Here is a 144,179-nt window from a genome sequence, read left to right as displayed (position 1 = left end):
ACTTGCATGTTGGAGCTGTGTCAAAGCCTCTGGTTAGGAGATCCCTTCAGGGCCCCGGTGCCAGCACCTCATTCCAAGGTCTCCATGGACACAAACCCACATTAGGACCCATCCGTAGGAGAGTCCATTTCAACTCACCCCCTCGGTTGCTTCCCCAGATCCAGCATATCTAACCTGTCTTGTCATTAGGAGACAATTAGAATGAGAGGCGGGCTACCAAGCCATTCATCCTTATCACCCTGCTTGGAATCCTTCCATATGTGATGTCCTGGAGCCAACCAACAGGTCTCAATGGTGGCGCAGAAGAATCTTTGCTGTTTGGAGCATCTCACAACTAACATCGTGGGAAAAACTCCATGGCCTTGTGATCCACCCCACTTCATGAAGGGGCCATCAGGGACAAAAACTCCAACCTGAGTGATCATCTGATCCTCGCCCTGACTTCAGATTCATGAGATCTGGATTCAGGTCTGCAGAGTGGGCCTGCCGTTCCCTCGCCAGTAAACTAAGCCTAGCTTGTGTTCTCAGACTTCCGTCCTCACACTCCTGGCCCACAAGCCCTCCAGTGGCAATTCCAGAACTACAAATCAGCACTCTGCCTGCCCTCCAGAAGAAAAACATTGCCTTCTGGGGATACCCTGAAACCACAAATTAGGATCAACGTGCACACCACTTGACTGTACCCCAATTCTACTGGCTTCCCAGGGCACTAATGCACTTTTTGACATAGCCTGAGCCTGGACCTCGCGACCCACACCCAGCCAGCAGGCTGCACACTGAGCACATTGGACCCGCCATGGCCTTAGTTCATCATCTCTTCCTAACCTCGGTTTTCAGTCTTCAGAACCTAGACCTTTTGTCCAATCACTGTCCAGAGTCGAACATGAGGCAGAAATCAGAACTCCTTCCCCATGGCAAGAACCCTTGTGGTTGGCATGTTGTCCAACGTTTAGTGTAGTTGAAACCAGTGTGGCCCATATGCCCCCGCCATGACTGAGTGCTGGTTGGTCACAAACATGCATTGTGACCCTCAGCGTGAGCCCAATCCTCAAGTAAGGCCTCTCAGTGGCTGGACCAAGAGATGGCATATTGGGCTTGCCATGCCCCTAGGCCCCAACTTTTAACCATAATTAGTGCTGTCCATTCGCCCCTCCCCAGGGCTGTCCTTTGGAATCCCTCTTTTGATGGTACACCTGAGGTAAGAAAACTGAAAGGACTCCTCCCATCCCACAGATTGACCCAAAACAATTGGTATGGGGCCAAATCCACAGAGAGGAAGACTCGCCCATGGCCCATGAGGCCTCCCCGAAATTCCACGGCCATCGTTGACACAAAATTCAGAGACAAACCCTGAATAAGCACCTCACACTCGCTCTTTCCTCATATCCCGAAGAGTTCTCCTCATGGTCTGTAGATCGGGCATGCCAAACCTAAGCAGAGTTTGTTTTTTCAGACTTCTATCTTCACAGTCCTGGCCAACACACCCTCCAGGCTGGGGACCCAGGAGCCACACATCAGGTCTGTGCCTGCCCACTCCACGGGAATTGTGCCCTCTCCATTGTCCACAGTCCTACAAATTAGGAGAAACCTCCAAATCCCCGAGGCCATTTCATTAGTGTGGCCGCCCGGGACAAACAAGTGTGGTCTGACACCAACTGAGCATCTAGCTCCACTCATACCTTAGATGGATGTCCCCAAGGAAGATGATTGAACCAGACAGAGCCCTATGCCCTAATTGGATCCATTGCGTTGGTTTCCCTGTATCTTTCCTCAGAGGCCTGGTTTGCAATATCAGCATATGGGGGTTTCATGAGGAACCAATGAGAACAAATCTCGTCTCACATGGGAAACTTGTCCTTTGGAGATGTCTCAAAATGTCTGGTTAGGAGAATCCTCCAGGGCCCCAGTGCCACTGCCCTATACCAAGGTCTCCATGGTCACAAACCCACGTTAGGACCCATCCGCAGGAGATTCCATTTCAAATCAGCCCCCTTGGTTGCTCCCTCAGTGCCAGCATATCAAACTTCTATATTTGCTAGGAGACAATTGGAATGTGAGGAGGGTTGCCCAGGCATCCATCCTTAGATCCCTGCTCTGGCGTCGTTCCATATGGGATGTCCTGGAGCAATCCAACAGGTCTCAATTGTCGATCAGAAGGAATCCTTGTGATTTGGAGCATCTCACAACTCCCATCGTGGGTTAACCTCCATGACCTTGAGATACTGCCCCCTTCATGAAGGGACCATAATGGACAGAAATTCGAACCTGAACCTAGGTCTGAATCTCGCCATGACTTCAGATGCACGAAATCCCGATTCAGATCTGCAGCAGGTGCCTGTCGTGCCCTCGCCCCGAAAGCTATGCTTAACAATTGTTCGCAGACTTCTGTCCTCACACTCCTCGCCCACAAGGCATCCAGTTTGGGTATTCCGGAAGCACAATGCAGCACTCTGCCTGCCCTCCAGAAGAAAAACGTTGCCCTTGGGGCTACCCAGAAACCCCAAATGAGGATCAACCTGCACGGCACTCGACTATACCCCATTTATAAAATCTACCCTGGGCACTAATGCCCTGTCTGACACAGCCTGAGCCTGAACCTCACGACCAACACCCAGACAGCTGGCTGCACACTGAGCACATAGGACCCAACATGGCCTTAGGTCGTCATCTCTTCCCAAACTCGGATTTCAGGCTTCAGAACCTAGACCTTATCTCCAATCAGAGCCCAGGGGTGAATGAGATGCAGAAATCAGAACTACTACTTACCCATGGCAAGAATACATGTGGTTAGCATGTTGTTTAATGTTCAGTGTAGGAGAATCCAGCGTGCACCACACCATGAGTGTCTGCCCATGGTTGAGCTCCACGAAGGCATAAACACGCATTGTGACCCTCAGCTTGAGTTCTGTCCTCAAGGAAGGCCTCTCAATAGCTGGACCATTAGAAGGCATAATGGGCTTGCCATGCCTCTAGGCCCCAATTTTTAACCAAATTTCTGGTTGTCCATTCGCCCCTCCCCAGGGCTCTGCTCCTGAATCCCTCTGTTGGTGGGACACCTGAGGTAACAAATCTGAAATCACTCCTCTCATCCCACAGATTTACCCAAAACTCTTGGGATCGGGCCAAATCCAAGGAGAGGAAGACTCGTCCAAGACCAATGAGGCCTCCCCGACATTCCACAGCCATCGTTGACACTATGTCCAGAGACAAAATCCTGAGCAAGCGCCTCACAGTCACTCTTTCTTCATATCTCGAAGAGTTCTCACGGTCTGTAGATCGGGCCTGCCATACCTAGGTCTCCAAACCTAAGCTGAGTTTGTGTTTTCAGAGATCTGTCCCCACCATCCTAGAGCACACACCCTTCAGGCTGGATGACACTGGAGCCACATATCAATCTGTGTCTGCCCACTCCACGGGAATTCTGCCCCTTCCATTGTCCATAATTGTACAAATTGTACAAATTAGGAGAAATCTCCAAAGTCCCTGAGGCCATCACAAAAGGGTAAGCCACCTGGACAAACAGAGGCAGTCTGACACCAGCTGAGCAACTATCTCCACTCATACCATAGACAGATGTCGCCAGAGAAAAAGATTGATACAGACCAGCTCCTAGTCCCTAATCGGATCCATTGCTTTGGTTTCCATGTATCTCTCCTCAGAGGCCTGGTTTCTAATACCAGCATATGGGGTTTCCTGAGGCACCAATTAGAAAAATCTTGTCTCCAAATGGGAAACTTGCTCTTTGGAGCTGTCTCAAAATCGCCGGTTAGGAGAATTCTTCAGGGCCCCCGTGCCACTGCCCCATTCCAAGGTCTCCATGGACACAAACCCACGTTAGGACCCATCCGCAGGAGATTCCACTTCAACTCAGCCCCCCTGGTTGCTCCACCAGAGCCAGCAGATCGAACCTGTCTTATCACTAGGAGACAATTGTAATGCGAGGCGGGCTGCCCAGGCATCCATCCTTAGAACCCTGCTCTGGCATCATTCCGTATATGACATCATGGAGCCATCCAACAGGTCTCAAATATCCTCCAGAAAGAATCCTTGCGTTTTGGAGCATCACACAATTCCCAACGTGGGAAAACCCCGATGGTTTTGAGGTGCCCCCACCCCCCCTTAATGAAGGGGAAATCATGGACAGGAACTCCAACCTGAGCCAATGTCTGATCCTCGCCCTGACTTCAGATGCACGAGATCTTGATTAAGCTCTGCAGAGTGTGCCTGCATTGCCCTCGCCCTGAAACCTATGTCTAGCATGTGTTCTCAGACTTCCATCCTCACACTACTGGCCCCCAAGATTTCAAGTTTGGCAGTTCTGGACCCAAAATGCAGCACTCTGCCTGCCCTCCAAAAGAAAATTGTTGCCCTATGGAGCTTCCCCGACACCCCAAATGAGGATAGACACGGCACTCTACTGTACCCAAATTATGTAGTCTAACCTGGGCACTAATGTACTGTCCAATACAGCCTGAGTCCGCACCTCCTGACCAACACCCAGACAGCTGACCACACACTGAGCACATCGGACCGGCCATGGCCTTAGCTCGTCATCTCTTCCCAACCTAGCTTTTCAGTTTTCAGAATTTAGACTTTAACTCCAAACCCTGCCAAAGGGTGAACGTGATGCAGAAATCAGAACTCCTCCTTACCCATGGCAAGAAACCATGTGGTTGGCATGTGGTCCAACGTTAAGGGTAGGAGAAACCAGCGTTCACCTTGAGGCCCCGCCCATGCTTGAGTGCTGCGAGGGCATAAACACGCTTTGTGACCCTCAGTGTGAGTCCTGTCCTCTAGTAAATCCTCTAAGTGGCTGGACCATTAGATGACATAGTGGGCTTGCCATGCCCCTAGGCCCCAATTTTTAACCAGATTTCTGGTTTTACAGTCACCCCTCCTAAGGGCTCTGCTCTAGAATCCCTCTTTTGTGGGACACCTGAGGTCAAAAAACTAAATGGACTCCTTCCATCCCACAGAATGACCACAAACTCTTGGGATCGGGCCAAATCCCAGAGAGGAAGACTCGTCCTTTGCCTTTGAGGTCAACCGGACATTCCACGGCCATCGGTGCCACAATATCCAGAGACAAAAGCCTGAGCAAGCGTCTCACATTTGCCCTTTGTTCATATCCCGAAGAGTTCTCCTCACGGTCTGTAGATCAGTCCTGCCATACCTACGACCCGAAACCTATGTCAAGTTTGTGTTTTCAGACAACTGTCCCCACAGACCTGGCACAGACACCCTACAGGCTCAGGCCCCTGGAGCCAAATCTGAGGACTGTACCTGCCTCTCCAAGGGAATTCTGCCCATTCCATTGCCACAACCCTAAAAATAGAATATACCTCCAATGTCCCCGAGGCCATCCCAATAGTGTTGGCTGCCCAGGACAAACAGGGGCAATCTCAGCCCATCTGAGAACCTACCTGAACTCAGACCCGTAGACAGATGTCCCCAGAGGTAAATTGGAATGAATCAGTCCCTAGGCCCTAATCGGATAAATTGCTTTGGCTTCCAGGCATCTCTCCTCAAGGACTGGATTCCAATACCAGCATATGGCTGTTTCTTGAGGCACCCATCAGAACAAATCTCGTCTCCACATGGGAAACTTTCGTGTTGGAGCTGTGTCAAAGCCTCTGGTTAGGAGAACCCTTCAGGGCCCCGGTGCCATAACCTCACACCAAGGTCTCCATGGACTCAAACCCACATTAGGACCTATTCGCAGGAGAGTCCGTTTCAACTCAGCACCCACGGTTGCTCCCCAGATCCAACATATCTAACCTGTCTTGTCACTAGGAGACAACTGGAATGAGATGCGGGCTGCCTACCCATCCACCCTCAGAACCCTGCTCCAAATCATTTCGTATGGAAAGTCCTGGAGCCAACCAACAGGTCTCAATAATCCCACAGAAGAATATTTGTGCTTTGGAGCATCTCACAGCTTCCATTGTGAGAAAACCTCCATCCCTCATGATCCGCCCCCACCCTTCATGAAAGGGCCATCAGGGACAGAAACTCCAACCTGAGCGATCGTCTGATCCTCGCCCTGACTTCAGGTGCACGAGATCTCGATTCAGCTCTGCAGAGTTTGCCTATTGTGCTGTCGCCCAGAAACGTAAGCCTAGCTTGTGTTCTCCGACTTCCATCCTCACACTCCTGGCCCACAAGTCCTCCAGTTTGGCAATTCCAGAACTACAATGCAACACTCTGCCTGCCCTCCAGAAGAAAAACATTGCCCTCTGGGGCTACCCTGAAACCACAAACGAGTATCAACGTGAACACCACTTGACTGTACCCTAATTCTACAGGCTTCCCTGGGCACTAATGCACTTTTTGACACATCCTGAGCCTGGACCTCCCGATCCACACCCAGCCAGCTGGCCACGCACTGAGACATTGGACCCGCCATGGCCTTAGGTCGTCATCTCTTCCTAACCTCTGTTTTCAGGCTTCAGAACCTAGACCTTATCTGCAATGACTGTCCAGAGTTGAACATGATGCAAAAATCAGAACTCCTTCTCCATGGCAATGAAACTTGTGGTGGGCATGTTGTCCAATGTTCAGTGTAGTTTAAACCAGTGTGGCTCATGAGGCTCCACACATGTTTGATGGCCACATTGGCCACAAACATGCATTGTGACCCTCAGCGTGAGCCCAATCCTCAAGTAAGGCCTCTCAGTGGCTGGACTAAGAGACGGCATATTGGGCTTGCCATGCCCCTAGGCCCCAATTTTTAACCATAGTTCGGGTTGTCCATTCGGTCCTCCCAAGGGCTCTGCTTTGGATTCCCTCTTTTGGTGGCTCAGCTGAGGTAACAAAACTGGAAGGACTTCTCCCATCCCATAGATTGACCCAAAAAATTGGGATCGGGCCAAATACACAGAGAGGATGACTCATCCATGGCCCATGAGGCCTCCACGATATTCCACGGCCTTCATGGACACAAAATCCAGAGACAAAAGCCTAAATAAGCGCCTCACTCCCTCTTTCTACATATCCTGAAAAGTTCTCCTCACGTTCTGTAGATCGTGCTTCCATACCTACATCCCCAAACCTAAGCCGAGTTTGTGTTTTCAGACATCTGTCCCCACAGTCCTGGCCCACAAACCCTCCAGGCTGGGTCCCCTGGAGCCACACATCAGGTCGGTGGCTGCCCACTCCACGGGAATTCTGCCCATTCTATTGTCTTCAATCATACAAATAGGAGAAACCTCCAAATTCCCGAGGCCATCCCAATAGTGTAGTCTGCCCACGACAAACAAGGGTGGTCTGACAACTTTTGAGCATCTACCTCCACTCATACAGTTGATGGATGTCCCCAAAGATGAAGATTGAACCAGACAGTCCCCTAGGCCCTAATCAGATCCATTGCTTTGGTTTGTAGGTAAATCTCCTCAGAGGCCTGGTTTCCAATATCAGCATATGGGGGTTTCCTGAGGCTTGGTTGCTTGAGTACTGCGAGGGCACAAAACTCATTGGGGCCCTCAGCGTGTGGCCTGTGCTCAGGTAAGGCCTTTCAGTGACCAAGAGATGGCATATTGGACTTGCCATTCCTCTAGGCCCCAATCTTTAAACAGAAGCAGTGTTGTCTTCACCCCTCACCAGGGCTCTGCTTTGGAATCACTCTCTTTTTCGGACACCTGAGTTAAAGAAACAGAAATGACTCATCCCATCCCATAGATTGACCCAAAACTCTTGGGAAAGGGCCAAATCCACAGACAGGGAGACTTGTCCATGGTGCGTGTGGCCTCCGTGACATTTCACGAATATCATTGACACAAAAGCCAGAGACAAAAACCTGAGCAAGCACCTCACACTCACTCTTTATTCATATCCTGAAGAGTTCTTTTCACGGTTGTAGATTGGGCCTGCCATACCTCCATTCCCAAACCTAAGCCGTGTTTGTCTTTTCATACTTCTGTCCCCACTGCCCTGATGCACACAACCTCCAAGCTTGGGACCATGGAGCCACACCTCAAAACTGTGCCTTCTTTTTCCAAAAGAATTTTGCCAATTCCATTAGCCACAACCTTGCAAATTAAGAGAAACATTCAAAGTCACTGAGGCGAGCCCAATAGTGTAGGACACCCAGGACAAACAGGGGCGATCTGACAATAGCAGAGCAACTACCTCCACTCAGACCCGTAGACAGATGTCCACATAGAAGAAGATTGAACCAGATAGGCCCATAAGGACATCCCACTACTGTAAGCTGCCCTGGACAAACAGGGACATTCTGACACAAGCTGAGCAACTACATCCATGCAGACACACAGACAGATGTCCGCAGAGACAGAAGATTGAACCAGACAGGCCCCTAGGCTTAATCTGAACTCTTTTTTTTTTAATTTATTATTTAGCATTTATTCATTTTTTTGCTCTATTTATTTATTTTTAGAAAAACAGTATTCATTATTTTTTCACCACACCCTGTGCTCCATGCAAGCCATGCCCTCTATAATACCCACCACCTGGTACCCCAACCTCCCACCCCCCCGCCACTTCAAACCCCTAAGATTGTTTTTCAGAGTCCATAGTCTCTCGTGGTTCACCTCCCTATCCAATTTACCCCAACTCCCTTCTCCTCTCTAACACCCCTTGTCCTCCATGCTTTTTGTTATGCTCCACAAATAAATGAAACCATATGATAATTGACTCTCTCTGCTTGACTTATTTCACTCAGCATAATCTCTTCCAGTCCCGTCCATGTTGCTACAAAAGTTGGGTATTCATCCTTTCTGATGGAGGGATAATACTCTATAGTATATACGGACCACATCTTCCTTATCCACTCGTCTGTTGAAGGGCATCTTGGTTCTTTCCATAGTTTGGCGACCGTGGCCATTGCTGCTATAAACATTGGGGTACAGATGGCCCTTCTTTTCACGACATCTGTATCTTTGGGGTAAATACCCAGGAGTGCAATTGCAGGGTCATAGGGAAGCTCTATTTTTAATTTCTTGAGGAATCTCCACACAGTTCCCCAAAGAGGCTGCACCAACTTGCATTCCCACAACAGTGTAAGAGGGTTCCTCTTTCTCCACATCCTCTCCAACACATGCTGTTTCCTGTTTTGTTAATTTTGGCCATTCTTACTGGTGTAAGGTGATATCTCAATGTGGTTTTAATTTGAATCTCCCTGAGGGCTAATGATGATGAACATTTTTTTCAGTGTCTGATAGCCATTTGTATGTCTTGATTGGAGAAGTGTCTGTTCATATCTTCTGCCCATTTTTTGATAGGTTTGCCTGTTTCGTGTGTATTGAGTTTGAGGAGTTCATTATAGATCCTGGATATCAACCTTTTATCTGTACTGTCATTTGCAAATATCTTCTCCCATTTCGTGGGTTGCCTCTTTGTTTTTTTGACTGTTTCCTTTGCTGTGAAGAAGCTTTTGATTTTGATGAAGTCCCAAAAGTTTATTTTCGCTTTTGTTTCCTTTGCCTTTGGAGATGTATCTTGAAAGAAGTTGCTGTGGCTGATATCGAAGAGATTACTGCCTATGCTCTCCTCTAGGATTCTGATGGATTCCCGTCTCACGTTGAGGTCTTTTATCCATTTTGAGTTTATCTTTGTGTACGGTGTAAGAGAATGCTCGAATTTCATTCTTCTACATATAGCTGTCCAGTTTTCCCAGCACCATTTATTGAAGAGACTGTCTTTTTTCCACTGTATATTTTTTCCTGTTTTGTCAAAGATTAATTAGCCATAGAGTTGAGGGTCCATATCTGGTCTCTCTACTCTGTTCCACTGGTCTATGCGTCTGTTTTTATGCCAGTACCATGCTGTCTTGGTGATCACAGCTTTGTAATAAAGCTTGAAATCAGGTAAGGTGATGCCGCCAGCTTTATTTTTGTTTTTCAACATTTCCTTAGCGATTCGGGGTCTCTTCTGATTCCATACAAGTTTTAGGATTATTTGCTCCAGCTCTTTGAAGAATGCTGGTGGAATTTTGATCGGAATGGCATTAAAAGTATAGATTGCTCTAGGCAGTATAGACATTTTAACAATGTTTATTCTTCTGATCCAAGAGCATGGAATGGTCTTCCATCTATTTGTGTCTTCTTCACTTTCTTTCATGAGTGTTCTGTAGCTCCTCGAGTACAGATCCTTTACCTCTTTGCTTAGGTTTATTCCCAGGTATCTTATGGTTCTTGGTGCTATAGTAAATGGAATCAATTCTCTAATTTCCCTTTCTGTATTTTCATTGATAGAGTATAAGAAAGCCACTGATTTCTGTACATTGACTTTGTATCCTGCCATGTTGCTGAATTGATTCTGAACTCTTGCTTTGGTTTCCAGGTGTCACTCCTCAGGGTCTGGGTTCGAAGACCATCGTATGGGGCTTTCCAGAGGCACCAAACAGAACCTCTCTCATCTCCACATGGGGAGATTTCCTTTTGGAGCTGTATCAAACCCTTCAGGTAGGCGAATTCTGTAGGGCCCCTGAAACACCAGCACATTCTAAGGTCTCCATGGACACAAACCCACATTATGACCCATCCTCAGGTGGGTCCATTTTAACTCAGCACCCTGGGTGGCTTTACCCAGAGCCAGCAGATCAAACATGTCTTGTCACAAATAGTCAATGAGAAAGTGAGGTATGCAGTACAGGCATCCATCCTTCGAACGCTGCTCTCCAGTCCTTCTGTATGGGACGTCCTTTTAGCCATCCAAAAGGACTCGACTGTCCTGCAGAAGGAAACCTTGTGGTTTGGAGCAACTCACAAACTCAGTGTAGAAAAACCGCCTTGGCCTCATGAAGCCCCTACTTCATGAGGGGACCATTACGGACACAAACTCCAGCATAATCCAACGTCTGATCATCAACCTTGATCCAAATGTAGGAGATCCCGATTCAGCCTCTGCAGAGTGGGCCTGCCGTGCCCTGGGCCCCAAACCTCACCCTAGGTTGTGTTTTCAGACTTCTGTCCTCACACTCCTGTCCCACAAGCCCTCCCGATTGGGAATTCTGGGGCCACAACGAATCACTCTGCCTGCCCCCCAGAAGAAAAACATTGTCTAAACCGTTGCCCAGAAACCCCAAATGAGGATCAAACTGCTTGGACCTCGGCAGCACCCCAATGCATAGGCTACCCTAAGCACTAATGCTTTGTCTTACATAGCCTGAGCAAAGACCTGCCCACAGACACCTAGACAGCTGGCTGCACACCCAGCACATTGGACCCGCCACGGCCTTAGGCCATCATCCATTCCCAAACTGGGTTTTCAGGCATCTGAACCTAGACCTTATCTCCAATCCCAGCACAGGAGGGAAGCTGATGCACAAGCTAGAACTCCTCCTTCCTTATGACAAACCTTGCTGTTGGCAGTGAGTCAAACCTTCAGTGTAGGAGAAACCTGCATGGCCCATGAGGCCATGTCCATGCTTGAGGGCCGCCTTGGGCACAAACACGCATTGTGGCCCTCAGCATGAGTCCCTTATTCAAGTAATGCATCTCAGTGGCTGGAGCAAAAGCCCGCATATGGGGCATGCCATGCCCATAGGCACCCAGGACTAACAAGATGGTGGGTGTTCCATTTCTCTGTACCCAGTGCTCTGCTCTAGATTCCCTCTACTGGGGGACACCTGTGGCAGAATACAGTACTCTTCCCTTCCCACAGAATGATCCCAAACACTTGGGAGCTTGGCCAATCCCCAGAGAGGGAGACTCTTCCACGGCCCATGAGGCAACCCCTACATTAAATGGCCATTGTGGACACAACACCCAGAGACAAAAGCCTGAGCAACCGCCTCCCACTTGCCCTCCTTTCATATCCAGAGGAGCTCCCCTCACAGACTGGAGATCAGGCCTGCCATAAACTTGGCCTCAAACATGAGCCAAATTTTTGTTTTTGGACATCTGTCCCCACAGCCCTGGCACACACAGCATCCAGGCTGGGTCCTCTGGAGCCATACCACAGGACTGTGCCTGCTCTCTCCTAGGAAACTGTGCCCATTCCATTGGCCACAACCCCACAGAATAGGAGAAACCTCATGACCCCCAAGGACATCCCACTACTGTAAGCCACCCTGGACAAAAAGGGGCATTCTGACACAAGCTGAGCAACTAACTCCATGCAGGTATGCAGACAGATGTCCACAGAGACAGAAGATTGAAGCGGACAGGCCCCTAAGTCATAATCTGAACTCTTGCTTTGGTTTTCAAGTGTCACTCCTCAGAGACCTGGGCTCGAAGACCAGCATATGGGGCTTTCCTGAGGCACCAAACAGAACACCTCTCGTCTCCACATGAGAAGCTTCCTTGCTGGAGCTCTGTCAAACCATTCTGGTTGGAGAATCCTGCAAAGTCCTGAGCCACCGCCATATTTCAAGGTCTCCATGGCCATCAACCCACATTATAACCCATCCTCAGGACAGTCCATTTCAACTCAGCCCTTTGGGTGGCTTGCCCAAGAACGCGCAGATTGAGTCTGCCTTATCCGACCAAACAGTGGGAATGTGAAGTGGCGTTTCCAGGCATCCATGCTTAGACCACTGCTCTCGAGTCTTTCCGTAAGGGGCATCCTGGAACCATCCAATAGGACTCGGCTGTCCTGTAGAAGGAAACCTTGAGGTTTAGAGTAGATCACAACACCCATCATAGGGAAACCTTCCTGGCCTCATGAAGTCTCCCCTTCAGGAAGGGGCCATCACAGACACAAACTGTAGCCTGAGGAAACGTCTCATACTAGCCCTGATCTCAGATGCAGGAGATCTCGATTCAGCCTCTGCAGAGTTGGCTTGCCGTACCCTCGGCCCCAAACCTCATGCTAGCTTGTGTTTTCAGACTTCCTTCCTCACACTCCTGGCAAACAAGACCTCCAGACTTGGAAATACAGAACCACAACGCAGCTCTCTGCCTGCCCACCAGAAGACAAACGTTGCCATATGGGGCTCTCCAGAAACCCCAAATTAGGATCAACCTGCTCGGGTCTCAACCGCACCCCAATTGGATAGGCTGCCCTGGGCATTAATGCACTGTCTGACACAGGCTTAGGCCAGATGTCCCGACAGACAAGGAGACAGCTGGCCGCACACCCAGCACATCGAACAGGCCATGGCCTTGGGCCGTCATCTCTTCCCAACCTGGGTTTTCAGGCATCTGAACCTAGACAATATATCAAATCCCCTCACAGGTGGGTACCTAAAGCACAAATCAGAACTCTTCCTTCCACATGGCTGGAAAGCTTGCTGTTTGCATGAAGTCACACCTTCAGAGTAGGAGAAACCTTCATGGCCCCTGAGACCACGCCCAAAATTGAGTGTCGCCTTGGGCACAAACTCCCATTGTGACCCTCAGTGTGAGCCCATGTCAAAGTAAGGCCTCTCAGGGCCTGGACCAAGAGGCCTCATATGGGGCTTACCAAGTCCCTATGCTCCCAATCCTCACCAGAGTTCCAGTTTTCCAGTCGCCTGTACCTGGGGCTCTGCTCTGGAATCCATCTCTTAGAGAGACACCTGAGCCAGAAAACAGGACTCCACCCTTCCCACAAAATGAACCCAAACTCTTGGGAGCTGGGCCAAAACCCCATAGAGGGAGACTCTTCCATAGTCTTTGAGGCCACCCCTACAATCCACAGCTACCCTAGACACAATATCCAGAGACAAAAGCCTGAGGGAACGCCTCCCACTCACCCTTCATTCATAAGCCGAGAGCCCCCCTTTTGTTCTAGATTCGGCCTGCCATACCCTCGGCACCTAGGCCAAGTTTCTGTTTTCAGACTTCTGTGCCCACAGACTGGACCCACACAACCTCCAGGCTAAGGTCTCTGGAGCCACACTGAAAGAATGTGCCTGCCCTCTCCAAGGAAAGTGTGCCCAATACATTGACCACAGCCCTACAGATTAAGAAAAACCCACATGGCCCCTGAGGACATCCCAATAGTGTAGGCTGCCCTGGACTAAGAGGGGCACTCTGACACCAGCTGAGCAACTATCTTCATTTAGACACTCAGACAGTATCCCCAGAGACAGAAGATTGAAAAAGACATGCCCCTAGGCTCTTATCTGAACCCTAGCTTTCTTTTCCAAGTGTCCCTCCTCAGAGAACTGGTTTCTAAGACCAGCAAGTGGGGTTTTTCTGAGAAACAGAACCTCTCTCGTCTCCACCTGGGGAGCTTTCTTATTGGAGCTCTATCAAACCCTTCAGGTAGGAGAATTCCGCAGGGGCCCTGACCTGAACCACCAGCACATTCCAAGGTCTCCATGGACACTAACCCACATTATGACCCATCCTCAGGAGAGTCCATTTCAACTCAGCCCCCTGCGTAGCTTGCCCCATAGCCAGCAGATCAAACATGTCTTGTCGCTAATGGACAATGGGAATGTGAGGCATGCTGTATAGGGATCCATCCTTCGAACCCTGCTCTCCAGTCCTTCTGAATGGGAAGTCCTGAAGCTATCCAACAAGACTCAACTGTCCCACAGAAGGAAACCTTGTGGTTTGGAGCAACCTCCAAACTCAGCGTGGGAAAACTTCCTTGGCCTCATGAGGTTCCTGCTTCATGAAGGTGCCATCATGGACACAAACTCTAGCCTCAGCCAACATCTGATACTCACCCTGACTTCAGATGCATTGGATTTCAATTCAGCTTGTACAGAGTGGGCCTGCCGTGCCCTTGGCTCCAAACCCCACCCTAGCTTTTGTTTTCAGATTTCCGTCCTCACACTCCTGGCCCACAAGCCCTCCCAATTGGGAATTCTGGGGCTAGAAGGAAGCACTCTGCCTGCCCCCCAGAAGAAAAACATTGTCTATGGCATTGCTCAGAAACCCCAAATGAAAATCAACCTGCTCGGCCCTCGGCAACACCACAATTGCATAGGCTACCCTAAGCACTAATGCTCTGTCTTACATAGCCTGAGCCCAGACCTTCCAACAGACACCGAGACAGCTGGCTGCACACCCAGCACATCAGAACCGCCACGGTCTTAGGCCATTCATCTCTTCCCATTGACCTGTGTGTCTTCCTGGAGGTATGTTCTGAGGGTATGTCACACTGTGCATTTTTTCCAGAGCGGCCTATTAAATTGGGGTAAGCTTAGGGGTCTTTCAGGTTTCTCCTAATCTGGTGGGTTTGGGAAACTGATATGGGCTGAGATTCCTCGGGAGAGCAGCTCCAGTGATGTGGTGTGGTCCTGGAGGCCGCATCCTGGAAAGCATATGGGTCAGGACTTTGGGTCCAAAGTCTTCAGACACAAATTTGGGTAAGAGTTAGGGGAGAGATGATGGCAGGCCTGATCTGCAGACCCTGAGGGCAGCTGCTCGAGATTTGAAATTCGGACGGCCGGGAGGCAGGAACACAGACTTTTCTGTCTGATTTGTTTGTCTGATTCTGTCCACGAAATGGAGGGATGGCCTCATAGGTCCATGTGAGATTCTAAATTTCTGGGAATTCTGCCCGGCACCCAAGAGTTTGGTGTATTTCTGGGGGATGGGGGGAACACGGTTTTCGTGTCAGGGGTCCCATCCAAGCAGGCATTCCAGAGAGGGGTTCTGGGTCTGGGAGCCTGGATCACCCCAACAAGGCTTAGGATTTGGGCCTAGGGGCATGACAGGCCCGCTCTATGTTAACCTGGTACAGCTCCCGAGGGGGCTTGTTGCAAATGGGTCTCAGGCTGAGGGTCACAATGCCTGTTTGTGCCCAATTGCCCATGCTGAGTGGGCGTGGTCTCATGGGCCATGCACGTGGCTCCCACTCTGAGGGTTGGACAGCCATCTCAACATTCAGTTTTCCTGCCATGGGGAATTAGGAGTACTCTTTTGAGCTTCAGGGTCCCATATGGGCAGGAATTTTAGCTAAGTTCTGGGACAGGAACCTGAATACCCAGGTTGGCTCGAGATGAGTTCCTAGGGCCAAGGCAGACCCAAATCCAGGAAATGGGGCCCGCAGTCTGGGTGGCTGACAGGAGGTCGGGGTCGAGCTGTGTCAGACAGAGAATTCATGCAGAGAGCGGCCTATGATATTGGGGTGCCGTTGAGAGCTGTGCAACTTGATACTCATGTGGGGTTTCTGTGCAGACCCTTAGAGCACTTCTTCTTTTTGGTGAGCAGGCAGATGGCTGCATTATGGCTCCAGAATACACAATATGGAGGGCCTGCAGGCGAGGAGTATGAGGACAGAAGTCTGAAAACACAAGCTATGGTTAAGCTCAGTACCTAGCACATATCGGTTCCAATGTACAGCAGTTGTTTCGAGATCTCCAGCACCTGGATGAGGGTCAGATGTCTGCTCATGCTGGACTTTGTATCCATGATGGCCAATGAATGTTTCGGTGGCCTCAAGAATTCTTGGAGGTTTTTCCAAGCTGGAGCTTGTGAGCTGCTCCAAACAGCCAGGTGTCCTACTGCAGGACAGGAGAAGTCTGCTTACAAGGCTCCAGGGTCCCCCATATGAAAGATTCAATAGCAGAATTCTCTGAATGGAGGTCTGTGAAGCCCATCTCGCCTTACCATTGCAGCTGAGGAACAGGGCAGGCTTGAACTAATGACACTGATTGCAATTTCCAAGTGATCTGTGTTGACGGAAGTTCTCAGTCTAATGGGTCCCAGTGCTGCTTGGTGTCCAGGGAGACCTTAGAATGTAGTGGTGGCTCTCAGGCCATGCAGGATTCTCTATCCTGAGGATTAGACCCAGTACCCAGGAAGCAGGTTTCCTTCACCAGACAGGAGGTGTTCTCTTGTATGGCTCACGGACCACACGTTGGATCATATTTTGAATTTCCAGAACAGGCCTCTGGGGTGAGAAACCTCAAAACCTAAGCTAGGGTTCTGATGAGGTCGTAGGGGCATAGCAGGTTCAATCCTCGGACTCAGTGCCATTGACCTGCATGTCATCCTAGAGGTAGGTGATGAAGCTGTGTCAGGCTATGCATTTTTTTCCAGAGTGGCCTATGAAATTAGGGTGGACTCAGGGGCCTTGCAGTTTTCTACTAATCTGGAAGATGTGGGAAACAGAGACGGGCAGAGTTTCCTCAGGAAAACAGGCCCAGTGATGTCGTGTGGTTCTCGAGGCCCCATCCTGGAAGGCATGTTGGTCAGTACTTTGGGACAAAAGACTTCAGACACAAATTCGGGTCAGAATTAGGAGTGAGGGGATGGCAGTCCCGATCTGCAGACACTGATGGAAGCTCCTCGGGATTTGAAATTCAGGTGTCTGGGAGGGAGAAGCACAGGCTTTTCTGTCTGGATTGTGTGTCTAGGATGGCTACAAAATGGAGGGGTGACCTCATGGGTCCATGGGATATTCTTCCACTCTGGGGATTCTGCTTGGCACCCAAGAGTTTGATGTCTATCTGGGAAAGAGGAAAATGCTGTTTTCCATCTCAGGGGTCCTGTCCAAATAGGGATTCCAGAGATGGGTTCTGGGTCCAGGCACCTGGAAAACCCAACCAAGGCTTTGGTTTTGGGCCTAGCGGCATGACATGCCCTCTCTGTGGGATCCTGGTCCAGCTCCCAAGGGGGCTCTTTGGAAAGGGGTCTCATTCTTAAGGTCACAGTGCCTGTTTGGCCCTAGCTGCACATCGTGTGTGGGTGTCGTCTCAAGGGCCATGTACTTGGCTCCCAGTCTGGGGGTTGGACAGTCATCTCAACATTCAGATTTCTGGCCATGTGGAAGGAGGATTACTCTTTTGTGCTTTAGGGTTCCCTATGGGCAAGAATTTGAGCTATGTCTGGACAGATACCTGAATACCCAGGTTGGTTTGATATGATGGCCTCGGGCCAAGGCTGGACCCACCTGCAGAATATGGAGTCCACTATCTGCATGGCTGACAGGAGGTCGGGGATTGGGCTGTGTCAGACAGAGCATTTGTGCAGAGCTCGGCCTATTATATTGGGGTGCCATTGAGGGCCGTGCAGGAGGATCCTCATGTGGGTTTCTGTGAAGACCCATAGGGCACTTCTTCTATCTGGTGGGCAGGCAGAAGGCTGCTTTGTGGCTCCAGAATTCCCAATATGGAAGGCTTGCAGGCGAGCAGTGTGAGGACAGAAGTCTGAAAACACAAACCACAAATAAGCTCAGTGCCAAGCACATGGCCATTCCAATGTGCAGTGGTTGTTTCGAGATCCCCAGCACCTGAGTATGGGCGAGGGTCAGATGTCTGCTTACGCTGGAGTTTGTATCGATGATGGTCAGCGAGTTGTGGGGTGGCCTCAAGAATATTTGGAGGTTTTCCCAAGCAGGACCTTGTGAGCTGCTCTGAACAGCACGGTTTCCTACAGCGGGACATGGGAAGTCTGCTTAGAGGGCTCCAGGGTTCCCACATATGGAAAGATTTGATAGCAGAGGTCTCTGAATGGAGACCTGGGAAGCCTTCTTTGCATTACCATTGCAGCGGAGGAACATGGCAGGCTTGATCCGCTGGTTCTGGTTTCAATTTCCAAGTGATCTAAGTTGACGGATGTTCTCAGTCTAATGAGTCACAATGCTGCTTGGTGTCCAGGGAGACCTTAGAATGTGTTGGTGTGTCTGCGGCCATGCAGGATTCTCCTACCTGAGGGTTAGACCCAGTTCCCAGAAGCCATGTTTCCTTCTCGGGACAGTAGGGATTCTCTTGTATGGCTCAGAGACCCCATGTCGGATCATATGTTGAATTTCAAGAACAGGCCTCTGGGCACAGAGGCCTGAATACCTAGGCTAGGGTTCTGATGAGGCTGTAGGGGCATGTCATGTTCAATCTTCAGACTGAGGGCCTTTGACCTGCGAGTCTTCCTGGAGGTAGGTGCTGAGGCTGTGTCAGACTGTGCATTTTGTCCAGAGCGGCCTATGAAATTGGGGTGGGCTCAGGGGCCTTGCCAGTTTCTCCTATTCTGGAGGGTTTGGGCAACTGAGACAGCAGAGTTTCCTCTGGAGCGAAGGCCCAGTGATGTAGTGTGGTTCTGGCAGCCCCATCCTGGAAGGCATGTGGTTAAGGGCTCTGGGACCAAAGTCTTCCGACACAAAATTGGGCTAAGAGTTACGGGCGAGGTGATGGCAGGCCCGATCTGCAGACCCCGAGGGCAACTCCTCGTGATTTTAAATTCGTGCGGCTGGGAGGCAGCAGCAAAGGCTTTTCTGTCTGGATTGTGTCTAGGATGGCCTCAGAATGGTGGGGTGTCCTCATGTGTCCATGGGATATTCTACCTCTCTGGGGATTTAGACCAGCACCCATGAGTCTGCTGTCTTACTGGGGGGAGGATAGAGCACAGTTTACTGTGTCAGGGTTCCTGTCAAAACAGGGATTCCAGAGATAGGTTCTGGGTACTGGTGCCTGGATAACTCCAGAAAGGCTTAGGATTTGGGCCTAGGAGCCTGACAGGCACGCTCTGTGGGTCCTTGGTCCAGCTCCCACAGGGACTTTTTGGAAATGGGTCTCAGGGTGATGGTCACAATGCCTGTTTGTGCCCAGCTGCCCATTCTGAGTGGGCGTTGTCTCTTGTTCCATGTACCTGGATCCCAATCTGAGGGTTGGACCACCATCTCAACATTTAGTTTTCCTGCCATGGGGAAGGAGGAGTACTGTTTTGTGTTCCCCCATACGCAGGAATTTGAGCTACGTTCTGGGACAGGTACGTGAATACCCACGTTGTTTCGAGATGAAGGACTCAGGTCAAGGCACGTCACACCTGTCGGATATGGGGCCTGCTATCTGGGTGGCTGCCAGGAGGACAGGGATCGGGCTGTGTAAGACAGAGCATTAGTGCACAGGATGGCCTATGATATTGGGTTGCCAAAGAGGGCCGTGCAGTTGGATCCTCATTTGGAGTTTCATGCAGACCCATAGGGCTCTTCTTCTTTCTTGTGGGCAAACAGAAGTCTGCATTGTGGCTCCAAATTCCCCATACAGAGGACTTGAAGGCGAGGAGTGTGAGAATAGAAGGCTGAACACACAAACTACGGTTAAGCTCAGTGCCGAGCACATCGCTGTTGCAATGTGCAGCGGTTGTTAGAGATCTCCAGCACCTAAGTACGGGCGAGGGTCAGATGTCTGCTCACGATGGAGTTTGTATCTATGATGGCCAACAAATGAAATATCCAGCACTTGAGTAAGGGTGGATGTCAGATGTATGCTCACACTGGAGTTTGTGTCTATGATGACTGAGAAATGGAGGTGTGGCATCAAGAGGCCATGGAGGATTCCGCACGCAGATCCATGTGAGGTTCTCCCAACAGCAAGGTTGCTTTTTTCTATTTGACAGGTGGAGTCTAGTTTGTTTGTTCCAGGGTCCCCCATGTGAAAAGAATGGGTAGCAGAGCTCTTCCACATGGATTCCTGGAAAGCACACCTCCATAGACCAATGCAGCTGAGGAACATGGATGATTCTTTAGGGTGGCTCTGGGGTGAAGTACCAAGGCCTTGAGTTGACATGGAATCTCTTGAAGATGAGTCACAATGCTGGTTTGTTACCAGGTAGATCTTAGAATGTGTTGGTGGCTAAGGTGCCATGAAGGATTCTCCTACACTGAGGATTTAACACAGGTTGAAGAGCACGGTGTCCTTCTGGGTACAGGAGATGTAGTGTTGTGTGGCTCAGGGGCCACATGTTGTATTACAAGTTCGTATTCAAGAACAGGCCTCTGAAGACAGATGCCTGACAACCTAATCTAGGGTTCCTATGAAGTCCTAGAAGCATGTCAGGTTCAATCTTCAGACTCAGGACAGTTGATTTGGGTGTATGCCTGTATGTAGGTGATCAGGGTGTTTCAGACTGTGCACTTCTGTCCAGAGTAGCCCCCAATATTTGGGTGGCCTCAGGGGCCTTGCATGTTTCCACCTACTCTGGAGGGTTTGGGTAACTGTGTCAGGCACAATTTTCATGGGGATGGCAGGCACAGACATGTGGTGTGGCTCGAGAGACCCCATCCTGGAGGGCATGTGAGCCATGGTTTTAGAGAGAAGTCTGCAAACACAAACCCGGGTTACGGTTAGTGGCGAGATTATCACATGGCAATTCATAAACCTGGAAGGCTACTCGTCAGGAACAGTATTTTGAGTGACTCGAATGCAGAAGCACAGGCTTTTATATCTGGATTGTGTGTACAGGATGGCCTCGGAATGCAGCTGTGTTCTAATGGGTCCATGGGAGATTTTACCTCTCTAAGGATACTGGCGGCTCCCAATAGTTTGATGGCTTTTCGGGATGGGAAGAGCGCTCTTTTCGATCTTAGCGGTGCCCCAAAACAGGGATTCCAGAGAAGGACTCTGGGTCTGGGCCCCTGGAAAACCACACTAAGTGTTAGGATTTGGGCCTATGGGCATACCAGACCTGCAATGCGGGATCCTGGTGGTGCAACTGAGAAGGCTTGTTTGAAAGCATGCTTAGGCTGAGCGTCACAATGGGTGTTTGTGTCCAGGGAAGCCCTCAGGAGTGAGCGTCGTCCCATTGTCCATGTGCTGGTTCTCACCCTGAGGGATTGACACCCATTCCAATGGCCAGCTATCCAGCCATGGGGAAGTTGTATTCTCTATTGTGCTTCAGGTTCCCCCATTGGCAGGGATTATAGTAAAGGTCTGGGGAAATATGCCTGAATACCAAGGATGTGTAGAGATGACAGATCTGGGCCATGGCTGTTCTCACATGCTGGATACCGGCCCAGCTCTCTGGATGGCTGGCATGAGGTCTCGGCTCAGGCTCTCTCAGACACAGCACTAGTGGCCAGAGAATCCTATAAATCGTGGTTCTCTCGAAGGCCAAGCAAATTGATCCTCATGTGGGGTTTCTGTGCAGACTCAGGAAGCACTTCTTTCTGTGGGGCAGGCAGAAGGCTGTGTTGTGGCTCCAGAATTCCCTATCAAGGGGGCTTGGGGACAAGTAGGGTAAGAATGCAATTGTAAACACCAGCTATGATTAAATTGAGTGCCAAGCGGAAGTCAGTTCCAATGTGCAGCAGCTTATATGAGACATCCAACACCTGAGTAAGGGCAGATGTTTGCTCACACTGGAATTTGTGTCTATGATGACCTACAAATGGAGGGGTGGCTTCAAGAGACTATGAAGGATTACCCATTCTTAGGATTGTGAGATGCTTCAAACAACAAGATTTCCTTCTAATGGGCAGGAGGAGTCTGGTTTGTTTCCTCCAGGGTTTCCCATGTGGAAAGTTTGGGTAGCAGAGCCCTCCTGCATGAATGACTGGAAAGCACATGTCCAATGACCCCAATGACCATTACAGCTGAGGAACATGGCAGGTTCATTTTGGTGGTTCTGGGGCCAAGTACTAAGGCCTTGAGTTGACTTGGAATCTCTTGCAGAGGTGTCCCAGTACTGCTTTGTTACAAGGGAGGTCTTAGAATGTGCTGGTGACTAAGGGGCCATGAAGGATTCTCCTACCCTGAGGGACTGCCATAGGTCAATGTGCAGTTTCCTTCTTGGGAGAGGAGATGTTCTGTTTTGTGGCTTAGGGTACATATGTTGCATCCTAACTTGGTATTCAAGAACAGGCCTCTGAGGACAGATGCTTGAAACCTAATCTAGGGCTCCAATGATGTCCTAGGTTCACGTCGGGTTCAATTTTCTGACTAAGGACCATTGACATGGGTGTCTATCTGGACGTAGGTGATCAGGATGTTTCAGACTGTGCATTTGCATCCAGAGCCACTTCCAATATTGGGGTGAGCTCAGGGGCCTTGAAGGTTTCTCCTAATTTGGAAGTTTTGGGCAACTGTAATGGGCACAGTTTCCTTGGGGATGGAAGGCCCAGTCCTGTGGTAAGGCTCCAGAGTCCCCATCCTGGAAGGCATGAGAGCCATAGTTTTGGGAGGGAAGTGTGCAAACACAAATTTGGGATAGGGATAGTGGCAAGGTGATTGCAGGCCAAATGCATAGACCTAGAGGACAGCCCCTCAGGAACTGTAATTAGACTGACTGGAAGCTGGTAGCACAGGATTTTCTATCTGGATTGTGTGTCCAGGATGGGCTCAGAATGTAGGTGTGGTCTCATGGTTCAATGGAAGACTTTTCCTCTCTATGGATCCTGGTGGCTCTCCATATATTGGTGGCTTTTTCGGAGAAGAAAAGAGAGCTCTTTTCCATATTAGGGGTGCCCCAAAACAGGGAACATATGGTCCCTGAGTCTCACAACAGAATATCTCCTATCCCCAGATGAAAGCCGTGCTCAGGACATTTGTCAAACCCTCAGGTTATATGAATCATTCACATCCCCTTAGCCACCAGAACATTTTAAGATCTCCTTGGTAACAAGCCAGCATTGTGATACATCCTCATGAGACTCCATGTCAACTCATGGCCTTGGTAATTCGACCCAGAGCCACAAGAACGAAACTGCCATGTTCCTCAGATGCAGTGGTCAATGTAGGTGTGCTTTCTAGGCATCCATGTTGAAGAGTTCTGCTATCCAGACTTCACACATGGGGAAGCCTAGAACAAACAAACCAGACTCTACCTGTCCAATAGAAGTACACCTTACTGTTTGGAGCATCTCAAAAGCCTCATCGGGGGAAATCCTCCATGGCCTCTTGACATCACCCCTCCATTTGTCAGTCATAATAGACACAAACCCCAGCATGAGCAAACATCTGACATCTGCCCTTACTCAGGCGCTGATTATTTTGAATAAGGCACTGTGCATTGGAACTGCCTTCAACTTGGCCCTGAATTGAACCGTAGCTTGTGTTTAAAATGCCATTATCACCCTAATGGTCCACAAGCCCTCTTGATAGGTAATTCTGGAGCAACAACCCAACATTCTGTCATATGCATTGAAGAAGGGCCCGGTGCGTCTGCCCGGAAACTCTACATGAGGGTAGATCTGTTCAGCCCTCGAGGGAACCCCGATTTATATGCTACCTTGGTCACTAGTGCTGTGTGACAGAGCCTGAGCCCTCACCTCATGTCAGCCACCCAGGGGGCAGGGCCCGTATCCAGCATTTGAGACCGGCCATTGCCCATGGCTATCATCCCTACCCATCCTTGGTATTCAGGGATCTGTCCCCAGACATTTCCTGGAATCCCTATCAATGGGGGAAACTAAAGCACAATAGAGAACTCCTCCTTCCCCATGGCAGGATTCCTGGATGTTGCGATGAGTGTCCAATCCTCAGAGTGGAAGCTAGCTGCGTGTCCAATGAGACCACGCCCACTACGGAGGACTGCCCTGGGCACAAGAAGGCATTGTTACTCTCCGCCTGGGCATGCTTTCAAACAAACGCTCTCAGTTGCACATCCAGGACATGCATTGCAGGCCTGGTAGGCCCCTAGGCCGAAATCTTAAATCTTGGTGGGATTTTCCAGGTACCCAGACCAAGAACCCGTTTCCGGAATCCGTGTTTTGGGGCAGCCCTATAATGGAAAACAGCACTCTTCCCTTCCTCGGTTAAGGCACCAAACTATTGGGAGCCTCCAGGATCATTACAGAGGAATAATCTCCCATGGACCCATGAGACCGCACTTGCATTCCGAGGTCATCCTGGACACACAATCCAGAGAGAAAAGCCTGTGCTTCTGCCTTCGAGTCACCTGATTTACAATTTCAGATGAGCTGTCCTGCAGACCTACGCATTTGGTCTGTGATCACCTCGCCATTAACCCTAATCGGAATTTATGTTTGAAGACTTCTCTTCCAAAACCATGGCTCACATGCCCTCCAGGATGGGGTCTCTTGAGCCACACCACAGGAGAGAGCCTGCCATTCCCAAGGAAAAAGTGTCCATCACAGTTGCTCAAACCCTACAGATTAGAAGAAACATGCAAGTACCCTGAGCCCAGTCCAATATTGGAGGCTGCTCTGGATGCAAATGTGCAGTCTGAAACACCCTGATCACCTCCATCCAGGCAGAAACCCATGTCAATGGTCCTGAGACAGATGATTGAACCTGACATGTCCCTAGGACCTCACTGGAAGCCTAGATTCGCATTTCAGGCATTTCACCTCAGAGGCCTATTCTGTAATACCAATATGATATAACATATGGTCTCTGAGCCCCACAGTAGAATATCTCCTGTCCCCAGACGGAATCCGTGCTGTTTGACTTGTGTCATCACTCAAGGTATATGAATTCTGCACAGCCCCTTAGCCACCAGCACATTCTAAGATCTCCCTGGTAACAAACCAGCATTGGGACCCATCTTCATGAGATCCCATGTCACATCAAGTCCTTGGTATTCGCCCCAGAGCCACCTGAATGAACCTGCCATGTTCCTAAGCTGCAATGATCAGTGGAGGTGTGCTTTAAAGGCATCCATGTGGGAGTGCTCTGTTACCCAGTCTATCCACATGTGGGACCGTGGAGCAAACATACCAGACAGCCACGGACCGGTAAGGCAACCTTCTGTTTGGAGCATCTCAGAAGCATCAGCGTGAGAAATCCTCCATGGCCTCTTCACAAAACCCCTCCATTTGTCAGTCATCATAGACACAAACTCCCACATGAGCAAATATCTGACATCTGCTCTTATTTAGGTTCTGGATTTTTGTTTCCACCACTGCACACTGGAACTGCGTTTCACTTGACAATGAATTTAACCATAGCTTGGGTTTAGAATTCCATCCTCAGCCTCCTAGTCCACAGCCCTCTTGTGAAGGAATTCGGGAGCCACAAAGCAACATTCTGCATTCCCAATAGAAAGAAATAGGGCCTGGTGAATCTGCCCAAAAACTCCAAATGAGGATCAATCTGCTTGGTGCTCGAGGGAATCTTGATTTATAGGCCGTCATGGGCACTAGTTCTGTGTCTGACAGAGCCTGAGCCAAGACCTAGTTTCAGCTACCCAGAGATCTGATCCCATTTCCAGCATGTGAGATCGGCCAGGGTCCATGTCCGTCACCTCTACCCATCCTTGGTATTCAGGCATCTGTCCCCAGACCTTTGCTGGAATCCCTGCCAATGGGGGAACATGAAGCAAAATAGAGAACACCTAATTCCCCATGGCAGGAATCCTGGCTGTTGATATGGGAGTCCAAACCTCAATGTGGAAGCCAACTGCATGGCCAAGGAGACAACACCCACTCATGAGGGCTTCCCTGGGCACAAGCAGCCATTGTGATCCTCAGCTTGAGCATGATTTCAAAGAATAGCTCTCAGTTGAACCTCCAGGATCCAGCATTGCAGGCCTGTATGCCCCTAGGACCAAATCCTAACCCTTGGTGGGATTTTCCTTGTGCCCATATCCATAGCCCCTCACTGGAATCCCTGTTTTGGGACACTCCTAAGATGGAAAACAGCACTCTCCGCTTCCCTGAGAAAGCCACCAAACTATTGGGACCCCCCAGGATCCTTGAGAAGAAAAATGTCCCATGGTCTCATGAGTCCACACCTGCATTCCGAGGCCATCATGGATACACAATCCAGGTACAAGAGACTATGCTACTGCCTTCGAGTCTCCTGATTTACAGTTCCTGACATGCTGCCCTCCACGTCTATGGATTGGGTCAGTGAACACCACGCCACTAACCCTATCCTGAGTTTTTGTTTGCAGATCTCTCTCCCAAAACCATGGCTCACATGCCCTCCAGGATGGGGCCCCTAGAGTCACATCACAACCTGTGCCTGCCATACCCAATGAAAGTGGGCCCATCACAGTTGGCCAAACCCTCCTGATTAGGAGATACCTACAAGGCTCCTGAGTCCACCCCAATATTGGAGGCCGCTCTAGATGCAAATGTGAAGTCTGGAACACCCTGATCACCTCCATCCAGGCATACACCCACGTCAATGCTACTGAGTCAGATAATTGAACCTGATATGGCCCTAAGACCTCATTGGAAGCCTAGAATAGCTTTTCAGTCATCTGTCCTCAGATTCATCTTCTGGAGTACCAACTTATGGTACAACATATGGTCCCTGAGTCCCACAACAGAAAATCTCCTGTCCCCAGATGGAAGCCCTGCTCTTGGACCTGTGTACAACCCTCAGGGTATGAATTCTGCACAGCCCCTTAGCCACCAGAATATTCTAAGATCTCCCTGGTAAAAAACCTGCATTGTAACCCATGTTCATGAGGATCCATATCAACTCAAGGCCTTGGTACTTCACCCAAGAGCCACCAGTACGAACCTGCCATGTTCCTCAGCTGCAATAGTCAATGAGGCTGTGCTTTCCAGGCCTCCATACGGGAGGGCTCTGCTACACAAATTTTTCACATAAGAAACTGGAGCAAACAAACCAGACTGCCCCTGTCCAGTAGAAAAAAACTTTGATGTTTGGAGCATCTCACAAGCCCCAGCGGGGTAAATCCTCCATAGCTTCTTGACGCCACCCCTCCATTTGTCGGTCATCATAGACACAAACTCCAGCCTGAGCAAATATCTGACATCCGACCATACTCAGGTGCTGATATTGGAATCAGCTGCTGCACACTGGAACTGCCTTTCTCTTGGCACTGAATTTAACCCTAGCTTCAGATTACAATTTCATCCTCACCCTACTGGTCAGCCATATATCTTGATAGGGAATTCTGGAGCCACAATGCAACATTCTGCCTTCCGCATAGAAAGAAGGACCTGGTGAGTCTGCCCAGTAACTGCGCATGATGATTCATATACTCAGCCCAGGAGGGAACCCCTATTTATAGTTTTCCCTGGCCACTAGTGCTGTGTCTGACAGAGCCTGATCCCTGACCTCGTGTCAGCCACCCAGAGGGTGGGGCCCATATCGAGCATGTGAGACTGGCCATGGCCCATGGACGTCATCACTACCCACCCTTGGTATTCAGGCATCTGTCCCCTAGACCTTAGCTGGAATCCCTACCAATGGGGGAACCTGAAGCACAATCAAGAACTCTTCCTTCTCCATGGCAGGGATCCTGGCTTTCAGATGGGGGTCCAACCCTCAGAATGGGAACCAGCTGCATGGCCAAGTAGACAATGCTCACTCCTGATGGCATCCTGGGCACAAGCAGGAATTGTGACCCTCAGCTTGAGCATGCTTTCAAACAAATACTCTCAGTTGCACCTCCAGGATCCCGCATTGGAGGCTTGGTATGGCCCTAGGCCCAAATCCTAAATCTTGATGGGATATTCCAAATGCTCAGACCCAGAACCCCTCTCTGGAATGGAGCTGTATTGGACCACGCATAAGCTGGAAATCAGCACTCATTCCTTCCCCAGAAATCCACTAAACTATTGGGAACGGCCAGGATCCTTGAGAGGAAATATCTCCTGTGGACCCATGAGACTACACCTGCATTAAAGGCCATCCTGGAAATTAAATCCAGATACAATAACCTGTGCTACCACCTTCGAATCACCTGCTTTGCAGTTCCAGACTTGCTGCCCTCCAGGTCTATGGATTGGGACTACGATCACCTCGCCTCTAACCCTAACCCGAGTTTGGGTCTGCAGAGTTCTCTCTCAAAACCATGGCACACATGCCCTCCAGGATGGGGTCTCTGTAGTCAAATCACAGGACTGTGTCTGCCATCCCCAAAGAAATTGCCCATCACAGTTGTCCAAACCCTCCAGATAAGGAGAAACCTGCAAGGACCCTGAGCCCACCCTGGTACTGGACACCGCTCTGAATGCAAATGTGTAGTCTGAAACACCCTGATCACCTGCATCCCGTCAGACACCAGAGTCAATGGTCCTGAGTCAGAAGATTGAAACTGACATTCCCCTAGGACCTCATTCGAACCTTAGATTAGGTTTTCAGGCTTCTGTCCGCAGAGGCCTGATCTGGCATACCAACTTATGATACTAAATATGATCGCTGAACCCCAAAACAGAACACCTCCTTTCTCCAGATGGAAGCTGTGCCCTTGGACCTGTGTCAGACCCCCAGGATAGATGAATCCTACTTGGCCCGTAGCCACCAGCAGATTCTAAGATCGCACTGGTAATAAGCCAGCATTGTGACCCATCTTCATGAGATTCCATGTCAACTCAAGGCCTTGGTACTTCGCCCCAGAGCCTCCAAAACTAACCTGCCATGTTCTTCAGTTGCAATGGTCAATGGAGGTGTGCTTTTCAGGCATCGATGTGGGAGTGCTCTGCTACCCAAAATTTCCACATGGGGGACTCTAGAGAAAACAAACCAGACTTCCCCTGTCAGGTAGAAGGAAACCTTGCTGTTTGGAGCATCTCACAAGCCCAAGCGTGGGAAATCCTCCATGGCCTATTGTCACCTTCCCTCCATTTGTCGGTTATCATAGACACAAACTCCAGCATGATCAAACATCTGACGTCTGCCCTTACTCCAGTGCTGGATATTCGAATCAGCCGTTACACACTGTAAATGCCTTCTGCTTGGCACTGAATTGAAACGTAGCTTGGGTTTACAAGTCCATCCTCACCCTACTGGTCTGCAAGCCCTCATGATAGGTAATTCTGGAGCCACAACGGAGCATTCTGCCTTCCCCATAGAAAGAAGAATGGCCTGCTGAGTCTGCCCAGAAACTCCACATGAGGATCAAACTACTTGACCCTCGAGGGACCCCGATTTATAGACATCTCTGGCCACTAGTGCTGTGTCTGACAGCATGAGCCCTGACCTCGTGTCAGCCACCCAGAGGGCGGGGCCCATATCCAGCATGTGAGACAGGCCAAGGACCAGGGCCGTCATCTCTACCCATCCTCGGTATTCAGGCATCTGTCTCCAGACCTTTCCTGGAATCCCTACCAATGGGGGAACCTGAATCACAAGAGAGAAATCCTCCCTCCCCATGGCAGGATGCTTGGAATGTGGGAAGGGTGTCCAACACTCAGAGTGGTACCCTACTGCACGGCCATTGAGACCACGCCCACTCCCGAGGGCCACCCTGGGCAAAAGCTGGCATAGTGACCCTCAGCCTGAGCATGCTTTCAATAAAACGCTCTCAATTGTACATCCAGGACTTGCATTGGAGGCCTGGTAAGCCCCTAGGCCCAAATCGTAACTCTTGGGGTGTATTTCCAGGTGCTCAGAGACAGAGCAGGTCTCTGCAATCCCTGTTATGGGACGACACTCTTAATATGGAAAAGAGAACACTTCCCTCTACGAGAAAGCCACCAAACTATAGGGAGCTGCTAGGATACTTGAGAGGAAAAATCACCCATGGACCCCTGAGACCACACCTGCATTCCTAGTCCATAGTGGATACACAATCCAGATAAAAAAGCCTGTGCTACCTCCTTTGAGGCACACGATTTACAGTTCCTGACGAGCTCCCTCCAGGTCTACGCATTGGGCCTATGAACACCTCGCCACTAAACCTAACCCATGTTTTTGTTTGCAGATTTCCCTCCCAAAACCATGGCTCACGTACACTCCAGGATGGGGTGTCTGGAGCCACACCAGAAAAATGTGCCCATCATTGCCAAGGAAACTGTGCCCGTCAAAGTTGTTGAATCCTTCCAGATTAGGAGAAACCTGCAAGTCCCCAAAGCACACCTCAATACTGTTGCCACTCTGTGCACAAATGCACAGTCTGGAACACCCTGATCGCCTACATCTAGGCAAACATCGAAGTCAATTGTCCTGAGTCAGAGGATTGAACCTGACATTCCCCTAGGATTTCATTGGAACCCTAGATTAAATTCTCAGGCATCTGTCCACAGAGGCCTGTTCTGGAATAACAACTTATGATAAAACATTAGGTCCATGAGCCCCACAACAGAACATCTCCGGTCCCAGAAGCAAACCATTCTCTTCAACTGGTGTCAAACCCTCAGGGTAGATGAATCCTACATGGTCCCTTAGCCACTAGCACATTGTAAGTTCTCCCTGGTAACAAACATGCATTGGGACCTATCTTCATGAGACTCCATGTCAAATCCAGGCCTTGGTACTTCGCCCCAGATAAACCAGAATGAACCAGCCATGTTCCTCAGCTGCAAATGTCAGCGGAGGTGTGCATTTCAGGTATCCATGCGGGAGTGCTCTGGTACGTAAACTTTCCACATAGGGGACCCTGGAGTAAACAAACCAGACTCCCCCTCTCTGGTAGAAGGATACCTTGCTGTTTGGAGCATCTCACAAGCCCCAGCGTATGAAATCCTCCATGGCCTCTTGACTCCATTCTTCCATTTCTCAGTCAACATAGACAAAAACTCCAGTGTGAGCAAATATATGATATCCGCCCTAACTCAGGTGATGAATATCTCGAATAAGCTGCTGCACATAGGAACTGCCTTCCTCTTGGCACTCAATTGAACCGTAGCTTGTGTTTACAATTCCATCTTCATCCGACTGGTCCCCAGGCCCTCTTTATAGGGAATTCTGGAGCCACAAGGCAGCATTCTGCCTTTCCTATAGAAAGAAGTGCCTGGGGAGTCTGGCCAGAGTCCCCACATGAGGATCAATCTGCTCAGCCCTCGAGGAACCCCGATTTATAGGTTGCCCTGAACACTAGTGCTGTGTCTGAAAGAGCCTAAGCCCTGACCTAGTATCCAACACAAGAGAGTGGTCCCCAATCTAGCATTCAGGATTGCCATAGCCCACCTACATCATCTCTACCCATCCTTGGTATTAAGGCACCTGTCCTCAGACCTTTGCTGGAATCCCTGCCAATGGGGGAACCTGAAGCACAATAGAGAACTCCTCCTTCCTCATGCTAGGAAACTTGGCTGTTGGAATGATTGTCCAACCACAAAGGGGGACCATTTACGAGACAAATGAGATGACGCCCACTTCTGAGGACCGCCCTGGGAACAAACAGGCATTGTGTCCCTTAGCCTGATCATGGTTTCCAACAATCCCTCTCAGTCACACCAACATGTTCCCACATTGCAGGCCACATACGCCCCTAGGCCCAAATCCTAACCGTTAGTGGGATGTCCCAGACGCCCAGAACCAGAGCCCGTATCTGGAATCCATGTTTTGGGGCACCCCTAAGATGGAAAACAGCACTCTTCTATTCCCCGAAAAAGGCACCAAACTATGGAGAGCTGCCAGGATCCATAGAGAGGAAATGTCTTCCATGGACCCACTAGACCACACCTGCGTTCCGAGGCCATCCTGGATACACAATCCAGAGAGAAAAGCCTGTGCTACTGCCTTCCAGTCACCCTAAATATAGTTCCTGACAAGCTGTCCTCCAGGTCTATGCATTGGGCCTGCTATCACATCGCCAGAAAGTCGCTCACCGGAATTTGTGTTTCTAGACTTCTCTCCCAAAACCATGCTCACATGCCCACCAGAATGGGATCTCTGGAGTCACACCACTGAACGCTGGCTGCCATCCTCAAGGACACTGTGCATATCAGAGTTGCCCAAACCCTCCAGATCAGGAAAAACCTGGAAGGCACCTGAGCCCACCCCAATATTGCCGGCCACTCTGGACGCAAATGTACAGTGTGAAACACCCTGACCACCTACATCCAGGAAGACAGTCAAGTCAATGATCGTGGGTTAGAAGATTGAACCTGAAATGCCCCTAGGCCCTCAATGGAACCCCATTAGGTTTTCAGGCATCTGTTCTCAGGGACCTGTTCTGGATTACCAATTTATGACGCATCATGTTGTCCCTGAGCTATACGACAGAACATCTCCTGTCCCTAGAAGGAAACCGTGCCCTCCCATCTGTGCCAAAGTCCAGGTTGGTAGAATCATGCACAGCACCGTAGTGGCAAGCACATTCTAAGATCTCCCTGGTAACAACCCAGCATTGTGGCCCATCTGCAAGAGATTCCATCTCAACTCAAGGACTTGGTTCTTTGCTACAGAGACACCAGAACAAACCTGGCATGTTCCTCAGTTATAATGGTCAATGGAGTTGAGCTTTCCAGGTATCCATGCAGTCGAGCTCTGCTACCCAATCTTTCCACATGGGGGATCCTGGAACAAATAAACCAGACTCCACCTGTCCAGTGGAATGAAGCCTTGCTAATTGGAGCATCTCAGAAGCGTCAATGTGAAAACCCCTCCATAGCCCCTTGACGCCACCCCTCCATTTGTCAGTCATCATAGACACAAACTACAATGTGAGCAAATATCTGACATCTGCCCTTATTCAGGTGCTGGATATCTCAAATAAGCTGCTGCACATAGGAACTGCCTTTCGCTTGGCACTGAATTGAACCGTAGCTTGTGTTTACAATTCCATCCTCATCCGACTGATCCCCATGCCCTCATGATAGGGAATTCTGGAGCCACAAGGCAGCATTCTGCCTTTCCTATAGAAAGAAGTGCCTGGGGAGTCTGGCCAGAAACCCCACATGAGGATCAATCGGCTAGGCCCTCGAGTCAACTCCAATTTATTGGCTGCCACAGCCACTAGTGTTGTGTCTGACAGAGCCTGAGCCCCAATTGAGTCAGCAACCAGAGAGCAGACCCCATATCTAGCATTTGGGATGGCCATGTCCCAAGTACATCATCTCTACTCATCCTTGGTATTCAGGCACCTGTCCCCAGACATTTGCTGGAATCCATGCCAATGGGGGAACCTGAAGCACAATAGACAACTCCTCTTTCCCCATAGCAATAAACCTGACTGTTGGGATGGGTGTCCAACCCTCAAAGGGGGAGCCAGTTACAAGACCAATGAGACCACGCCCACTCCTGAGGGACGACCTGGACACAAACAAGCTTGTGACCCTCTGCCTGAGCATGCTTTCAAGCAATCCCTCTCAGTTGCACCACCCAGATTCCGCATTTCAGGCCTGGTATTCCCCTAGGCACAAATCCTAAAACTTGGTGGTATTTTCCATGTGCCCAGATCCAGAGCCTGTCTCTGGAATCCCTGTTTTGGGGCACCCTTAAGATGGAAAACAGCACTCTTCCCTTACCCGAAATAGCCACCAAACTATGGGGAGTCACCAGGAACCACTGAGAGGAAATGTCTTCCATGGAACCGTGAGAACCCACCTGCATTCCGAGGCCATCCTGGACACACAGTCCAGAGAGAAAATCCTCTGATACCACCTTCCAATCACACTAATTACACTTCCAGACAAGATACCCTCCAGGTATATGCATTGGACCTGCGATCACCTCGCCACTCACCCTAATCCAAATTTGTGTTTGCAGACTTCTTTACCAAAACTATCGCACACACGCCCTCCAGGATGGGTTCTCAGGATACACATCACAGACCTGTCCCTGCCATCCCCAAGGAAACTGTGCCCGTCACAGTTGCCCAAACCTTCTAGATTAGGAGAAACCAGCAAGGCCCCTGAGCCTACCCCAATACTGGAGGCTGCTCAGAACGCAAATTCACAGTCTGAAACACCCTGATCACCTACATCCAGGCAGACAGCCTAATCAATGGTCCTTAATCAGAATAGTAAACCTAACATGCCCCTAGGACGTAATTGGAGCCCTAAATTTGGTTTTCAGGCATCTGTACTCAGGGGCCTGTTCTGCAATCCCCATTTATGACACATCATGTGTTCCCTGTGCCACGCAACAGAACATCTCCTGTCTCCAGAAGGATATCGTGCTCTTTGACCTGTGCCAGACCCTCAGGGTAGGAGAATCCTGCTTGGCACCTTAGCCACCAACACATTCTAAGATCTCCTTGGTAACAAACCAGCGTTGTGGCCCATCTGCAAGAGATTCCATGTCAAATCAAGGCCTTGGTACTTCGCCCCAGTGCCACCAGAACAAACCTCACATGTTCCTAAGCTGCAATGGTCCATGGAGGTGTGCTTTCCAGGCATCCACGTCAGAGAGCTCTGCTTCATAAACTTTCCAAATGGCAGAACCTAGAGCAAACAAAACAGACTTCACCTGCCTGTATGGGACCTCCAGAAATCATCCAACAGTTCTCGAGGGTCCTACGGAAGGAATCCTTGCTGTTTGTAGCATCTCACAACTCCCATTGTGGGAATACCTACATGGACTCTTGAGAACCTCCCCCTTCATGAAGAGGCCATCATGTACAGAAACTCCAACCTGAGCCAAAAACTGATCCATGCCCTGAGTTCAGATGCACGAGATCTCGATTCAGCTCTGCAGAGTGTGCCTGCCGTGCCTTCACCCCGAAAGCAAAGACTAACTTGTGTTCTCAGACTTCCGTCCTCACAATTCTGGCTCACAAGCCCTCCAGTTTGGGAATTCTGGAGCCACAATGCAGCACTCTGCCTGCCTCCCAGAAGAAAAAGGTTGCCCTATGGGGCTACCCAGAAACCCCAAATGAGGATCAACCTACACACCACTCGACTGTACCCCATTTATACAGTCTATGCTGGGAACTAATGCCCTGTCTGATAGAACCTGTGTCTGGACCTGTCGACCGACACCCAAAAATCTGACCGCACACTGAACATATCGGAGCCGACCATGGCCTTATATCGTCATCTCTTCCCAACCTCGGGTTTCAGGCTTCAGAACCTAGACCTTATCTCCAATCACAGCCCTAGGTTGAACATGATGCAGAAATCAGAAATCCTCCTTCTGCATGGCAAGAAACCATGTGGTTAGCATGTTGTTGAATGTTCAGATTAGGAGAAACCAGCCTGGTCCGTGAGGCCCCACCCATGCTTGAGGGCCAGGTTGGGCACAAACTCACACTGTGACACTCAGCGTGAGCCCTGTCCTCAAGTAAGGCTTCTCAGTGGCTGGACAAGTAACCAGCATATAGGGCTTACCATGCCCCTATTCTAAATCAGCAGTCGGGTTATCCAGTCACCCATCCCGAGGGCTCTCCTCTGGAATCCGTCTTTTGGTGGGATACTTGAGGTAAAAAACAAAACAAAACAAAACAAAAAAAACAGAAAGGACTCCTCCCATCCTAAAGAATGACAGGCAACTCTTGGGATTGGGCCAAATAGCCAGGGAGGGATACACATACATGGCCAATGGGGCCACCTCGACATTCAATGGCTATCATTGACACAAAATCCAGAGACAAAAGCTTGAGGAAGCGCTTCACATTCACCCTTCGTTCATATCACGAAGAATTCTCCTCACCGTCTGTAGATCGTGCCTGCCATACCTACGTCACCAAACGTAAGCCGAGGTTGTGTTTTCAGACTTTTGTCCCCACAGCCCTGGCCCACACACCCTCCAGGATGGGGCCCCTGAAGCCACACCTCAGGACTGTGCCTGCCTCTCCAAGGGAATTCTGCCCATTTCAATGGTTCCAACACTACAGATTAGGAGAAGCCTCCAAAGACTCTGAGGCCATCCCAATACTCTGAGCCACCCGGGACAAACATGGGCGATCTGACACAAGCTTAGCAACTACCTCCACTCAGACCGGTAGGTAGATGTCCCCAGAGAAGATTGAACCGGACACGCCCTTAGGCCCTGATTGGATCCATTGCTTTAGTTTCCAGGCATCTCTCCACAGAAGCCTGGTTTTCCATACCAGTATATGGGTATTTCCTAAGGTACCAAACAGAAAAAAAGTCCTCTCCAAATGGGAAACTTGTTCTTCGGAGCTGTGTCAAAACCTCCACTTAGGAGAATCCATCAAGGCCCTGTAGTCACTGCCCCATTCCAAGGTCTGCATGGACACAAACCCACATTAGGACCCATCCTCCGGAGAGTACATTTCATCTCAGCCCACTCAGTTGTTCCCCCACAGCCAGCAGATCGAACCTACCTTGTTGTTAGGAGATAATTGGAATGTGAGAAGGGCTGCCAGCACATCCATCCTTAGATCCCTGCTCTGGAATCATTCTGTTTGGGACATCCTGGAGCCATCCAACATTTCTCAACAGTCCCACAGAAGGAATCCTTGCGGTTTGGAGCATCTCACAACTCCCATCATGGGAATACCTCTGTTGCCTCGTGAGATCCTCCCCTTCATGAACGGGCCGTCGTGGATGGAAACTCCAACCTGAGGCAACATCTGATCCTTGCCCTGACTTCAAATGCACGAGATCTCGATTCAGCTCTGCAGAGTGTACCTCCCGTGCGCTCGCCTCAAACCCTAAGCCTAGCTTGATTTCTCAGAATTCCATCCTCACACTCCTGACCCACAAGACATCCAGTTTGGGAATTCTGGAGCCACACTGCAACACTCTGCCTGCCCTCCAGAAGAAAAACATTGCCATCTGGGGCTACCCAAAAACCCCAAGTGAGGATCAACTAACAAGCCACTCGACTGTACCCTGATTTTACAGTCTACTCTGGGCACTAATGCCCAGTCTGACACAGCCTGAGCCCGGAACTCCCAACTGAAACCCAGACAGCTGGCCGCACACTTATCACATTGGACCCATCTAGGCTTTAGGACTTCATCTCTTCCCAACCTCAGTTTTCTGGCTTCAGAACCTAGACCTTATCTCCAATCACTTCGCAGGGACGAATGTGATGCAGATATCAGTACTCTACCTTCCCCATGGTCAGAAATGTTGTGGTTGGCATATTGTCCAATGATCAGTTTAGGAGAAACCAGCGTGGCCCATGCCGCCCCGACCATGCTTGAGTGCCACGTTTGGCACAAACACGAATTGTGACCCTCAGCGTGATCCCTTTCCTCAAGTAAGACCTCTCAGTTGCTGGAACAAGAGCCCACATATAGCGCTTCCATACCCCTAGGCCCCCAATCTTAACAAGAGGTCGAGTTGTCCAGTTGACCCTCTCCAGAGCTCTGTTCTGGAATCTCTCTTTTGGTGGGACTCCTGAGGTGAAAAAACAGGAAGGACTCCTCCCATCCCACATAATTACACCAAACTCTTGTGGTCAGGCCAAATCCACAGAAAGGGAGACTCGTCCATGACCCATGAGGCCACCTCGACATTGCAGGGCCATCGGTGACACAAAATCCGGAGAGAAAAGACTGAGTAAGCACCTCACAGTTGCCCTTTGTTCATATTACCAAGAGTTCTCCTCACGGTCTGTATATTGGGCCTGCCTAACCTAACTCCCAAACCTAAGCCGAGTTTGTGTTTTCAGACTTCTGTCCCCACAACCCTGGGCCACACACCCTCCAGGCTGGGGCCCCTGGAGTCACAACTCAGGGCTGTGCCTGCCCTTGCTAAGGGAATTCTGCCCATTCCATTGGCCAAACCCTAAAGATTAGGAGAAACCTCCAAAGTCCCCGAGGCAATCCCAATAGTGTAGGCCACCCGGGATAAACAGGGTTGATCTGACAACAGTGAAGGAACTACCTCCACTCAGACCAATAGACAGATTTCCCCAGAGAAATAGACTGAACTGGACAGGTCCCTAGGCCCTAATCGAATCCATTGCTTGGGTTTCCAGGCATCTCTTTTCAGAGGCCTGGTTTCCAATACCAGCATATGGGGGTTTCCTGAGGCACCAATCAGAATTAATCTCATCTTCACCTGGGAAACTTTCTCATTGGAGATGTCTCAAAATTGTCGGCTAGGAGAAACATTCAGTGCCCCGGTGCCACCGCCCCATTCCAAGTTCACCATGAACACAAACACACATTATGAGCCATCCACAGGAAAGTCCATTTCAACTCAGCCCCCTCTGTTGCTCCCCCAGAGCCAACAGATTAAAGCTGTCTTGTTGAGAGGATAAAATTAGGATGCGAGGCAGGCTGTCCAGGCATCCATCCTTAGAACCCTGCTCTGGAGTCATTCCTTATGCGAGGTCCTGGAGCCATTCAAAGGTCTCAATTGTCCCGCAGAAGGAATCTTTGCAATTTGGAGATTCTCACAACTCCCATTGAAGTAAAACCTTCATGGCCTCGTGATGCCCTGCCCCCTTAATGTAGGGGCCATCAGAGACAGAAACTCCAACCTGAGCCTACATCTGATCCTTGCCTGTCTTCAGATGCACGAGATCTCGATTCAGCATTGCAGTGTGTGCCTGCCGTGCCCTTGCCCCAAAACCTAAGCCTAGCTTGTGTTCTCAGACTCCTGTCCTCACACTCCTGGCCCATAAGCCCTCCTGTTTGGCAATTCCAGAGCCACAATTCAGCATCCTGCCTGCCTTCCAGAAGAAAAAACATTGATTTATGGGGCTACCCAGAAACCACAAATGAGTATCAACCTGCACGCCACTCGACTGTACCCCAATTATGCAGTCTACCCTGGGCATTAATGTCCTGTCTGACACAGCCTGATCCCAAACCTCCCGACTGACACCCAGACAGCTGGCCTCACACTGAGCACATCGGACCCGCCATGGCCTTAGGTCATCACCTCTTCTCAACCATTGTTTTCAGGATTCAGAACCTAGACCTTATCTCCCATCTCTGTCCAGGGGTGAACATGATGCAGAAATCAGAACCCCTCCTTCCCCATGGTTAGAAACCTTGTGGTTGGCATGTGGTCCAACGTTCAATGTAGGATATACCAGCATCTTCCATGAGGCCCTGCCCATGCTTGAAGGCTGCCTTGGGCACAAACAAGCATTGTGACCCTCAGCGTGAGCTCTGTTTTCAAATAAGGCCTCTCACTTGCTGGACCAAGAGCCCGCATATGGAGTTTGCTATGATATTAAGCCCCTAATCTTATCCAGATTTCGGTATGTCCAGTCACTCCTCCCAAGGTCTCTGTTCTGGAATCCCTCTTTTGGTGGGACACCTGAGGCATAAAAACAGAAAGGGCATTTCCCATCCCACAGAATGAACCCAAGCTCTTGCGACCCGGCCAAATTTCTAGATAGGGAGACACGTCCATGGCCCAACAGGCCACCCAGACAATGCACGGCCATCTTTGATACAAATTCCAGACAAAAGCCTTAGCAAGCGCCTCACACTCGCTCTTTGTTCATATCCCGAAGAGTTCTCCTCATGGTCTGTAGATCGGGCTTTCCATACCTTCGTCCCCAAAGCTAAGCTGAGTTTGTGTTTTGAGGCTTCTTCTGTCAACACAGCCCTGGCCCACACACCATCCAGGCTGGGTTCTTTGGAGCCAGAGCTCAGGACAATGCCTGCCCACTCCAGTGGAATTTGCCCATTCCATTGGCCACAACCGTACAAATTAGAGGAACCTCCAAAATCCCCAAAGTTATCCCAATGGTGTAGGTCGCCCGGGACAAACAGGGGCGATCTGACACCAGCTGAACAAATACCTCCACTCAGAACCATAGGTGGATATCCCCAGAGAAGAACATTGACCTGACAGGTCCCCAGTCCCCAATCAGATCCATTGCTTTGGTTTCCAGTCATCTGTCCCCAGAGGCCTGGTTTCCAATACCAGCATTTGGGGTTTCCTGAGGCACTGATCAGAACAAATGTTTTCTCCACATGTTAATCGTTCTCTTTGGAGCTGTGTCATAACCTCCAGTTAGGAGAATCTTTCAGGGCCCCGGTGCCACCACCCCATTCTAAGGTCTCCATGGACACAAACCCACATTATAACCCATCCACAGAAGAGTCCATTTTGACTCAGCCCCCTCGGTTGCTCCTCCAGACTCAGCAGATCAAACATATCTTTTTGCTAGGAGAAAATTGGAATGTGAGGCGTTTTGCCCAGGCATCCATCATTAGAACACTGCTCTGGAGTCGTTTCCTATGGGATGCCCTGGAGCCATCCAACAGGTCTCAATTGTACCACAGAAGGATTGCTTGCAGTTTGGAGCATCTCACAATACCCATCATGGGAAAACCTCAATGGCTTCCTGATGTCCCCCGCCCCGCTTCATGAAGGGGCCAACATGGACAGAAACTCCAACGTGAGCCAATGTCTGATCCTCACCCTGACTTCAGATGCACGAGATCTCAATTTAGCTCTGCAGAGAGTGCCTGCCCTGACCTCCCCCCGAAACTTAAGACTATCTTGTGCTCTCAGGTTTTCGCCCTCACACTCCTGGCCAAAAAGCCCTCCACTTTGGGAATTCTGGAGACACAATGCAGCACTCTGCCTGTCCTCCAGAAGAAAAACGTTGCCCTATGGGGCTACCCAGAAACCTCAAATGAGGATCAACATGCAGGCCACTCAACTGTACCCCAATTATACAGCCTACCCTGGGCACTAATGCCCTGTCTGACACAGCCTAAGCCCGGACCTCCCAACCAACATGCAGACATCTGGCTGCACACTGAGCACATGGCACCCGCCATGGCCTTAGGTCGTCATCTCTTCCCACCCTCGGTTTTCAGGCTTCAGAACCTAGACCTTATCTCCGATCACTACCCAGTGGTGAACGTGATGCAGAAATCAGGACTCCTCCTTCACCATGCCCAAAATCCTTGTGGTTGGCATGTTGTGCAACGTTCAGTGTAGGAGAAAACAGCGTGGACCATGAGGACCTGCCCATGCTTGAGGGCTGCAATGGGCACAAACCTGCATTGTGACCTTCAGAGTGAGTCCTGTCCTCAAGTAAGGCAACTCAGTGACAGGAACAAGAGCCCACATATGGGGCTTGCCATGTCCAAAGGCCCCCAATCTTAACCAGAGGTCGAGTTTTCCAGCCCCCCCTCCCCAAGGCTCTGCTCTGGAATCCCTCTTTTGGTGGGGCACCTTAGATTAAAAAAAAAGAAAGAAAGAAAGAAAGAAAGAAAGAAAGCATTCCCCCATCCCACAGAATGACCCCAATCTCTTGAGATTGGGCCAAATTCCCAGAGAAGGAGACTTGTCCATGGTCCATGAGCCTACCTTGACTTTGCACGGCCAACGGTGACACAAAATCCAGAGAGAACATCCAGAGCAAGCTCCTCACACTTGCCTTTTCTTCATATCCCGAAGAGTTATCCTCTTGGTCTGTATTTCAGGCTGTCCATACCTTCATCCCCATCCCTAAGCCGAGTTTGTGTTTTTAGACTTCTGTCCCCACAGCCCTGGCCCACACACCCTCCATGCTTGTGCCCCTGGAGACACACATCAAGTCTGCATTTGTCCTCTCCAAGGGAATTCTGCCAATTCAATTGACCACAACCCTACAGGTTAGGAGAAACCTCTGAAGTTCCCGTGGCCATCCCAATAGTGTAGGCATCTCGGGACAAACAGGTGTGATTTGCCACCTGCTGAGCAACTACCTTTACTCAGACCAGAGACAGATGTCCCCAGAGAACATTAACCGGACAGACCCATAGGCCCTAATCAGACCCATTGCTTTGTTTTCCAGGCATCTCTCCTCAGAGGTCTGGTTTTCAATACCACCATATGGGGGTTTCCTGAGGCACCAATCAGAACAAATCTCGTCCCCACATGGGAAACTTGCTCTTTGGAGCGGTATCAAAACTTCTGATTAGAGCAATCCTTCAGGGCCCCGATGCCACTGCCCCATTCCTAGGTCTCCAATGACACAAACCCATATTATGACTCATCCACAGGAGAGTCCATTTCAACTCAGCCCCCTCGGTTGCTTCCCCAAATCCAGCAGTTGGTACCTGCCTTGACGCTAGGAGACAATTGGAATGTGAGCGGGCTGCCCAGGCATCCATCCTTACGTAGAGCCCTACTCCCCAGTCGTTTTATATGGGATGTCCCAGAGCCATCCAACAGGTCTCGACTCCCGCAGAAGGAATCCTTGCTGTTTGGAGCACCTCACTACTCCCATAATGGGAAAAGCCCCATGGACACGTGATGCCCACTACCCCCCCCTTCATGAAGGGCCATCATGGAAAGAAACTCCAATGTGAACCAACATCTGATTTTCCCGCTGACTTCAGAGGCACAAGATCTCAATTCAGCTCTAAAGAGTGTGCCTGCCGTGCCCTCACCCCAAAACCTATGACTGGCTTGTTATCTCAGACTTCCGTTATCACGCTCCTGGTCCTAAAGCCCTCCAGTTTGGGAAATTCGGACTCACAGTGTAGCACTCTGCCTTCCCTTCAGAAGAAAAACGTTGCCCTTTAGGGCTACCCAGAAACAACAAATGAGGATCAAACTGCATGCCACTTGACTATACACCCTTTATACAACCTACCCTGAGCACTAATGCCCTCTCTGAAAAAGCCTGAGCCCAGACCTCCCGATCGACACTCATACAGCTGACCGCACACTGGGCACATCGGACCCGCCATGGCCTTATGTCGTCATCTCACCCCAACCTCGGTTTTCAGGCTTCAGAATCAAAACCTTATGTCCATTCACTGCCCAGTGGTGAGAAACCTTGTGTTTGGCATGTTGTCCAATGTTCAGTGTTGGAGAAACCAGTGTTGCCCTTGAGGACCCACCCATGCTTGAAGGCCACATTGGGCACAAACACACATTGTGACACTCAGCGTGTACCCTGTCTTCAAGTAAGGTCTCTCAGTGGCTGGAAAAAGAGCCCGCATATGGGGCATACATGCCCCTAGGCCCCCATTCTTAACTAGAGTTCAGGTTGTCTAATCGCCCCTCCCCAGGGCTCTGCTCTAGAATCCCTCTTTTGGTGGGACACCTGAGTTATAAAATTAGAAAGGACTCCTCACATCCCACAGAATGACCCAAAACTCTTGGTATAGGACCAAATCCCCAGAGAGGGAAACTTGGCCATGGCCCATGAGACCACCTCGACATTGCACAGCCATTGGTGACACAAAATCCAGAGACAAAAGCCTGAGACAGCGCCTCACACTCGCCCTTTGTTCATATCCCAAAGAATTCTCCTCACGGTCTATAGATTGGGTCTGCCTAACCTAGCTCCCCAAATCCAAGCCGAGTTTGTGTTTTCAGACTTCTGTCCCCACAGCCCTGGCCCACACACCCTCCAGGTTGGGGCCACTGGAGCCACATCTCAGGACTGTGCCTTCCCTCTCCAAGGGAATTCTGCCCATTCCATTGGCCACAACTATACAAACTTGGAGAAGTCTGCCAAATCCCTGGGGCCATCCCAATAGTGTAGGCCGCCCAGGACAAACGGGGCGATCTGAAACAAGGTGAGCAACTACCTCCACTCACACCAGAGACAGATGTCCCCAGAAAAGAACATTAAATGGACAGGCCTCCAGTCCCTAATTGGATTCATTGCTTTTGTTTCAAGGCATCTCTCCCCTAAGGCCTAGTTTCCAATACCACCCTATGGGGGTTTTCTGAGGCACCAATCAAAACAAATCTCGTCCCCACATGGGAAACTTGCTCTTTGGAGCTGTATCAAAACTTCTGATTAGGACAATACTTCAGGGCCCTGGTACCACTGCCCCATTCCAAGATCTCAATGGACACCAACCCACATTATTACTCATCCACAGGACAGTCCATTTCAACTCCACCCCCTCAGTTGCTCCGCATGAGCCAGCAGATCGTGCCTGTCTTTTTGCTAGGAGACAACTGGAATACGAGGCAGTCTGCCCAGGAATCTATCCTTAGAACACTGCTCTGGAGTCATTTCCTATGGGACGTTCTGGAGCCATCCAGCAGGTCTCAATTGTACCGCAGAATGAATTCTTGAGGTTCTGAGCATCTCACAGTTCCCATCATGGTAAAACCCCAATGGCCTCCTGATGCCTCTCCCTTCATGAAGGGGCCATCATGAACTGAAACTACAACCTGAGCCAATGTCTGACCCTCGCCCTGACTTCAGATGCACGAGATCTCGATTCATCTCTAGAAACTGTTCCTGCCCTGCCCTTTCCCCGAAACCTAAGACTAGCTTGTGCTATCAGATTTTTGTCCTCACACTCCTGGTCAACAAGCCCTCCAGTTTGGGAATTTTGGAGCCACAATGCAGCTCTCTGACTTCTCTCCAGAAGAAAATGTTGCCCTATGGGGCTACCCATACCCCAAAAGATTATCAAACTGCATGCAGCTCGACTGTACCCCAATTATGCAGCCTACCCTGGTCACTAATGCCCTGTCTGACACAGATTGAGCCCAGACCTCTGGACCAACACCCAGAGAGTTGGCCGCACACTGAGCACATGGCACCCGCCATGGCCTTAGGTCGTCATCTCTTCCCAACCTCGTTTTTCAAGCTTCAGAACCTAGACCTTATCACCAATCACTGTCCAGGGGTGAACGTGATGCAGAAATCAGAACTCCTCCTTCCCTATGGCAAGAAACCTTATGGTTTGCATGTTGTCCAATGTTCAGTGTAGGAGAAAACAGCGTGGACCATGAGGACCCGCCTATGCTTGAGGGCTGCGTTCGGCACAACATGCATTGTGACCCTCAGAGTGAGCCCTGTCCTCAAGTAAGGTCTCTCAGTGGCTGTAACAAAAGCCAGCATATGAGGCTTGCCATGCCCCAAGGCCCCAAATCTTAACCAGAGTTCGAGTTGTCTAGTCACCCCTCCCCAGGGCTCTGCTCTGGAATCCTTCTTTTGTTGGGACACATTAGGTAAATAAATAAATAAATAATTGAAAGAAGTCCTCCCATCCCACAGAATGAGCCCAATCATCTGGGATCAGGCCAATTCCCCAGAGACAGAGAATAGTCCATGGCCCATTAGGCCACCCCGACATTACACAGCTATCTTTGACACTAAATCCAGAGTCAAAAGCCTGAGCAAGTGCCTCACACTCGCTCTTTCTTCATATCCTGAAGAGTTCTCATGGTCTGTATTTTGGGCAAGCCATAACTTCATCCCCTACCCTAAGCCAAGTTTTTGTTTTTAGACTTCTATTCCCAAAGCCCTTGCCCACAAAGATTCCATGCTTGGGCCCCTGGAGTCACTCCTCTGGAATGTGCCTGCCCCCTCCAAGGGGATTCTGCCCATTCAATTGCCCACAACCTCCAAAGTCCCCGAGGCCATCTTAATAGTGTAGGCCCCCTGGGACAAACAGGGGTGGTCTGACACCAGCTAAGCAAATACCTCCACTCAGACCAGAGACAGATGTCCCCAGAAAAGAACATTAACTGGACAGACCCCTAGGTCCTAATCGGATCCATTACTTTGTTTGCCAGTCATCTCTCCCAGAAGCCTGGTTTCCAATACCCCCATATGGGGGTTTCCTGAGGCACCAATCAGAACAAATCTCGTCCCCACATGGGAAACTTGCTCTTTGGAGCTGTATCAAAACTTCTGATTAAAAAAAAAAAAAAAAAAAAAAAAAAACTTCTGATTAGGACAATCCTTCAGGACCCCAGTGCCAATGCCCCATTCCAAGGTCTCCATGGACACAAATCCACATTATTTCCCATCCGCAAAAGAGTCTATTTCAACTCAGCCCCCTCGGTTGCTCGCCCAGATCCAGCAGATGGAGCCTGCCTTGTCACTAGGAGACAACTGGAATGTGAGGCGGGCTGACAGGCATCCATTCTTAGAACCCTGCTCCGGAGTCGTTTTATATGGGACTTCCCGGCACCATCCAACATGTCTCGACTGTTCCGCAGGAGGAATCCTTATTGTTTGGAGCATCTCACAACTCTCATAATGGGAAAAACACCATGGCCCCGTGATGCCCGCCCCGCCCCCTTCTTGAACGGGCTATCAGGGACAGAATCTCCAACGTGAGCCAACATCTAATCCTCCTGCTGACTTCACATGCATGAGATCTCGATTCAGCTCTGCAGAGTGTGTCTGCTGTGTCCTCGCCCCAAAACCTAACCATAGCTTGTGTTCTCAGACTTCCATTCTCACACTCCTGGCCCACAAGCCCTCCAGTTTGGGAAGTTCAGACACACAAGGCAGAACTCTGCCTGCCCTCCAGAAGAAAAACGTTGCTTTATGGGGCTACCTAGAAAACCAAGTTGAGGAACAACCTGAAGGCCACTTGACTGTACCCCCATTATAGAGCCTACAGTGAGCTCTAATGCCCTTTCTTTTTTTTTCCCCAATTTATTTATTTTCAGAAAAACATTATTCATTATTTTTTCACCACACCCAGTGCTCCATGCAAGCTGTGCCCTCTATAATACCCACCATCTGGTACCCCAACCTCCCAACCCCCCGCCACTTCAACCCCCTCAGACTGTTTTTCAGAGTCCATAGTCTCTCATGGTTCACCTCCCCTTCCAATTTCTGACACAGCCTGAGCCCGGACCTCCCGTTCAACATACGGAGAGCTGGCCGCACACTGAGCACAACGGACCTGCCATGTCCGTAGGTCTTCATCTCTTCCCAACCTCAGTTTTCAGGCTTCAGAACCTTGACCTTATGTCCATTCACTGCCCAATGGTGAATGTGATGCAGAAATCATAACTCCTCCTTCCCCATGGCAAGAAACCTTGTGGTTGGCATGTTGTCTAATGTTCAGTGCAGGAGAAACCAATGTTGTCCATGAGGACCCACCCATGCTTGACGGCCGCGTTGGGCACAAACACTCATTGTGTCCTTCAGCGTGTGCCCTTGCCTCAAGTAAAACCTCTCAGTGGCTGGAACAAGAGCCTGCATATGGGGCATTCATGCCCACAGGCCCCCATTCTTAACCGGAGTTCAGGTTGTCCAATCGCCCCTGCCCCTTGCTCTGCTCTGGAATCCCTCTTTTGGTTGGACAACTGAGGTATAAAAACAGAAAGGGCTCCTCCCATCCCACAGAATGACCTCAAAATTTTGGGATCGGGCCAAATCCCCAGAGAGAAAGACTCGTTCATGGCCCATCAGGCCACCCCAAAATTCCACGCACACGGTTGACACAAAATACAGAGAGAAAAGCCTAAGCAAGTACCTCACACTCACCCTTTGTTAATAGCCCGAAAAATTCTACTCACGGTCTGTAAAACAGTCCTGCCATACCTGTGTCCCCAAACCTAAGCCAAGTTTGTGTTTTCAGACTTCTGTCCCCACAGCTCTGGCCCACACACCATCCATGCTTGGGCCCCTGGAGACATAACTCAGGACTGTGCCTGCCCTCTCCAGGGGGATTCTGACCATTCCATTGGTCACAACCCTACAGATTAGGAGAAACCTCCAAATTCCCCAAGGCCATCCCAATAGTTTCGGCCCCCCAGGATAAACAGGGGCATCTCTCCCAAGCTGAGCAAATACTTCCACTCAAACCCGTAGACAGATATCCCCAGAGAAGGAGATTGAACTGGACAGGCACCTAGGCCATAGTAAGATCCATTGCTTTTGTTTCCAGACATCTCTCCTCAGAATCCTGGTTTCTATTACCAGAATATGGGGGTTTCCAGAGGTACCAATCAGAACAAATCTCGTCTCCACATGGGAAACTTGCTCTTTAGAGCTGTGTCAAAACCTCCAGTAAGGAGAAATCTTCAGGTCCCCTGATCCCCAGCCCCATTCCAAATTCTCCATGGACACAAAACCACACTATGACCCATCCTCAGGAGAGTCCATTTCAAATCAGCCCACATGGCTACTCCCCCAGAACCTAGAGATTAAACGAGCCTTGTTGCAGGAGACAATTGGAATGCCAGCCGGGCTCTCCAGTCATCCACCTTAGAACACTGCTCTGGTGTCGTTCCGCATGGGACGTCCTGGAGCCATCCGACAGGCCTCGACTGGCCTGCAGAAGTAATCCTTGACGATTTGAGCATCTCACAACTCCCATCGTGGGAAAACCTCCATGGCCTCATGATGCCATTCCCCTTCATGAAGGGGGATCATGGAAAGAAGCAACAACCTGAGCCAACGTCTGATCCTTGACCTGACTTCAGATGCACGAGGCTCGATTCAGCTCTGCAGACAGTGCCTGACGTGCCCTTGCCCCAAAACACTGGCCTAGCTTGTGTTCTGAGATGTCTGTCCTCACAGTCCTGGGCCACAAGCCCTCCCGTCTGGGAATTCCAGAGCCACAATGCAGCACTCTGCCTGCCCTCTAGAAGAAAAACATTGCCCTATGGGGCTACCCAGAAAACCCAAATGAGGATCAATATGCACGCCACTCGACTGTACCCCAATTATACAGTCTAACCTGGGTAATAATGCCCAGTCTGACACAGCCTGAGCGCAGACCTCCCAACCAACACCCAGACAGCTGGTCACACCTCAGGACTGTGCCTGCTCTCTCCATGGGAATTCTGTCCATTCCATTGGCCACAACCCTGCAGACTAGGAGTAACCTCCAAAGACCCCGAGACCATCCCAGTAGTTTCAGCTGGCTGGGACAAACAGGGGCCATCTGACACAAGCTGAGCAGCGACCTCCACTCAGAACCAAGACAGATGTTCCCAGAGAAGATGATTGAACTGGTCAGACCACTAAGCCTTAATTGGATCAATTTCTTTGGTTTCCAGGTATCTCTCCTCAGACACCTGGTTTCCAATATCACCTTATTGTGGTTCCTGAGGCACCAATCAGAACAAATCTCGTATCTACATGGGAATCTTGCTCTTTGGAACTGTCTCAAAACCTCTGGTTAGGAGAATCCTTCAGGGCCCCAGAGCCACTTCCCCATTCCAAGGTCTCCATGGACACAAACCCACATTATGAACAATCCTCAGGAGAGTCCATTTAAACTCAGCCCCCTTGGTTGCTCCCCCAGAGCCAGAAGATTGCACCTGCCTTGTCGCTAGGGAATAATTGGAATGAGAGTTGGGCTGCCCAGGCAACCATTGTTAGAAACCTGCTCTGCAGAAGGTCCTTATGGGTCATCCTGAATCCATCCGACAGGTCTTGACTGTCCCGCAGAAGGAATCCTTGGGGTTTGGAGCATCACCCAATCCAACCGTGGGATATCCTCCATGGCCTCGTGGTGCACCCCCACCTTCATGAAGGGGCCGTCATGGAAAGAAACTCCACCCTGAGCCAACGTCTGATCCTCGCTCTGACTTCAGATGCACGAATTCTTGATTCAGCTCTGCAGAGTGTGCCTGCCGTGCCCTCATCCCGAAACTTAAGCCTACCTTGTGTTCTCAGATCTGTCCTCACACTCCTGGCCCACAAGCCCTCCGTTGGGAATTCTGGAGACACAATGCAACATTCTGCTTGCCCTCCAGAAGAAAAATGTTGCCCTATGGGGCTACCCTAAAATGCCAAATGAGGATCAACCTGCATGCCACTTGACTGTACCCTAATTATACAGTCTAGCCTGGGCACTGAAGACCTGTCCAACACAGCCTCAACCCAGACCTCCCGAACGACACACAGATAGCTGGACGTACACTGAGCACATAGGATCTGCCATGGTCTTAGATCGTCATCTCTTCCCAACCTCGGTTTTCAGGCTTCAGAACCTAGACCTTATGTCCACTCACTCCCCAGGGGTGAACGTGATGCAAAAATGAGAACTCCTCCTTCCCCATGCCCAGAATCCTTGTGGTTGGCATGTTGTCCAATGGTCAGTGTAGGAGAAACCAGCGTGCCCAGGTGACCCCACCCATGATTGAGGGCCACGTTGGGCAAAAACACGCAATGAGACCCTCAGCGTGTGCCCCGTCCTCAAGTAAGGACTCTCAGTGGCTGGAAAAAGAGACCGCATATGGGGCTTGCCATGTCCCTAGTCCCCCAATCTTAATAGGAGGTCGAGATGTCTAGTCAACCCTACTCAAAGCTCTTCTCTGGAATCCCTCTATGGTGGGACACCTGAGATAAAAAAAAAAAAAATACCGGAAAGACTCCTCCCATCCACAGAATGACCCAATCACTTGGTATTGGGCCAAACCCCCAGAGAGAAAGACTCATCCATGGCCCATGAGACCACATTGACATTCCATGGCCAAGGCTGACACAAAATTCAGAGACAAAAACCTGAGCAAGCACCTCACACTGGCCCTTTGTTCATAGCCAGAAAAATTCTTCTCACGGTCTGTAGATCAGGCCTGCCATACCTCCGCTCCCAAACCTAATCTGAGTTTGTGTTTTCAGACTTCTGTCGCCATAGCCCTGGCCCACACACCCTCCAGGCTGGGGGATCTGGGGTCACACCAGGACTGTGCCTGCCCTCTCCAAGGGAATTCTTCCCATTCCATTGACCACAACCATACAAATTAGAGGAACCTCCAAAATCCCCGAAGCTATCCCAGTGATGTAGGTCCCCTGGGACAAACTGGGGCGATTTGCCACCAGCTGAACAAGTACTTCCACTCAGACACGAAGGCAGATGTCCCCAGAGGAAAAATATTGAAGCCGACAGACACCTAGATCATATTCAGATCCATTGCTTTTGTTTCCAGTCTTCACTTCCCAGAGCCCTGGTTTCCAGTACCAGCATATGGGGTTTACTGAGGCACCAATCAGAAAAAAATGTCATCTCCACATGGGAAACTTGCTCGTTGGAGCTGTCTCAAAACCTCAGTTTAGGAGAATCCTTCATGGCTCTGGTGCCACCACCCCATTCCAAGGTCTCCAAGGACACAAACGCATAGTAGGACCCATCTGCAGGAGACTCCATTTCAACTCAGCCCTCTTGATTCCTCCCCCTGAGCGGAGCAATCAAACCTGTCTTTTAGCTAGGAGATATTTGGAATGGGAGGCAATCTATCCAGGCATCCATCCTTAGAAACCTGCTCTGGAGTCGTTTCCTATGGGATGTCCTAGACCAATCCAACAGGTCTCAATTGTACTTCAGAAGGAATCCTTGCGGTTTGGAGCATCTCAAAATTCCCATGATGGGAAAACCTCAGTGGCCTCTGATGCCCCCCGCTTCATGAAAGGGCCATCATGGACAGAAACGCCAACATGAGCCAACATCTGATACTCACCCTGAGTTCTGATGCACGAGATCACCATTAAGCTCTGGAAAGAGTGCCTGCCTTGTCCTCTCCCCTAAACCTAAGACTCACTTGTGCTCTCATATTTATATCCTCACACTCCTGGCCAACTAGCCCCCAGCTTGGGAATTCTAGAGTCACAATTCAGCACTTTTCCTGCTCTCCAGAAGTAAATCTTTGCCCTATGGGGCTACACAAAAACCCCAAAAGTGAATCAACCTGCATGCAACTCGACTGCACCCCAATTATACACTCTACAATGGGCCCTAATGAACTGTCTGACACAGCCTGAGCCAGGACCTCCCAACCGACGTGCAGACAGCGGGCCCCACACTGAGCACTTGGAACCGCTATGGCCTTGGGTCGTCATCTCTTCCCAACCTCGGTTTTCAGGCTTCAGAACCTAGACCTTATCTCCAATCACTGCCCAGTGGTGAACGTGATGCAGAAATCAGAAATCCTCCTTCCCCATGCCCAGATTCCTTGTGGTTGGCATGTTGTCCAATGTTCAGTGTAGGAGAAACCAGTGTGCCCAGGTGGCCCTGCCCATGTTTGAGGGCCGCATTGTGCACAAACATGCATTATGACCCTCAGCGTGTGCCCTGTCCTCAAGTAAGGCCTCTCAGTGGCTGAAACATGATTACACATATGGGGATTGCCATTCCCCTAGGCCCGAATATTAACCAGATGTCGGGTTGTCCACTTGCCCCTCCCTAGGGCTCTGCTCTGGAATCCCTCTTTTGGTGGGACACCTGTGGGGGTAAAAAAAAAAAAATAGAAAGGACTCCACCATCCCACAGAATGAGCCCAAACTCTTGGAATCTGGCCAAATCCCTGAGAGGGAATCTCGTACATGGCCCAAGAGGCCACCCCATCATTCCACGGCCATCGTTGACAAAAAAATCCAGTGACAAAAGCCTGAGCAAGCACCTCACACACACCCTTTGTTCATTTCCCAAAGAGTTCTACTCAAGGTCTGTAGACCGTGCCTGCCATACCTACATCCCTTAATCTAAGCCGAGTTTCTGTTTTCAGACATCTGTCCCCACAGCCCTGGCTCACACACCCTCCAGGCTGGGACCCCTGGAACCACACCTCAGGACTGTGCCTGCTCTCTCCAAGGGAATTCTGCCCATTCCATTGTCCACAACCATACAGATTAGGAGGAACCTCCAAAGACCCCGAGAACTTCCCAATAGTGTAGACCGTCCAGGACAAACAGAGGCAATGTGACACAAGCTGAGAAACTACCTCCAATAAGACCCGTAGACTGATGTCCCCAGAGAATCAGATTGAACTGGACAGGCCCCTAGGCCCTAACCAGATACATTGCTTTGGTTTCCAGACATCTCTCCTCAGAGGCCTGGTTTCCAATACCAGCATATGGTGAATTCCTGAGGCATTCATCAGAACAAATCTCGACTCCATATTGGAAACATAATCTTTGGAGCTCTGTGAAAATCTCCGGTTAGGAGAATCCTTCAGGTCCCCAGATCCATCACCCCATACCAAGGTCTCCATGGACACAAACACACAATATGACCCATCCTAAGGAGAGTCCATTTCAACTCAGTTCACTGGGTTGCTCCCCCAGAGCCAGCAGATTGAATCTGCCTTGTCACTAGGAAATAATTGGAAAGTGAGGCGGACACACCACACATCCATCCTTAGAATCCTGCTCTGGGGTCGTTCCATATGGGTCCTCTGGAAGCCATCCAACTGTTCTTGAGAGTCCTACAGAAGGAATCCTTGCGGTTTGGAGCATCTCACAACTCCCATCGTGGGAATACCTCCATGGCTTCTTGAAACCCTCCCCCTTCATGGACAGAAACTCCATCCTTAGCCAAAGTTAGATGCTCGCCCTGAGATCAAATGCACAAGATCTCTATTTAGCTCTGTAGAGTGTGCCTGCCATTCCCTCGCCCCGAAACCTAAGCTTAGCTTGTGTTCTCAGACTTCTGTCCTCACACTCCTGGCCCACAGGTCCTCCAGTCTGGCAATTCCAGAACTACAATGCAGTACTCTGCCTGACCTCCAGAAGAAAAACATTGCCCTCTGGAGCTACCCAGAAACCCCAAATGAGGATCAACCTGCACGCCACTTGACTGTGCCCCAACTACCTCCACTCAGACCCGTAGACAGATGTCCCCAGAGAAAAGGATTCAACCACACATGCCCCTAGGCCCTAATCGGATCCATTGCTTTGTTTCCAGGCATGTCTCCTCTGAGTCCTGGTTTCCAATACCAGCATATGGGGGTTTCCTAAGGCACCGATCATAACAAATCTCATCACCACATGGGAAACTTTCTCGATGGAGATGTGTCAAAATCTCCGGTTAGGAGAATCCTTCAGTACCCCGGTGCCACCACCCCATTCCAAGGTCTCCATGAACAAAAACCCACATAGATACAAATCCTCAGGAGAGTACATTGCACGTCAGGCCCTCGGTTGCTCCCCCGGACCAGCAGATCGAACCTGTCTTGTCCAGAGGATACAATTGGAATGCGAGGTGGACTGCACAGTACATCCAACCTTAGAACACTGCTTTGGTGTCATTCCTGATAGGAGGTCCTTGAGCCATCCAACCGGTCTCAATTGTCCCCCAGAAGGAATTGCTGTGATTTGGAACTTCTCACAACTCCCATTGAAGGAAAAACTCCATGGCCACATGATGCACCTCCCCACTTCTTGAAGGGACCATTATGGACAGAAACTCCAACCTATGCCAATGTCTGATCTTCGCCCTGATTCAGATGCATGAGATCTCAATTTAGCTCTGCGGAGCATGCCTGCCATGCTCTTGCCCCGAAAACCTGGCCTAGCTTGTGTTCTCAGTCTTCCATCCTCACACTGCTGGGCCAAACGCCCTCCAGTTTGGGAATTCCGGAGCCACAATGCAGCACTCTGCCTGCCCTCCATAAGAAAAACGTTGCCCTATGGGGCTACCCAGAAACCCCAAATGAGGATCAACCTGCACGCCACTCGACTGTACTCTAATTACACAGTCTAGCCTGGGTAATAATGCCCTGTCTAACACAGCCTGAGCCCGGATCTCCCGATCAAAACAAAGACAGCTGGGGCCACACCTCAGGACTATGCCTGCTCTCTCCAAGAAAATTGTGTCCACTTCATTGGCCACAACCCTACAGATTAGGAGAAACCTCCAAAAACCCCGAGACCATCCCATTAGTGTCAGCCACCTGGGACAAACGGGGTGATCTGGCACCAGCTGGCACCCAGAACCATAGACAGATGTTCCCAGAGAAGAAGATTGAAGCGAACAGGCCCCTAGGACCTAATCGGATCCATTGCTTTGGTTTCCAGGCATCTCTTCTCAGGTGCCTGGTTTCCAATATCATCTTATTGTGGTTCCTGAGGAACAAATCAGAGCAAATCTCAACTCCACATGGGAAACTTGTCTTTGGAACTGTCTCAAAAACTCCGGTTAGGAGTTTCTTTCAGGGCGCCGGCACCACTGCCCCATTCCAAGGTCTCCATGAACACAAACCCACATTATGACTGATCCTCAGGAGAGTCCATTTCAACTCAGCCCACTCAGTTGCTCCCCCAGAGCTAGCAGGTCCAACCTGCCTTGTCGCTAGGAGAAAATTGGAATGCGAGTTGGGCTGCCCAGGCATCCATCGTTAGAACCCTGCTCTGGAGAAGTTCCTTATGGAACATCCTGGATCCATCCCACAGGTCTCGACTGTCCTGCAGAAGGAATCCTTGAGGTTTGGACTATCACACAATCCCAACATGAGAAAACCTCCATGGCCTCGTGATGCCCCCCCCTACCTTCATGAACGGGCCATCATGGATAGAAAGTCCATCCTGAGCCAACGTCTGATCCTGCTCTGACTTCAGATGCATGAGATCTCGATTCAGCTCACCAGAGTGTGCCTGCCGTGCCCTCGTCCCGAAACCTAAGCCAAGCTTGTGTTCTCAGACTTCCGTCCTCACACTTCTGGCCCACAAGCCCTCCAGTTGCGAATTCTGGAGACACAGTGCAGCACTCTGCCTGCCCTCCAGAAGAAAAACTTTGCCCTATGAGGCTACAGAGAAACGCCAAATGAGGATCAACCTGCATGCCACTTGACTGTACCCCAATTATACAGTCTATCCTGGGCACTAAAGCCCTGTCTGACATAGCCTGAGACCAGACATCCCGACCTACCCCCACAGAGCTGGCCGTACACTGAGCACATCGGACCCGCCGTGGCCTTAGTTCGTCATCTCTTCCCAAACGCAGTTTTCAGGCTTCAGAACCTAGAACTTATCTCCAATGACTACCCAGGAGTGAAAGTGATGAAGAAATCAAAACTTCTCCTTCCCCAAGGCAAGAAACCTTGTGGTTGCCATGTTGTCCAATATTCAGTGTAGGAGAATCCACCGTGACCCATGAGGCCCCACCCATGCTTGAGGGCCACAATGGGCACAAACACACATTGTGACCCTCAGAGTGAGCCCTGTCCTCAAGGCAAGCATCCCAGGGGAAATACCAAGAGCATGCATATGGGGCTTGCCATGCCTCTAGCCCCCAATCTTAACTAGAGGTTGAGATGTCTAGTCACCACTACTCAGGGCTCTGCTCTGGAATCCTTCTATGTTGGGACACCTGAGGTAAATAAAAATACTGAAAGGACTCCTCCCATCCACCGAATGACCCCAAACACTTGGGATCTGGCCAGATCCAAAGAGAGAAAGACTCGTCAATGGCCCATGAGGCCAGCCCGACATTCCACAGCCTGTGTTGACACAAAATCCAGAGAAAAAAACCTGGGCAAGTCCCTCACACTTGCCCTTTCTTCATAGCCCGAAAAATTCTCATGGTCTATAGATCGGGCCTGTCATACATATGTCCACAAACCTAAGCCCAGTTTGGGTTTTCAGACTTCTCTCCCCACAGTACTAGCCCACACATCCTCCAGGCTGGGGCCCCTGGAGCCACACCTCAGGACTGTGCCTGCGCTCTCCAGGAGAATTTTGCCCACTTCATTGGCCACAACCCTACAAATTGGGAGAAACCTCCAAAGTCCCTGAGGCCATCCCAATAGTGTAGGCCACCCAGGAAAAACAGGGGCGATCTATCCCAAGCTGAGCAACCACCTCAACTCAGACCTGTAGACAGAAATCCCCAAAGAAGAAGATTGAACCAGACAGGCACCTAGGCCAAAATCGGATCCATTGCTTTTGCTTCCAGGCTTCTCTTCTCAGAGACCTGGTTTCCAATACCAGCATATGGGTTTTTCCGGGGTTACCAATCAGAACAAATCTTGTCTACAAATGGGAAACGTTCTTTTTGGAGATGTGTCAAGACCTCCAGTTAGGGGAAATATTCAGGTCCCTGGAGCCACAGCCCCATTCCAAGATTTCCATGGAAACAAACCCACATTATGACCCATTCTCAGGAGAGTTCATTTCAACACAGCCGCATCAGTTGCTCCCCCAGAGGATGCAGTTTGAACCTGCCTTGTCACTAGGAGACAATAGGAATGTGAGGCAGGCTCTCCAGACATCCATCCTTAGAACTCTGGTCTGGCGTCATTCCATATGGGACGTCCTGGTGCCATCTGACTGTTCTTGACTGTCTTGTAAAAGGAATCCTTGCCAATTGGAGCATCTTACAACTCCCATCATGGGAAAGCCTCCATGGCCCCATGATGCACCCCGCCTTCATGAAGGGGCGATCCTGCACAGAAACTCCAATCTGAGCCTACGTCTGATCCTAGTCCTGACTTCAGATGCACGAGATCTCAATTTAGCTCTGCAGAGTGTGCCTTCCATGCCCTCACCTCAAAACCAAAGCCTAGCTTGAGTTCTCAGACTTCCTTCCTCACTCTTCTGGCCCACAAGCCCTCCAGTTTGGGAAAAACGGAGACACAATTCAGCAATCTTCCAGCCTTCCAGAGGAAAAACGTTGCCCCTGGGGCTACTCAGAAACGCCAAATGATGATCAAACCTCATGCCACTCAACTGTACTCCTATTATACAGTCTACTCTGGGCACTAATGCCCTTTCTGACACAACCTGTGCCCGGACCTTCCGACCGACACCCAGTCAGCTGGCCACACCCTGAGCAAGTTGGACCCGCCAGAGCCTTTAGTCCTCATCTCTTCTTAACTTCTGTTTTCAGGCTTCAAAACCTAGACCTTGTCTCCACTCACTGCCAAGTGGTGTACGTGATGCAGAAATCAGAACTCCTTTTTCCCCATGGCCAGAAACTTTGTGGTTGGTATGTTGTCCAACGTTCAGTGTAGGAGAAACCAGCATGGCCCATGAGGCCCCGCCCATGCTTGAGGCCGCATTGGGCACAAACACACATTGGGACCCTAAGCGTGAGCCCTGTCTTCAAGTAAAGCCTCTCAGGGGCTGTACCAAAAGCCCACATATGGGCTTGACATGACCCTAGTTCCCCAATCTTAACCAGAGCTCGAGAAGTCTAGTCACCCCTGCTCAGTGCTCTTCTCTGGATTCCCTTTTTGGTGGGACACACGACATAAAAATAATAGAGAAAGGACTCCTACCATTCAAAGAATGACCACAAACACTTGGAATCGGGCCAAATCCCCAGAAAGAAAAAAATCATCCATGGCCAAAGATGCCAGCCTGACATCCCCGGCCACCGTTGACGCAAAATCCAGAGACAAAAGCCTGAAAAAGCACCTCACACTTGCCACTTGATCATAGCCCAAAAAATTATCATCGAGGTCTGTAGATCGGTCCTTCCATACCTCTGTCCCCAAACCTAAGCCGAGTTTGTGTTTTCAGACTTCTGTCCCCACAGTCCTGGCCCACACACACTCCAGACTGGGGCCCCTGCCCTCTCCAAAGGAATTCTGCTCCTTCTTTTGGACACAACCTGACATATTAGGAGAAACCTCCAAAGTCCCCAAGGTCATCCCAACAGTGTCGGCTGCCCAGGACAAACAGGGGTGATCTGTCACAAGCTGCGCAACTACCTCCACTCAGACCCATAGACAGATATGCCCAGAGAAGAAGACTGAACCGGACAAGCACCTAGGCCCTAATTGGATCCACTGATTTTGTTTCCAGGCATCTCTCCTCAGAGAGATGCATATCGGGGTTTCCGGAGGTACTACCAGTCAAAACAAATCTCATCTCCACATGGAAACTTTGCTCTATGGAGCTGTGTCAAAACCTCCCGTTAGGAGAAAACTTCAGGTCACTGGAGCCACCACCCCATTCCAACGTCTCTATGGACACAATCGCACATTATGACCCATCCTCAGGAAAGTCCATTTTAACTCAATCCCCTCGGAATCTCCCCCAAAGCCAGCAGATCGAACTGGCCTCGTCTCTAGGAGACAATTAAAATGAGAGGTGGGTTCTTCAGGCATCCATCCTTAGAACCCTGCTCTGGCTTCGTTCTGTATGGGATGTCCTGGAGCCATCCAACTGGTCTCGACTGTCCCACAGAAGGAATCCTTGTGCTTGGAGCATCTCACAACTCCCATCATGGGAAAACTTCCCAGGCCATATGATGCCCCCAATCTTCATGAAGGTGGATCATGGGCAGAAACCCCAACCTGAGCCAATGGCTGATCCTCGTCTTGACTTCAGAAACACGAGATCTCGATTCAGCTCTTCAGAGTGGGCCTGCTGTGTCCTCGCACCGAAACCTAAGCCTAGCTTGTCTTCTTGGATTCCGTCCTCACACTCCTGGCACACAAGGCATCCAGTTTGGAAATTCCAGAGCCACAATGCAGCATTGTGCCTGACCTCCAGAAGAAAAATGTTCTTGGGGCTACAGAGAAATCCCAAATGAGGATCAACTTGCACGCCACTTGACTGTTCCCCAATAACACTGTCTACCTTGGGCACTAATGCCCTGTCTGACACAGCCTGAGCCCGAACATCCCGACTAACTCCCAGACAGCTGGCCACAAAATGAACACATCGGACCCGCCAGGGACTTAAGTCATCATCTCTTCCCAACCTCGGCTTTTGGGCTTCAGAGCCTAGACCTTATCTCCAATCACTGCCTAGCAGTGAACGTGATGCAGAAATCAGAATTCCTCCTTCCCCATGCCCAGAAACCTTTGGTTCGCATGTTGTCCAGCATTCAGTGTAGGAGAAACCACCTTGGCCCATGAGGTCCCAGCCATGTTGAGGGCCGCTTTGGACACAAACATGCTTTGGGACCCTCAGCGATTTGACACAAGCTGAGCAACTACCTCCACTTAGACCATAGACAGATGTCCCTAGAGAAGAAGACTGAACCAGACAGGACCCTAGGCCTTAGACTGTCATCTCTCCCCAACCTGGGTTTTCAGACATCTGAACCTAGACATTATATCAAATCCTCGCACAGGTGGGTACCTGAAGCACAAACCAGAACTCCTCCTTCCTGATGCCTGTAAAGCTTGCTGTAGGCATGGAGTCACACCTTCAGGGTAGGAGAAAGCTTCATATCTCCTGAGACGATGCCCTATCTTGAGTGCTGACTTGGGTACAAACTCGCATTGTAACCCTCAGCGTGAGCACCATGTCAAAGTAAGGCCTCTCAGGGCCTGGACCAAGAGCGTGCATATGGGGCTTGCCAAGCCCCTATGCTCCCAATCCTCACCATAGTTCGAGTTTTCCAGTCGCCTCTATCTGGGGCTCTGCTCTGGAATCCCTCTCTTGGAGAGACACCTGAGCCAGACAACAGGACTCCACCCTTTCAACAAAATGACCCCAAACTCTTGGGAGCTTGGCCAAATCCCCAGAGGAGACTCATCCAAAGTCCCTAAGGCCACGTTACAATCCACAGCTATCCTGGACACAAAATCCAGAGACAAAAGCCTGAGGGACTGCCTCCCACTCACCCTTATTTCATTAGCCAAGGAACTCCTTTAACGGTCTGTAGATCTAGCCTGCCATACCCTCTGCACCACACCTAAGCCGAGTTTGTGTTTTCAGACTTCTGTGCCCATGACACGGATCCACACACCCTCCAGGCTAGGGCCTATGGAGCTACAACAAGGACTGTGCCTGTCCTCTCCAAGGAAACTGTGCCCAATCCATTGTCCACAACCCTACAGATTAGGAGAAATCTCGAAGGCCCCCGAAGCCATCCCTATAGTGTAGTCTGCCCTGGACTAAGATGGACACTCTGACACTAGATGAGCAACTATCTCCACTTAAACACTCAGACAGTGTCCCCAAAGACAGAAGATTGAAACGGACGGATCCCTAGGCCCTAATCTAATCCTTAGCTTTGGTTTTCAAGTGTCTCTCCTCAGAGGACTGGTTTCGAAGACCAGCATCTGGGGCTTTTATGAGGCACCCAACAGAAACTCTCCCGTCTCCACACAGAGAGCTTTCTTATTGGAGCTATATCAAACCTTTCAGGTAGGCGATTTCTGCAGGGCCCCTGAGCCACCAGCACATTGCAAGGTCCCATGGACACAAACCCACATTATGACGCATCCTCAGGAGAGTCCGTTTCAACTCAGCCCCTGGGTAGCTCTCCCCAGAGCAAGTAGTTCAAACATGTCTTGTCGCAAAGAGCCAATGGGAATGCGAGGTATGCTGTACAGGCATCCTTCCTTCGAACCCTGCTCTCCAGTCCTTCCATATTGGACGTCCTGTAGCCATCCAATAGGACTCGACTGTCCCACAGAAGGAAACCTTGTGGTTTGGAGCAACTCACAAATTCAGTGTGGGAAAGCCTCCTTAGCCTCATGAGGCCCCTGCTTCATGAAGGGGCCATCATGGACACAATCTCCAGCCTCAGCCAATGCTTGATCCTCAGCCTGACTTCAGATGCAGGAGATCCCGATTCAGCCTCTGCAGAGTAGGCCTGTCGTGCCCTTGGCCCCAGACCTCAACCTAGCTTGTGTTTTCAGACTTCCGTCCTCACACTCCTGGCCCACAAGCCCTCCTGATTGGGAATACTGGGGCCAAAATGAAGCACTCTGCCTGCCCACTGGAAGAAATACATTGTCTACAATGTAGAAATACATTTCTAGGCATTGCCTAGAAACCCAAAATGCGGATCAACCTGCTCGGCCTTCGGCAACACCCCAATTGCATAAGCTACCCTAAGCACTAATGCTCTGTCTTACATATCCTGAGCCCAGACCTTCCGACAGACACTGAGACAGCTGGTGGTACACAAAGCACCTTGGACCCACCATGGCCTTAGGGCATCCATCCCATTCCCATTGACTTGTGTGTCTTCCTGGAGGTATGTTCTGAGGCTGCGTCAGACTGTGCGTTTTTCCAGAGCAGCCTATGAAATTGGGGTGGGCTTAGGGGCCTTGCAGGATTTTACTAATCTGGAGGGCTTGGGAAACTGAGACGGGCAAGTTTCCTCAGAAGAGCAGGCCCAGTGATGTGATGTGGTTCTGGAGGCCCAATCCTGGCGGGCATGTGTTCAGGGATTTGGGACCAAAGTCTTCAGACACAAACTCGGGTAGGAGTTAGGGGCGAGGTGATGGCAGGCCCGATCTGCAGACCCTGAGGGCAGCTGCTCGGGGTTTGAAATTTGTATGGCTTGGAGGCAGGAGCACAGGCTTTTCTGTCTGGATTATGTGTCTAGGATGGCCATGGAATGGAGGGGTGGCCTCATGAGTCCATGGGAGATTCTTACTCTCTGGGGATTCTGCCTGGCACCCAAGAATTTGGTGTCTTTCTGGGGGAAGGGGAGAGTGCGGTTTTCCATCTCAGGGGTCCTGTCCAAACAGGCATTCCAGAGATTGGTTCTGGGTCTGGGCACCTGGATAACCCCACCAAGGCTTAGGATTTGGACCTAGGGGCATTACAGGCCCGCTCTGTTGGCTCCTAGTCCAGCTCCTGAGGGGGATTGTTGGAAAGGGGTCTCAGGCTAAGGGTCACAATGCCTGTTCGTGCCCAGAAGCCCAAATGGAGTGGGCGTGGTCTCATGGGCCATGCACCTGGCTCCCACTCTGAGGGTTGTCCAGCCATCTCAACATTTATTTTTCCAGCCATGGTGAAGGAGAAGTTTTCTTTTGTGCTTCTGGGTCACCCATGGGCAGGAATTTGTTCTATGTTCTGGGACAGGTTTCTGAATACCCAGGTCAGTTCGAGATGATGGTCTCGGGCAAAGACAGGACCCACATGCAGGATATGGGGCATTCTGTCTGGGTGGCTGACAGGAGGTCAGGGTTCGAGTTGTGTCAGACAGAGCAATTGTGCAGAGGGCGGCCTATGATAATGGGGTGCCTTTGAGAGCTGTGCACCTGGAACCTTATGTGGGATTTCTGTGCAGACCCTTAGGGCACTTCTTCTTTCTGGAGAGTAGGCAGAAGAATGCTTTGTGGCTCCAGAATTCCCAATATAGAGGGCTTACAGGCGAGAAGTGTGAGGACAGATGTCTGATAACACAAGCTGTGGTTAAGCTCAGTTCTGAGCACATGGTCGTTACACCATGCAGTGGTTTTTTCTAGGTCTCCAGCACCTGAGTATGCGTGATGGTCTGATGTCTGCTCACGATGGAGTTTGTGCCCATGATGGCCAAAGAATGGTGGGGTTTTCTCAAGAAGCCTTGGAGGGTTTCCCCGGCTAGAGCTTGTGAGCTGCTCCAAACAGCAAGGCAACTTACTGCGGGACAGGGGTAATCCACTTAGATTCGATAGAAAAGCTCTGAATGGAGGCCTGGGAAGCCCACCTCGGGTTACCATTACAGCCGAGGAACGAGGCAGGCTTGATCGGCTGTCTCTGGTTCCAAGTTCCAAGTGATCTGAGTTGACGGAAGTTCTCAGTCTAACGGGTCCTAATGCTGCTTCGTATCCAGGGAGTCCTTAGAATATGGCGGAGACCCTGGGCCCATGCAGGATTCTTTTATCCTAAGGTTTATACCCAGTTCCCAGGAGAAAGGTTTCCTTCTCGGGACAGTAGGGGAATTGTTGTATTGCTCACGGACCATAGGTTGTACCATATATTGGTTTTCCAGAACAGGCCTCTAGGGACAGAGGCCTGAAAACCTAAGCTAGGGTTTGGATGAGGTGCCTAGGGGAATGGCAGATTCAATCTTCGGACTCAACGGCATTGACCTGCGTGTCTTCTTGGAGGTAGGTGCTGAGGCTGTGATATACTGTACATTTCTTTCAAGAGCAGCCTATGAAATTCGGGTGGGCTCAGTGTCTTTGTAGTTTTCCCCTAATCTGGAGCGTTTGGGTAACTGGGATGGGGATAATTTCGTCCAGAGAGCAGGCCAAGTGATGTGCTGTGGTCTGGAACCCCCATCCTCAAGGCATGTCGGGCTCTGGGACCAAAATCTTCAGACACAAAATCGGTAAAAGTTAGGGGTGAAGTGATGGCAGGCCGGATCTGCAGACCCTGAGGGCAGCTCCTCGGGATTTGAAATTAGGGCTCCTGGGAAGCAGGAGCACAGGCATTTCTGTCTGGATTGTGTCTAGGATGGCCACGGAATGGAGGGGTGTCCTCATGTGTCCATGGGAGTTTCTTCCTATTTTTGGATTCTACCTGGCAACCAAGAGTTTGGTGTCTTACTGTGGGAAGGGGAGACCGCGTTTTACCGTGTCAGGGTTCCTGTCAAAACTTGGTTCCAGAGATGGGTTCTGGGTCCTGGTGCTTGGGTCATCCAAACAAGGCTTAGGATTTGGGCCTAGGGGCCTGACAGGCCCACTCTGTGGGGACCTGCTCCAGCTCCCACAGGAGCTTGTTGGAAATGGGTCTCAGGGTGAGGGTCACAGTGCCTGTTTGTGCCCAGCTGCTCATCCTGGTTGGGCACTGTCTCTTGTTCCATGCACCTGGATTCCAATCTGCGGGTTGGACAATCATCTCAATATTTAGTTTTCCTGCCATGGGGAAGGAGGAGTACCATTTTGTGCTTCAGGGTCCCCCACGAACAGGAATTCGAGCTATGTTCTGGAACAGGTACCTGAATACCCAGGTTGGTTCGAGATGAAAGACTCAGGTCAAGGCAGGTCACACCTGTAGGATATGGGGTCCGCAATCTGTGTGGCTGCCAGGAGGTTGGGGCTTGCCCTGTGTCAGACAGAGCATCAGTGCACAGGGTGGCCCATTATGTTGGGGTGCTATAGAGGGGCGTGCAGCTGGATCCTCATGTTCATTTTCTGTGCAGACCCATGGGGCACTTCTTCTTTCTGGTGGGCAGACAGAAGGCTGCATTGTGGCTCCCAAATTACCAATATGGAGGGTTTACAGGCGAGGAGTGTGAGGACAGAATTCTGAATAGACAAGCCTCATTTAAGCTCAGTGCCGAGCACATGGCCATTCTAATGTGCAGTGGTTTTTTCGAGATCTCCAGCATCTGAGTATGGGTGAGGTCAGATGTCTGCTTACGCTGGAGTTTGTATCTATGATGGCCAACGAACAAGATATCCAGCACATGCGTAAGGGCGGAAGAATGATGTTTGCTCACACTGGAGTTTGTGTCTATGATGACCAAAAAATGGAGCGGTGGCGTCAAGAGTCCATGGACGATTTACCACGCTGAGGATTGTGAGATGCTCCAAACAGCATGGTTTCCTTCTACAGAACAGGTGGAGCCTGGTTTGTTTGCTCCAGGGTCCCCCATTGGGAAAGTTTGGGGAGGAGAGCTCTCCCGCATGGATCCCTGGAAAGCACACCTCCATTGACAATTGCAGCTGAGACGCATGGCAGTTTCCTTCTGGTGGGTCTGCGGCGAAGGACCAAGGCCTTGAATTGACATGGAATCTCTTGCAGATGGGTCACAATGCTGGTTTGATACCAGGGAGATCTTATATGATGCTGGGGGTTAAGGTTCTGTGCAGGATTCTCCAAACTTGAAGGTTTGGCACAAGTCAAAGTGCATGGTTTCCTTCTGGGGACAGGAGATTTTCTGTTATTTGGCTCAGGGACCACATATTTTATCCTAAGTTGGTATTCCAGAAAAGGCCCCTGAGGACAGATATCTGAAAAACTAATCTATGTTTCCAATGGGGATCTAGGGGCATGTCAGGTTCAATCTTCTGACTCAGGACCATGACATGGCTGTCTGCCAATATGTAGGTGATCATAGTGTTTCAGACTGCGCATTTGCATCCAGAGCATACACCAATACGGGAGTGGGCTCAGGGGCCTTGCAGGTTTCACCTAATCTGGAAGGTTTGGGCAACTGTTACTGGCACAGATAACTTGGGAATGGTAGGCACAATCTTGTGTTGTGGCTCCGGAGACGCAATCCTTGAGGGCATGTGAGTCATGGTTTAGGGAGAGAAGTCTGTAAAAACACAAATTTCAATTAGGGTTAGTTGCGAGGTGATCATAGGCCCAATGCATAGACCTGGACAGCAGCTCATTGGGAACTGTAATTAGGTGACTCGAAGGTGGTAGCACAGGCTTTTATATCTGGATTTTGTGTCCAGGATGGCTCAGAAAGCAGCGGTGTTCTCATGGCTCCATGGGAGATTTTTCCTCTCTAAGGATCCTGGCGGCTCCCCATAGTTTGGTGTCTTTTTCCGAGAAGGGAAGAGTGCTGTTTTCAATCTTAGGGGTGCCCCAAAAAAAGGATTCCAGAGACGGGCTCTGTGTCTGAGCCCCTGGAAAATCCCACCAAGTGTTAGGATTTGGGCCTAGGTGCATACCAGGCCTGCAATGCGGGATTATGGTGTTGCCACTGAGAGTGCTTGTTTGAAAGCATGCTCAGGCTGATGGTCAGAATGCCTGTTTATGCCCAGGGCATCCCTCAGGAATGGTCGTGGCCTCATTGGCCATGCATCTGGTTCCCACTGTGAGGGTCAGTCACTCATCCCAACAGCCAGACTTCCTGCCATGTGGAAAGAAGAGTTCTCTATTCTGCTTCCGGTTCCCCCATTAGCAGGGATTCCCGAAAAGGTCTAGGGACAGGTGCCTGAATAACAAGGATGATTGGGATAACAGACTTGGGCCATGGCCGGCATCACATGCTGTATATGGGGCCCGCTCTCTGGGTGGCTGACACTAGTTTGGGGTTCAGTCTCTGTTAGACACAGCACTAGTGACCAGGGCAGACTAAGAATCGGTATTCCTTCAAGAACCTAGCAGATTGATCCCCATGCGGGGTTTCTGGGCAGATTCACCAGGAACTTCTTTCTAAGGGGAGGGCAGATTTCTGATTTGTGGCTCCAGAATTCCTCATCAAGAGGGCTTAGGGACCAGTAGGGTGAGGATGGAATTGTAAAGATAAGCTAGAGTTGAATTCAGTGCCAAGCAGAAGGCAGTTCCAATGTGCAGCGGCTGATTCAAGATATCTAGCACCTGAGTAAGGGCGGATGTCAGATGTTTGTTCACACTGGAGTTTTTTTTTTCTATGATGGCCAACAAATGTAGGGATGGTGTCAAGAATCCATGGATGATACCCCACGCTGAGGTTTGTGAGATGCTCCAAACAGCAAGGTTTACTTGTACTGGACAGGTGGAGTCTGGTATATTAAGTCTATGTCCCCCTGTGGAAAATTTGGGTAGCAGAGCTCTTTCGCATGTATGCCTGGAAAGCACAGCTCTGTTTACCATTGCAGCTGAGGAACATGGCAGATTCGTTCTGGCAGCTCTGCGGTGAAATGCCAAGGCCTTGAGTTGACATGGAATCTCTTGCAGATGGGCCACAATGCTGAATTGTTGCCAGGCAGATCTTAGAATGTGCTGGTGGCTAAGGTGCCGTGCAGGATTCTCCTATCCTGAGGGTTTGGCACAGGTCAAAGACCTCGGTTTCCTTCTGGAGACAGGAGATGTTTTCTTGTGTGGCTCAGGAGCCACATGTTGTATTATAAGTTGGTATTCCAGAACAGGCCTTTGAGGACAGATGCTTGAAAACCTAAGCGAGGGTTCTAATGTGGTCCTAGGTGCATGTATGTTTCAATCTTCTGATTTCGAACCATTGACTTGGCTGTCTTCCTGGCTGTATGTGATCAGGTTTTTCAGACTGGGCATTTGCATCCAGAGCGGCCGCCAATATTGGGATGGTCTCAGGGACTTCAGGTTTCTCCCAATTTAGAATGTTTGGGCAACTGTGATGGGCACAGATTCCTTGGTTATGGCAGGCACAATCCTGTGGTGTGGCTCCAGAGATCCCATCCTGGAGGGCATGTGAACCATGGTATTGTTAGAGAAGTCTGCAAACACAAGTTCGGGTTGTGGTGAGTGTCTAGGTGATCACAGGCCCAATGCCTACACATGGAGGTCAGCTCGTCAGGATCTGAAATTAGAGTGACTCGAAGGCAGTGGTATAGGCTTTTCTACCAGCATTGTTTGTCCAGGATGGCATCAGAATGCAGGTTGGTTGCCTGGGTCCACGGGAAATTTTTCCTTTTAAGGATCCTGGTGGCTCCCCATAGTTTCGTGGCTTTTTTGGGGAAGAGAAGAGTGCTGTATTCCTTCTAAGGGGTGCCCTAAACAGGGATTCCTGAGATGGGTTCTAGGTCTGAGCACGTCGGAAATCACACCAAGGGTTAGAATTTGGTCATAGGGGCAGAGCAGGCTTTCATTGCAGGATCCTGGTGGTGCAACTGAGAGGGGATGTTGGAAAGCATGCTCAGGCTGAGGGTCATAATGCCTGTTTGTGCCCAGGGTGGGTCCTCAGTCGTGGGCCTGGTCTCATTGGAGATGCAGCTAGCTCCGACTTTGAGGGTTGGGCACCCATCTGAACAGCCAGGTTTCCTGTCAATGGGGAAGGAGGAGTTCTCTATTATGCTTCCGGTTCCCCCATTGCCAGGGATTCCAGCAAACATCTATGGACAGGTGCTGAATACCAGGGATGGGTAGAGATGATGGACTTGGGACATGTCCAGTCTCACATGCTAGATATGGGGCCCGCTCTCGGGATGGCTGACATTAGGTTGGGGCTCAGGATGTTTCAGACACAGCACTAGTGGCCAGGGAAGCCTATCAATCGGGGTTCCCTTGAGGGCTGAAGATTGGTTCTCATGTGGGTTTTCTGAGCAGACTCACCAAGCAAATCTTCATTCAATGGGGAAGGCAGAATGCTGCATTGTGGCTCCGGAATTCCTCATCAAGTGGGCTTGGGCACCAGTAGGGTGTGGATGGAATTGTAAACACGAGCTACAGTTTAATTTACTGCCAAACGGAAGGCATTTCCAATGTGCAGTGGCTGTTTCGAGATATCCAGCACCTGAGTGAGGGCAGATGTCAGATGTTTGTTCACACTGGAGTTTGTGTCTATGATGACTGACAAATGGAGGGGTGACGTCAAGAAGCCATGGAGGATTTCCCATGCAAAAGCTTGTGAGATGTTCCAAACAGTAATATTTCCTTCTTTTGGACAGGTGGAGTGTAGATTTTTTGCTTCAGGGTCCCCATCTTGAAAGTGCGGGTTGCAGAGCTCACCCTCATGGATACCTGGAAAGATCACCTCCATTGACCATTGCAGTTCAGGACCATGACAGAATCGTTCTTACGGTTCTGGGGCAAAGTACCAAGGCATTGAGTTGACATGGAATCTCTTGCAGATGGGCTCCAATGCTGGTGTGTAACCAGAGAGATCTTAGAATGTGCTGGTGTCTAAGGTACCATGCAGGATTCTCCTACCCTGAGGGTTTGGCAAAGGTCGAAGATTACAGTTTACTTCTGGGGACAGGAGATGTTCTGTTGTGTGGCTCAGGGACCACATGTTGTTTCATAAGTTGGTATTCCAGAACAGGCCTTTGAGTACATAGGTCTGAAAACCTAATCTAGGATTCCAATGAGGTCCTAGGGGAATGTCATGTTCAATCTTCTGAATCAGGACCATTGATTTGGCTCACTGCATGGATGTAGGTGATCAGGGTGTTTCAGACTGGGCATTTGCATCCAGCGCTGCCGACAATATTGGGGTGGGTCAGGGGCCTTTCAGGTTTCTCCTAATCTGGAAGGTTTGGGCAACTGTGACAGGCACAGTTTCCTTGGGGATGGCAGGCACAGTCTTGTGGTTTGACTCCAGAGAACCTATCATAGGGGGCATGTGAGCCATGGTTTTGGGAGAGAAGTGTGTAAACACAAATTCAGATTAGGATTAGTGGCCTGGTGATCAAGTCCCAGTGCGTAGACTTGGAGAGCAGCTCGTCAGAAACTGTAATTAGGGTGACTAGAAGTCTATAGCACTGGCTTTTCTATCTCGATTGTGTGTACAGCATGGCCTCGGAATGCAGTTGTTGTCTCATGTGTCCATGGGAGATATTTCCCCTCTAAGGATCCTGGTGGCACTCCATAGGTTGGTGGCTTTTTCGGTGAGGGAAGAGTGCTGTTTTCCATCTTAGAAGTGACCCAATATAGGATTCCAGAGATAGGCTCTGAGTCTGTGCACCTGGAAAATCCCACCAGTGTTTGGATTTGGGCTTAGGAGCATACCAGGCCTGAAATGCAGGATCCTGGTGGTGCAACTGAGAGTGCTTTTGAAAACATGCTCAGGCTGAGAGTCACAGTGCCTATTTGTGCCCAGGGTGGCCCTCAGGAATGGGCGTGGTCTCATTGACAATGCAGCTGGCTCCCACTTTGAGGGTTGGACGTTCATCCCAATAGCCAGGTTTCCTGCCATGTGGAAGGCAGAGTTCTCTAGTATGCTTCATGTTCCCCCATTGGCAGGGATTCCAGCAAAGGTCTGGGGACTGGTGCCTGAATAGCAAGGATGGGTAGAGATGACAGACTTGGGCCATGGCCAGTCCCTCATGCTAGATATGGGGCCCACTCTCTGGGTGTCTGAAACTAGGTCGGGTCTCAGGGTCTGTCACTAGTGGTCAGGGCAGCCTATAATCAGGGTTCCCTCGAGAGCCGAGCAGATTGATCCTCATGTCGCATTTCTTGGCAGACTCACCAGGCACTTCTTCATTCAAGGGGAATGCAGAATGCTGCATTGTGGTTCCAGAATTCCCTATCAAGAGGGCTTGGGAACCAGTTGGGTGAGGATGGAATTGTAAACACAAGCTACGGTTCAGTTCAGTGCCAAGCAGAAGGCAGTTGCCAATGTGCAGCGACTTATTCGAGATATCCAGCACATGAGTAAGGCAGAATCAGATGTTTGCTCACAGTGGAGTTTGTGTCTATGATGACTAACAAATGAAGGTGTGGCGTCAAGAGGCCATGGAGGATTTCCCAAGCTGAGGCTTGTGAGATGCTCCAAGCAATAAGGTTTCCTTCTACTGGACAGTTGGAGTCTAGTTTATTTGCCTCAGCGTCCCCCATGTGGAAAGTTTGGGTAGCAGAGCTTTCCCGCATGGATGCCTAAAAGCACACCTCCTTTGACTATTGAAGATGAGGAAAATGGCAGGTTCATTCTCATGGCTCTGGGGCGAAATACCAAGGCCTTGAGTTGACATAGAAACTCTTGCAGATGGGCCACAATGCTGCTTTGTTACCAGGGAGATGTTACAATGTGTTGGTTGCTAAGGTGCTGAGCAGGATTCTCCTACCCTGAGGGTTTGGCAAAGGTCAAAGAGCAAGGTTTCCTTCTGGGGCCAGGAGATATTTTGTTGTGTGGCTCAGGGACACGTGTTGAATCATAAGTTGGTATTCTAGAACATGCTCTGGAGGACAGATGCCTGAAAATCTAATCTAAGGTTCCATTGAGGTTCTAGGGGCATGTCAGGTTCAATCTTCTGACTCAGGACCATTGACTTGACTGTCTGCCTTGATGTAGGTGTTCAGGGTGTTTCAGACTGGGCATTTGCATCCAAAGCGGCCTACAATAGTGGGGTGGGCACAGGGGCTTTACAGGTTTCTACTAATCTGGAAGGTTAGGGAAACTGTGAAGGGTCCATTTTCCTTGGGGATAGCAGCACAGTCCTGTCGTGTGGATCCTGAGACCCCCTCCTGGAGGGCATGTGAGCTATGGTTTTGGAGAGAAATCTGCAAGCACAAATTCGGGTATGGTTAGTGTCATGGAGGTCACAGACCCAATGCATAGACCTGGAGGGCAGCTCATTGGGAACTGTTATTAGGGTGATGGGAGGCGGTAGCACTGGCATTTCTATCTGGATTTTTTTATCCAGGATGGCCTTGGAATGCAGGTGTGGTCTCATGGGGCCATGGTAGACATTTCCTCTCTAAGTATCCTGGTGGCTCTCCATAGTTTGGTGGCTTATTCGGTGAGGGAACAGTGCAGTTTTCCATCTTAGAGGTGCCCCGATACTGGGATTCCAGAGATGGGCTATGGGTTGGAGCCTGGAAAATCCCACCAACTGTTAGGATTTGGGCCTAGGTGCGTACCAGGCCTGCAATGAGTGATCTTGGTGGTGCAACTGAGAGAACTTGTTTGAATGCATGCTCAGGCTGAGTGTTACAATGCCTGTTTGTGCCAGGGAGGCTCTTGGGATTGGGCGTGGTCTCATTGGCCATGCACCTGGCTCTCACTTTGAGGGCTGGACATCCATCCGAACAGCCAGATTTCCTGCCTTGGGGAAGGAGGAGTTCTCTATTGTGCTTCAGGTTCCCCCATTGGGAGGGTTTCCAGCAAAGATCAGGGGATAGGTGCCTGAAGACCAAGGATGGGTAGAGATGATGTACTAGGATATGTGCACTGCTCTCAGTGTGGTTGACTTTGGTCTGGACTCAGGGTCTGTCAGACACAACGCTAGTGGCCAGGGCAGCCTATAAATCGGGATTCCCTGAGAGCTGAGCAGATTGATCCTCATGTGGGATTTCTGGGCAGACTAACCAGGCACTTCTCCTTTCTATGGCGAAGGCAAAATACTAAGTTGTGGTTCCAGAATTCCCTATCAAAAGGGCTTGGGGACCAGTAAAGTAAGGATTGAATTGTAAACACAAGCAACAGTTCAATTCAGTGCCAAGCGGTAGGCAGTTCCAATGTGCAGTGGCTTATTCGAGATATCCAGCACCTGAGTAAGGCAGAATTAAATGTTTGCTCACACTAGAGTTTGTGTCTATGATGAGCGACAAATGGAGGGGTGGCGTCAAGAGGCCATGGAGGATTTCCCAAGCTGAGGGTTGTAAGATGCTCCAAACAGCAAGGTTTTTTTCTACTAGACAGGTGGAGTCTGGTTTGTTTGCTCCAGGGTCCCCCATGTGGAATGTTTGGGTAGCAGAGCTCTCCCACATGGATGCCTAAAAAGCATACCTCCATTGACCATTGTAGCTGAGGAACATGGCAAGATCTTTCTGGTGCGTCTGGGGCGAAGTACCAAGGCCCGAGTTGACATGGAATCTCTTGCAGATGGGCCACAATGCTGGTTTGTTACCAGGGAGATCTTAGAATGTGCTGGTGTCCAAGGTGCCATGCAGAATGCTTCTCCCCTATGGGTTTGGCAAAGTCTGAAGCACACGCTTTCCTTCTGGGGACAGGAGATGTTCTGTTGTGTGGCTCAGGGACCACCTGTTGTATCATAAGTTGGTATTGCAATACAGGACTCTGAGGACAGATGCTTGGAAACCTAATCTGGGGTTCCAGTGAGGTCATATGGGCATGTCAGGTTCAATATTCTGACTCAGAACCATTGACGTGGATGTCTGCCTGGTTATTAGAGATGAGGGTGTTTCAGACAACACATTTGCACCCAGAACTGCCAAAAATATTCGGAGGGCTCAGGGGCTTTGCAGGTTTCTCCTAATCTGGAAGGTTTCGTCCACTGCAACAGGCACAATTTTCTTGGGGGTGACAGGCATAGTCCTGTGATGTGGATCCAGAGACCCTATTCTGGAGGGCATATGAGCCATGGTTTTGGGAGAGAAATCTGCAAACACAAAATCGGGTTAGGGTTATTGTTGTGGTGGTCACAGACCCAATGCATAGACCTTGATGGAAGCTCATCAGGAAATGTAATTAGGGTGATGTGAAGGCAGTAGCACTGGCATTTCTATCTGGATTGTTTAACGAGGATGGCCTTGGAATGCAGGTGTGGTCTCATGGGGCCATGGTAGACATTTCCTCTCTAAGTATCCTGGTGGCTCTCCATAGTTTGGTGGCTTATTCGGTGAGGGAAGAATGCAGTTTTCCATCTTAGGGGTGCCCCGATACTAGGATTCCAGAGATGGGTTATGGGTCTTGGTGCCTGGAAAATCCAACCAAGTGTTAGGATTTGGGCCTAGGTGATTACCAGGCCTGCAATGAGGGATCCTGGTGGTGTAACTGAGAGAGCTTGTTTGAACTCATGCTCAGGCTGTGTGTCCCAGTGCCTGTTTGTGCTCAGGGAAGCCCTCAGGATTGGGTGTGGTCTCATTGGCTATGCAGCTGGCTCCCCATTTAAGAGTTGGACACCCGTCCCAAGAGCCAGGTTTTCCTGCCTTGTGGAAGAAGGAGTTCTCTATTGTGCTTCAGGTCCCCCCATTGGCAGTGGTTCCAGCAAAAGTCTGGGGACAGATGCCTGGATACCAAGGATGGGTAGAGATGACAGAGTAGGACTATGGCCTGTCCCACATGCTACATATGGGTCCCGCTCTCTGGATGGCTGACACTAATTCGGGGATGAGGCTCTGTCAGACACAGCACTAGTGGCCAGGGCAGCCAATAAATTGGTGTTCCCTCAAGGTCTGAGCAGATTGATCCTTATGGGGGGTTTCTGGGCAGCCTCACCAGGCACTTCTTCTTTCTATGGGGAAGGCAGAATGCGGTGTTGAGGTTCTATAATTCCCTTTCAAGAGGGCTTGGGGACCAGTAAGTTGAGGAAGGAATTTTAAACACAAGCTGCGGTTAAATTCTGTGTGAAGCAGTAAGCAGTTCCATTGTTCTGTGGCTTATTTGAGATATCCAGCACCTTAGTAAGGGCAGATATCAGATATTTGCTCACACTGGATTTTCTGTCTATGATGACCGACATATGGAGGGGTGGTGTCAAGTGGCCATGGAGGATTTCCCACGCTGAACATCCTTATAGAGGAAAGGTCTCCCATAGACCCTTGAGACCACACCTTCATTCAGAGGTCATCCTGGTCACATAATCCAGATAGAAAAGACTGTGCTACCAACTTTCAGTCACCATAATTACAGTTCCTGAGCAGCTGTCCTCCAGGTCTACGCATTGGGCTGGTGATCACCTCCCCACTATCCCTGACTCGAATTTGGGTTTGCACAGTTTTCTCCCCAAACCATGTCTTATATGCCCTCCAGGATGGGGTCTCTGGAGCCACAGCTCAGGTCTGTGCAACCTGCGGTTCCTGAGCCACACAACAAAACATCTCCTGTTCCCAGAAAGAAACCGTGTCTTAGACCTGTGCCAAACCCTCAGGGTAGGAGAATTCTGCACGGCACCTTAGACATGAGCATATTCTAAGATCTCCCTGGTAACAAACCAGCATTGTGGCACATCTGCAAGAGATTCCATGTAAACTCAAGGCCTTGGTACTTCGCCCCAGAGTCACAAAAATGAACCTGCCATGTTCCTGCCCTGCTATGGTCAATGGAGGTGTGTTTTCCAAGCATCAATGCGGGTAAGCTCTGCTACCCAAACTTTCCACCTGGGGTACACTGGAGCAAACAAACGAGACTCCAACTTTCCAGTAGAAGACAACCTTGCTGTTTGGAACATCTCACAATTCTCAGCATGGGAAAACCTCCATAGCCTCTTGATGCCATCCCTCCATTTTTCACTCATCATAGACACAAACTTCAGTGTGAACAAACATCTGATTCCACCTACTCTGGTGCTGGATATCTCGAATAAGACGCTGAGCATCCGAAATGCTTTCTGCTTCGCGTTGAATTGAACCGTAGCTTGTGTTTACAATTCCATCCTCATCCTACTAGTTCCCAAGCCACCTTGATAGGGAATTCTGGAGCCACAACGCAGCATACTGCCTTCCCCTTAGAAATAAGACATGTCTGGTGAGTCTGCCCAGAAATCCCACATGAGGGTCAATCTGCTCGGCCCTCGAGGGAACCCCGTTTTTTAGGATGCCCTGGCTGCTAGTACTGTGTCTGACAGAGCCTGAGACTTGACCTAGTGTCAGCCACCCAGAGAGCAGGCCCCAAATCTAGCATGTGGTATCGGCCATGGCCCAAGTCCCTCATCTCTATTCATCCTTGGTAATCAAGCAACTTTCCACAGACCTTTACTGAATCCCTGTCAATGGGGGAACCTGAAGCACAATAGAGAACTCCTCCTTCCCCATGGCCGGAAACCTGGCAGTTGGGATGGGTGTCCAAACCTCAAAATGGGAACCAGCTGCATGGCCAATGAAACCACGATCACACCTGAGGGCCGAACTGGTCCCAAGAAGACATTTTGGCAATAAGCCTGAGCATGCTTTCAAACAAGCCCTCTCAGTTGCACCACCATGATTCTGCATTACAGGCCTGGTACGCCCCTAGGCCCAAATCCTAACCCTTGGTGGGATTTTCCAGCCACCCAGACACAGCCCGTCTCTGGCATCCTTGTATTGTGGTATCCCAATGATGGTAAGAGCACTCTTCCCACCCCTGAAAAAGCCACCAAACTAAGCCCCCAGGATCCTTAGAGAGGAAAAGTATCCCATGGTCCCATGAGACCAGACCAGCATTCTGAGGCCATCCTGGACACACAATCCAGATAGAATAGCCTGTGCTACTGACTTCCAGGCACCCTAATTACAGTTCCTGACGAGCTGCCTTCCAGTTCCACGCATTGGGCCTGCAATCACTTCGCCACTAACCCTAACCCGAATTTGGGTTTCCAGACTTCTCTCCCAAAACCATGGCTCACATACCCTCCAAGATGGGGGTCTCTGGATCCACACCACAGGACTGTGCCGGCCATCCCCAAGGAAACTGTGCCCATCACATTTGTCCAAACCTTCCCGATTAGGAGAAACCTGAAAAGCCCCAGAGTCCACCCCAATATTATTGGCCACTCTGGACCCAAATATCAGTCTGAAACACCCTGATGACCTACATTCAGGGAGACAGCCAAATCAATGGTCCTGAGTCAGAAGATTGAACCTGACATACCCCTAGGAAATCATTGGAACACCAGATTAGATTTTCAGGCATCAGTCCTCAGGGGCCTGTTCTGGAATAGCAATTTATGATACAACAGGTGTCCTTGAGCCACACAACAGAACATCTCCTTACTCCAGAAAGAAACCGTGCTCTTGGACCAGTGTCAAACCTCAGGGTAGACGAATCCTGCATGGCCCCTTAGCCAACAGCACATTCTCAGTTTTCCCTGGTAACAAACAAGCATTGTGACCCATCTTCATGAGACTCCATGTCAACTCAAGGCCTTGGTACTTTGCCCCAGAGCCATCAGAATGAGCCTGCCATGTTCTGCAGCTGCAATGGTCAATGTAGTTGTGCTTTCCAGGGATCCATGCGGGAGTGCTCTGCTACCCAAACTTTCTACATGGGGAAGCCTGGAGCAAACAAACCAGACTTTCCCTGTCCAGTAGAGCAAACCTTGCTGTTTGGAGCATCTCACAAGCTCCAGCGTGGGAAATTTTTCATGGCCTCTTGACGCCACCCCTCCATTTTTCAGTCATCATAGAAACATACTCTAGCATGAGCAAACATCTGGCATCCGCCCTTCCTCAGGGACTGGATTTTCGATTCAACTGCTCCACACTGGAACTGCCTTTTGATAGACACTGAATTTAACCATAGCTTGGGTTTACAATCACATCCACAGCCTCATGGTCCGCAAGTCCTCTTGATAGGGAATTCTGGAGACACAGCACAGCATTTTGCCATCCCCATAGAAACAAGGGTCTGGTGAGACTGCCCAGTACTCCACATGGTGCTCAATCTGCTCAGCCCTCGAGGGAACCCTGATTAATAGTTTACCCTCGCCACTAGTGCAGTGTCTGACAGCCTGAGCCCCGACCCAGAGGGCAGGGTCCATATCCAGCATGTGAGACCAGCCATGGACCACGGCCGTCAACTCTACCCATCCTTGGTATTCAGGCATCTGTCCCCAGACCTTTCCTGGAATAACTACCAAAGGGGAAACCTGAAGCACAATAGAGAACTCCTCCTTCCCTATGGCAGAAATCCTGGCTGTTGGGATGAGTGTTCAACCCTCAGCATGGGAGCCATCTGCATTGCCAATGAGACTACACCCACTCCTGAGGGCCGACCTGGGCACAAGAAGGCATGGTGACCCTCAGCCTGAGCCTACTTTCAAACAGAGGCTATAAGTTGCTCCTCCAGGATCCCTCATTGCAGGCCTGGTATGCCCCTAGGCCCAAATCCTAACCCTTGGTGGGATTTTATAGGGGCCCAGACCCAGAGCCCGTCTCTTGAATCCCTGTTTTGGGGTACACCTAAGATGGAAAACAGCACTCCTCTTTTCCCCTATAAAGGCACCAATTGTGGGGAGTCTCCAGGATCCTTAAAGAGGAAAACTCTCCCATGGACACATGAGACCACACCTGCATACCGAGGCCATCCTGGACACACAAACCAGATACAAAAGCCTGTGCTACCGCCTTCAAGTCACCCTATTTACATTTCCTGTCAAGCTGCCCTCCATGTCTATGCATTGGCTTGCGATCACCTCGCCACTAACCATAACCCCAGTTTGTGTTTGCAGACTTCCCTCCCAAAACCATGGCTCACATGCCCACCAGGATGTGGTCTCTAGAGCCACACCACAAGAAAGTGCCTTCCATCACCAAGAAAACCGTGTCCATCACAGTTGCCAAAACCCTCCAGATTAGGAAAAACCTGCCAGGCCCCTGAGCGCACCCCAATATTGGAGGCCGCTCTGGACGCAAACATACAGTCTGTAGCACCCTGATCACCTCCACCCAGGCAGACAGCCAAGTCAATGGCCCTGAGTCAGATGATTGAACCAGTCAGGCCGCTATGACTTCACTGGAACACTAGATTGGGTTGTCAGACATCTGTCCTCAGAGTCCTGTTCTGGAATACCAAGATATGATACAACATGTGGTTCCTGATGCCCACAACAGAACACCTCCTGTCCCCAGAAGGAAATGGTGCCCTTGGACCTGTGTCAATCTTTCAGGGTAGATAAATCCTGAACGGCCCATTAGCCATCAGCACATTCTATGACCTCTCTGTTAACAAACCAGCATTGTGACCCATCTTCATGAGATTCCATGTCAACTTAAGGCCTTGGTAATTCGCCCTAGTGCCACCAGAATGAACCTGCCATGTTCCTACACTGCAATGGTCAGTGGAGGTGTGCTTTCCAGGCATCCTTGCGGGAGTGCTCTGCTACCCAGTCTTTCCACATGAGGGGCCCTGAAGCAAACAAATCAAATTGTCCCTGTCTGGTAGAAGGGAACCTTCTGTTTGGTGCATCTCAGAAGCAGCAGCATGGGAAGTCCTCCATGTCCTCTTGACACAAACCCTCCATTTCTAGGTCATCATAGAAACAAACTCCAGCATGAGCAAACATCTGACATCTGCCCTTACTCAGGTGCTGAATATTCTATTTAACCGCTGCACACTGGAAGTGCCTTTCACTTGACATTGAATTTAACCATAGCTTGGGTTAGAATTCCATCCTCAGCCTCCTGGTCCAAAAGCCGTCTTGAGAGGGAATTCTGAAGCCACAAAGCAACATTCTGCCTTCCCCATAGAAATAAATAGGGCCTGGTGGATCTGCCCAGAAACTCCACATGAGGATCTATCTGCTTGATGCTCAAGAGAACCTTGATTTATAGGCTGCCCTGGGCACTAGTGCTGTGTGTGACAGAGCCTGAGCCAAGACCTAGTTTCAGCCACCCAGAGATATGAGCCCATATCCAGCATGTGAGACTGGCCATGGACAAAGCCCGTCACCTCTATTCATCCTTGGTATTCAGGCATCTGTCCCCAGACCTTTGCTGAAATCCTTTTCAATGGGGGAACCTGAAGCACAATAGAGAACTCCTCCTTCCCCATGGGAGGAATCCTGGCTGTTGAGATGGGTGTCCAAACCTCAAAGTGGGATCCAGCTGCATTGCCAATGAGACTACGCCCACTCATGAGGGCCGCCCTGGGAACAAGCAGGGATTGTGACCCTCAGCTTGAGCATGCTTTCAAAGAAACGTCTCAGTTGCACCTCCAGGATCCCACATTGCAGGCTTGGTACGCCCCTAGGCCCAAATCCTAACACTTGGTGGGATTTTCTATGTGCCAATACCCAGAGCCCGTCACTGGAATCTCTGTTTTGTGCCACCCCTATGATGGAAAACAGCACTCTTCTCTTCCCTGAGAAAGCCACCAAACTATTGGGAGCCCCCAGGATTCTTGACAGGAAAAATCTCCCATGGACCCATGAGCTCACACCTGCATTCCAAGGTCATCGTGGATACACAATCCAGATACAAGAGCCTATGCTACTGCCTTCTAGTCACCTGATTTACAGTTCCTGACATGCTGCCCTCCAGGTCTATGCATTGGGCCTGCGAACACCTCACCACTAACCCTATCCAGAGTTTGTGCTTGCAGACTTCTCTCGCCAAACCATGGCACATATGCCCTCCAGGATGGGGCCCCTAGAATCACACCACGGGTCTGTGCCTGCCATCTCCAAGGAAACTCGTCCCATCACAGTTGTCCAAACCCTCCTGATTAGGAGAAACCGCAAGGCTCCTGAGCCCACCCCAATTATGGAGGACGATCTGGACTCAAATGCGCAGTCTGAAACACCCTGTTCACCTCCATCCAGGCAGACACCCAAGTCAATGGTCCTGAGTCAGATGATTGAAACTTCCATGGCCCTAGGACCTCACTGGAAGCCTAGATTAGCTTTTTAGGCATATGTCCTCAGAGGCCTCTTCTAGAATACCAACTTATGATACAACATATTGTCCCTGAGCCCCACAACTGAAAATCTCCTGTCCCCAGATGGAAGCCGTGCTCTTGGACCTGTGTCCAACCCTCAGGGTATATGAAGCCTGCACAGCCCCTTAGCCACCAGAACATTCTAAGATCTCCCTGGTAACAAACCAGCATTATGACCAATCTTCATGAGACTCCAAGTCAATTCCTGGCCTTGGTACTTCGCCCCAGAGCCAGCAGAATGAACCTGCCATGTTCCTCAGCTGCAATGGTCAATGAAGGTTTGCTTTCCAGGCATCCATGAAGTAGTGTTTTGCTATCCAGACTTTCCACATGGGGGAACCTAGAACAACAAATCAGACTGCCCTGGTCTGGAAGAAGGAAACCTTGCTGTTTGGAACATCTCACAAGACCCAGCTTTTGAAATCCTCCATGGCCTGTTGATGCCACCCCTCCACTTTTCTGTCAACATAGACACAAACCCTAGCATGAACAAACATCTGATATCCGCCCTTACTCAGGTGCTGGATATCTAGAATAAGGTGCTACACAACGGAACTGCCTTCCGCTTGACCCTAAATTGAATCGTAGCTTGTGTTTACATTTCCATCCTCACCCTCCTGGTCCGCAAGCCCTCTTAGGAGGGAATCCTAGAGCCACAATGCAATATTCTGCCTTCCCCATAGAAAGAAAAAGGGCCTGGTGAGTCTGCCCAGAAACTCCACATGAGGATCAATCTGCTCAGTGCTCGAGGGGACCCCAATTGATAGGCTTCCATGGGAACTATTGCTGTGTCTGACAGAGCCTAGCCAAGACCTAGTATCAGCCAATAAGTGATCGGGGTCAATATCCAGCATGTGAGACTGGCCATGGCCCAAGTCCGTCACCTCTACCCATCCTTGGTATTCAGGCATCTGTCCCCAGACCTTTTCTGGAATCCATGCCAATGGGGGAACCTGACACACAATAGAGAATTCCTCCTTCCCCATGGCAGGAATCCTAGCTGTTGGGATGGGTTTCCAATCCTCAAGGTGGAAGCCAGCTCCATGGCCAAGGAGACCACGCCCACTCATGGGTGCCACCCTGGGCACAAGCAAGCATGGTATCCCTCGGCCTAAGCATGCTTTCAAACAAACGCTCTCATGCACCTTCAGGATCCCGCATTGCAGACCTGGCACACCCCTAGGTCCAAATCCTATCACTTGGGATTTTCCAGTAGCCCAGACCAAGAGCCCAACTCTGGAAACCCTATTTAGAGGCACCAATAATTTGGAAAACAGAACTCTTCTCTTCCCGAGAAGCCACCAAACTTTTGGGAGCCCCCAGGAAACTTAGAGTGGATAAATCTCCCATGGGCTCATGAGACCACACCTGCATTCCTACGCCTTTCTGGACACACATACTAGATACAAAAGTCTGTGCTACCATATTCAATTCATCCGATGTACAGTTCCTGAGGAGCTGCTTTCCAGGTCTATGCATTGGGCCTGCGATCACAATGCTGCTAACCCTAACCCAAGTTTGTGCTTGCAGACTTCCCTCCCAAAAGCATGCTTCACATGCCCTACAGGTGGTGGTATCTGGAGCCATACCAAAGGACTGTGCCTGCCATACTCTAGGAAACTGTGCCTATCACTGTTATTCAAAACCTCTACATTAGGAGAAACCTACAAGGCCCCTGAGCCCAGCCCAATATTGGAGGTCTCTCTGGACTCAAATGCACAGTCTGAAACAACCTGATCAACTACATACAGGCAGACACCCAAGTTAATGGTCCTGAGTCAGAACATTGAACCTGACATGCCCCGAGGACTTCATTGGAACACTAGATTAGGTTTTCAGGCATATGACCTCAGCGGCCCATTCTGGAATACCAACTTATGGTACAACATGTTATCCCTGAGCCACAGAATAGAACATCTCCTGGCCCCAGAAGGTAGCCGTGCTCTTGGACCTGTGTCAATCCCTCAGGTTAGATGAATCCTGCACAGCCCCTTAGCAACCAGCACATCCTATGATCTCCCTGGTAACAAACCAGCATTGTGGCACATCTTCATGAGACTCCATGTCAACTCAAAGCCTTGATACTTCACCCCAGAGCCACCAGAACGAACCTGTCATGTTCCTCAGCTGCAATGGTCAATGGAGTTGTGCTGTCCAGGTCTCCATACGGGAGTGCTCTGCAACACAAATTTTCCACATGAGAAACTGGAGCAAACAAACCAGGCTCCCCATGTCCGGTAGAAAGAAACTTTGATGTTTGGAGCATCTCACAAGCCCCAGCGTGGGAAATCCTCCATGGCATCTTGACACTACCCCTCCATTTGTTGGTCATCGTAGAAACAAACTCCAGCATGAGCAAACATCTGACTTCCGCCCTTACTCAGGTGCTGGATATTCGAATCAGCCACTGCACACTGAAAATGCCATTTGCTTGTCACTGAATTTATCCATAGCTTGGGTTTACAATTCCATCCTCACCCTACTGGTCTGCAAGCCCTCGTGATAGGGAATTTTGGAGCCACAATGCATCATTCTGCCTTCCCCATAGAAAGAAAAAGGGCCTGATGAGTCTGCCCAGAAACTCCATATGAGGATCAATATACTCGGCCCTCAAGGGAACCCAGATTTACAGGCAACCCTGGCCCCTAGTGCTGTGTCTGACAGAGCCTGAGCCCTGACCTCGTTTCAGCCACCCAGAGTTTGGGGCCCATATCCAGCATGAGAGACAGGCCAATGACCAGGCCCATCATCTCTACCCATCCTTGGTATTCACGCATCTGTCCCCAGATTTTTCCTGGAATCCCTGTCAATGGGGCAACCTGAAGCACAGTAGAGAACTGCTCCTTCCCCATGGCAGTAATCGTGGCTGTTGGGATGGTTGTCCAACCCTCAGAGTGGAGACAGCTGCATCGTCAATGTGACCAGACCCACTCCTGAGGGCCACCATGGGCACAAAGAGGCATTGTGACCCTCAGCCTGAGCATGCTTTCAAACAATCCCTCCTAGTTGCACTATGAGGACCCTTCATTGTAGGCCTGGGATGGCCCTAGGCCAATCCTAACCCTTGCCGGAATTTTCCAAGTGCTCAGACCGAAAGCCCATCTCTGGAATCCCTGTTTTGGGCACTCCTAAGATGGAAAATATCACTTTTCCCTTCCCCAAAAACCACCCAACTATTGGTTGCCGCCAAGAGCCTTAGAGAGGACAAATCTCCCATAGACACATGAAACCATACCTGCATTCCGAGGCCATCCTGGACACACAATCCAGATAAAAATGCCTGTGATTCCACCTTCGAGCCCCACTAATTACAGTTCGTTAGGAGCTTCCCTCCAGGTCTACGCATTGGGCCTGTATCACATCGCCTTAACCCTAACCCGAGTTGGTGTTTGCAGACTTCTCTCCCAAAACCATGGCTCACATGCCCTCAAGGATGAGGTCTCTGGTCCCACACCACCAGACTGTGCCTGCCATTCCTAAGGAAACTGTGCCCATCACAGTTACCCAAACACACCAGATTAGGAGAAACCTGCAAGGCCCCTGAGCCCACCCTACTATTCGAGGCCGCTCTGGACACAAATGCACAGTCTGAAACACCCTGATCACCTACATCCAGGCAGACAGCCAAGTCAATGACCCTGAGTCAGAAGATTGAAACTGACATGCTCCTAGGACCTCATGGGAAACATAAATTAGATTTTCAGTCGTCAGTCCTCAGAGGGCTATTTTGCAATACCAACATATGAAACCACATGAGGTCCTTGAGCCACACAACAGAACAACTCCTATCTGCAGAAGGAAACCATTTTCTTGGACCTGTGTCAAACCCTCAGGGACGGAGAATCCTGCATGGCACCTTAGCTGCCATCACATTCTAATATCTCCCTGGTAACACCATCACTGTGACCCATGTGCAAGAGATTCCAAGTCAACTCAAGGCCTTGTTACTTCGCCCAAGAGCCACCAGAACGAACCTGCCATGTTCTTCAGCTGCAATGGTCAGTGGAACTATGGTTTCCCGGTCTAAACGGTAGAGCTTTCCTACCCAAACTTTCCATATGGGGGACCTGGGAGCAAACAAATCAGACTCCACCTGTCCAGAGGAAGGAAACCTTGCTATTTGGAGCATCTCAACAAGCCTCAGCATGGGAAATACTCCATGGCCTCTTGATGTCACCTCTCCATTAGTCAGTCATCATAGACACAAACTTCAGTGTGAGTAAACGTCTGACATCTGCTCCTACTCAAGTGTTGGATGTCTTGAATAAGTTGCTGCACACTGGAATGGTTTCCGCTTGGCACTGAATTAAACCATAGCTTGTGATTACAATTCCATCCTCACCCGACTGGTCCCCATGCCCTCTTGATAGGGAATTCTGGAGCCACAATGCTGCATTCTGCCTTCCCCATAGAAAGAAGAAGGGATTGGTGAATCTGCCCAGAAACCCCACATGAGGATACTTCTGCTCGGCCCTCGAGGGTACCCCAATTTATAGGCTGCCCTGGACACTAGTTCTGTGTCTGACAGAGCCTGAACACCGACCTACTGTCAGCCACCCAGAGTTTGGGGCCCATATCCAGCATGTTAGTGCAGCCATGGCCCAAGTCCATCCTTTCTACCCATCCTTGGTACTCAGGCATCTCTCCCCAGACCCTTGCTGGAATCCCTGCCAATGTGGGAACCTGAAGCACAACAGAGAACTCCTCCTTCCCCAAAGAAGGAAACCTGGCTATGGGGATGGTTGTCCAAACCTCAGAGTGGGTGTCAGCTACATGGCCAATGAGGCCACGCCCACTCATGAGGGCTGCCCTGGGCACAAGCAGGCATTGTGACCATCAGCCTGAGAATGCTTTCAACAAAGCCCTCTCAGTTGCACCACCAGGATTCCACATTGCAGCCCTGGTACATCCCTCGGCCCGAATCCTAAACCTTGGTAGAATTTCTTGGTGCCCAGTCACAGAGCCGTCTCTGAAATCCCTGTGTGGGGCACCCCTAAGATAGAAAACAGCACTCTTCTGTTCACTGGATGGGCACCAAACTAAGCCCATAGGATCCTTAGAGAGATAAAGTCTCCCATGGCCCTTGAGACCACACCTGCATTCCGAGGCCATCCTGGACACACAATCCAGATACAGATACAAAAGCCTGTGCTACCGCTGTCAGGTCACCCTAATTACAGTTCCTGATGAGCTGCTTTTCAGGTTTATGCACTGCGCCTGTGATCCCCTCGCCACTAACCCTAAACCGAGTTTGTGTTTGCAGACTACTCACCCAAAACCTTGGCTCACATGCCTCCAGGCTGGGGTCTTTGGAGCCACACCACAGGCCTGGACATGCCATCTGCAAGAAACTGTGCCAGTCACACTTACCCAAACCTTTCAGATTAAGAGAAATCTGCAATACCCCTGAACCCACCCCACTAATGGAGGCCGATCTGGAAGCAAATGTGCAGTCTGAAACACCCTGATCACCTAAATCCAGGCAGACACCCAAGACAATGGTCCTGAGTCAGAAGATTGAACCTGACATACACCTTGGACCTCATTGGAACCCTAGATTAGATTTCAGGCATCTTTCCTCAGAGGCCTGTTTTGGAATACCAACTTGTGATACAACATGTGCTCCCTGAGCAACACAACAGAACATCTCCTTTCCCCAGAAGGAAATGGGGCTCTTCGACCTGTGCCAAACCCTCAAGGTTGGAGAATCCTGCACAGCCCCTTAGACACCATCACATTCCTAGATCTTCCTGGTAATAAACCAACACTGTGAGCATGGGCAAGAGATTCCAAGTCAACTCAAGGCCTTGGCACTTCGCCCAAGAGCCAACAGAATGAACCTGCCATGTTCTTCAGCTGCAATGGTCAATGGAGGTGTGCTTTCCAGGCATCCATTCCAGAGAGCTCTGCTACCCAAACTATCTACATGGGGTACCCCGGAGCAGACCAACCAGACTCCACCAGTCCATTAGAAGGAAACCTCACTATTTGGAGCATCTCACAATTTTCAGCGTGGGAAATACTCCATGGCCCCTTGACGCCACATCTCCATTTGTAGGTCATCATACACAAACTCCAGTGTGAGAAAATATCTGACATCCACCCTTACTAAGGTGATGGATGTCTCGAATCAGCTGCTGCACATTGGAACTGCCTTCCTCTTGGCAATGAATTTAACCGAGCTTGTGTATACAATTCCATCCTCACCCCATTGGTCTCCAAGCTCTCTTGATAGGGGAGTCGGAACCACGATGCAGCATTCAGCCTTCCCCATAGAAAGAAGAAGTGCCTGGTGATTCTTCCCAAAAACCCACATGAGGATCAATCTGCTTGGCCTCTGAGGGAACCCTGCTTTATAGGCTGCCCTGGATACTAGTGCTTGTCTGACAGAGCCTGAGCCCCGGACTTCTGTCAGCCATGCAGAGAGGGGGTCTCATATCCAGAATGTGAGACCGACCATGGCCCAAGCCCATCATCTCTACACATCATTGGTACTCAGACACCTGTGCCAGACCTAACCCTATCCCGAATTTGTGTTTCCAGACTTCTCTCCCAAAACAATGGCTCACTTGCCCTTCAGGATGAAGTCTCTGGAGCCACACCACAGGACTGTGCCTGCCATCACAATGGTAACTGTGCTTGTCATAGTTGCCCATACTTTCATGATTAGGAGAACCCTGCAAGTACCCTGAGCCCACCACAATATTGGCGGCCGCTATGGACACAAATGCGTAGGTGAAAGACCCTGATCACCTACATTCAGGCACAACCAAGTCTACATCCTGAATCAGAAGATTGAACATGTCATGCTCCTAGGACTTTATTGGAACCTTATATTAGGATCTCAGGCATCTGTACTCAGAGGCCTGTTCTAGAATACCAACTTATGATACAACATGTGCGCCCTGAGCCACACAACAGAACATCTCCTGTCCCCAGAAGGACAACGTGCACATCAACCTGTGCCTAACCTCAGTGTAGGAGAATTCTGCACTGCACATTAGCCACCAGAACATTCTAAGATCTCCCTGGTAACAAACCAACACTGTGACCCATGGGCAAGAGATTCCATGTCAACTCAAGGCCTTGGTACTTCGCCCAGAGCTACCAGAACGAACCTGCCATGTTCCTCATCTGCAATGGTCAGTGGAGGTGTGCTTTCCAGGCATCCATGTGGGAGAGATCTGTTACCCAATCTTTCCACATGGGGGACCCTGGAGCAAAGAAACCAGACTCCACCTGTCCAGTAGAGGGAAACCTTGCTGTTTGGAGCATCTCCAAGCCTCAACATGAGAAATCCTCCATGGACTCTTGACACCACCCCTCCATTTGTCGTCTTCATAGACACAATCTCCAGTGTGAGCAAATATCTGACTTCTGCCCTTACTCAGGTGCTGGTTATCGTGAAAACGTCGCTGCACATTGGAACTGCCTTCTGCTTGGGACTCAATTCCATCCTCACCCTACTGGTCCCCAAGCCCACTTGATAGGGAATTCTGGAGCCATAAGGCTGCATTCTGCCTTCCCCATAGAAAGAACAAGTGCTTGGTGAGACTGCCCAGAAACTCCATATGAGGATCAATCTGCTTGGCCCTCAAGGGAACCCCGAATTATAGGCTTCCCAGGCCAATAGTGCTGTGTCTGACAAAGCCTGAAATACGATCTAGTTTCAGGCACCCAGAGAGCGGGTCCCATATGTAGCATGTGGAACGGGCCATGTCGCAAGTCCGTCAACTCTACCTATCCTTTGTATTCAGGCACCTGTCTCCTGACCTTTGCTAGAATCACTGCCAATGGGGGACCCTGAAGCACAATAGAAAACTCCTCCTTCCCCATAGCAGGAGACCTGGCTGTTGGGATGGGTGTCTAACCCACAGAGATGGAGACAGCTACAAGGCCAATGAGACCATGGCCACTCCTGAGGGAAACCCTGTGCAGAAACAGGCATGGTGACCCTCAGCCTGAGCATGCTTTCAAACAAGCCCTCTCAGTTGCACCAACATAATTCTGCATTGCAGGCCTGGTACACACTTAAGCCCAAATCCTAAACCTTGATTGGATTTTCCCGGGACTCAAATCCAGATCTCGTCTCAGGAATCCCTGTTTGGGGGCACCCCTAAGATGGAAAACAGCACTCTTCCCTTCCCCGAAAAAGCCACCAAACTATGGAGAGCCACCAGAATCCTAAGTGAGGTAACGTCTCCCATGGACCCAAGAGACCACATCTGCATTCAGAGTCCATCTTGAACATGCAATCCAGATATAAAACACTGTGTTATCGCCTTCCAGTTACCCTAATTACAGTTTCTGACGAGCTGCATTCCAGGTCTAGCCATTGGGACTGTGATCACCTCGCCACTAACCCTAACCCGCATTTGTGTTTGCAGACTTCTCTCCCAAATCCAGGGCTCATATGCCCTTCAGGATAGGGTCTCTAGATCCACACCACAGGACAGTGCCTCCCATCCCCAAGGAAAGTGTGCTCATCCAAGCTTCCCAAACATTCCAGATTAGGAGAAACATGCAAGGCCCCTGAGCCCACCCCAATATTGTAGGCAGCGCTGGATGCAAATGCCAGTCTGAAACACCCTGATCACCTACATCAGAGCAGACAGCCACGTCAATGTTCCTGGGTCAGAAGATTGAACCTGACATGCCCCTAGGACCTCATTGGAACCCTAGATTAGGTTTTCAGGGATCTGTCCTCAGGTTCCTGTTCTGGGATACCAACTTAGGATACAACATGTGGTCCCGTAGCCATACAACAGAACATCTCCTGTCCCCAGAAGGAAACCTCGCCCTTCGACCTGTGCCAAACCCTCATGGTTGGAGAATCCTGCACAGCACCTTAGACACCAGCACATATGCTAGTTTGTACATTGCTCCAAACCACAAGGTTTCCATCTGCTGGACAGTCGAGTCTTGCTGGATGGCTCCAGGACGTCCCATACGGAAGGACTGGGGAGCAGGTTTCGAAGGATGGATGCCTATACAGCATACCTAGCATTCCAATTGGCTCTTTGTGACAAGATATGTTTGAACTACTGGCTCTGGGGCGAGCTACCCAGGGGTCTGAATTGAAATGCACTCTCCTGAGGGTGGGTCGTAATGTGGGTGTGTGTCCATGGAGACCTTGGAATATGCTGACGGCTCAGGGTCCTTGCAGAATTCGCCCAACCGAAAAGATTGATATGGCTCCAATAAAAAAGCTCCCCATGTGGAGAAGAGAGAGGTTCTGTTTGGTGCCTCAGAAAAGCCCCAGATGCTGGTCTTCAAACCAGTTCTCTGAGGAGAGACACCTGAAAACCAAAGCTAGGGTTGAGATTAAGGCCTAGGTGCCTGTCCATTTCAATCTACTCTTTCTGGGGACACTGTCTGAGTGTCTAAATGGAGATAGTTGCTCAGCTGGTGTCAAATGCCCCTCTTTGTTCCAGGACAGCTTACACTATTGGCATGGCCTTGGAGGTCTTGGAGATTTCTCCTAATCTGTAGGGTTGTGGCCAATGGATTGGGCACAGTTTCCTTGGAGAGGACAGGCACAGTCCTTCAGTGTGTCTCCATAGGCCCTAGCCTGGAGGGTGTGTGGGTCCGGGCTGTGGGCACAGAAGTCTGAAAACACAAACTCGGCTTAGGTGTGATGCTGATGTTATCGCACGCTGCATCCACAGACCGTGAGGGGAGCTCCTCGGCTTATGAAAGAAGGGCGAAAGGGAGGCAGTCATGCACGCTTTTGTCTCTGGATGTTGTGTACCCCATAGCCATGGAATGTAGGGGTGGCCTCAGTGGCTATGGAATAGTCTCCCTCCCTGAAGAATTGGGCCAGATCCAACGATTTTTGGGTCATTTTGTGGGAAGGGTGGAGTCGTTTTGTCTGGCTCAGGTGTTTCTCCAGGAGAGGGACACTAGGTCACAGCCCTGGGTAGGAGAGAATGGAAAATTCGAACTCTGGTGAGGATTGGGTGCATATGGGCTTGGTAAGCCCCATATGTGGGCTCTTGGTCCAGGCCCTGAAAGGCCTTTCTTCAACATGGGTCTCTCGCTGATGGTCACAATGTGAGTTTTTGCCCAAGGCGGCACTGAAGTTTGGGCTTGGTCTCAGGGGCCATGAAGGTTTCTCCTACCCTGAAGGTGTGTCTCCATGCCAACAGCAAGCTTTAAAGCCATGGGGAAGGAGGAGTTCTGATTTGTGCTTCAGGTACCCACGTGTGCCAGGATTTGATATAATGTTTAGGTTCAGATGTCTGAAAACCCAGGTTGGGAAGAGATGATGGTGTAAGGCCATGGCGTGTCCGATGTGCTGGGTGTGCGGCCAGCTGTCTCCTTCTCTGTTGGGACGTCTGGCCTCAGGCTGTGTCAGACAGAGCATTAGTGCCCACGGCAGCCTATCGAATTGGGGTGTGGTCGAGGACCGAGCAGGTTGATGCTCATTTGGGGTTTCTGTAGAGCCCCATAGTGCAAAGTTTTTCTTCTGGTGGGCAGGCAGAGGGCTGTGTTGAGGTTCTGGAATTCCCAGTCTGGAGGCCTTGCCTAAGGCCATGTCAGGTCCGATGTGCTCAGTGTGGAGCCAGCTGTCTGGGTGTTGGTAAGGAGGTTTAGACTCAGGCTGTGTCAGACAGGGCACTAGTGTCCAGGGTAGATTGTATAATTGGGGTACAGTCGAGATACGTGCAGGTTGATCCTAATTTGGCGTTTCTGGGTAGCCCCAAGGGCAACGTTTTTCTTCTGGAGGGAAGGCAGAGTGCTGCATTGTGGCTCCAGAATTAACAACTGGATGCCTTCGTGGGCGAGGAATGTGAGGATGGGTCTGAGAACATCATGATAGGCATAGGTTTTGGGGCGAGGGCACGGCAGGCGCCCTCTGCAGATCTGAATATGGATTTTGTGCATCTGAAGTTAGGGCGAGGTTCAGACCTAGGCTCAGATTGGAGTTTCTATCCATTATGGCCTCTTCATGAAGGGGGCAGCATCTCGAGGCCATGGAGGTTTACCCACGATGGGAGTTGTGAGATGCTCTAAACTGCAAGGATTCCTTCTGATCGACAATTGAGACCTGTTGGATCACTCCAGGACGTCCCATATGGAATGAGGCCAGAGCATGGATCTAAGGATGGATGCCTGGGCAGCCCGCCTCGCATTCCAATTGTCTCCTAGCGATTAGTCAGGTTTGATATGCTGGCTCTGGGGAAGCAACCTTGGGGGATGAGTTGAAAGGGACATTCCTGAGGATGGGGCCTAATGTGGGTTTGTGTCCATGGAGACCTTGAAATGGGGTGGTGGCACTCGGGCCCTGAAGGATTCTCCTAACCGGAGCTTTTGAGACATCTCCAAAGGACAAGTTTTCCATGTGGAGATGAGATTTGTTTTGATTGGTGCCTCAGGAACCCCCCCCCATATGCTGATATTGGAAACCAGGCCTCTGAGGAGAGATACCTGGAAACCAAAGCAATGGATCCGATTAGGGCCTAGGGGTCTATCCGTTTCAGTGTTTTTCCTTGGAGCCATCCATCTAAGGTATGAGTGGAGGTAGATGCTCAGTTGGTGTCAGACCACCCCTGTATGTCCTGGATGGCCTACACTATTAGGATGGCCTAGTGGACTTTGGAGGTTTCTCCTAATTTTTAAAATTATGGAAAATGGAATGAGCAGAATTCCCGTGGAGTGGGCAGGCACAGTCCTGATGTGTGGCTCCAGGTGCCCCAGTCTGGAGGGTGTGTGGGCCAGGACTGTAGGGACAGCAGTCTGAAAACACAAACTCGGCTTAGGTTTGGTGACATAGGTATAGCATGCCCGGTCTACAGATGGTGAGGAGAACTCTTTGGGACATGAAGAAAGAGCGAATGTGAGGCATTTATTCAGGCTTTAGTCTCTGGATTTTGTGTCAACAATGGCTGTGGAATGTCGGGGAGGCCTCATGGGCCAAGGACGAGTCTTCCTCTCTGTGGATTTGGCCTGATCCCGATTGTTTTGGGTTAATCTGTGGGATGGAAAGAGTCTTTTCAGTTTTGTTACCTCAGGTGTCCCACCAAAACAGGGATTCCAAAGCAGAGCCCTGAGGAGGGGCGAATGGACAACCCAAACGATGGTTAAAAATTAAGGCCTATGGTCATGGCAAGCCCAATATGCCAACTCTTGGTCCAGCCACTGTGAGGCCTTACTTGAGGACTGTGCTCACGCTGAGGGTCACGCGGCCCTCAAGCATGGGTGGGGCCTCTTTGGCCACACTGGTTTCAACTTCACTGAATGTTGGACAACATGCCAACCACAAGGTTTCTTGCTATGGGGAAGGAGTTCTGATTTCTGCATCATGTACAACCCTGGCCAGTGATTGATGATAATTTCTAGGCTCTGAAGACTGAAAACCGAGGTTGGGAAGAGATGACGACCTAAGGCCATGGCGGATCTGATGTGCTCAGTGTGTGTCCAACTGGCTTGCTGTGGTTCGGGAAGTCCAGGCTCAGGCTGTGTCAGAAAGAGCATTAGTGCCTAGGGCAGTCTGAATAATTGGAGTACAGTCAAGTGGCGTGCAGGTTGATCCTCATTTGGGGTTTCTGGGTAGCCCAGATGGCATTGATTTTCTTCTGGAGGGCAGGAAGAGTGCTGCATTGTAGTTCTAGAATTGCCAAACTGGAGGGCTTGTGGACCAGGAGTGTGAGGACCAAAGTCTGAGAACACAAGTTAGGCTTAGGTTTCTGGGCGAGGGCACGGCAGGCACACTCTTCAGAGGTGAATGGAGATCTCATGCATCTGAAGTCAGGGCGAGGGTCAGACAATCGCTCAGGTTGGAATTTCTGTCTCTGATCGCCCCTTCATGAAGGGGGGTGGCATCATGTGGCCACGGAGGTTTTCCCACGATGGGAGTTGTGAGATGCTCCAAACTGCCAAAATTTTTCTGTGGGACCATTGAGACCTGTTGGTTGGTTCCAGGACTTCCCTAATGGAATGATTCTGAGCAGGGTTCTAAGGATGGATGGATGGCTGGGAAGCCCGCCTCTCATTCAATTGTTTCCTAGCGACAAGACAGGTTAGATCTTCTGGATCTAGGGGAGCAAACGAGGGGGCGGAGTTGAAATGGGCTCTCCTGAGGATGGGTCCTAATGTGGATTTATGTCCATGGAGACCTTGGTATGAGGTGGGGGCACCAGGGCCCTGAAGGCTTCTCCTAACCAGAGGCTTTGACACAGCTCCAATGTGCAAGTTTCCCACGTGGAGACGAGATTTGTTCTGATGGATGCCTCAAGGAACAGCCATATGCTGGTATTGGAGGCCTCTGAGGAGAGATGCCTGGAAACCAAAGCAATAGATCCGATTAGGGCTTAGGGGCCTGTTTGTACCAATTTACCTCTGGGGAAATCTGCCTACGGGTCTGAGTGCAGGTCGGTGCTCAGATGGGCTCAGATTGCCCCTGTTTGTCCTGGGCAGCCACCACTATTGGGATGGCCTCAGGGAATTTAGAGGTTTATCCTATTTGTAGGGTTGTGGCGAGTGGAATGGGCAGAATTCCCTTGGAGAGTGCAGGTACAGTCCTCAGTTTTGGCTCCAGAGGCCTGAACCTGTAGGGTCTCTGGGCCAGGGCTGTGGGGACCGTTGTCTGAAAACAGAAACTCAGCTTAGGTTTCGGGTCATAGGTATGGCAGGACTGTTCTACAGACCGTGAGAAGAACTCTTCAGGATATGAACAAAGCGCTAGTGTGAGGTGCTTGCTCAGGCTTTTGTCTTTGGATATTGTGTCACCAATGGCAGTGGAATGTCCGGGTGACCTCATGGGCCATGGACGAGTCTTCCTTTCTGGGGATTTGGCAGGATCCCAAGAGTTTAGTGTCATTCTGTGGAATGGGAAGAGTCCGTTTTGTTTTTTTATATAAGGTGTCCCACCAAAAGAAGGATTCCAGAGCAGAGCCCTGGGGGGGGGGGGCAACTGGACAAACAGAATTCTGGCTAAAAATTGGGGCCTAGGGTCATGGCAAGCTTATTATGTCGTCTAATGTTCCAGCCACTGACAGGACTTACTAGAGGATAGGACTCACGCTGAGGGTCACAATGCTTGTTTATGCCCTTGCCACACTCAAGCATGGGTGGGGCCTCATGGTGAATGCTGTTGTCTCCTACACTGAACATTGGACAACATGCAAACTACATGATTTCTTGCCATTGGTAAGGAGGAGTTCTGATTTCTGCATTCCAATGTGCAGCGGTGATTCGAGATATCTAGCACCCGAGTAAGGGTGGATGTCAGATGTTTGTTCACACTGGAGTTTGTGTGTATGATGACCAACAACTGTAGGGGTGACGACAAGAATCCTTGTATGATACCCCACGCTGAGGCTTGTGAGATGCTCCAAACAGCAAGGTTTCCTTATACCGGAAGTTGGAGTTTGGTTTATTAAGTCCGGTGTCCCCCTGTGGAAAATTTGGGTAGCTGAGCTCTCCCGCATGGATGCCTGGAAAGCACAGCTCCATTGACCATTGAAGCTGAGGAACATGGAAGATTCGTTCTGGTGGCTCTGTGGCGAAGTATCAAGGCATTGAGTTGACATGGAATCTCTTGCAGATGGGCCACAATGCTGGATTGTTACCAGGAAGATCTTAGAATGTGCTGGTGGCTAAGGTGCCATGCAGGATTCTCTTTTCCTGAGGGTTTGGCACAGGTTGAAGAGCACGGTTTCCTTCTGGAGATAGGAGATGTTTTCTTGTGTGGCTCAGGAACCACATGTTATATTATAAGTTGGTATTCCAGAACAGGCCTTTGAGGACAGATGCCTGAAAACCTAAGCTAGGGTGCTAATGTGGTCCTAGGGACATGTATGGTTCAATCTTCTGACTTCGAACCATTGATTTGGCTGTCTTCCTGGATGTAGGTGATCAGGTTTTTTCAGACTAGACATTTGCATCCAGAGCGGCCAAAATTGGGATTTTCTCAGGGACGTCATATTTCTCCTAATTTGGGATGTTTAGGCAACTGTGATGGGCACAGAATCCTGGGGGATGGCAGGCACAGTCCTGTGGTGTGGCTGCAGAGACCCCATCCTGGAGGGCATGTGAACCATGGTATTTTTAGAGAAGTCTGCAAACACAAGTTCGGGTTGGGGTTAGTGGCTAGGTGATCACAGGTCCAATGCCTACACATGGAGGTCAGCTCGTCAGGAACTGAAATTAGGATGACTCGAAGGTGGTAGTGCAGGCTTTTCTACCTGGATTGTTTGTCCAGGATGACATCAGAATGCAGGTGTGGTTGCCAAGGTCCGTGGGAGATTTTTCCTCTCTAAGGATCCTGGCAGCTCCCTATAGTTTGGTGGCTTTTTTGGGGAAGGGAAGAGTGCTGTATTCAATCTAAGGGGTGCCCTAAACAGGGATTCCAGAGATGGGCTCTAGGTCTGAGCACCTCGGAAATCACACCAAGGATTAGAATTTGGTCATAGTGGCATAGCAGGCTTTCAGTGCAGGATCCTGGTGGTGCACCTGAGAGGGGATTTTGGAAATCATGCTCAGGCTGAGGGTCAAAATGCTTTTTTGTGCCCAGGGTGTTTGTGCCCAGGGTGTGGCCTCAGTCATGGGCGTGTTCTCATTTGATATGCAGCTAGCTCCGACTTTGAGTGTTGGAGCTATCCCATCAGCCAGGTTTCCTGCCATGGGGAAGGAGGAGTTCTCTATTATGCTTCCAGTTCCCCCATTTTCAGGGATTCCATCAAACGTCTATGGACAGGTGCTGAATACCAAGGATGGGTAGAGGTGATGGACTTCGGACATGGCCGGTCTCACTTGCTAGATATGGGGCCCGCTCTCTGGATGTCTGACACTAGCTTGGGGCTCAGGCTGTTTCAGACAGAGCACTAGTGGCCAGGGCAGACTATCAATCGGGGTTGCCTTCAGGGCTGAAGATTGATTCTCATATGGATTTTCTGGGCATTCTCACCAGGCACTTCTTCATTCAATTGGGAAGACAGAATGCTGCATTGTGTCTCTGGAATTCCTCATCAAGAGGGCTCTGCCACCAGTAGGGTGAGGATGGAATTTTACACACAAGCTATGGTTCAATTTACTGCCAAGCGGAAGGCATTTCCAATCTGCAGCAGCTGTTTCGAGATAGGAGTAAGGGTGGATGTCAGATGTTTGCTCACAGTGGAGTTTGTGTCTATGATGACCGACTAATGGAGGGGTGGTGTCAAGAGTCCATAGAGGATTTCCCATGCAGAGGATTGTAAGATGCTCCAAACAGCAGTTTCCTTCTACTACTGGACAGGTCCAGCCTGTTTTGTTTTGTTTTGTTTTGTTTTGTTTGCTCCAGGGTCACCCATGTGGAAAGTTGAGTAGCAGAGCTCACCTACATAGATGCCTGGAAAGGACACCTCCACTGACATTGCAGCTAAGGAATAAGGCATGTTCATTCTAGTGGCTCTGGGACGAAGGACCAAGTCCTTGAGTTTACATGAACTCTCTTGCAGATGGGTCACCATGCTGGTTTGTTACCAGGGAGATCTTAGAATGTGCTGGTGGCTAAGGTGCCCGGCAGGATTCTCCTACTTTGAGGGTTTCTCAAAAGTCGAAGAGCATGGTTTCCTTCTTGGGACAAGAGATATTCTGTTGTGTGGCTCAGGGACCACCTCTTGTATCATAACTTGGTATTCCAGAACAGACCCCTGAGGATAGATTCCTGAAAACCTAATCTAGGGTTCCAATGGGGTGCTAGAGGCAAGTCAGGTACAATATTCTGACTCAGGACCATTTGCTTGGCTGTCTGACTGGATGTAGGTGGTCAGCGTGTTTCACACTGCACATTTGCGTCCTGAGTGGATGCCACTATGGGGGTTGGCTCAAGAGCATTGCAGGTTTCACCTAATCTGGAAGATTTGGGTAATGGTGATGGGCATAGTTTCCTTGGGGAATGGCAGGGACAGTCCTGTGGTGTTGCTCCAGAGTCCCCATCATGGAGTGCATGTGAGCCATGGTTTTACGAGAGTAGTCTGCAAACACAAATTCCGGTAAGGGTTAGTGGCGAGGTGATTGCATGAACAAAGCGAAGACCTGGAGGGCAGCTCATCATGGACTGTAATTAGGGTGACTTGAAGACAGTAGCACAGGCTTTTTTATCTGGATTGTGTGTCCCGGATGGCCTCGGAATGCAGCTGTGTTCTCATGGGTCAATGGGAGATTTATCCTCTCTAGGATCCTGGCGGCTCCCCATAGTTTGGTGGCTTTTTTTGGGGAAGTGAATAGTGCGGTTTTCCAACTTAAGGGTGCCCCAAAACAGGGATTCTGGGTCTGGGCTCCTAGAAAATCCCACCAAGGGTTAGGATTTGGGCCTAGGAGTGAACAAGGCCTGCAATGTGGGATCCTGGTGGTGCAACTGAGAGGGCTTGTTTGACAGCATGCTCAGGCTGAGGGTCACAATGCCTCTTTTTGCCCAGGGTGGTCCTCAGGAGTGGGCGTGGTCTCATTGGCTATGCAGTTTGCTCCCACTTTGAGGATTGGACATTCATCCCAACTGCCAGGAATCCTGCCATGGTGAAGGAGGAGTTCTCTATTCTGCTTTAGGTTCCCCTATTGTCAAGGATTCCAGCAAAGGTCTGTGGACAGATGCCTGAATAACAAGGATTGGTAGAACTGATGGAATTTGGGTCATGGTTGGTCTCATATGCTGGATATGGGGTCTGCTCTCTTCATGGCTCACACTGGGTTGGGGCTCAGGCTCTCCCAGACACAGCTCTAGTGTCCAGGGCAGTCTATAAATCAAAGTACCCTCGAGGGACGAGCAGATTGATACTCAAGTGGGGTACCTGGGTAGACTCACCAGGCACTACATTTTACTATGGTGAAGGCAGAATGGTGGGTTGTGGCTACGAATTCCCTTTCACCAGGACTTGAAGACCAGTAGGGTGAGGATGGAATTGCAAACACAAGCTACAGTTCAATTCAATGTCAAGCAGATGGCAGTTCCAAAATGCAGCAGCTTATTCGAGATATTCAGCACCTGAGTTAGGGCTGATGTCAGATGTTTGCTCACAATGGAGTTTGTGTGTATGATGACCATCAAATGGAGGGGTGGCATTAAGAGTCCATGGAGGATTTTCCATGCGGAGTCTTGTGAGATGCTCCAAACAGCAAGGTTTCCTTCCACAGAACAGGTGGAGCCTGGTTTGTTTGCTCCAGGGTCCACCATGTAGAAAGTGTAGGTAACAGGGCTCTCCCGCATGGATGCCTGGAAAGCACACCTCCATTGACCATTGCAGCTGAGGAACATGGCAGGTTCCTTCCAGTGGCTCTGAGGCGAAGGTCCAAGGCCTTGAGTTGACATGAAATCTATTGCAGATGGGTCACAATTCTGGTTTGTTACCAGGGAGACCTTAGATTGTGCTGGTGACTAAGGTTCCATGCAGGATTCTCCAAACCTGAAGTTTTGGCAAAGGTCGAAGTGCACGGTTTCCTTCTGGGGACAGATGTTCTGTTGTGTGGCTCAGGGACCACATGTTGTATCATAAGATGGTATTCCAGAACAGGCCTCGGAGGACAGATGCCTGAAAACCTAATCTAGGTTTCAAATGTGGTCCTAGGGTCATGTATGGTTCAGTGTTCTGACTCTGAACCATTGATTTGGGTGTCTGCCTGGATGTAGGTGATCAGGATGTTTCAGACTGCACATTTGCATAAAGAATGGCCACCAATATTGGGGTGGTCTCAGGGTCCTCAGGTTTCTCCTAATCTGGAAGGTTTGGGCAACTGTGACGGGCACAGAATCCTGGGGGATGGCAGGCACAGACCTGTGGTGTGGCTCCAGAGACCCCATCCTGGACGTCAAAACCCATGGTATTGTTAGAGAAGTCTGCAAACACAAGTTCGGGTTAGGGTTAGTGGCTAGGTGATCGCACACCCAATGCCTACCACTGGAGAGCTACTCGTCAGGAACTGTAATTAGGGTGACTGGAAGGCAGTGGTACAGGCTTTTCTATCTGTTTTGTTTGTCCAGGATGGCCTCGGAATGCAGGTCTGGTCTCCTGGGACCATGGGAGATTTTTCCTCTCTTATGATCCTGGAAGCTCCCCATAGTTTTGTGGCTTTTTCGGGGGAAGGGAAGAGGGCTGTACTCCAACTAAGGGGTGCCCCCAAAATAGGGGTTCCGGAGACAGGCTCTGGGTCTGGGCCCTTCGGAAATCATACCACGGGTTAGAATTTGGGCATAGGGGTGTAGCGGGCTTTCAATGCTGGATCCTGGTGGTGCTACTGAGAGGGGATGTTGGAAAGCATGCTCAGGCTGAGGGTCACAATGCTTGTTTGGGCCCAGGGCGTGTCCTCAGACGTGGGCATGGTCACAATGGACATGCACCTAGCTCTGACTTTGAAGGTTGGACACACATCCCAACAACCAGGTTTCCTGCCATTGGGAGTAGGAGTTTCTATTATGCTTCTGGTTCCCCCATTGGCAGGGATTGCAGAAAAGGTCTATGGACAGGTGCCCGAATACCAAGGATGGGTAGAGATGAATGACTTAGGCCATTGCTCGTCTCACATGCTGGATATGGGGCCTGCTCTCTCGGTGGCTTACAAGGTCGGGGCTCAGCCTGTGTCAGACACATCACTAGTGGGCACCCTATTATCAGGGTTCTCTTGATGGCCTAAATTTGATTCTCATGTGGGGTCACTGGGCAGACTCACCATGCACTTCTTCTTTTGGGAAAGCAGAATGCTGGGTTGTGGCTCCAGAATTCCTCATCAAGAGGGCTTGGGGAACAGTAAGGTGAGGATGGAATAAACACAAGCTACGGTTCAATTCACTGCCAAGCAGAAGGCATTTCCAATGTGCAGCGACTGATTTGAGATATCCAGCACCTGGGTAAGGGTGGATGTCAGATGTTTGTTCACACTGGAGTTTGTGTCTATGATGACCCACTCATGAATGGTGTCGTCATGAGGCCATGTAGGATTTCCCAAGCAAAGGTTTGTGAGATGCTCCAAACTGAAAGATTTCCTTCTTTGGGACAGGTGGAGTGTGGTTTGTTTGCTCCAGGATCCCCATCTTGAAAGTGCGGGGCGGAGAGCTCACCCACATGGATGCCTGGAAAGCACACCTCCATTGACCATTGCAGTTCAGTACCATGGCAGAATCGTTCTTATGGCTCTGGGGCAAAGTACCAAGGCGTTGAGTTGACATGTAATCTCTTGCAGATGGGCCCCAATGCTGGTGTGTAGCCAGAGAGATCTTAGAATCTGCTGGTGGCTACGGGCCGAGTAGGATTCATCTACCCTGTGGGTTTGACACAGGTCCAAGAGCACGACTTCCATCTGCGGAAAGGAAATGTTCTGTTTTGGGGCTCAGGGACCATATGTTGTATCATAAGTTGGTATTCCAGAACAGGTCTCTGATTACAGATGCCTGAAAACCTAATCTAGGGTTACAATTAGGTCCTAGTGTCATGTCTGGTTCAATCTTCCAACTCAGGACCATTGACTTGGTTGTCTGCCTGGATTCAGGTAATCAGCATGTTTCAGACTGCGCATTTGTGTTCAGAGAGGCCTCCAATATTAGGGTGGGCTCAGGGGCCTTGCAGGTTTCTCCTTATCTCGAGGGTTTGGGCAAATGTGACAGACACACTTTCCTTGGGGATGGCAGACACAGTCCTGTGGTGTGGCTCCAGAGACCTCATCCTGGAGGAGACATATGAGGAATGGTTTTGGCAGAGACGTCTGCAAACACAAACTCAGGTCAAGGTTAACGGCGAGGTGATCACGGGCCCAATGCATAGACCTGGAGGGCAGCTCGTCAGGAACTGTAAATCAGGTGCCTCGAAGGCGGTAGCACAGGTTTTTGTATCTGAATTGTGTGTCCAGGAAGGCCTCAGAATGCAGGTGTGGTCTCATGGCTTCATGGGAGATTTTTCCTCTCAAGAATCCTGGCTGCTCCCTATACTATGGTGGTTTTATCAGCAAAGGGAAGAGTGATATTTTCCATCTTAAGGGTGCACCAAAACAGGGATTCCAGAGATGGGCTGTGGTTCTGGGCGCCTGGAAAATCCAAGCATGGGTTAAATTTGGGCTCAGGGGCATACCAGGCCTGCAATGCTGGATCCTGGAGATGAAACTGTGAGCATTTGTTTGAAAGTATGCTCAAGTTGGGGGGTCACAATGCCTGCTTCTGTCCAGGGCGGCCCTCATGAGTGGGCAGTGTCTCCTTGACCATTCAGCTAGCTACCACTCTGAGGGTTGGACAGCCATCCCAACAGCCAGGATTCCTGACATGGGGAAGGAGGATTTCTCTATTGTGCTTCAGGTTCCCCCATTGGCAGGGATTCCATCAAAAGTCTGGGGACAGATGCCTGAACCAAGAATGGGTAGAGAGGACATCCCTGGGCCATGGCTGGTCTCACATTCTGGAGATTGAGCCCGCCACCTGGGTCCTGACACGAGGTTGGAGATGTGGTTCTGTCAGGCATAGCAATAGTGGCCAGGGCAACCTATAAATCGCGGTTCCCTCAAGGGTCGAGTAGATTTATCCTTATGTAGGGTTTCTGGGCCGTCTCACCATGCCCTTTTTCTTACTATAGGGAAGGTAGAAAGCTGCGTTGTGGCTTCAGAATTCCCCATCAAGAGGGCTTACTGAACAGTAGGGTGAGGATGGAATTGTAAACCCAAGCTACTTTTAAATTCAGTGCCAAGCAAAAGGCAATTCCAGTGTGTAGCAGCTGATTCAAATATCCAGCACTTGAGTAAGCGTGAATGTCAGTTGATTGCTCACGCTGGAGTTTGTGTCTATGATAATCAACAAATGGATGGGTAGCCTCAAGAGGCCATGGAGGATTACCCACTCTCGGGCTTGTGAGATACTCCATACAGCAAGGTTTCTTTTTACTGTACAGGGGGGTCTGGTTTGTTTTCTCCAGGGTTCCCCATGTCTTAAGTTGGTACCAGAGCACTCCCTCTGGATGCCTGGAAAGTACACCTACATTGATCATGGCAGCTGAAGAACATGGCAGTTTCGTTCTGGTGGCTCTGGGGCGAAGTACCAAGGCCTTAAGTTGTCATGGAGTCTCATGAAGATGGGTCACAATGCTGGTTTGTTGTCAGGGAGATCATAGAATGTGCTGGTTTCCAGGGGGCCTTGCAGGATTCATCTACCCAGAGTGTTTGACACAGGTACAAGAGCAAGGCTTCATTCTGGGGTCAGGAGATGTTCTGTTTTGTGGTTCAGGGATCATGTTGTATCATAAGTTGATATTTACAATAGCCCTCTGAGTACAGATACCTGAAAACATAATCTAGTGTTCCAATGAATCCTAGGGGCATGTCAGGTTCAATCTTCTGTCTCAGGACCATTGGCTTGGCTATCAGCCTGGATGTAGGTGATAGAGTGTGTCAGACTGCACATTTGGATCCAGAGTGGCCTCCAATATTGGGGTGGGCTCAGGGGCCTCACAGATTTCTCCTAATCTAGAGGGTTTGTGCAATAGTAACAGGCACAGTTTCCTTGGGGAAGACCGGTACACTCCCGTGGTGTGGTTCCGATACCACAAGCTGGAGGGCATGTGAGCCATGGTTTTGGGAGGGAAGTCTGAAAACACAAACTCGGGTTAGGGTTAGTGGCAAGGTGATCGCAGGCCCAGTGCATAGACATGGAGGGCAGCTCGTCAGGAACTATTAATCACGTGAATCAAAGGCGGTAGCACAGGCTTTTCTCTCTGGATTGTGTGTCCAGGATGGCCTCAGAATGCAGGTGTGGCCTCATGGGTCCCTGGGAAATTTTTCTTCTCTAAGGATCCTGGTGACTCCCAGTAGTTGGTGGCTTTCTCGGGGAAGGGAAGAGTGCTGTTTTCCATGTAAGGGGTGCCCCCAAATACGGATTCCATAGACGGGCTCTGGGTCTAGGCCCCTGGAAAATCCCACCAAGTGATAGGATTTGGGCCTAGTGGCTTACCAGGACTGCATGTGGGATCCTGGAGGTGCAACTGAGAGAGATTGTTTGAAATCATTCTCAGGCTGAGGGTCACAATGCCTGCTTGTGCACAGGGTGGCCCTCATGAGTGGGCGTGGTCTCCTTGGCCATGCAGTTTGCTCCCACTTTGAGGGTTGGACACGCATCCCAACAGCCAGAATCCTGAGAGATGACGGACATGGGCCATGGCCCATCTCAAATCGTGGATATGGGCCCCGATCTCTGGGTGGCTGACACTAGGTCTTGGCTCAGGATCTGTCAGACACAGCACTAGTGCCCAGGGAAGCCTATAAATCGGGGTTCTCTCGAGTGCCGAGAAGATTAATCCTCATGTAGGGTTTCTGGGCAGACTCACCAGTCCCTTCTTGTTTCTATGGGGAAGGCAGAATGCTGCGTTGTGGCCCCAGAATTTCCTATCAAGAGGGCTTGTGGACCAGGAGGCTGAGGATGGAATTGTAAACCAAGCTATGGTTACATACTGTATCAAGTGAAAGTCACTTCCAGTGTGCAGCAGTTGAATCGAATATTCAGCACCTGAGTAAGGGTGGATGTCAGATATTTGCTCATGCTGGAGTTTGTGTCTATGATGACCCACAAATGGAGGGACAGCATCAAGAGCCCATGGAGGATTTCCCAGGCTGGGGCTTGTGAGATGCTCCAAACAGTAAGGTTTTCTTCTACTGGACATGGCAGTCTGATTTGTTTGCTCCAGTGTCCCACATTTGGAAAGAATGTGTAGCATAGTTCTCCCTCATGGATTCCTGGAAAGCACACCTCCATTGACCATTGCTGCTGAGGAACATGGCAGGTTCATTCTGGTTGTTCTGAGGCAAAGTACCAAGGACTGGATAGGTCATGGAATCTCATGAAGATAGGTCACAATGCTGGTTTGTTACCAGGGAGATATAAGAATGTGCTGGTGGATAAGGGGACGTGCAGTATTCATCTACCCTGAGGATTTAACACAGGTCCAAGAGCCTGGATTCTGTCTGGGGACAGGAGATGTTCTGTTGTGGGGCTCAGGGACCATTTGTTGTATCGTAAGTTGGTATTCCAGAACAGGCCTCTGATGACAGATGCCTGAAAACGTAATCTAGGGTTCAAAGGAAGTCCTAGAGGTATGTTAGGTTCAATCTTCTTACTCAGGACCAATGAATCTCGTGTCTGCCTGGATGGAGGTTATCAGGGTGTTTCAGACTACACATTTGCAACCAGAGCAGCATTCAATATTTTGATGGGCTCACGGTCCTTGCAGTTTTCTCCTTATCTGGAAGGTTTTGGCAACTGTGACAGGCACAGTTTCCTTGGGGATGGCAAGCACAGTCCTTTGGTGTGGCTCCAGAGACCCCATCCTGGAAAGCATGTGAGCCATGGTTTTGGGAGAAAAGTCTGCAAACACAAACTCGGGTTAGGGTTAGCGGCATGAGATTGCAGGCCCAATGCATAGACCTGGAGGGCAGCAAGTCAGGAACTGTAAATTAGGTGACTCTAAGGCAGTAGCACATGCTATTGTATCTGGGTTGAATTTCCAGGATGGCCTTGGAATGCAGGTGTGGTCTCATGGGTCCGTGGTAGATTTTTCCTCTCAAGGATCCTGGCGGCTCCCAATAGTTTGGTGGCTTTCTCAGGGAAAGGAAGAGTTTTGTTTTCCTTCTTAGGAGTGCCCCAGGACAGGGATTCCAGAGACAGGCTTTGGGTCTGGGCTCATGGACAATCCCACCAAATGTTAGGATTTGGGCCTAGGGGCATACAAGGCCTACAGTACAGGTCCTGGAGGTGCAACTGAGAGCATTTGTTTGAAAGCATGCTCAAGTTGAGGGTCACAATGCCTGCTTGTGCCCAGGCAGCCCTCAGGAGTGGGTGTCGTCTCATTGCCCATGCAGCCGGATCCCATTCTGAGGGTTGGACACCCATTCCAAAGCCAGGATTCCTGTCATGGGGAAGGAGGAATTCTCTATTGTGCTTCATGTTCCCCCATTGATAAGGATTCAAGCAAAGGTCTAGGGGACAGATGCCTGAATATCATGGATGGGAGAGATGACAGACATGGGCCATCGCCGGTCTCACATGCTGGATATGGGCTCCACCCTCAGTGTGGCTGACACGAGGTCGGGGCTCCGACTCTGTCAGCCACAGCACTAGTGGTCAGGGAAAACTCTAAATCAAGGTCCCCTCGTGAGCTGAGTGGATTGATCCTCATGTGCAGTTTTGGGGCCGACTCACCAGGTCCTTCCTCTTTCAATGTGGAAGGCAGAATGCTGCGTTGTGACTCCAGAATTCCCTATCTAGAGGGCTTGCAGACCAGTAAGGTGAGGATGGATTTGTAATCCGATGCTAGGTTTATATTCAGTGCCAATCGAAAGGCAGTTCCAGTGTGCAGCGGCTGATTCCAATATCAGCACCTGAGTATGGGCGGATGTTAGATGTTTGCACATGCTGGAGTTTGTGTCTATGATGACTGACAAATGGAGGGGTGGCGACAAGAGGCCATGGAGGATTTCCCACCCTGGGGCTTGTGAGATGCTCCAAACATCAAAGTTTCTTTCTACAAGAGAAGAGGAGTCTCATTTGTTTGCTAAGGTTTCTCCATGTGGAAAGTTGGTGTAGCAGAGCACTCCCGCATGGATGCCTAGAAAGCACTCCTCCATTGACCATTGCAGCTGAGGAACATGACAGGTTCATTCTGGTGGCTCTGGGGCGAAGTATCAAGACCTTGAGTTGACATGGATTCTCATGAAGATGGGTCACAATGCTGGTTTGTTACCAGGGACATCATAGAATGTGCTGGTTGCTAAGGAGCCATGTAAAATTCATCTACCCTGAATGTTTGACACAGGTACACAAGCACTGCTTTCTTCTGGGTCCAGGAGATGTTCTGTTGTGTGGCTAAGGCACCACATGTTTTGTCATAAGTTGGTATTCCAGAACAGGCCTCTGAGGACAGATACCTGAAAACCTAATCTAGTGTGCCAAGGAAGTTCTTGGGGCATGCCAGGTTCAATCTTCTGACTCAGTATCATTGACTTGGGTGTCTGCCTGGATGGAGGTGATTAGGGTGTTTCAGACTGCAAATTTGAGTCCAGAGTCGCCACAATATTGAGGTGGACTCAACGTCCTTGCAGGTGTCTCCTAATCTAGAGATTTTGGGCAACAGTGATGGGCTGTGTTTCCTTGAGGAAGACAGGCATAGTCCTTAGGTGTGGCTCCAGATACCACAACCTGGAGGGCATGTGAACCATGGTTTTGTGAGGGAAGTCTGAAAACACAAACTCAGGTTAGGGTTAATGGCGAGGTGATCGCAGGCCAATGCATAGACTTGGAAAGCAACTCGTCAGGAACTGTAAATTAGATGACTCGAAGGGGGTAGCACAGGCTTTTGTATCTGCATTGTGTGTCCAGGATGGCCACATAATGTAGGTGTGGTCTAATTGTCCATGGAGGTTTTGCCGCTCTAAGTTACCTGATGGCTCCCAATAGTTTGGTGGCTTTCTCGGGGAAGAGAAGAGTGCTGTTTTCCATCTTGGAGGTTCCCTAAAATAGGGAATTCCAGAGACTGGCTCTGGGTCTGGGCCCCTGGATAATCCCACTAAGTGTTAGGATTTGGGCCAAGGAGCATACCTGGCCTGCAATGCGGGATACTTTTCGGTCAACTGAGAGGGCTTGTTTGAAACCATGCTCAGGCTCACATTGCCTGCTTGTGCCCAGGGCAGCCCTCATGAGTGAGCGTAATCTCCTTGGCCATGCAGCCAGCGCCCACTTTGAGGTTGGACACCCATCCCAACAGCCAGGAATCCTGCCATGGGGATGGAGGAGTTCTCTATTATGCTTCAGGTTCCCCCATTGGAAGGGATTATAGCAAAGGTCTAGGGACAGATGCCTGAATACCAAGGATGGGTAGAGGTGACGGACTTGGGCCATGGCCGGTCTCACATGCTGGATATGGGCACCGATCTCTGGGTGGTTGACACAAGGTCTTTGCTCAGGCTCTGTCAGACACAATACTAGTGCCCAGGGCAGCCTATAAATCGGGATTCCCTTGAGCACCGAGCAGATTGATTGTCATGTGAAGTTTCTAGACAAACTCACCAGGCCCTTTTTCTTTCTGTTGGGAAGGCAGAATGCTGTGTTGTGGCTCCATAATTCCCTATCAGTAGGGCTTGTGGACCAGAAGGCTGAGGATGGATTTGTAAACCCAAGCTATGGTTAAATTCAATGTCAAGCGAAAGGCACTTCCAGTGTGCAGCAGTTAAATCGAATATCCAGCACATGAGTAAGGGCGGATGTCAGACATTTGCTCATGCTGGAGTTTTTGTCTATGATGACCGACAAATGGAGGGGTGGCGTCAAGAGGCCATGGAGGATTTCTCAGACTGGGGCTTGTGAGATGCTCCAAACAGCAAGGTTTCCTATTACCGGACAGGGGCAGTCTGGTTTGTTTGCTCCAGGGTCCCACATGTGGAAAGATTGTATAGCATAGCTCTCCCATATGGATGCCTGGAAAGCATACCTACATTGACCATTGCAGCTGAGGAACATGCCAGTTTCCTTCCGGTGGCTCTGAGGCAAAGAACCAAGGACTCGATTGGACATGGAACCTTATGAAATGGGTCAAAATGTTGGTTTGTTACCAGGGAGATCTTAGAATGTGCTGGTGGTAAAGAGTCCTTGCAGTATTCATCTAACAATAGGATTTGACACAGGTCCAAGAGCCCAGATTCCGTCTGGGGACAGGAGATGTTCTGTTGTGGTGCTCATCGACCATATGTTGTATCATAAGTTGGTATTCCAGAACAGGCCTCTGAGGACACAAGCCCAAAAACCTAATCTAGGGTTCGAATGAGGTCCTAGGGGAATGTCAGATTCAATCTTCTGACTCAGGACCCTTGACTCTGGTGTCTGACTGGATGCAGGGGATCAGGGTGTTTCACACGTCGCATTTGCGTCCAGAGTGGCGTCCAATACTAGGGTGGGCTCAGGGTCCTTGCAGATTTTTCCTTATCTGGAGGGTTTGGACAACTGTGACAGGCAGTTTCCGTGGGCATTGCAGGCGAGGTCCTGTGGTGTGACTCCAGAGACCCCATCCTGGAGGGCATGTGAGTCATGGTTTTGAGAGAAGTCTGTAAACACAAACTCGGGTTAGGATTAGCGGTGAGGTGGTCGTAATCCCAATGCATAGACCCGGAGGACAGCAAGCCTGGAAATGTAAATCAGGTGACATGAGGGCAGCAGCAGGCAATTGTATCTGGATTTAATTTCCAGGATGTCCTTTAATGCAGGTGTGGTCTCATAGGTCCGTGGGCGATTTTTCCTCTCAAGGATCCTGGTTGTTCCCAATAGTTTGGTGGATTTCTTGGGGAAGGGATGAGTGCTGTTTTCCAGCTTAGGCATGCCCCAAAACAGGGATTCCATAGATGGGCTCTGGGTCTAAGCGGTTGGAAAATCCCACCAAGGGTTAGGATTTGGGCCTAGGGCCATACCAGGCCTGCAATGCGGGATCCTGGAGGTGCAACTGAGAGTGTTTGTTTGAAAGCAGGCTAAAGCTGAGGGTAACAATGCCTCCTTGTGCCGAGGAGGCCATCATGAGTGGGTGTTATCTACTTGTCCATGCAGTTGGTTCCCATTCTGAGGTTTGGACACCCATCCGAAAGCCAGGATTCCTGCCATGGGGAAGGAGGATTTCTCTATTGTGCTTCAATTTCCCCCATTGGTAGGGATTCCAGCTAAGGTCTAGGGGACAGATGCCTGAATACCAAGGATGGGTAGAGCTGACGGCCCTGGGCCATGGCCGGTCTCACATGCTCGATATGGGCCCCAGCCTCTGGGTGGCTGACACGAGGTCGGGGCTCAGGCTATGTCAGACACAACACTAGTGGCCAGGGCAAACTATAAATAGGGGTTCCCTCCTGGGTTTAGTATATTGATCCTCATGCTCAGTTTCTGGGCAGACTCACCAGGTCCTTCTTTCTATGCAGAAGGCAGAATGTTGCGTTGTGCCTCCAGAATTCCCTATCAAGAGATATGGCAGACCAGTAAGGTGAGGATGAAATTGTAATCCGAAGCTAGGGTTAAAATCAGTGCCAAGCGAAAGGCAGTTTCAGTGTGCAGGATGTCAGAAGTTTGTTCATGCTGGAGTTTGTGTCTATGATGACTGACAAATGGAGGGGTGGCATCAAGAGGCCATGAAAGATTTCCCACCCTGGGGCTTGTGTGATGTTCCAAACATCAAAGTTTCTTTCTACCGGACAGGGAGAATCTGGTTGGTTTGCTCCAGTTTCTCATGTGGAAAATTTGTGTAGCAGAGTACTCCCGTATAGAGGCCGGGAAAGCACATCTCCATTGACCATTACAGCTGAGGAACATGGCAGGTTCGTTCTGGTGGCTCTGGGGCGAAGTACCAGGACCTTGAGTTGACATGGAATCTCATGAAGATGGGTCACAATGCAGGTTTTTTACCAGGGAGATCTTAAAATGTTCTGGTGGCTAAGGGACTGTGAAGAATTCATATACCTTGAGAGTTGGACACTGGTCCAAGAGCATGGCTTCCATCTGAGGACAGGAGATGTTTTGTTGTGGGGCTCAGGGACCATATGTTGTATCATAAGTTGGTATTCCAGAAGAGGCCTCTGAGGACAGATGCCTGAAAAGCTAATCCCTCTTCCAATGAGGTCCTAGGGCCATGTCAGTTTAAATTATCTGACTCAGGACCATTGACTTGGGTATCTGCCTGGATGGAGGTGATCAGGGTGTTTCAGAATGCACATTTGCATTCAAGCAGCCTCCAATATTGGGGTCGGCTCAGGAGCCTTTCAGGTTTCTCCTAATCAGGAGGGTTTGGGCAACTGTGATGGGCACAGTTTCCTTGGGGATGGCAGGCTCAGTCTTGTGTTGTGACTCTAGGAGCCCCATACTGGAGGGCATATGATTCATGGTTTTGGGAGAGAGATCTGCAAACACAAACTCAGGATGGGGTTAGTGGTGAGGTGTTCACAGTCCCAATCCACAGAACTGGAGGGCAGGACGTCAGGAACTGTAAATGAGGTGACTTGAAGGCAGTAGCACAGTCTCTTGTATCTAGATTGTGTATCCACGATGGCCTCAGAATGCAGGTGTGGACTCATGGGACCATGGGAGATTTTGCTTCTCAAGGATCCTGGGTGCTCCCAATAAATAGTTTGGTGGCTTTCTCAGGGAAGCGAAGAGTGCTGTTTTCCATCTTAAGGCTGCCCCAAAACATGGATTCCAGTGACGGGCCTGGGTATGGGCATATGGAAATTTCCACCAAGTATTAGGATGTGGTCCAAGGGGTGTACCAGGCCTGCAATGCAGGATCCTGGAGGTGCAACTGAGAGCGTTTGTTTGAAGGCATGCTCAAGCTGAGGATCACAATGGGTGCTTGTGCCCAGGGCAGCCCTCATGAGTGGGCGTTGTCTCCTTGGCCATGCAGCTGGCTCCCACTTTGAGGTTTGAACACCCATATCAACAGCCAGGTTCCTGCCATTGGGGAAGAGGAGTTCTCTATTGTGCTTCATGTTCTCCCATTGGCAGGGATTCTAGCAAAGGTCTGCAGACAGATGCCTGAATACCAAGGATGGGTAGAGGTGATGGACTTGGTCCCTGGCCAATCTCACATGCTGGATATGGGCTCAGATCTCTGGGTGGCTGAATCTAGGTCTTGGTTCAGGCTCTGTAAGACACACTAGTGCCCAGGACAACCTATAAATCAAGGTTCCATCAAGCGCCAAGTAGATTGATCCTCATGTGGAGTTTCTGGGAAGATTCACAGGCCCTATATCTTTCTATTGGGAATGCAGAATGTTGCTTTGTGGCTCCCGAATTCCTTCTCAAGAGGCCTTGCGGACCAGGAGGCTGAGGATGGAATTCTAAACCCAATCTATGGTTAAATTTTGTGTCAAGTGAAACACAGTTCCAGTGTGCAGCAGTGGAAACGAAAATACAGAACCTAAATAAGGGTGGATATCAGATGTTTGCTCATGCTGGAGTTTGTGTCTATGATGATCGACAATAAGAGCGGTTGTGACAAGAGGCCATGGAGGATTTCTCACGCTGGTGCTTCTGAGATGCTCCAAACAGAAGGTTCCCTTCTACCGGTCAGTGGCAGTCTGGTTTGTTTGCTCCAGGATCCCACATGTGGAAATACTGGGGAGCAGAGCACTCCCACATGGATGCCTTTAAAGCACCTCTCCACTGACCATTGAAGCTTAGGAACATTGCAAGTTCATTCTGCTGGCTCTGGGGCAAATTACCAAGGACTAGATGTGACATGGAATCATGAAGATGGGTTACAATGCTTGTTTGTTACCAGGGAGATCTTAGAATGTGCTGGTGGCTAAGGGGCTCTGCAAAATTCATATACCTGAGGGATGACACAAGTCGAAGAGCAGGGATTCTGTCTAGGGACAGGAAATATTCTATTATGGGGTTCAGGGACCATATGCTGTATCATATTGGTATTACAGAATAGGCCTCTGAGGCGAAATACCTGGAAAGCTAGTCTAGGCTTCCAATGAGCTCCTAGGAGCATGTCAGGTTCAATCATCTGACTCAGGACCATTGACATGGGTGTCTGCCTAGATGGAGGTGATCAGGGTGTTTCAGACTGCGCTTTTCCATCCAGAGTGGCCTCCAGTATTGGGATGGGCTCAGGGGCCTTGCAGGTTTCTCCTAATCTGGAGGGTTTGGGCAACTGTGACAGACAACTTTTCCTTGGGGATGGCAGAAACTTTCCTGTGGTTTGGCTCCAGAGACCCCATCCTGGAGGGCATATGAACCATGCTTTTGGGAGAGAAGTCTTCAAACTCAAACTTGTGTTAGGGTTAATGGTGAGGTGATCACTGGCCCAATGCATAGGTCTGTAGGGCAGCTCGACTGGAACTGTAAATCAGGTGACTCAGAGGCGGTAGCACAGGCTTTTCTCTCTGGATTGTGTGTCCAGGATGGCCACGGAATGCAGCTGTGGTCTCATGGGTCAATGGGAGATTTTACCTCTATAAGCATCCTGGTGGCTCCCAATAGTTTGGAACTTTTCTCAGGGAAAGGAAGAGTGCTGCTATCCATCATAGGGGTCCTCCAAAACAGAGATTCCAGAGAAGGACTCTGGGTATGGTGGCATGGGTAATCCCACCAAGATTTAGTATTTGGTCCTAGAAGCATACCAGGCCTGCAATGCTGGATCCTGGAGGTGCAACTCAGAGGGCTTGTTTGAAAGCATGCTCAGGCTGAGTGTCACAATGCCTGCTTTTGCCCACAGCGGCACTCAGGAGTGGGCGTGGTCTCATTGGCGTTGTCTCATGCAGCTGGTTCCCATTCTGAGGGTTGGGCACCCATCGTAACAGCCAGGCTTCCTTCCATGGGGAAAGAGGAGTTCTCTATTGTGCTTCAGGTTCTCCCATTGGTAGGGATTCCAGCAAAGGTCTGGGATGGTTGCCTGAATACCAAGGATGGGTAGAGATGATGGACATGGGCCATGGCCAGTTTCACATGCTGGATAAGGGCCCCACACTCTGGGTGGCTGACACGAAGTCGGGGCTCAGGCTCTGTCAGACTCAGCACTAGTGGCCAGGGAAAACTATTAATCGGGGTGCCTCATGGGCTGAGTAGATTGATCCTCATGTGCAGTTTCTGTGCAGACTCAACAGGTCCTTCTTCTTTCTATGTGGAAGGCAGAATACTGCCTTGTGTATCCAGAATTCCCTATCAAAAGATATTGTGGGGGCGCCTGGGTGGCTCAGTGGCTTAAGCCGCTGCCTTCGGCTCAGGTCGTGATCTCAGGATCCTGGGATCGAGACCCGCATCGGGCTCTCTGCTCGGAAGGGAGCCTGCTTCCTCCTTTCTCTCTCTGCCTGCCTCTCTGCCTACTTTTGATCTCTCTCTGTCAAATAAATAAATAAATAAACAAACAAATAAATAAATAAATAAATAAATAAATAAATCTTAAAAAAAGAAAAGATATTGTGTTCCAGTAGGGTGAGGATGGAATAGTAATACAAAGCTATGGTTAAATTCAGTGTGAAGCAAAAGGCAGTTCCAGTGTAAAGCTGCTGTTTCGAATATCCAGCACCTGCGTAAGGGCAGATGTCAGATGTTTGCTCATGCTGGAGTTTGTGTCCATGATTACCCACAAATTGAGGGGTGGCGTCAAGAGGCCATGGAGGATTTCCACGCTGGGGCTTGTGAGATGCTCCAAATAGAAGGTTTCCTTCTACCGGACAGGGGCATTCTGGTTTGTTGTCTCCAGGGTCCCCCATGTGGAAAGTTTGTGTAGCAAAGCACTGCCTTTCGGATGCCTAGAAACCACACCTCCACTGACCATTGCAACTTAGGAACATGGCAGGTTCATTATGGTGGCTCTGGGGCGAGGAACCAAGGACTTATTTTGACATGGAATCTCATGAACATGGGTAACAATGCTGGTTTGTTACCAGGGAGATTTTAGAAACACGGTGGCTAACGGGCCATGCAGGATTCATGTACCTTGAGGGTTTGACACAGGTCCAAGAGCTCGTATTCCATCTGGGGTCAGGAGATGTTCTATTGTGGGGCTCAGGGACCATATGTTGTATCATTTTGGTATTCCAGAACAGGCCTCTCAGGCCAGATCCCTGAAAACCTAATCTAAGGTTTCAATGAGGTACTCGGGACATGTCAGGCTCAATCTTCTGACTCCAGACCATTGACTCAGCGTCTGCCTGGAAGGAGGTGACCAGGGTGTTTCAGACTGGGAATTTGCATCCAGAGTGGCCTCCAGTATTGGGCTGGGCTCAGGGGCCTTGCTTGTCTCCTAATCTGGAGATTATTGGGCAACTGTGATGGACACTTTATCCTTCGGAATGGCAGGCACTCTCCTGTGTTGTGGCTCCAGAGACCCCATCCTGGAGGGCATGTGAGCCATGGTTTTGGGAGGGAAGTCTTCAAACACAAATTCGATCACAAGGTGATCGCATGCCCATTGTGTAAGCCTGGAGGGCAGTTTGTCTGGAACTCTAAAAAGGATGATTCGAAGGCAGAAGCACAGGCTTTCGTGTCTATATAATGTGTCCAGGAAGGCCTCGGAATGCAAGTGTGGTCTCATGGGTCCATGGGAGATTATTCCTCTCTAGTGATCTTGGCGGCTCCCAATAGTTTGGTGCCTTAACTGAGGAAGGGAAGAATGTTGTTTTCCATGATAGGGGTGCCCCAAAACAGGGATTCTGGAGACGGGTTCTTGGTCTGGGCACCTGGAAAATCCCACCAAGATTTAAGATTTGGGCCTAGGGGCCTACCAGGCCTGCAAAGCGGGTCCTGGAGGTGCAACTGAGAGCGTTTGTTTGAAAGCATGCTCAGGCAGAGAGTCACAATGCCTTCTTGTGCCCAGGGCAGCCCTCTGGAGTGGGCATGGTCTCATTGGACATGCAGCTGGCTCCCACTCTGCGGGTTGGAAACCCATCCCAACTTCCAGGAATCCTGCCATGAGGAAGGAGGAGTTCTCTATTGTGCTTTATGTTCTCCCATTGGTAGGGATTCCACAAAAGGTCTTGGGACAGATGAATGAATACCAAGGATTGGTAGAGATGATGGCCCTGGTCCATGGCCAGTCTTACTTGCTAGATATGGGCCCCGCCCCCTGGGTGGCTGACAGGAGGTCAGGGCTCAGGCTCTATCACATAGCACTAGTGACCAAAACAGCATATAAAACAGGGTTCCCTCAAGGGCTGAGCAGATCTATCCTCGTGCAGAGTTTTTGGGCCAGATCCGCCAGGACCTTCTTCTTTCTATGCGTAAGGCAGAATATTTCGTTGTGGCTCCAGAATTCCCTATCAAGAGGGCTTGCAGACCAGTAGGGTGAGGATGGCATTTTAAACACAAGCTAAGGTTCAATTCAGGACCAAGTGGAAGTCACTTCCAATGTGCAGCACCTTATTTGAGATATCCAGGACCTGAGTAAGGGCAGATGTCAGATGTTTGCTCATGATGGGGTTTGTGTCTATGATGACCAACAAATGGAGGGGTGGCATCAAGAGAACATGAAGGATTTACCCCTATGAGGCTTGTGAGATGCTCCAAACAGTAAGGTGTGCTTCTACTTGACAGGTGGAGTCTGGTTTGTTTGCTCGAGGTTCCCCCATGTGGAAAGTCTGGATAGCAGAACTCTTTGGCATGGAAGCCTGGAAAGCATACCTGCATTGACCATTGCATCAGAGTACCATGGCAGGTTTGTTCTTGTGGCTATGGGTCGAAGTACAAAGGCCATGAGTTGACATAGAGTCTCATGAAGATGTGTCAAAATGCTGGTTTGTTACCAGGGAGAACTTAGAACGTTCTGGTGGCTAAGGGGCTGTGCAGGATTTATATACCCTGAGGGTTTGACAAAGGTCCTGAGCATGGCTTTCATCTGGGGACAGGAGATGTTCTGTTGTGGGGCTCAGGGACCATATGTTGTATCATAAGTTGGTATTCCAGAAGAGGCCTCTGTGGACAGATGCCTGAAAAGCTAATCTAGGCTTCCAATGATGTCCTAGGTGCATGTCAGGTACAATCATCTAACTAAGGGCCATGGACTTGGGTGTCTGCCTGGATGGAGGTGATCAGGATGTTTCAGCCTGCACATTTGCATCCAGAGTGGCCTCCAATATTGGGCTGGGCTCAGGGACCTTTCAGGTTTCTCCTAATCAGGAGGGTTTGGGCAACTGTGATGGGCACAGTTTCCTTGGGGATGGCAGACACTGTCCTGTGGTGTGGCTCCAGAGATGCCATCCTGAAGGGCATGTGAGCCATGGTTTTGGGAGAGAAGTCTGCAAATAAAAACTCAGGTTAGTGTTAGTGGTGAGGTGATCACAGACCCAAAGCCTAGACCTGGTTGTCAGCATGTCAGGAATGTTAAATCAGGTGACTCGAAGGCAGTAGCACAAGCTATTGTATCTGGATTTTGTATCCACGATGGCCTCTGAATGCAGATGTTGTCTCATGGGTCCATAGGACATTTTTTCTCTGAAGGATCCTGGCGGCTCTCAGTAGTTTGGTTGCCTTCTAAGGGAAGTGAAGAGTGCTATTTTCCATTTTTGGGGTTCCCCAAAACAGGGATTCTAGTGACGGACTCTGGGAATGGGTGCATGGAAAATCTCACCAAGAGTAAGGATTTGGGCCTGGGTGTGTATCAGTCATGCAATGCTGGATCCTGGAGTTGCAACTGAGAGTTTTTGTTTGAAAACATGCTCATACTGAGGGTCACAATGCCAGCTTGTGTTCAGGGCGACCCTCAGGAGTGGACGTTGTCTCCTTGGCCATGCAGCAGATTTGCATTCTGAGGGTTTGACACCTATCTCAGCAGTCATGACTCCTGTCATATAGAGCGAGGAGTTCTCTATTGTGCTTCAGGTTGCCGCATTGGTAGGAATTTCAGCAAAGGTCTTGGGCAGTTGCATGAATACCAAGGATGGGTAGAGATGATGGCCATGGGCCCTGGCTGGTCTCACATGCTGGATATGGACCCCGAACTGTGGTTCGTTGACACTAAGTAAGGGCTCAGGCACTGTCAGACACAGCACTAGTAGCCAGGGCAAAGTATAAACCTGGGTACCCTCAAGGGCCGAGTAGACTGATCTTCATGGGGAGTTTCTGGCCAGACTCACCAGGCCCTCCTTCATGCTTTCGAACAAGCCCTCTAAGTTACAGCACCAGGATCCTGCATTGCAATTCCGTTACACCCCTAGGCCCAAATCCTAATACTTGGTGGGCTTTTCCAGGGGCCCAGACCCAGAGCCAATCTCTGGAATCCCGTTTTGGGGCACTCCTAAGACGGAAAAGTGCATTCTTCCCTTCCCCGAAAATGCTATCAAATTATGGGGAGGTGCCAGAGGAAAAGTGTCCCATGGACCCTTGAAAACACACCTGCATCCAAGGCCATCCTGGACACACAATCCTGACAGAAAAGTCTGTGCTACCACCTTCCCTTCACCTCAATTACAGTTCCTGACAAGCTGCCCTCCAGGTCTACACATTAGGCCTGCAACCATAACACCACTAACCATAAACTGAATTTGTGTTTGCAGATTTCTCTCCAAAAACCATGGATCACATGCCCAACAGGATGGGTTCTCTGGAGTCACATTACAGGACTGTGCTGCTATCACCAAGGAAACTGTGTCCATCACAGTTGCCCAAACCTTCCAGATTTGGTGAAAACTGCAAAGCCCCTTAGCCAGCTCCAATATTGGCGCCAATCTGGACACAAATGCACAGTCTGAAACAACCTGACCACCTACATCCAGGCAGACAGCCAAGTCAATGGTCCTGAGTCAGAAGATTGAACCTGACATGCCCCTAGGACTGTATTGGAACCCTAGGTTAGGATTTTAGGCATCTGTGCTCAGGGGTCTATTCTGGAATACCAAGATAGGATACATCACGTTGCCCCTGGGCCACACAACAGAACATCTCCTGTCCCAGGAATGAAACTGTGCTCTTTGACCTGTGCCAAACCCTCCATGTACTAGAATCCTGCACCGCACATCAGCCACCAGCACACTCTAAGATCTCCCTCATAACAAACTAGCATTGTGACCAAACTGCAAGAGATTCCTGTCAACTCAAGGCCTGAGTACTTCGTCCCAGAGCAACCAGAACGACCCTGCCATGTTCCTAAGCTGCAAATGTCAATGGAGTTGTGCATTCCAGGCATCCAAATGGGAGGGCTCTGCTACCTATACTTTCCACATGGTTTACCCTGGAGCAAACAAACCAGACTCCAACTGTCCTGTAGAAGGAAACCTTTCTGATCGGAGCATCTCACAAGCTTTGGCGTGGGAAATCCTCCATGGCCTCTTGGTGCCACCCTCTATTTGTCGGTCATCATAAACACAAATTCAGTGTGAGCAAAGATCTGACATCCGCCCTTACTCAGCTGCTGGATATCTTGAAAAAGCCACTGCACATTGGAACTGCTTTCTACTTGGGACTGAACTGAACCATAGCCTGTGTTTACAAATCCGTCATCAACCTACTAGTCCCCAAGCCCTCATGGTAGGGAATTCTGGAGCCACAATGCAGCATTCTGACTTACCCGTAGAAAAAAGAGGTGCCTGGTGAGTCTGCCCAGAAACCCCACATGAGTTAAATATGGACGGCCCTCAAGGGAACCCCGATTTATAGACTGCCCTGGCCACTAGTGCTGTGTCTGACAGAGCATGAGCTCCGACATAGTGTCAGCCACCAAGAGAGCAGGCCCCATTACCAGCATGTGAGATCGCCATGACCCAAGTGTGTCATCTCTACAGATCCTTGGTATTCAGGCACTTTTTCCTAGAACTTTGGAAACCCTGCCAATGGGGCTACCTGAAGAACAATAGAGAACTCCTCTTTCCATGGCAGGAAGCTTGGCTGTTGTGATGAGTGTCCAACTCTCAAAGTGGGAGGCAGCTGTATGGCCAATGAGACCATGCCCTCTCCTGAGGGCCCCCCTGGGCACAAACAGGCATGGTGACCCTCAGCCTGAACATGCTTTCAAACAAGCCCTCTCAGTTACACCACTAGGATCCTGCATTTCAGGCCTCGAAAGCCCCTAGGCCCAAATCCTAACACTTGGTGGGATTTTCCAGGCACCCAGACCCAGGGACCGTCTCTGGAATCCCTGTTTTGGGGTACCCCTAAGTTGGAAAACAGCACTCTTCTGTGTTTTGGGGCACCCCTAAGATGGAAAGGAGCACTCTTTTCTTCTCTGAAAAAGCCACCAAACTATGGGAACCACCAGGATATTTAGAGAGGAAAAGTCTCCCATTGAAACGTGAGACCACACCTACATTCCGAGCCCATCCTGGACACACAATGCAGATAGAAAAGCCTGTGCTACCAGCTTCCAGTCACCCTAATTACATTTCCTGACATGCTGCCATCTAGGTCTATGCATTGAACCTGCTATCACCTCGCCACTTTCCCTAACACAAATTTGTGTTTGCAGACTTCCCTCCAAATCCATGGCTCTCATGACCTCCAGAATGGAGTCTCTGGAGCCTTCCCACAGGAATGGGTCTGCCATCCCCAAGGAAACTGCGCCCATCACAATTGCCCAAAGCCTCAAATTAGGAGTAACCTGGAAGGACCCTGAGCCCACCCCAATATTAGAAGTTGCTCTGGATGCAAATGCACAGTCTGAAATACCCTGATCACCTACATCCAGACAGACACCCATGTCAATGATCCTTTGTCAGAAAATTGAACCTGACGTGCACCTGGGACATCATTGGAACACTAGATTAGGTTTCAAGCATCTGTCCTCAGAGGCCTGTTGTTGAATACCAAGTTAGAATACAACATATGTACCCTGAGCCACAAAATAGAACATCTCTTCTCCTAAGAAGGAAACTGTGCACATCGACCTGTGCCAAACCCTCAGGGTAGGAAAATCCTTCATGGCCCCTTAACCACCAGAACCTCATAAGACCTCCCTTGTTACAAACCAGTATTGGAACACCTCTGCAAGATATTCCAAGTCAACTCAAGGCCTTGGTACTTGCCCTCAGAACCACCAAAATGAACCTGTCATGTTCCTCAGCTGCAATGGTCATTGGACGTGTGCTTTTCAGTCATCCATGCAGGAGGGCTCTGCTATCCAAACTTTCCACATGGAGGACCCTAGAGGAAACAAACCAGACTCCTCCTGTACATTAGAAGGAAACTTTGTTGTATGGAGCATGTCACAATCCTAAGCGTGGGTAATCCTCCATGGCCTCTTGAAGCCACCCCTCCATTTGTCGGTCAACCTAGACACAAGCTCCACTGTGAGCAAACATCTGACATCGCCCCTTACTCAGGTGCCGGATACCGCTTATAAGCTGCTGAACATTGGAACTGACTTCTGCTTGGTACTCAATTTAAGCATAGCTCACCAGCTACAATTGCATTCTCACCCTACTTGTCCCCAAGCCCCCTTGATAGGAAATTCTGGCGCCACCACACAGCATTCTGCCTGCCCCATAGAATGAAGTGCTTCGTGACTCTGTGCAGAAACCCCACATGAGGACCAATCTGCTCGGCCCTCGAGAGAACCCCGATTTATAGGCTTCTCTGGCCACTAGTGTTGTGTGACAGAGCCTGAGCCAAGAACTCGAGTCAGCCATCCAGAGAGCGGGGCCTGTATCCAGCATGTGAGAAAGGCCATGGCCCAAATCTGTCATCTCTATGCATCCTTGGTATTCAGGCATCTGTCCCCAGACCTTTGCTGGAATCCCTGACAATGGGGGAACCTGAAGCACAATAGAGAATTTTTCCTTCCCCATGGCTGGAAACCTGGCCATTGGAATAAGTGTCCATCTGTCAGGGTGGGAGCCAGCACATAGGCAGTGGGACCACGCCCACTCCTGAGGGAGGCCCTGGGCACAAACAGGCATTGTGACACTCAGCCTGAGCATGCTTTCAAACAAGCCCTCTCAGTTGCACCACCAGTATTCCGCATTGCATCCTGGTATGCCCATAGGCCCAAATCCTAACCCTTGTTGTGATTTTCCAGGCACCCAGACTAAGAGCCCGTCTCTGGAATCCCTGTTTTGGGGCAACCCTAAGATAGAAAACAGCACTCTTCCCATCCCGAAAAGCCATCAAACTATTGGGAGCCACCAGGTTCCTTAGAGAGGTAAAATCTCCCATGGACCCATGAGACCACAGCTACATTCCTAGGCCATCCTGGACACACAATTCAGATAAAAAAGCCTGTGCTTCCACCCTCGAGTCACTCCAATTATTGTTCCTGACGAGTAGCCCTCAAGGTCTATGCATTGCCCTGCAATAACCTCGCCACTAACCCTAACCCGAGTTTGTGTGTGCAGATTTCTCTCACAAAATCATAGCTCACATGCCTTCTAGGATGGGGTCTCTGGAGCCAAATCACAGGACTGTGCCTGCCATCCCCATGTAAATTGTGCCTTTCACAGTTACACAAACACTCCAGAGTAGGAGGAAACATGCAATGCCCATGAGGGCACCCTAATATTGGAGGTTACTCTGGACACAAATGCGCAATCTGAAACACCTTGATCACCTACATCCAGGCAGACACCCAAGTCAACTGTCCTGAGTATGAAGATTGAAACTCTCATGCCCCTGGGACCTCATTGGAACCCTAGATTAGGTTGTCAGGCATCTGTCTTCAGAGGCCTGTGCTTGAATACGAACTTATGATACAACATGTGGTCCCTGAGGCACACAACACTACATCTCCTGTCCCCAGAAGAAAACCATGCTCTTCGACCTGTGTGAAACCCTCAGGGTAGGAGAATCCTGCATGGCACCTTAGCCACCAAAACATTCTAAGATCTATCTGGTAACAAAACAGCATTGTGACCCATCTGCAGAAGATTCCATGTCAACTCAAGGCCTTGGTACTTTGCCCGAGACCCACCCTAAAGAAAATGCCATGTTCCTCAGCTGCATTGGTCAATGGAGGTGTGCTTTCCAGGAATCCATGTGGAAGAGCTCTGCTACCCATACTTTTCACATGGGGGAACCTGGAGCAAACAAAGCAGACTCCACCTGTCCAATAGAAAAAGCAACCTTGCTGTTTGGAGCATCTCACATGCATCAGCGTGGAGAATCCTCCACTGCCTCTTGATGCTACTCCTTCACTTCTTGGTCATCATAGACAAAAACTCCAGTGTGAGCAAACATCTGACATCCACCCTTACTCAGGTGGTAGACATTTCTTTTGTTGGCCATCATAGATACAAACCCCATCGTGAGCAGACATCTGACCCTCACCCGTACTTAGGTGCTGACATCTCCAAACAACCACTGCACACTGGAATGGCCATGTGCTCGGCACTGAGCTTAACCATAGCTTGTGTTTTCAGCCTTCTGTTCTTACACTTCTCGCCTTTAAGCCCTCCATATTGGAAATTTGTGAGCCACAATGCAGCCTTCTGCTTGTCCACCAGAAAGAAGAAGTGCCCTATGGGTCTGTGTGAAACCCCACATCAGGATCCACCTGCACGGCCCTCTATGGAACCATAATATCATAGGCGACCCTGTGCACTAATGTTCTGTCTGACACAGCCCGAGCCCTGACCTCCTGGCAGCCACCCAGATAGCGGGCCCCATATCCGGCAGGTGTGACCTCCTTTGACCTGAGTCCTTCATCTTGAACCAACCTGAGTATTCATCTACCTGTCCCAGAACAAAGCTCAAATTATTGCGCATGGGGGAACCTGACCACAAAAGAACACTCCTCTTTCCCCATGACAGGAAAACTAAATTTTGAGATTGTGGTCCAACCGACATATTGGGATCCAGGTGCATGGAACAAGAGACAACACCCACTCAGTATGGGCAGCTGGGCACAAACAGGCATCGTGACCCTCACCCTGAGACCCATTTCCAACAAGTACCATGGGAGCTGGACCATGGCCCCACAGAGCGGGCCTTTCATGCCCCTAGGCCCAAATCCAAAGCCTCTGCGGCCTACACTACTGGCATGGTCTCAGGGAATTTGGAGGTTTCTCCTAATCTATAGGATTGTTTCCATTGGAATAGGAAGAATTCACATAGAGAGGGCAGTCACAGTCCTGAGGTGTGGCCCTACCTGTCTGGGTGTCGGTCGGGAGGTCCGGGCTCAGGCTGTGTCAGACAGGGCATTAGTCCCCAGGCTAGCCTGTATATTTGGGGTAGAGTCGAGAGGCGTGCAGGTTGATCCTCATTTGGCATTTCTGGGTAGGCCCATAGGCAGTTTTTCTTCCAGAGGGCAGGCAGAGTGCTGCATTGTGGCTCCAGAATTTCCAACCTGGAGGGCTGGTGGGCCATGAGTATGAGGTCGGAAGTCTGAGAACACAAGCTAGGTTTATGTGTCAGGGCGAGGACATGGTAGGCACACTCTGCAAAGCTGAGACAATATCTGGTGTATCTGAAGTCAGGGCGAGGATAAGACGTTGGCCCAGGCTGGAGTTTCTGTCCATGATGGCCCATTCATGAATGTGTAGGGGGGCATCACGAGGCCATGGAGGTTTTCCCATGATGGGAGTGTGTGATACGCCAAACTGCAAGGGTTCATTCTGTGGGAGAGTCGAGACCTATTGGGTGGATCCAGGATGTCCCATAAGGAAGTTCTCCAGAGCAGGGTTCTAAGGATGGATGCCTGGGCAGCCCACCTCGCATTCCAAATGTCTCATAGCAACAAGGCAGGTTCGATCTGCTGGCTCTGGGGAGTAACAGAGGGGGTTGAGTTGAAATGGACTCACCTAAGGATGGGTCATAATGTGGGTTTATGTCCATTGAGACATTGGAATGGGGTGGTGGCTCCGGGGACCTGAAGGTTTCTCCTAACTGGAGCTTTTCACAAAGCCCCAAAGAGCAAGTTGCCCATGTGGAGACGAAATTTGTTCTGATTGTTACCTCCGGAAACCCCCATATGCTAGTATTGGAAACCAGGCCTCTGAGGAGTGATGCCTGGAAACAAATGCAATGGATCCATTTAAAGTCTAGGTGCCTGTGCGTTTCAAACTTCTTCTCTGGGGATATCTGTATACAGGTCTGAGTTGAGGTAGTTCCTCAGCTTGGGACAGATCACCCTTGTTTGTCCTGGGAGGCCTACACTATTGGGATGGCATTGGGTACTTTGGAGTATTCTCCTAATATCTAGGGTCGTCTCCAATGAAATGGGGGATTCCCTTGGAGAAGCAGGCACAGTCCTGAGATGTAGCTCCAGGGGCCCCAGCCTGGAGGATGTGTGGGCCATGACTGTCGTACAGAACTCTGAAACACAAACTTGCTTTATGTTTTTGGACGTAGATATGGCAGGTCCGATCTACAGACCATGTGGAGAATTATTCAGGCTATGAATAAAGGGCGAGTGGAAGGCGCTTGCTCAGGCTTATGTCTCTGGATTTTGTGTCAACGGTGGCCATGGAATGTCGGAGTGACCTCAACGGACATGGACGAGTCTTTCTCTCTGGGGATTTGGCTCGATCCCAAGTGGTTGGGGTCATTCTGTGGATGGGAGGAGTCCTTTCTGTATTTATTTACCTCAGGTGTCCCAACAAAGAGGGATTCCAGAGCAGAGCCCTGAGTAAGGGTGACTAGATATCTCGACCTCTGGTCAAGATTGGGAGACTTGGGGCATGGCAAGCCCCAGATGCGGCTCCTGGTCCAGCCACTGAGAGGTTTTACTTGAGGACAGGGGTCATGCTGAGGGTCACAATGTGCATTTGTTCCTATCGCGGCCCTCAAGCTTGGGCGAGGCCTCATGGGCCACACTGGTTTCTCCTACAATGAATGTTGGACAACATGCCAACCACAGTGTTCTGGCCAGGGGGAAGGAGGAGTTCTGATTTCTGCATCACGTTCAACCCTGGGAAGTGACTAGAGATACAGTCTAGGTTTGTGAAGCCTGAAGACCGAGGTTAGGAAGAGATGACGACCTAAGGCCATGGAAGGTCCGATGTGCTCAGTATACGACTAGTTGTCTGCGTGTTGATCGGGAGGGCTGGGATCAGGCTGTGTCAGACAGGGCTTTAGGGCTCAGGCTAGACTGCGTAATTGGGGTACAGTCGAGTGGCTTGCAAGTTGTTCTTCATTTGACATTTCTGGTTAGCCCCATAGGGCAACGTTTTTCTTCTGGGGAGCAGGCGGAGTGCTACATTGTGGCTCCAGAATTCCCAAACTGGAGGGTTTGTGGGCAAGGAGTGTGTGGATGGAAGTCTGAGAACCCAAGTAGGCTTAGGTTTCTGGGCAAGGGCACGGCAGGCACAATCTGCAGAGTTGAAATGAGATCTCGTGCATCAGAAGTCAGGGCGTGGATCAGACTACAGCTCAGGTTTGAGTTTCTGTCCAGGATGGCTCTTTCATGAAGGGAAGCGGGCATCATGAGGCCATGGAGGTTTTCCCACGATGGGTGTTGTGAGATGCTCCAATCCGCAAGGATTCTTCTGCTGGACAGTCAAGACCAATTGGATGGCTCTAGGATGTCCCATACAGAATGACACCAGATCAGGGTTCTAAGGAAGGATCCCTGGAGAGCCCGCCTCACATTCCATTTGTATCCTAGCAACAAGGCAGGTTCCATTTGCTGGCTCTGGGAAGGCAACTGATGGGGCTGATTTGAAATGCACTCTCGTGCGGATGGGTCATAATGTGGGTACGTATCCATGGAGACCTTGGAATGGGGCAGTTGCTCCGGCGACCTGAATATTTGTTCGAGCTGGAGGTTTTGAAACAGCTCCAAAGGACAAGTTTCCTATATGGAGATGAGATTTCCTCTGATTGGTACCTCAGGAAACCCCCTTATGCTGGTATTAGAAACCAGGCCTTTGGGGCGCCTGGGTGGCTCAGTGGGTTGGGGCCTCTGCCTTCGGCTCAGGTCGTGGTCCCAGAGTTCTGGGATCGAGCCCCACGTCGGGCTCTCTGCTCAGTGGGAAGCCTGCTTCCTCCCCTCTCTCTCTCTGCCTGCCTCTCTGCCTACTTGTGATCGCTGTCAAATAAATAAATAAATAAATAAATAAATAAAACCAGGCCTCTATGGAGAGATGCCTGGAGACAAAAGCAATGGATCCAATTAGGGCCTAGGTGCCTGTCTGGTTCAATCTTCTTCTCTGGGCATATCTGTCTATGGGTCTGAGGGGAGGTAGTTGATCAGCTTGTGACAGATCACCCCTGTTTTTTTCCTGAGTGATCTACACTATTGGGATGGCCTTGGGGACTTTGGAGGTTTCTCCTAATCTGTACAGTAGTGGCCAATGGAATAGGCAGAATTCCCTTGGAGAGGGCAGGCACTGTCCTGAGTTGTGGCTCCAGGGGACCCAGTCTGGAGGGTGTGTGGGCCAGGGCTGTTGGGACTGAAATCTGAAAACACAATCTCGGCTTAGATTTAGGTACGTAGGTTCATACATTGGCTCAGTTTGTAGTTATTTGTCTGTGATGACCCCATCATGATGGTGGGGGGATCATCACAAGGCCAAGGTGGTTTTCCCATGGTGGGAGTATGTGATACAACAAACCACAAGGAATCGTTCATCAGGACAGTCGAGACGTGTTGGATGGATTCAAGACATCCCCAGAAGTTCTCCAGAGAATGGTTCTATCGATGGATGCCTGGGCGGCCTACCTTACATTCCAATTGTCTCCTAACAACAAGGCAGGTTCGATCTGCTGGCTCTGGGTAGCAACCGAGGGTGCTTGAAATGGACTCTCCTGAGGATTGGCCATAATGTGGGACTGTGTCCATGGAGACCTTGGAATAGGGCGGTTGCTCCAGGGCCCTGAAGCATTCTCTTAACCGGAGGTTTTACACAGCTCCAGAGAGCAAGATTCCCATGGGAGATGAGATTGTTCTGATTGGTCCCTCAGGAACCCCCATAACATGGTATTGGAAACCAGGCATCTGAGGAGAGATGCCTGGAATCCAAAGCAATTGATCCGATTCGTGCCAGGGGCCTGTCCGCTTCTATCTTCTCTGGGCACATATGTCTTTGGTTCTGAATGGAGGTCGTTGCTCAGCTTGGGTCAGATTGACTCTGTTTGTCCCAGGTGGCCTACAATAATGGGATGGTCTCGGGGATTTCAGAGGTTTCTCCTAATCTGTAGTGTCGTGGCCAATGGAATGGTCAGAATTCCCTTAGAGAGCACAGGCACAGTCCTGAGATGTGGCCCAGGCTGTCCGGGTGACGTTTGGGAGGTCCGGGCTCAGGCTGTGTCAGACAGGGCATTAGAGTCCAGGGTAGACTGTATAATTGGGGTACAGTCGAGTGGCGTGCAGGTTGATCCTCATTTGGCATTTCTGGGTAGATCCATTGGGCAACGTTTTTCTTCTGGAGGACAGGCAGATTGCTGCATTGTGGCTCCGGAATTCCCACACTGGAGGGCGTGTGGTCCAGGAGAGTGAGGACGGAAGTCTGAGAACACAAGCTTCACTTAGGTTTTGGGGCAAGGGCAGGGCAGGCACACTTTGAAGAGCTAAATCAAGATCTCGTGCATTTGAAGTCAAGGCGAGAATCAGTCATTGGCTCAGGTTGGAGTTTCTGTCCATGATTTGCCTTCATGAAGATTGGGGGCATCAAGTGCCTGTAGAAGTTTTCCCACGTTGTGAGTTGTGATATGCTCCAATCCGCAAAGACTCCTTCTGCAAGACAGTCGAGAGCTGTTGGATGGCTCCAGGATGTCCCATAAGGAACGATGCCAGAGCAGGGTTCTAAGGATGGATTCCTGAAGTGCCTGCCTCTCATTTCAATTGTCTCCTAGGGACAAGGCAGTTTCGATCTGCTGGCTCTGGGGGAGCAACCGAGGGGGTTGAGTTGAAATGGACTCTCCTGAGGATGGGTCATAATGTGGAATTGTGTCCATGGAGACATTGGAATGGGATGGTGGCTCTGGTGACCTGAAGTTTTCTCCTAAGTGGAGGTTTTGACACAGCTCCATATCACAAGTTTCCCATGTGGAGATGAGATTTGTTCTGATTGTTACCTCCAGAAACCCCCATATGCAGGTATTGGATCCAGGCCTCTGAAGAGAGATGCCTAGAAACAAAAGCAATGGATCCGATTAGGGCCTAGGTGCTTGTCCCGTTCAATCTTCTTTTCTATGGATATCTGTCTACAGGTCTAAGTGGAGGTAGTGGCTCAGCTTTTGTCAGATCGCCCCTGTTTGTCCTGGACGTCCTAAAGTATTGGGATAGGCTCGGGGACTTTGGAGGTTTCTTCTAATTTGTTGGGTTGTGTCCAAAGGAATGAGCAGAATTCCCTTTGAGAGGACAGGCACAGTCTTGAGGTGTGGCTCCAGGGGCCCCAGCCTGGAGGGTGTGTGGGCCAGGACTGTGGGTATAGAAGTCTGAAAAAAAAAAAAAAAAGACTTTCCTTAACTTTGTGGACATAGGTATGGCAGACCCAAACTATGGACCGTGAGGAGAATTATTTGGGCTATGAACAGAGGGCCAGTGTAAGGCGCTTGCTCAGGCTTATGTCTCTGTATTTTGTGTCAACATTGGCCATGGAATATCGGGGTGGCCTCATGGGCCATGGACGAGTCTTTCTGGGGATTTGGCCCGATCCCAAGTGCCTGAGGTCATTCTGTGGATGGGAGGAGTCCTTTCTGTATTTACTTCAGGTGTCCCACCAAAGAGGAGATTCTGAGCAGAGCCCTGAGTAGGGGTGACTAGATATCTCGAATTCTGGTTAAGATTGGGAGACTTGGGGCATGGCCGGCCCCATATGCAGGCTCTTGGTCCAGCCCCTGAGAGGCTTTACTTGGGGACAGGGCTCACGCAGAGGATCCCAATGTGTGTTTGTGTCCATCGCGGCCATCACGCATGGGTGGGGCCTCATGGGCCAGTTGGTTTCTCCTACACTGAATGCTGGACAACATTCCAAGCACAAGGTTCTGGCGAGGGGGAAGGAGGAGTTCTGATTTCTGCATCACGTTCACCCATGGGAAGTGACTCGAGATAAAGTCTAGGTTTCTGAAGCCTGAAAACCGAGGTTGGGAAGAGATGACAACCTAAGGTCATGGCGTTTCAGATGTTCTCAGTGTATGGCCAGCTGTCTGGGTGTCGGTCGGGAAGTCAGGCCTCAGGCTGTGTCAGACAGGGCATTAGTGCCCAGACTAGACTGTATAATTGGGGTACAGTCAAGTGGCAGGTTGATCCTCTTTGGGGGTTTCTGGGTCACCCCATAGGGCAGGTTGATCCTCTTTTGGGGTTTCTTGGTCGCCCCATAGGGCAATGTTTCTCTTCTGGAGGGCAGGAACAGTGCTGCATTGTGTCTCCAGAATGCCCAAACTTGAGGGCTTGTGGCTCAAGAGTGTGAGGACGGAAGTCTGAGAATACAAGCTAGGCTTAGGTTTTGGGGCGAGGGCACGGAAGGCACAGTCTGCAGAGCTGAATAAAGATCTTATGAATCTGAAGTAAGGGCAAGGAACAGATGTTTGTTCAGTTTGGAGTTTCTGTCCACGATGTCTCCTACATAAGGTAGGGGCTCACTAGGCCATGGAGGTTTGTCCACAGTGTGAGTGTGTGACGCTGCAAACCACAAGGATTCCTTCTGTGGGAGAGTCGAGACCTGTTGAATAAATCAAGGACACCCCATAAGGAACTTTTCCAGAGCAGGGTTTTAACGATGGATGCATGAGCAGCGAATTCACATTCCAATTGTCTCCTAGTGACAAGGCAGTTTCGGTCTGATGGCACTGGGTGAGCAACTGAGGGGCCTGAGTTGAAATGGACTCTCCTGAGGATGGGTTATAATTGGGTTTGTGTCCATGGAAACCTTGGAATAGGGTGGTGGCTCTGGGGAACTGAAGGATTCTCCTAAACAGAGGTTTTGACACAGCCCCAAAGTGCTATATTCCCATGTGGATACGAGATCTGTTCTGATAGGTGCCTCAGGAACCCCCATACGCTGGTACTAGCAGCCAGGCATCTGAAGAGAGATGCCTGGAATCCAAAGCATTGATCTGATTCTTGCCTAGGGGCCTTTCTGCTTCAATATACTCTGGGCACTTCTGTCTATAGTTCTAAGTGGAGGTCGTTGCTCAGCTTGTGACAGACAGACCCTGTTTTTCCCTGGCGGCCTACACTACTGGGATTGTCTTGGGGACTTTGGAGATTTCTTCTAATATGTTGGGTTGTGGCCAATGGAATAGGCAGAATTCCCTTAGAGAGTGCAGGCACAGTCCTGAGATGTGGCCCTAGCTGTCCGGGTGATGTCCGGGAGGTCCAGGCTCAGGCTGTGTCAGACAGGGCATTAGTGCCCAGGGTAGACTGTATAATTGGGGTACAGTGGAGTGGCGTGCAGGTTGATCCTCATTTGGCCTTTCTGGGTAGCCCCATTAGGGCAACGTTTTTCTTCTGGAGGGCAGGTAGAGTGCTGCACTGTGTCTCCAGAATTCCCAAACTGGATGGTGTGTGTTCCAGGAGTGTGAGGATGGAAGTCTGAGAACACAAGCTATGCTTAGGTTTCGGGGCGAGGGCACGGCAGGCACACTCTGAAGAGCTGAATTGATATCTTGTGCATCCTAAGTCAAGGCGAGGATCAGCCGTTAGCTCAGGTTGGAGATTCGGTCCATGATCCACCTTCATGAAGATTGGGGGCATCATGTGGCCTTGGAAGTTTTCACATGATGGGAGTTGTGAGATGGTCCATGTACAAGGAGTCCTTCTGCAGGACAGTCGAGAGCTGTTGAAAGGCTCCAGGACGTCCCATATGGAATGACACCAGAGCAGGATTCTAAGGATGGATGCCTAAAGAGCCCGCCTCGCATTTCAATTGTCTCCTAGCGACAAGGCCAGTTTGATCTGCTGGCTCTGGGGGAGCAACTGAGGGGGTTTAGTTGAAATGGACTCTCCTAAAAATGGGCCAAAATGTGGGATTGTGCCTATGGAGACATTGGATTGGAATGGTGGCTCCGGTGAACTGAAGTCACCTCTGGTGACCAAAACCTCCTAACTGGAGATTTTGACACAGCTCCATAGAGCAAGATTCCCATGTGGAGACGAGATTTGTTCTGACTGATACCTCCGGAAAACCCCACATGCTGGTATTGGAATCCAGGCCTCTCAGGAGAGATGCCCAGAAACAAAAGCATTGGATCCTATTGAGGCCTAGGTGCTTGTCCGGTTCAATCTTCTTCTCTGAGCATATCTGTCTAAGGGTTTGAGTGGAGGTAGTTGTTCAGCTTGTCAGACCACCCTTGTTTCCCCTGGACGTCCTACACTATTGGGATGTCCTCAGGAACATTGGAGGTTTCTCCTAATCTGTAGGGTTGTGTCCAAAGGAATGAGCAGAATTCCCTTGGAGAAGGTAGGCACAGTCCTGAGGTGTGGCTCCAGGGGCCCCAGACTTGAGGGGGTATGGGCCAGGACAATGGAGACAGAAGTCTGAAAACAAACTCGGCTTAGGTTTGGGTACATAGGTATGACAGGCCCGATCTACAGACTATGAGGAGAATTTTTGGGCTATGAACAAAGGACAAGTGTGAGGTGCTTTTTCAGGCTTTTTTCTCCAGATTTTGTGTCAACAGTGGCCGCGGAATGTCCGGCTGGCCTCATCGGCCATGGACAAGTTCTTCTGTCTGTGGATTTGGCCTGATTCCAAGTGTTTGAGGTCATTCTTTGGATGGTAGGAGTCCTTTCTCTATTTTTTTTTTCTTTACCTCATGTGTCCCACCAAAGAGGAATTCCAGAAAAGACCTCTGAATAGGGTTGATTATACTTCTCGATCTCTGGCTAAGATTGGGGGACTAGGGGCATGGCAAGCCCCATATGCAGGCTTTTGGTCCAGCCTCTGAGAGGCTTTACTTGGGAAAGGGCTCACGCTGAGGGTCCTAGTTTTTGTTTGAATCCATTGCTCAGTGTGCGGCCAGCTGTCTGGTTGTCGGTCACGAGGTCTGGGTTCAGGCTGTGTCAGACTGGGCATTACTGCCCAGGCTGGACTGTTTAATTGGGGTACAGTCTAGAGGCGTGCAGATTAATCCTCATTTGGGTTTCTGGGTATCCCCATAGGGCAACGTTTTTCTTCTGGAGGGCAGTCAGAGTGCTGCATTGTGTCTCCAGAATTCCCGAACTGGAGGACTAGTGAGCCAGGAGTGTGAGGATGGAAGTCTGAGAACACAAGCTAGGCTTAGCTTTCGGGGCAAAGGAACAGCAGGCACACTCTGCAGAGCTGCCTCGAGATCTCATGCATCTGAAGTCAGGGCAAGGATCAGACATTGCCTCAGGTTTGTGTTTCTGTCTATGATGTCCCCTACATGAAGGTTGGGGCATCACGAGTCCATGGAGGTTTTCCCAAGGTGTGAGTCTGTGATGCTACAAACCACAAGGATTCCTTCTGCGGGAGAGTCCAGACCTGTTGGATGGATCCAGGACGTCTCAAAAATTTCTCCAGTGCAGGGTTCTAACGATGGATGCCTGGGCAGCCCAACTCTTATTCCAATTTTCTCCCTGCAGTAATGCAGGTTTTATCTGCTGGCTATGGGTTAGCAACAGAGGGGGTGAGATGAAATGGACTCTCCTGAGAATGGGTCATAATGTGGTTTTGTGACCATGGATACCTTGGAAGTGGACAGTGGCTTCGGGGACCTGAAGGTTTCTTCTAACTGGAAGTTTTGACACAGCTGCAAAGAGCAAGTTTCCCACGTGGAAACAAGATTTGTTCTGATTGGTACCTCCTGAAAAACCCACATGCTGTTTAAACCAGACCTTTGAGGAGAGATGCCTGGAAACAAAAGCAATGGATCCGATTAGGGCCTAAGTGCCTGTCCAGGTCAATCTTCTTCTCTGGGGACACCTGTCTACGGGTCTGAGTGGAGGTCATTGCTCAGCTTGTGACAGGTCGCCCCTGTTTGTTCTGGGTGGACTACACTATTGGGATGGCCATGGGGACTTCAGAGGTTTCTCCTTCTATAGAGTTTTAGCCAATGAAATGGGCAGAATTCCCTTGGAAAGGGTAGGCACAGTCCTGAAGTTTGGATCCAGGGGCCTCAGCCTGATGAGTGTTTGAGCCAGGACTGTGGGGACTGAAGCCTGAAAGCACAAACTCGGCCTAGGTTTGGGGACGTATGTATGACAGAACCAATCTACAGACCGTGAGGAGAATTTTTCGCGCTATGAACAAAGGATGAGTGTGAGGCGCTTGCTCAGGCTTTGTCTCCGGATTTTGTGTCAACGTTGGCCATGGAATGTCGGGCTGGCCTCATCGGCCGTGGACGAGTATTACTCTCTGGGGATTTGGCCGGATTCTAAGTGTTTGGGGGCATTCTTTGGATGGTAGGAGTCCTTTCTCTCTCTCTCTCTCTCTATCTCTCTCTCTCTCTCTTTGCTTCATGTTTCGCACCATAGAGGCATTCCAGAGAAGAGTTCTGAATAGGGCTGACTAGAATTCTCGAGCTCTGGTGAAGATTGGGAGACTAGAGGCATGACAAACCCCAAATGTGAGCTTTTAGTCTAGCCCCTGAGAGGCTTTACATGAGAACAGGGTTCACGTTGAGGGTCCCAATATGTGTTTGTATCCATTGCGGCCCTCTAGCATGTCTGGGGCCTCATGGACCATTCTGGTTTCTCCTACACTGAACGTTGGACAACATGCCAACCCCTGGGATTCTTGCCATGGTGAAGGAGAAGTTCTGATTTCTGCATGACGTACACTGCTTGGCAGTGAGTGGAGATAAGGTCTAGGTTCTGAATCCTGAAGACCGAGGTTGGGAAGAGATGACGACCTAAGGCCATGGCGTGTCTGCTGTGCTCAATGTGCGGACAACTGTCTGGGTGTCAGTCACGATGTCCGGGCTCAGGCTGCGTCAGACAGTGCATTACTGCCCAGGCTGGACTGTATAACTGGGGTACAGTCGAGTGGTGTGCAGGTTGATCCTCATTTGGGGTTTCTGCATACCCCCATAAGGCAACGTTTTTCTTCTGGAGGGCAGGCAGATTGCTGCATTGTGTCTCCAGAATTCCCGAACTGGAGGGCTTGTGAGCCAGGAGTGTGAGGACGGAAGTCTGAGAACACAAACTAGGTTTAGATTTCGGGGCGAGGGCACAGCAGGCACACTCTGCAGAGCTGCATCGAGATCTCATGCAACTGAAGTAAGGGCGAGGATCAGACACTGCCTCAGGTTGGAGTTTCTGTCCATAATGTCCCCTACATGAAGGTGGGGGCATCACAAGGCCATGGAGATTTTCCCATGGTTCGAGTGTGTGATGCTGCAAACCACAAGGATTTCTTCTGTGGGACAGTCAAGAACTGTTGGAAGTATCAAGGTGTTCCCATGAGGAACTTCTCCAGAGCAGAGTTCTAATGATGGATGCCTGGGCAGCCCAATTCACATTCCAGTTGTGTCCTAGCAACAAAACAGGTACCATCTGCTGGATCTGGGGGAGGAACCGAGTGGGCGGAGTTGAAATGGACTCTCCTGAGGATGGGTCATAATGTGGCTTTGTGTCCATGGAGACATTGGAATGGGGCAGTGGCTCCAGCACCCTGAAGGATTCATCTAACTGGAGGTTTTGAGACAGTTCCAAAGAGCAAGTTTCCCATGTGGACACGAGATCTGTTCTGATTGTTGCCTCAGGAAACCCCATAAGCTGGTATTGGAAACCAGACATCTGAGGAGAGATGCCTGGAATCCAAAACAATGTATCTGATTAGGGCCTAGGAGCCTGTTCACTTCAATCTTTTTCTCTGAGAACATCAGTCTACGGTGGTAGTCATTGCTCAGCATGTGTCAGATTGCCCCTGTTTGTCCTAGGAGGGCTACACTATTGGCATGGTCTCGGGGACCTTGGAGGTTTCTCCTAATCTGTAGGGTTGTGGCCAATGGAATGGGCAGAATTCCCTTGCAGAGGGCAGGACAGTCCTTTGGTGTGGCCCCAGCTGACTGGGTGTCAGTCAAGAGATCCCTTCTCAGGCTGTGTCAGTCAGGGCATTAGTGTGCAGGGTAGAATGTATAATTGGGGTACAGTCGAGTGGCATGTTGGCTGACCTCATTTGGCATTTCTTTGTAGGCCCAGGAGCAACTTTTTTTTTTTTTTTGAGGGAAGGCATAGTGCTGCACAGTGGCTCCAGAATTCCCGAACTGGAGGGCTTGTGGGCCAGGAGAGTGAGGATAGAAGTCTGAGAACACAAGCTAAGCTCAGGTTTCGGGTCAAGGGCATGGCAGGCACACTTTGCAGAGCTAAATCGAGATCTCATGCATCAGAAGTCAGGGCAAGTGTCAGACATTGGCTCAGGTTGGTGTTTCTGTCCATGATCCCCCTTCATGAAGATGGGCGGGCATCATAAGGCCTTGGAGGTTTTCCCACCATGGGAGTTGTGAGATGCTCCAATCCGCAAGGATTCATTATCCAGGACATTCAAAACCTGTTGGATGGCTCTAGGACGTACCATAAGGAAGGAAGCCTGAGCAAGGTTCTAAGGGTGGAGGCCTGGAGAGCCCGCCATGCATTCTAATTGTCTCTTAGCGACAAGACAGTTTCGATGTGCTGGTGCTGGGAGAGCAACCGAAGGGGCTGGGTTGAAATGGACTCTCCTGACGATGGGTCATACTGTGGGTCTGTGTCCATGGAAACCTTGGAATGGGGCAGTATCTCCAGGGACCTGAAGGTTTCTCCCAACTAGAGGTTTTCTCCCAACTAGAGGTTTTAACACGTCTTCAAAGAAAAGTTGCCCATGTGGACACAAGATTTGTTCTGATTGGTACCTCAGAAACCTCCCATATGATGATATTGGAAACCAGGCCTCTGAGGAGAGATGCCTGTAACCAAAAACAATAGATCCAATTAAGGTGTACATGCTTGTATGGTTCTATCGTCTTCTCTGGTGCTATCTGTCTATGGTCTGAGTGGAGATCTTTGCTCAGCTTGTGACAGATCGCCCCTGTTTGTCCTGGGCAACTTACACTATTGGGTTGGCCTCAGGGACTTTGGATGTTTCACATAATCTGTATGGTAGTCGCCAATGAAATGGGCAAAATTCCTTCGGAGAGGGCAGGCACAGTCCTGAGTTTTGGCTCCAGGGGACCCATCCTGGAGGGTGTGTCGCCTGAGCTGTTGGGACAGAAGCCTGAAAACGCAAACTTGGCTTAGGTTTGGGGATATAGGTATGGCAGGCCCGATCTACAGACTGTTTTGAGAATTTTTCAGGCTATGAACAAATGGCAAGTGTGAGGCACTTGCTCTGCTGTTGTCTCTGGATTTTGTGTCAATGGTGTCCATGGAATGTCGGGGTGGCCTCATGGGCCATGGACAAGACTTTTTTCTGGGGATTTGGACAGATCCCAAGGTTTTGGAGCCATTCTGTGGATTCTGAAAAGTCCTTTCTGCCTTTTTTAGTTATTTAGTTAGTTTGTTTTCTTTTGTTTTGTTTTACCTCAGGTGTCCCACCAAAGAGGGATAACAGAGCAGTGACCTGAGTAGGTGTGACTAGACATTTCGAGTTCTCATTAAGATTGGGGTACTAGGTGCATGGCAAGCCCCATATGTGGGCTCTTGGTCCAGCACCTGAGATGCTTTACTTGAGGACAGGGCTCACGCTGAGGGTCCCAATGTGTGTTTGTGCCCATCACGGCCCTTAAGCATGGCCAGGGCCTCATGGGCCACACTGTTTTCTCCTACACTGAACATTGGACAACATGCCAACCACAAGGTTTCTTGCCATGGGGAAGGAGAAGTTCTGATTTCTGCATGACGTACACCTCTTGGCAGTGAGTGGAGTTAAGGTTTAGGTTCTGAACCCTGAAGACTGAAGTTGGGAAGAGATGATGACCTAAGGCCATGGCATGTCCAAAGTGCTCAGTGTGTGGCCAGTTGTCTGGGTGTCGGTCACGAGGTCTGGGCTCAGGCTGAGTCAGACAGGGCATTACTGCTCATGCTGGACTATATAATTGGGGTATTGTCTAGTGATGTGCAGGTTGATCCTCATTTGTGGTTTCTGGGTATCCCCATAGGGCAATGTTTTTCTTCTGTAAGGCAGGCAGAGTGCTGCATTGTGTCTCCAGAATTCCCAAACTGGAGGGCTTGTGAGCCAGGAATGTGAGGACGGAAGTCTGAGAACACAAGCTAGGCTTAGGTTTTGAGGTAAGGACACGGCAGGCACACTCCGCAGAGCTGAATCGAGATGCCATGCTTCTGAACTCAGGCAAGGATCAGACATTGCCTCAGGTTGGAGTTTCTGTCCATGATGATCTCTAAATGAAGGTGGGGACATCACGAGGCCATGGAGTTATTCCCACAGTGGGATTGTGTGATGCTGAAAACTACGATGATTCCTTCTTCAGGACAGTCAAGACCTGTTGGATGGATCCAGGACTTCTCATTAAAAATTTCTCCAGAGCAGGGTTCTAACGATGGATGCCTGGGCAGCCCATCTCATATTCTAATCTTCTCTTAGCAACAACGCAGGTTCGCTCTGCTGGCTCTGGGAGAGCAACGTAGGGGGGTGAGTTGAAATGGACTCTCCCAAGATGGGTCATAATGTGGGTTTGTGTCCATGGAGACCTTGGAATGGGGCAGTGGCGCCGGCGCCCTGAAGGATTCTCCTAACTGGAGATTAGATCCAAAAAGCAAGTTTCTCATGTGGAGACGAGATTTGTTCTGATTGTTGCCTCACGAAACTCCATAAGCTGGTATTGGAAACGGGGCCTCTGAGGAGAGATGCCTGGATACCAAAGCAATGGATTCGATTAGGGCCTGTCCACTTCAATCTTCTTCTCTAGGAACATCTGACTATGGTTCTGAGTGGAGATCGTTTCTCAGCTTGCGTCTAATCGCCACGGTTTCTCCCAAGAGGCCTACACTATTGGTATGGTCTCGGGGTCTTTGGAGGTTTCTTGTAATCTGTAGGGTTGTGGCCAATGGAATGGGCAGAATTCCCTTGGAGAGGGCATGCACAGTCCTGAGGTGTGGCCCCAGCTGTCTGGGTGTCGGTCGGGAAGTGTGGGATCAGGCTCTGTCAGACAGCGCATGAGTGTGCAGGGTACACTGTACAATTGGGGTACAGTCGAGTGGGGTGCAGGTTGATACTCATTTGGGGCTTCTAGGTAGTCCCATAGGGCAAAGTTTTTCTCCTGGAGGTCAGGAGATTGCTGCATTGTGGCTCCAGAATTCCCAAACTGGAGGGCTTGTGGCCCAGGAGTGTGAAGAAGGAAGTCTGAGAACACAAGCTTGGCATAGGTTACAGAGCGAGGGCACAACTGGCACACTCTGCTGTTGTGAGTCGAGATCTCGTGGATATGAAGTCAGGGCGAGGATCAGACATTGGCTGAGGTTGGAGTTTCTGTCCATTTCCCCCCTTCATGAAGGGGCGGGTGCATCATGAGGCCATGGTGGTTTTCCCAAGATGGGAGTATTGAGATGCTCCAATCCCCAAGGATTTCTTCTGCCGGACAGTCAAGACCTGTAGGATGGCTCCATGATGTCCATTATGGAACGATGCCAGAGCAGGGTTCTAAGAATGGAATCCTAAGCAGCCTGCCTCTCATTCCAATTATCTACTTGTGATAATGGAGGTTCGAAAGCTTGCTCTGGGAGAGCAACCAAGGGACCTGAGTTGAAATGTGCTCTCTTGACAATGGGTCATAATGTGGGTTTGTGTCCATGGAGACCTTGGAATGGTGCAGTGGCTCCGTGTACCTGAAGATTTCCCCTAACCGGAGGTTTTGACACAGCTCCAAAAAGCAAGTTTCCCATGTGGAGAGATGATTTGTACTGATTGATTCCTCCAGGAACCCACATATGCTGGTATTGGAAACCAGGCCTATGAGGAGAGCTGCCTGGAATCAAAAGCAAAGGATCCAATTAGGGCCTAAGTGCCTGTCTGGTTCAATCTTCTTCTCTGGGGTATCAGTCTATGCGTCTGAGTGGGGGTAGTTGTGCAGCTTTTGACAGATCACCACTGTTTGTTGTGGGTGGCTGACACTATTGGGATGGCCTCGGGGACGTTGGAGGTTTCTCCTAATCTGTCGTGTTGTGTCCAAAGGAATGAGGAGAATTCCCTTTGAGAGGACAGGCAGAGTCCTGATGTGTGGCTACAGGAGACCTACCATAGAGGATTTGTGGGCCAGGACTGTGGGGACAGAAGTCTGAAAACACAAACTCAGCTTAGGTTTGAGGACGTATTTATGGCAGGCTCGATCTACAGACTATGAAGAGCATTTTTCAGGCTATGATCAACGAGTGTGAGGCGTATTATCAGGCATTTGTCTCCAGATTTTGCGTCAACGGTGGCCATGGAATGTGGGCTCGCCTAATCGGCCATGGACAAGTATTACTCTCTGGGAATTTGGCCCAATTCCAAGTGTTCAGGGTCATTCTTTGGATGGTAGGAGTCCTTTCTCTATTTTTTAACCTCATGTGTCTCACCAAAGAGGGATTGCAGAGGAGCTCTGAGTAGGGGTGACCAGACTTCTCAAGCTCTGGTTAAGATTGGGGGACTAGGGACATGGAAAGCCCCATATGCAGGCTCTTGGTCCAGCCCCTGAGAGGCTTTACTTGAGGACAGGGCTCACGCTGAGTGTCCCAATGTGTGTTTGTGCCCATTGGGGCCCTCAAGCATGGCCGGGGCCTCATGGGCCATGCTGGTTTCTACTACATTGAACATTGGACAACATGCCAACCACAAGGATTCTGGTCATGGGGAAGGAGGAGCTCTGATTTCTGTATCACGTACATCGCATGCAGTGGGTGAAGATAAGGTCTAGGTTCTGAAGCCTGAAAACCGAGGTTGGGAAGAGATGATGACCTAAGGCCATGTCATGTCCGATGTGCTCAGTGTGCGACCAGCTGTCTGGGTTTTGGTACCGAGGTCAGGGATCAGTCTGTGTCAGACTGGGCATTACTGCCCAGGCTAGACTGTATAATTGGGGTACAGTCTAGTGGCATGCAGGTTGATCCTCATTTGGGGTTTCTGGATAGCCCGATAGGGCAAAGTTTTCTTCTGGAGGGCAGGCAGAGTGCTGCATCGTGTCCCCAGAATTCCCAAACTGAAGGGATTGTGAGCCAGAAGTGTTAGGACAGAAGTCTGAAAACACAAGCTAGCCTTAGGTTTTGGGGCAAGGGCACGGCAGGCACACCCCATAAGGAACTTCTCCAGGGCAGGGTTCTAACGATGGATTCCTGGGCAGCCCAAATCACATTCCAATTGTCTCTTAGCAACAAGGCCAGCTTGATATGATCTCTCTGGAGAGCAACCGAGGGAGCTGAGTTGAAATGGACTCTCCTGAGGATGGGTCATAATGTGGTTTTGTTTCCATGGAGATCTTGGAATGGGCCGGTGGCTCCAGGGACCTGAAGGTTTCTCCTAACTAGAGGTTTTGTGACAGCTCCAAAGAGCAAGTTTCCCATGTGGAGACGAGTTTTGTTCTGATTGGTACCTCCGGAAACCCCCATATGCTGCTATTTGAAACCAGGCCTCTGAGGAGATATGCCTGGAAACCAAAGCAATGGTTCCACTTAGGGCCTAGGTTCCTGTCTGGTTCAATCTTCTTCTCTGGGGATATCTGTCTACAGGTCTGAGTGGAGGTCGTTGCTCAGCTTGTGACAGATCTCCCCTGTTTGTCCTGGGCGGCCTACACTATTGGGATGGCCTCAGGGACTTTTTAGGTTTTTCCTAATATGTAGGGTTATGGCCAATGGAATGGGCAGAATTCCCCTGGAGAGGGCAGGCACCGTCCTGAGGTGTCGTTCAGGGGCCCCAAACTGGAGGGTGTGTGGGCCAGGACTGTGGGGGCAGAGGTCTGAAAAGACAAACTCAGCTTAGGTGGGGACGTATGTATGACAGACCCCATCTTCAGTCAATGAGAATTTTTCGGGCTATGTACAAAGGGCGAGTGTGAGGCTTTTGTCTCTGGATTTTGTGTCAACGGTGGCTGTGGAAAGTTGAGGCGGCTTCATGGGCCATGTACAAGTCTTTCTGTCTGTAGATTTGTCCCGATCCCAAGTGTTTGGAACATTCTGTATATGGGAGGAGTCTTTCTGTATTTTTTTTTACCTCAGTTGTCCCACCAAAGAGGGATTCCAGAGCAGTCCCTGAGTAGGGGTGACTAGACATCTCAACCTCTGTTTACGTTTGGGGGTCTAGAGGCTTGGCAAGACCCATATACGAGCTCTTGGTCCAGTCACTGAGAGTGGCTCACGCTGAGAGTCACAATGTGTGTTTGAGACTATTGCGATCATCAAGCATGACCGAGGCCTCATGGGTCACGTTGGGATCCACACTGTTTCTCCTACAGTGAACGTTTGACAACATGCCAACCGCAGAATTTCTGGCCATGGGGAAGAAAATGTTCTGATTTCTGCATCACGTTCACCCCTGGGCAGTCAGTGGAGATAAGGTCTATTTTCTGAAGCCTGAAACCTGAGGTTGGGAAGAGATGATGACCTAAGGCCATGGTGTGTCCGATGTGTTCAGTGTGTGGCCAGATGTCTGGGTGTTGGTCGGGAGGTCTGGGCTCAGGTTGTGTCAGACCGGGCATTAGTACCCAGGCTAGGCTGTATAATTGGGGTACAATTGAGTGGTGTGCAGGTTGATTCTCATTTGGTGTTTCTGCATAGACCCATAGGGCAATGTTTTTCTTCTTTAGGGCATGCAGAGTGCTGCATTTTGGCTCCAGAATTCCCAACTTGAGGGCTTCTGTGTCAGGAGTTTGAGGACAGAATTCTGAGAACTCACGTTAGGCATAGGTTTTGGAGCGAGGGCATGGCAGTCTCACTCTGCAGAGCTGAATCGAGATCTCATCTATCTGAAGTCAGGGTGAGGATCAGACGTTGGCTTAGGTGGGAGTTTCTGTCCATGATGTCCCCTACATGAAGGTGGGGGGGCATCACGAGCCCATGCAGGTTTTCCCACGGTGGGATTGTCTGATGCTCCAAACTGCAAGGTTTCCTTCTTGGGACAGTCAAGACCTGTTGGAAGGATTCAGGACGTCCCATAAGGAACTTCTCAGGAGCAGGGTTCTAACGATGGATGCCTGGGCAGCCCAACTCAGATTCCAATTGTCTCTGACCGACAAGGCAAGTTCGATCTGCTGGCACTGGGGAACAACTGAGGGGGCTGAATAGAAATGGACTCTCCTGAGGATCAGTCATAATGTGGGTTTCTGTCCATGGAGACCTTGGAATGGCGCAGTGGATCCAGTGCCCTGAAGTATTCTCCTAACTTGAGGTTTTGAGACAACTCCAAAGAGCATGTTTCCCATGTGGAGATGAGATTTGTTCTGATTGGTGCCACAGAAACCCGCATAAACTGGTATTGGAAACCAGGCATCTGAGGAGAGATGCCTGGAATCCAAAGCAATGGATCCAACTAGGGCCTAGGGACCTTTCGCTCCATATTCTCCTCTGAGAACATCTGTCTTCGGTTCAGAGTGGAGGTCATTGCGCAGCTTGTGTCATATCGCCCCTGTTTGTCCCAGGAGGCCAACACTATTTGGGTTGTCTCGGGGACTTTGGAGGTTTCTCCTAATCTGTAGAGTTGTGGCAAATGAAATGAGAAGAATTCTTTTGGAGAGGGCAGGCACAGTCCTGAGCTGTGGCCCCAGCTGTCTGGCTGTCAGTCGTGAGGTCCGGGCTCAGGCTGTGTCAGACAGGGCATTAGTGCCCAGGATAGACTGTATATTTGGAATACAGTTGAGTGGCATGCAGGTTGATCCTCATTTGGCGTTTCTGGGTAGCCCCATAGGGCAACATTTCTCTTCTGAAGGGCAGGCATAGTGCTGCATTGTGGCTCCAGAATTCCCAAACTAGAGGGCTTGTGGGGCAGAAGTGTGAGGAAGGAATTCTGAGAACACAAGCTAGGCTTAGGTTTCTGGGAGAGAGCACGGCAGGCACACCCTGAAGGGCTAAATCAAGATCTTGTGCATCCGAAGTCAGGGCGAGGATCAGGCTTTGGCTCAGGGTAAAGTTTCAGTTCAGGATGGCCCCTTCATGAAGTTGGCGGGCATCATGGGGCCATGGAGGTTTTCCCATGATGGGAGTTGTGAGATGCTCCAATCAGCAAGTATTCCTTCTATGGAATAGTTGAGACCTGTCAGATGGCTCCAGTACGTCCAATATGGAATGACGCTAGAGCAGGGTTTTAAGGATGGATGCTTGGGGAATCCCACCTCGCATTCCCATTGTCTCCTTGCGACAAGGCAGATTCTATATGTTGGCTCTGGGGGAGGAACCGAGGAGGCTGTGTTGAAATGGACTCTTCTGAGGATGAGTCATAATGTGGGTTTATGTCCATGGAGACCTTGGAATGGGGCAGTTGCACTGGGGACCTGAAGGTTTCTCTTAACTGGAGGTTTTGACACAGCTCCTAGACTAGATTTGCTCTGATCGGTACCTCCAGAAACCCCCATATGCTGGTATTGGAATCCAGGCCTCTGAGGAGAAATGCCTGGAAACAAAACAATGGATCCAATTAGGGCCTAGGTGCTTGTCCGATTCAGTCTTCTCTGGGCATATCTGTCTATGGGTCTGAGTGGAGGTAGTGGCTCAGCTTATGTCAGATTGCCCTTGTTTGTCCTGGATGTCCTACACTGTCGGGATGGCCTTGGGCACCTTGGAGGTTTCTCCTAATCTGTAGCATTGTGTCAAAAGTAATGAGCAGAATTCCCTTGGAGAGCACAGGCACAGTCCTGAGGTGTGGCTCCAGGGACCCCAGCCTGGAGGGTGTGTGGGCCAGAAAAATGGAGACAGAAGTCTGAAAACACAAACTCGGCTTTGGTATCGGGACTTAGGTATGGCAGGTCCGATCTACAGACTGTGAGCAGAATTTTTCGAACTATGAACAAAGGGCGAGTATGAAGCACATTTTCATGGTTTTTTCTCCAGATTTTGTGTCAATAGTGGCCGTGGATTGTCGGGCTGGCCTCATTGACCATGAACGAGTTTTTCTGTGTGGGTTTGGCTGGATTCCAAGTGTTTGGGGTCATTCTTTGGATGGTAGGAGTCCTTTCTCTATTTTTTTAACCTCATGTGTCCTACCAAAGAGGGATTCCAGAGAAGAGCTCTGAGTAGGGGTGAATAGACTTCTAGAGCTCTGGTTAATATTGAGGGACTAGGGGCATGGCAAGCCCTATATGCAGGCACTTGGTCCAGCACCCGAGAGTGTTTACTTAAGGACAGGGCTCAGGCTGGGGTCCCAATGTGGGTTTATGCCCATCACAGCCCTCAAGCATGGCCGGGGCCTCATGGGCCACGTTGGTTTCTCCTACACTGAATGTTGGACAACATGACAACCACAAGTTTTCTGGTCATGGGGAAGGAGGAGTTCTGATTTCTGCATTGCGTACACTGCTTGGCAGTGAGTGGAGATAAGGACTAGGTTCTGAAGACTGAAAACCGAGGTTGGAAAGAGATGACGACCTAAGGTTATGTCGTGTTTGGTGTGCTCAGTGTGTGGACAGCTGTCGGTGTCAGTCACGACGTCCGGGCTCAGTCTGTTTCATACCGGGCATTACTGCCCAGGCTAGATTGTATAATTGGGGTACAGTCGAGTGGCGTGCAAGTTGATCCTCATTTGGGGTTTCTGGGTAGCCCCATAGGGCAACGTTTTTCTTCTGGAGAGCAGGCAGAGTGCTGCATTGTGTCTCCAGAATTACCAAACTGGAGGGCTTCTGAGCCAGGATTTTGAGGACCGAAGTCTGATAACAAAAGCTAGGCTTAGGTTTTGGGGCGAGGGCACGTCAGGCACATTCTGCAGAGCTGAATCAAGATCTCATGCATCTGAAGTCAGGGCGAGGATAAGACATTGCCTCAGGTTGGGGTTTCTGTCCATGATGTCCCCTACATGAAGGTGGGGACATCACAAGGCCAAGGAGGTTTGCCCACATTGCGAGGGTGTGTAGCTGTAAAACACAAGGATTCCTTCTGCAGAATAGTCGAGACCTCTTGGATGGATCAAGGTCATCCCATAAGGAACTTCTCCAGATCGGGGTTCTAACAATAGATGCCCGGGCAGTCCAACTCGCATTCCAATTGTTTCCCAGTGACAAGGCCAGTTAATTCTGCTGACTCTGAGTGAGCAACTGAGGGGGTTTAGTTTAAATGGACTCTCCTGAGAATGGGTCATAATGTGGGATTGTGT

This window comes from Neovison vison, chromosome 7 (assembly GCF_020171115.1).
Source record: "Neovison vison isolate M4711 chromosome 7, ASM_NN_V1, whole genome shotgun sequence".
NCBI classification, from domain to species: Eukaryota; Metazoa; Chordata; class Mammalia; order Carnivora; family Mustelidae; genus Neogale; species Neogale vison.
Note: the sequence above shows the minus strand (reverse complement) of the source record.